The sequence below is a fragment of the Acomys russatus genome, chromosome 20, assembly GCF_903995435.1.
Source record: "Acomys russatus chromosome 20, mAcoRus1.1, whole genome shotgun sequence".
Lineage (NCBI taxonomy): Eukaryota > Metazoa > Chordata > Mammalia > Rodentia > Muridae > Acomys > Acomys russatus.
The window spans coordinates 66,075,413-66,219,591 of NC_067156.1; the positions used below are offsets into that span (position 1 = coordinate 66,075,413).

Here is a 144,179-nt window from a genome sequence, read left to right on the forward strand (position 1 = left end):
CCCTGGATGGTCAGATGCCTTGGGGCAGAGCTATCTGTAGATGTCTTCAGGCTGACTGTGCACATGGGGCCACCTTCCAGAAGGAAGTAAGGGAGGCTTCTCCAAGGCCCCTTTCCCAAGATGACACGAGGCCAGGTCGGATCCTTGGCCAGCCTTGACCTTGAGCTCCAGGCAGCTAGGTCTGTGGTAAGCAGGACACCATGCCACACCATCTCCTCGTTCCCCAGTCACAAATCTGGACTGACTTTTCTGGAACATGCCATCATCTCCAGGGAAATGGGAAGGTCAGGAAACAGTGTCCTGGAAGGTGACCAGAATTCTCTAGTGTCTCTTCAGGGACAGGCTTATGGGGGCATATCTTGTCATCTTACACTGCGGTGTGCCCTCAGCTAAGGACTGGTCCTGTGAAGACGTTCATTTCTACAGTCTGGAGAATGAGGAGGCAGCCAGCTCCAGGCTGTGTGTCCTGGGGAGGGATGCTGGTCCTCCTGTATTATATCAGCACTGGCCACAGAGTGAAAGCTCAACCAGACCTTCTGCGGTCAGAAGCCAGGAGCAATGTGAAAGTGAAAGTGGGAGAGGAGCGACATCTGCCTCTACCTTCCCTGAGCAGGCACCTGAGGACACTGTGACCTAGCTGGTGCCATGGGCTCAGAGTCAGGGTGCTTGGGTGCTGTGGGCACCCCACTCCACACACACACACACACACACACACACACACACACGCACGCACGCACGCACGCACACACACCACATACGCACTCACGAATGCACACACACACACACACACACACACACACACACACACACGCTTTGTATGCTGATTCCAACGACTATGTCCCATTGGACATTTTCCAAACCAAAAATAATAATTAAAAAACCAAATAATAAAATAAAACAAAAAAGCGTGAAGAGCGACTTCGTATTGGACATCAACTTCAGTGGGCCCGGCTGTAGGAAGGAAGTGAATGTTGGTGACCTATATGCACCAAGGATGCTGTGGTTTGGGTGGATTAAAAATAGACCTTGAATTGTCTTTTGTGCCCTGGTCTCCCCGGGTGTCATGTGTCCTCTTGTGGCCAAGCTTTGCATCTAGTAGAGACCACAGAGTCTGCAGCTCCCTTGAGACGGAGACCCACCTTCTTTTGCAGCCTCAGACCAACACCTTGGAGCCGTTTGTGTTCCTTAGCAGAATGTCCCAGGTCCCATGGAGACTCACACTGGTGTATCTGAACCTAGAGCTGGGACAGCCAGAATCTCGATGTCCCTGGTGGGAGACTTGAGTATGAAAACAGATCCCCTGAATTCTGTCCTGGCGGCTGTGTCCCAGGGACCTAAGGCAGTATAGATGGTAGGCACGCCTGCTGGCAGCTGGCTCTAGGAGCAAAGGAATGGAAGAGACTCCACTGGCTTTGTAGCTCAGGTGTTGAAGACCAAAGACAAAATTCTTACTCTGTTCCTTCAGGATGCTCCATGTGAACCCTGGTGCCATCTGCGTCCTGAGGGAGATCCATTCATGCACAGGCTTGAGAAGCCACGTCCTGGAACGCACCCTTCATGAAGCACAGACTGTGATATCTGAAAGAACACGTCTGCAGAGCCCGACACAGACTCTTAGCTTTGCCTGAAGTACTCGGCTCCCAGGGCCAGGTGGCACTGCCGGCTGGAGAACGTGGTAACTCTAGTCCTGCCTGTACAATGGGGCTGATCTGCTGCAAAGGAGACCACATGGCTGTGATGGTGGCTGTGTCCTGCTGATGCCTCAGTAATGAGGACCAGTGTCCCTGGCCCTGTACACAGGCTTTCCAGAGGACGTGTACTGCTCCTCACTGACCTTGAAGCTACTTATCTGCTTCAGTTGTATGTCTCTTCTGCTGGCCACACCTGTGGGTCCAGCTTCTTTACATGCTTGGGGAAACCAAAACCGAAGCCCTGTGGAAGGGGGAACAACTACTTTCTCCTGGGTACAACAGCTCTGCTTCTCATGTGGACATCCTGGTGTGTGTCCCTGACACACATGCTAACATGGCCTCTGGCCAGTGTGTTGGGTAGTCTGCCTAGAGAGAGCTTCTGTGTAGAGGTGCAATGTCTAGCCACATGTCAGGTTCCCCTCACTGGCTCACCCTCTCTGGAACTCCCTCATAACAGGCACGTGGGATAGTGGAGTCCTAGGCTGTCATTACTGTGAGGCCCTCCTCCCCTGCATGTTTTGTGAAGAGAGCAGTGGTTTAACTGTGTGATGCCACATGGCATACAGATGGCCTACTCAGGTCAACCATGATCACCTGGGGTCTGGAGTGACTGTACTCAGTCCTAGCTAGGGCTGACTGGAGATACCAGGCATGGGACGCCACTCGTCAACTGCTCGTGGAAAGTTAGGTTCTTCGTGGGTACTCCGTAAGCCTCCAAGGGCATTCCTTGTGTGGGTAAAATTATTTGAGGTTTACTCATCCATCAAGTCCTCTGCCTCCCAAGGATCATGCTAGCTAGTCTGTGATCTGGAGAATACGGCATGTGTGCTGCTCTGAATGAGGACAGTCCCCATAGGCTCATATCGTACATTTGAATGCTTGGTCTGAAGGTGGCGGTACTGTTTGGGAAGGATTGGGAGGTGTGTCCTTGTTAGAAGAGGCGCCACTGGGTATGGGCTTGGAGGTTCTAAGAAGCCATGCCATTCCCAGGTAGCCTTCTTTCTTTGCCTCATGGCTGTTGTCTCAACATCTTAGCTCTGAGCTACTGCTCCAGCTCAGTGTCTGCCTGGGCCGCCATGCCACCCGTAATGATGGTCATGGACCTCACTACCTTCTGGAACTGTGAGCTCCAGTTAAATTCTTTCTTTTATACGTTGCTTTGGTGATGGTATCTCTTCACAGCAATTGAAAAGTAAGCACATTCTTAAATAACAGAAAACGGAGTCACTCATTGTTCTATGGGCTTCTGGGGGCCACTTGGAGTCAGATCCTGGATGATGGGTCACATTTCCTCCAGCTGGAGGAGGATAGCATGTCTTAATAAATAACAGTGCATGTGAGAGTGTGGACATTCAAAGCTGTGTGCCACTTCAGGGAGCAGACCAAAGTACCAGGAAAGAGAAGGATGGCACGAGGTAAAGGAGTTCTCAGGCAATTTTATACCTGCGGGTAAGGTGACATGGAGACCCTGAGGGCTGGTAGTGTGGTATTAATGCCGGGAGAGTTGACAAGAGCAGTGGGATCAGGTGACAGATTTGAAATATAAGGGAAATAAATCTTGCCTCAACAGGACCTCAGACTCATAGCTAGCTGCCATTGGCATGTTCTTACTTCGGTTCCTGTGGTGACCCACATGGCTTGTGTCTGAAAACCTGACCAGGGAAGCGAGGGAATAAAAAAAGACAGACACCTGGATAGAAAAGCTGGGGTCAGGTGGGTTGTGCGCTCTGAGGGAGAGGCACCAACCACTGCCTCAGGACTTCAGTGTGTTTAATGGGGACAGCACAGGAGGAGGGGTTGGCTGGTTTGGTAGCAGGTGTCTGTAGGTGAGCAGTCTCAAGCTGTAACCATTCAGGAGGAGGAAGCCGCAGCTGCTGCTGTCTGAACACACTGGGCAGTTGTTCAGATGTGCGCCCAGGGGGAAGCTTGCTGTCCCTGAATCTCACCTGGGGACAGCTTCAATGTTTGCCTGAGTGAGAGGCACTGGCATCCCTGACATGGCTGTGCTCAAGTCAAAAGTCCATATTCATGCAGGACTTCTCTGGCTGAGGGCTCCTTCTGCTCTGTGCTGGCTCTAGGGGTGACTTCATTTTCCAAGCTTGGCAGACAGGGCAACACTGTTGCTGTGATGTCCGTTCTGCAGGTGGGAAGATGTGCACCCAGCTTCTCTTCGGGGAGAACCTTGACACAGAGGCTGGGAGAAGATGCCCTTTCAGGACTTCGGGTGTCCAGGAAGAGGGAGGGGAAATAATCTAGTTTGGCAGATGCTATAAGGAACAGCGTGGATGAACACTCATTTACTGCTGAGGAAAGGAGACCGTCTCTCACTTGACTCAGAGATGGAGGCCACCAGGCTGCATGGCAACCCCCACCCCTACCCCATCCCCCACCCCCATCCCCACCAAGAACATCCATTTAGGGTGTGGCTAGGCTCTCTGGACAGCCAGAAGCCCAGGGTCTATGGGGATTCCCAGGGCCCCAGCTGGGATAGCACATGTCCACTAGGAACCTCCGAGGCTCGTTTGCTGATGTCAGTGAGTCCCCACTTGCACGAACACTATGGTTCTAGTGCTGGGAGATGCAGAGAGGATTAAGACAGCCTTTTCTTCTGATTGGACAGGCAGCTGAAAAGCCTCAGCAATATGTTGTAGCACAGAAGTGACAAGGTGGCTGTGGATGATCAAGGCCTGCCTTCCTGGGAACCTCCTGGAATAGAAACTAAGCAGCACTCATTCCCAGCCCTTCTTCCTGCCTTGGGCTGACGCTGGGAGTTAGCGCTTTTCCTTCCTCTGACTTTTAAGACATCTGACATTTTCTGGAGAATTGAGCCTTTTAAAGAAAGTACCTGTGAACAGCTCCTGGCAGACACTGTGGTAGCCCCCAGGGTGTTTGCCTTTGCCCAGGTGGCCCACTTTGGTACCACGGGGCCCCTGTCTGACTGCAGACTTCTCTTCCCTGAGGCTCTGCGGCTCCTTGTGAGCCTGCCAGCCATGCTGGCTGCAGACACCCAGAGCCTCCTGGTTTCAAGTGCCAGCTTTCCTGCTTTTTCCATGGTGAAACATAAACCATGAAATTTTAGAAACTAGTGACAACAAAATGACCTTGGAGCTGAAGTGCTGCCAGTGCCTGGTTCGCAACACTGCAGAAACTCGGGGATGTAGGAAGAGCCACCCACGTCTGAGACTCGTAGGCTGAAATGACACACCCTCTGCTCTCAGCCATCTTTAAAAAAAAAAAATGGATGTAAAGTACACCATAGATAATTTCATCTATGACTTTATGGGAAAAAATCAACACAATAGAGACAGAAGCAGATGGTTACCAGGAGCTGGAAAGTGGAAGACAAGAATTCTACTTAAATATCATCATTAAGAAAATTGTAAAGTCTCTAGAATGAAACCACCAGGCGCATGCAACTACTTAGTGCTCCAATTAAAATTACATAAAATGGCCTATTCCATTTTTTCTGCAGTATGAGGGGACTGTACATCTTTATTTTCATTAGTACATATTCATTGTGCAAAGTCATGGTCCCTTAATGACATCATCGTTCAAGTGTGTCATTTACACTGATCAACCTTTTACTCTCTCCGGTCCCATTCTCGGCACCCCCCCTAGTCCTATCTACTTCCATGCTGTGTGTATATGGGGAAATAGGAGATACTCATGAAGTTGGTCTATTTCACTCAATATGATGGTTTCTGGTTCCATTTGCTTTCATTTTCATGTCAATAATATTTTATTCTTTACGGTGAAATGACACACTATTGGGTATACCCACCACATTTTCTTTATCACTCTTTTTTTTTTTTTTTAACTTGGTTTTGAATCTAGGGGCCGGCCTCATGCAAACTAGGCCCATGTATCTGTTGATGGATTGATGGATACCCAGGTTGACCAAACTGCTTTGGTATTGCAGACATTGCTGCAATGACCATGGTTGTGTGTGGGCATCTCTTGTGGCATGCTTAGATTCCTTTGGGTATACAGCCAGGAGCGAGATAGATGACTCATAGGATAATTCAGTTTTCAGGGTTTTGAGGGGCCTCTATGGTGGTTTTCATAGTTGCCACACTACTTTGTCGCCAGCAATGGATTCTTGTTCCTTTTTCTCCACGTGCTCTTCAGCATTTGTTGTGTCCTTGGGAAAAAGCCACTGAGGCACAATCATAGCTATTATTTCTTCTCTCATTACTAGCCATTCTGATTAGGGTGAGAGGGAATCTCAGTGTTGTTTTCACTCGCCTTTTTAGCCCAGATGGCTTAAGATAACTGGGCATTTCCCCACATAGTTGTACTCCATCTTCAGAGAATGGCCTATTCATTTTATCTGTTCACTTACTGGATAGTTTCATTGGTGTTTATTTGGGTTCTTTATATATTATAGCTACCAATCCTGTCAGATGTACAGGTGGCGGAGCTTTTCTCCCATGCTATGGTGCTCTTGCTTCCGCTGCTTGTCACTGGCTGAGCAGAATGTTCATGCAGCCCCTCATCAGCTCTTGTGTGTTTTTAATGCTGTGTGTGTGTGTCTAAATCCATGTGTGTGTGTGTGTCTGTGTGTGTGTCTGTGTGTATGTGCTTGCATGCAGGTGTGTGTGCTTGTGTGCATGTAGAGCCCAGCAATGGCGTGGGATGCCTCAGGGCTGGAGTTGCAGGTGGTTGTGAGATGCCTGGCTTTTTAAAAACCTAGTTCTCGTGATTTTGTAGCAAGCAGCCCTAACCACTGGGCAATCTCCAGAGCTCCGTAGCCTTCTTGGGTTAATGGTGTTGAGCTTTGTTCAATTTGTAGATTAGCCGTGTGTGTGTGTGTGTGTGTGTGTGTGTGTGTGTGTGTGTGTGTGTGTGTGTGTAAGAAACATCTAGGTCCAACTATTTTTACATTGAATTCCTTTCTTATTTTTGAGTTATAAGACAGTTTACATAGTCTAGTCACTAGAATCTCATCAAAGGTATGGTTTGCAATCTCCTCTTCTGAAAACTGTTTCGGTTTCTTGATGATATGTTTTGTACAGACTCTGGTGGTGTGGATGAGGCCCCACCCAACCATTACTCTTACTTGCTTGTGTTCTGGCTCCCACACTAGAGACACCTCTGACAGATTCAATGCATGAACTCTCTCTGAGAGTTTTGCTGTTTCGGGTCTTCATTTAGGCCTTTGTTCCATTTTGAGTGAAGGAGATGTCGGCATTATTTTTCACGTGCAAGCCAGTGTTTCCAGTGCCATTTGTTGAAGACATTGTTCTTAGAGGGTCTGGCTTTGTAGCTCAGGCTACCCCTGAATTCACAGCACATCCCAAACTGGAATCAAATGTGCTCTTCAGCCTCCTGAGTGTTGGAATTACAGATATGTGCCACCATGCCTGCCACAAACTTGGGTTTTGTATATTGATTTTATATCTTGCCACCTTGATAAACTTATACCCAATAGCATTTTATGCTACCCAGAATTTTCCTATACAAAAGTGACACCTTGAAAGGCTGTGTGTGTGTGTATATACATACATACATACATACATACATACATACAGTGTGTGTTTGTGTGTGTGTATACATACATACACACATACATACATACATACAGTGTGTGTTTGTGTGTGTGTATACATACATACACACATACATACATACATACAGTGTGTGTTTGTGTGTGTGTACATACATACATACCTACATACATACATACGTGTGTGTTTGTGTGTGTGTGTACATATATAGGTACATACATTCTTGAAGCCTTTTCCTTCAAGAACTGATGAATTCCACTTATTGTTAATGAGCACTCGCATTTAACATGCTCTCTCTCTTACTAAAATACATAGGGATAAAGTTGGGGTAACCAAGGCCAGCCCATGTGAAGGTCTGAGAGACCCACTTAGCTCAGGCTCTAGTGCCTCTTTGATTCTCACACAGGATGGACAACTGTATCTTCCAAGTGTAACCTTGCTTCATGACTGGAGGTCGAGAAATAACTCTGATGGGAAAAGTGAACTGAAGAAAGCTGAGGGGTACCTGAACCATACAGGACAACAAACTTTTGCTGAACAGGTACCCAAAACAAGGTCTGTGCTAGGAGTAGAAAAAACTACAAGAGCCAAACTGCCTCCCTGATCTCATGAAGCATAGTATGGAGATATCAGCCAAAAACCAAACCAAACCAAACACACAAGCAAACAAAAAAACAACCCAGGGATCTGGAAGAGCAAAAACCCCAAACCAACCACAAATTAAATTAACAAAGATTAAATGAAGGGAGGAGATAGGTGGTAAGAAAAGCTCTCTTGGGGCGCGTGTGCATGTATGTGGGGTGTGTGTGTGTGTGTGTGTGTGTGTGTGTGTGTTATGTGTTAGCAATCAGGCATCTTCACTGCCTGCCCCAGGGACCCAGTGACAACAGGATACATCATCACTAGCTGCTGAGATGCAACACATTCCCATGGTTGCCACACATATCCTCTCCCTGCACATACCACATGGGCTTATAAAAGTCCTGCCCCTCCTCCCCGGCCACTCCCTCTTTCTCTCCACCTCTCTGTATACCCCCTCCCATTAATGCCCCTCACACACGTGAGATCTGTCACGTGGTGTGACTTTATGGTGTGTCACTTAGATCATAACAGTATGTGCTAAGACTTGATGGATATTGTCTGGTCTGAATTGTCATGCCCAAAGAGGGGGGAAGCACAAAGCACAAAGGCCCCAGGACAGGAAAAGGCCATCCTGTCAGGGCTGAGAAGCCGGCAGAGGATTAAGGCTAGGCAAGGGGTTGCCTGGGGAACTCCAGCTAGCCTGTGATTCTTACCACTCATGTGTGTTATCTGTGTGTGGGGTTGTGCTGCTGGTGGTGCTGGGGTTCAAGTACAGAGCCATTTGCATTCTAGGCAAGTTCTTTGTCACTAAAGCACATATCTAGGCCCCAAAACACTCTGTTTTGAAGCTGAGTACACCTCTCTTCCTGAGGTTAAAGAAAACCAACCAACCAACCAACCAACTAAAACCCCAAAGCACAACTAACTGGAACCTTTGAAAAATATGGAAAAAGAAAAACAAGTTATGCCTTGGAAACGTCAATAACCCAAAGACCATCTCAGAACGGGTTCACCTTCTCCTCAGGATGCAGAACAGCACAAGGCAGTGGGTGGGGGGGGGCAGGTCATGAAGATGAGGGCAGAGGGCTCAGGCAGAGGATGCTCCGATCCTGCTGGCTGGGAGGTGTGCTCAGGGCATGCCCATGAAGTGTGTGGAGAAATGTCCTGGGAAGTCCTCCCAGCATTGGGGGAAGATGACAGGGAGATGAAAATGTGAGAAGTGGCAGACACTGGGGACCCAAATGGGAGCGATGCCAAAGGCAATTTATGTTAAGAGGATTCATGTATGCAGGCTTGCTCTCAAACAAAAATCAGCAGAGACATGATATCCAAAGAAACCCTGAAATAAAGTCATAAGAACAATTCTAAAAATGTTCTGGAGGATCTGGAACATGAACTTTTGTAGTAATGGCACTTGTGCTACTGGGACTGGGCTGGCAGCTGGACCAGCAATTATTATGAATTGAGAAGACCACGGACATCTGTCTAGTCCACAGGGGATCAGAAGACAGACCAAACCATCTTCCCATGACACGCAGAAGACAAGGCATTCCTGTTGTAAGAATCAAGAAGTTGTGGATTAAAAGGCTCACTAGAGTCTTCTTAGTATGAGAAGGAAGGGAAGGAAGTGAATCCTACAACAAGGGCAACTGCCAAGCCCGCCCCCATCTGGCCCTAGCACTGACCAAGGCTCAGCAGCCTGTGGACAGTGGAGCCACACCTTTCCAGAGCTCTGCAGGAAAGCGGTACCGTGTGTCCACAGCATTTACTCAGCGTAGCACCGGCGGCTTTAGAAGTGAAGACTTGGGTTGCCACAGTACAATTAAGTCATTTCAATTACAAAAGATCTTACATAGTCTTCTGTATTTAAAGACCCAGAGCCAGGTGATGGTGGCACACGCCTTTAATCCCAGGTCTCTGGAGGCACAGGCAGGTGGATTTCTGAGGCCAGCCTGGTCTTCAGAGTGAGTTCCAGGAGGAGAGCCAGGGCTACACAGAGAAACCTGTCTCACAAAACCAACCAACCAAACAACTCACACGACTATTATGTTCTTGGTACAGATCATTTCAAACGCAAAAACAGGCAGAATTTCTGCTGGGTCATGACCTAACTCTCAGAATGGCAGACTACTTGCTCCTGAGCCATGTATTGTAATGAAAACTCATTTTATCCATAGATGTCTCAATATTTAAAATAAGAGCTCTTTAAGTACTTCACCTAAAATAAATGAACTCTTTAATATCAAATAGCTGCCTGTTTAAAATTTTGTTAGTGTTGTACCAATATGTTTTTCCTATCTTGCTTGAGCAGGAACTAAGGCCAGTATGTTGGGATTAACTTCCAGCAGTGTATTTATTACTCAGGGTTCTTTAGGGGAATAGGAGAGAGGGGGGGGGGAGAGGGACAGAGGGAGAGAGAGGGAGAGAGGGAGAGGGAGAGAGAGGGAGAGAAGAGGAGGAGGAGGAGGGGGAAGAGGGGGAAGGGAGGGCTGGGAAGGGAAGGGGAGGGAAGGGGAGGGGAAGGGAGAGGATGGGAGGGGAGGGAACTTCCAGGCTGAGGTCTGGCTAATTCCAACACTAGTTGTTGCAGGAAAGGCTAAGGATCAGGTGGCGGCTGCTCAGCTGGCTTTCCGTCAAAGCTGGAAATTCTGAAGGAGTACGCTCTAATACCAGTGAAGGATGTCTCAGCAGCTAGCTGAGCTTGCCATTGAGGGCAAGCTGGCAGAAAGCAAGCTTCTTTCTTTCATGTCCTTTCAGCAGAAGGTGTGGCCCAGATTTAGGAGGGTTGTCCCACCTCAAATGATCCAATCAAGACAGCTGTGCGCAGAGTGTGGCTTTGATTCGAGATGCAGTCAGGATGAAGAGATTAGCCACCATAGGCAGTCTGCCTTGCCACGCTGCTTACCAGCGTCGATCCTGTTCACTGAAGAAGTGCATACAACCTCAGATCAGATTCATTTTGTTGTAATTTTCCACCAGGAAGGGGCACATCATCTGCCTGGACTCCCACAACCCTGAATGTGGTCAAGAAAGTCTTCCAACCTGCCCTGCAGTTACACCCCAGAGCATCTTGCCAAGGGAAGACGAACAGTGTTTCTCAGTTTTCAAAATAGTTAGCCAGAGTACAGATGACTTTTTTTTTTTTTTTGGTGTTTTGAGACAGGGTCTCTCTGTGTTAGCCTTGGCTGTCCTGGACTCGCTTTGTAGACCATGTTGGCCTCGAACTCACAGCAATCCACCTGCCTCTGCATCCCGAGTACTGGGATTAAAGGCGTGTGCCACCACGCCTGGCTACAGATGACTTTCTTATTGGTTATGACAAAACACCCAACAAGCAACCTAGGGAGGAATGGTGCCTTTCGCTAGTCTGCGGGTCCGGTCCACCATGGCAAGGAAGGCATGGTGGCCAGAGCAGCTCTTGCTGTCCTGGAAGGAGTAGGGGGCACTGGTCACGTGGCATCAGCAGGGAAGAGGATGGGAGGCGAATGCTTTTGCTCAGGTAGCTTGCTTTCTTTGTTAAGTCCAGGACCTCAGCTCACTTCCATGGTGCATCTCCTCTTTGTAGTTAAGCCTTTCTTAGGAAAAAGCCCCCAGGCAGTCCAGAGGGAGCAAGTAGTAGGTGAGTCTAAATTCAGTTTGCAGATGAAGAGGAAGTGCTACAACAGCAGGCCCTGAAGACGAGCTTTGGTTTGTTATCAGAAAGCCACTACAGAGGCCTGAGTCTCAGGAGGAAGAGGCTGGGACCATGAATTCGCTGAGTCTCAGAGTGTCAAGGTGTGCTTGAGGAGACGTTTTCTAACCCCACCTAGACAAATAGGTGAAAGTGGGGAGTTGGGGGTGGAGTACAGTGGCAGAGCACTTGCCTATCATGTACAAAGCCCTGGGCTTGAGTTCTAGTACTGAATACAAACAAGCAAGCACAGTGACAAAGCTGCATGAAGTTTATGCAGTTTTCAGGTGTGACACATTTTGTGCCTGTGGGGGAAGATCTCCTCAGCTCAGCATAACTCACACCCAGCCTCAGCCCGTGTGCCTCACAAGCTGGATGTTACTGTGCGAAGATCACCATGAAGACACGTGAAGGTGTTGAAGAGACTGACAGGAAGATCTCCAAACTACTGCTGGGACACAGACCATATTAACGTGTAGTGGATGTACACGCTTTTGTTTTGATCCCAAGTGTGGGATGGGGAATAAAGTTGTGAGAGAACAGGTGGTGTTTATCCACTAGAAGACAAACCACCTCATGTGGGGGCTTGGTTTTTGCCAGCTGAAACACATCTTGGTACAGACTCTGAGAGGACATATATATAAACACACATACATGAAGCCAAAACAGGAGGTGGGGTTTTTTTGGGTCTTGGCATTGTTTGGGTGTTCATTGCTCCACTTCGAGATGCTCCAAGAGAGAACCACTCCAGAGAACGCTTCGGGGCTTTGGGTTCAGCCTGCTGCTCCAGATTCCAGCAGCAAATTTGGTTGAATTGCTGGTCTGCTGAAATTCTGCCGACTACACCAGGGGAATAGCTCCCAGGAACTGAGTCCAAAAAGGTCTACTTCTCCTGTTCCCATGAACCTCTTTTCTACCCTCTCTAGGGAAGGTGGTTGTTAGGGAGGTGTAAGCATTAAAGAACCCCAGATAAAGTAGGGGTGGAAAAGGTCAAAGCCTACATCAATGTGTTTTCCCAACATCAGATAAAAGCCCTTGGAAACCAGGAAAGCACAGAACACAAAGGAAGACACAGTAGACAATGGTACTTAAGTGCTGCAGCAGGACTCCTGTTCCAAGCTGCAGGACACAACGGAGCAACAGCTGTCAGGTCCTTCTAGTGGCATCCAGCCACCCCGCATGTGGGTATTCACCCACGAGCTACACGTGCCCTCAAAAAGCCACACACAATGCTCACAGCAGCGACAGTCATCTCTGTCCACATTTACAACCAAAACGCCCTTCAGTAGGGAAATGCCTAAGCTAACCCAGAGATAAAAAGAATAAGCTTTGCAGTCCTGAAGGACTCAGGAGCCATGAAGGTTGGGAGGCCTGGTAGCCAGGTCTGCATTTGCGCCACAAAGCAAATGTACTCAAAGGCCACTGGTTAATGCCCACCTGAAATTTATAATAAAACCTCTGAATATGAAATACACTCAAAATGCCAACATTTTGTTGTTGTTTTGATCTTTTTGTTTCCCAAAAAGATCAGAAAGTAAACTGATCATGGTGACACACGGCTGTAATTCCAACACTTGGAACCCCAATCACAACCCTATAAATCTGGTTATATACGGTAAGATGCTGTTTTGGAAAAAAAGAAAAAAAAATTAACTCTAATTGTTACAGATGTTCAAGTTTTGGAAAGTTTCTTGCCTGCTTAGAAAGATTTCTTCCGGACTCTGATGAGTTCTCTTGTTTTCTGGGAAGGGTCTCATATAGTCCCTGTTGATTCTGAATTCACAGTAGTCTCCTGCTTCAACTTTCCTAGAGTACCGCATACAGCTCTTATTAAGCTTTAGATCATAAATCTCCTTTTAGCTATTTAAGGCACAGAACTTAACATTATAAAAAGGACCTCAGGCTGGCATGGTGGTACACTTGGGAGGCAGAGGCAGGTGAATTTCTGAGGGTTACGCCAGCCTGGTCTACACATTAAGTTCCACAATGGCCATGGCTACAGAGAAAATAGTAGTGAGAATTCTGGAAATTTGGTTTCTGGCGTGGTGGCACACACCTTTAATCCCAGCACTTGGGGGGCAGAGGCAGGCGGATCACTGTGAGTTCTAAGCCAGCCTGGTCTACAAAGCGAGTCTAGGACGGCCAAGGCTACACAGAGAAACCCTGTCTTGAAAAACCAAAAAGAAAAACAAACAAAAACCCACAGAAATATTATAAGAATGTTTTTATTTTGAATCTAGGTGCAGGGATATGGGTTTAATGTGTGGCATTAGGAATTCTGGGAACTTTTCAGAGGGTACATAAATGTAGAGCCCCAAGAGGTGGTCAGCGGCTGCTGGTTGTGGTTTGTTAGTAGTTGTGTGCTCAAAGAAGAAACAAAAGAAATTAGATTCAAGGGCTTTCCTACTTCCTCTCTCCCCTCTCTCCTTGTTTCTTGCCTATCTAGTATTAGGGGGTAAAACCAGAAGTGGGAGAAAGTACCCACAAAGTAGCAAAGGACCCCAGAGAAACCCCTTTCCTAAGATTTTATTCAAATAGATGTACAAACTATTCAACATAGTTTCTTGAATGTGTAAGTATCATTGTCTACACAGATTTATGTTCGGAGAGGACCTGGTTTGCTGCAGAGTTTTCATTGCCATTTGGACAGTGCGTGTGCAGTTAGCTCTAGCTAGGTCTCCAAGAGGGTTGCAGGTCAGGGGACTAGTGGACAGTAGGGCAGCAGAGGATACAGCTGGTTCTGACAGGTGGGAGTCAGTATAGAATCCTTTAAAACCCTGTGGCAGGGTCTCCAACACCCTCTTTTCTACCTGGTCCAGCTCTGGCATTGATGTGCAAAGGCAGCTGAAACAGGTGGGGAAGGAAATTCCATCTTAAGCATAGTGTGTGTGTGTGTGTGTGTGTGTGTGTGTGTGTGTGTGTGTGTGTGTGCGCGCGCGCCCATCCAGGCCCCATCTTAAGCAGGGCACAAAGCCCTGAGTACAGGTATACAGACAGGTTGTGGTGGCGGTCTGAGATGGGCCCTGCCTTGGCCCATGTTCCTCAGTGTCATATAAAGCCTGGCCACCCCCAACAGCATCTTTCTACTCACCTTCTTGGGGCAGGAGGGGCATGGGCCATGTTAAAAGGGTTTTTGTTATCAGAGCCATACAGGGAATGGGATAAAATTCATGATTAATATCAACACCAGGGACTGACAGCCAGAACATGGTGTGGGGGAAGGAGCTGAATGGCAGCTGACAGCCCAGAGGAGCATACCACCAAGACACAATGATCCCGTGAGAAGATGCTGGTGGCCACCGCTGCTCAGGAAGCCAGGCCAAGAGCTGGTTTGGCACATGCCAAGATGATCTTAATCATGTTTTCACCTTCATTTCACTGCAGGTCCACCAACGAGGCTTCCTTCCCCCTTTACAGCTTCACAGGCAACAGTGACTGCAAGACACAGGAGATTTTGGTACTGCTGGAGAGTAAATGAATGCTCCCAGTGACACGTGGCAGGAGGCTTGGCTTTTGGGTGTTGCCTGCAGTCTTTCCTTGTAGACCAGGCAATGGAGAAAGCCCAGTGGAGAGGAAAGCTAAACCCCAGAGGTTCCAGTTCTTGATGTCTGGGCAGCAGCTGTCTGAGCAGCGGAGGGCACTGGAGTGTGATCTCCGGGGTGTAGCTGAGACAGAGGACACAGCCTTGGTGCAGAACTTCACTGCCAATGTGGTGGTTAAGCCAGGAAAGGGATGTAAGGCACTGGCGTCTTCACCCCAGACCTGGCTCAGGGCCAGGATGGGCTCCAGCTCTCTTGGAAGCAGTGTGAAAATCCCTGCTAGCCAGGAGCGGGGTCTGACAGCACCTAAGTGGAGACCCACCCTCTGGATAGCATCACGGTAAAAACTAGGGACACCTGAAATGGGACTGTCCCGTTGTGGCCTTGTAACAGCCAAGTACCTGCCCCATTCCCACCCAGTGGTGGGAATGGACGGCTGACCTGCCTGAGCAGCTCTTGACATCTCTCTCGACTCGTCTTCACGTCATACTTACTTGCACACACATGCCTAGCCCATCAGTGCCCACAGGGTACACAGGCTCTGGGAAGACAAAGTTCATCTGCCTGAGGTGAGAGGGGAGGAATGCCTAGGTCCTCACGGCCCCTGAGGTTTCTGCCTTAGGTTGCTCAGTACTTCCTGCTCTAGGACTCCACACTCTGGCTGCAGCCTGGAACTCACCCCTCCTCCTGACAAACTGGCGAGCTTGCAGCTAGCATCGTGCTCTACTGAGACTACAGGCCTCTCAGCTGTCACTCCTGTGCGGTGACCAGTTTGCTTGCTGGCACCGGCAATCCCGTTAACTCTTCTTGCTCACCTTTTGCTATCTGCTCACTTCATTCTGGGAGGAAGTGAGACAAGAGGAGGCGGGAGACAGAATTACTGCCCAGCGATGGGTCTGGAGCACTGGCAGTGACCTTGAGGCCCGGTGTGCATGCAGGCTTCCTCCTGGCCACAGCTTAGCAGGACAAGCTGCTGACGACAGTGACTGCGGCTCTTCTGTTTAGATAACTTTGAAGACAGAGGGCACTATCTGTCCCAAGGCTTCTCCGGAGGACACCTGTGTGCGCGGCAGACTGCTGCCTGCCCATAACCCTGACCCTTATTGTGGGATCTGGCTCAGGCAAGGACTCAGTTAAGTGCCGGAGGTATGTCTCAGATGGAGCCTTGCTCCAGCTGTGGGCCTGAGCATGGGAGCAGAGCTGCCTGATTCCCCAGGGGTCCATCTCAGGCTGGAAATTATGACTTTGTTTCCTTCATGTTTTGATACAATTTTCAGAAAAAAAGTTCCCCCAAATAGCAGGAAGAGTTGTGGGCGGCAGTGAGTGGGGTGTCAAGTAAGCTCTATCATTGCTTGTGTTGGTTGGTCTATGAGCTGGCCGGAGCAGGCTCAGGCTTGGTCAGCGCAGGCTATCGTGACATCTGGCTGCTGGGCTGGAACCTGGTCGGGAAGGAGTCGGAAGAGAGGACTGCGCACGGCTGTCACGCACCAGAGGAGAGAACTTACAAAAAGAATTTTATTAAATGGAAGAAGAATCTGGTGGGTGGATATGAAATATACAAAAAATTTACATCAGATCCCTTAGGGCAGCACAAACCATTTCTCACCACACTGCCCAAACTGGCAGGCTATGGCCCAGGCAGCCCAGGCTGCAGACAGGACTGCATCAGGAACTCCAGGCCATCTGCAGACCCATGGAAAGATTGAAGGGTGGCTGGGGCTCCCAGGCCTGCCTGTGAGTCTTGGTGTCCTGTATACATGTATGTACATTGCTATTTCATTTAAAAATCCTTCAAATTTTTGATAGCATCAGCTGTGAAAAGGGCCCAAGATGCCAGGCTTCTGCTCTACTGCTCTCTACCTCTTACTGAGCCCTCAGTCCTCAAACTAAATATGTTGTTGCATTCAAAGGGAAGCCGGCCCTAGTCCCTCACCACATGACCAGACATCACATATCCACTCTCGCCACGAGAGAGGCCCTGCTGAGCTCTTTGGCATAGCACACCAACTCCTCGTAACACTTTGTCGCTTAAAAAAGTAGACTTTCCTATAGTAAAACATCTTACAAACACTTATTTCTGTAAAATAATGTGTTTCTGTATGGAGCTCTGCAAAATATACGCTTTTCTGGAGAAAAAGGACCCAGGCCAAGGGCTGGTATGGTGGCAGGTCCACGTCACATGAGGTCATTCAGCTCCGCCTCCAGAGCAGCGGCCATCTCATCTGCTTCCGAGCTGCTGCCCTCCTCATCGTCATTGCTGGACTCCCCGCTGGACTCACTGGCAGCATCTTCCTCATTCAGTTTTCTCTTGTGGCCTCTAAAGAGAGAAGAGGAGGAAGGCCACGGTGAGACACTGGCAAGCACGCAGCACCGCAGTCATCTCAGTGCAAGAAAGAATCCCATGGTCACTGTCCCAGGCCAGGCATGTTATGAGGACACACTCCACACTCGGGGTAGGGAGTGGCTGAGGGCTGTATGGACAGGTGAGAACATTTGGATCCTCAGGTACATGCCAAGGAAGCATGAAGCTACCATGCAGGAGTTCTGTGGGAGTACATGATAGAGCAGCAGCAGCCACAACAAAGAGGCCAGAGAGTAGGAGGCGGGAGATGGACAAGGTTCTCCAACCTGTCTCACTGGAGCTGCTTCTAGGCCAGCAAGGCAGCAGGGAGGGCTCCCAGACTGGGGTGGGGGGTTGGGGGGGAGAGCATGATGCCTGTGAGTGTGGACAGGAGGAATGACCACAAGGGCACTACTGTGGGTGCCATGTCACGTTCTACAAGGAGACACTCATGAACAGCCCCAGCTGCAGGTGTGTGTGTGTGTGTGTGTGTGTGTGTGTGTGTGTGTGTGTGTGTGTGTGTGTGTGTGTGTGTGTATGTGAGTGCGCACGCGTCTGTGACACGCAAACCCTTTCCTTTGCTATTCAAAGTTCCAGACACAAGCAGAAAGAAACAGAACAACTAAATAAAGACTCCAAAGGGGATTCTTTCACAGCAAGCACTCATGGCTAAGTTATGCGTCAGGCAACTAAGTGCAGCCCTGCGCCTTTGTTAACACTCATTTCTGCAGGCAGTCACTCAAGCCTAGCACTACTACAGAAACTCCAGCGGTCACCGGCACTCTGTATACCCAGCAACCAGCACTGCGGGTTTCTAGGCACTGAATCCCGTTGCAGGAATCTGCAGACCAGAGCCAGAGTGGCATCAAGGTGCTCAGCACGCTCCTTTCCTAGTGCTGAGGCTATGAGCCCAATCTCTCAACTTTATACAGCTCTTAGACCCTAACCCAGCTCACCCTGACAAAGGGCAACATCATCCCACAGCTCCAGTCCTGGGAAGGACAACTCGAAGAGAAAGTACATTGTAATTGTGGCCACAGAACAGAAGTTTCTTCGGCTGACATACACATGTGTGTTAACACATCTATAATATTTACAGTAGAAGCTAACATACCCAGTCTGTAGCATAATCACTTGAGACCACTAATGCTGGTTTTAGGATAGCTTTGCAGTTTTCCTGTGAGGTAGGTACAAGGCGACAAGGTGACAGGATGGAAGCATCAGACAAGACATTGCTTGACTGTGTCCAAGTAAAGTGGTGCCCATTCCAGATGGCTCAGCGAGCCTGTGTTGCAGTGAATACAACTCCAACAACCGCAACAGGTCAGTGGACTGTAAACCTCCATGAGATCCTGGCTCCTCCCAGTCCTCTGTCAGCTCAGCCATGCCCTGCACCCCTTGAGGACGACGGGAATGTGGTATTTTTATCTACATGCTGGGGCCCCTGGGATTTGAGATCTTCGTATCAAAAGCTATGCATTCTCTCAGCCTAAATTCAAAATTCATACATCATTTTTGAACGTCAACCAGAGCAACTCTTTGCTACTAAGAAAAAAAATTTAGATTTTTCAATATACAAAAATGCAGAGTTGGTCTTAAAATCGATGTAAAAGGAAGAAATCCTCACACTGGAGCAAGAAATTAAAACCAGAGAAACCACAGAAACAGTGAAAGTACATCTCCCCACTAAGATGTCGTCCTGACTCTTGGTGGAAATCAGGATTAAGAGGTCTGGTCCCATGCTAGTCCGTACACGGATCATATGCTGTGTGGTAGGGAAGCTTGCTGGGTGGGCAGGGCCTTTGGAGACAAGGGAGAACTCTGCCCTCGAGACACCTGTGCTCCACACATGGGGCACACACACTCCAAGAACACAAGTGCACTCATGCCCAGCTGCAAGCCTCCAGGTTCATGTAGCACGCTCTCAAGTGGTTTCAATGCAGCAGACACAGTCACATAGAGCTGCCAGGTTACCCTTCAAATTCTGCACACTTGTGGAAGGAAAGCTATCTGACGCTCCCCTACAAAACCCACTAGACCCCGTTCTATTGTGGCTGACGTATGTTTGTTGGCTGTTTCTTAACAATTAAACTTTATTATACAACCCAACTAGCTTATACAAAAGGGAAAAAAGGTTAAAGGGAAACAAGAGTGAACCTTTCAGTATCCATTCCACGGGATGGGTCCCTAGGTGTCTCTGGCCTGTTTGCTGACCCTCGTGTGCTCAAGCCCTGTCTCAACCTGCTGCTCCTCTTTGTCCTCTCCGCCTGCCTGTCTCTCACGTGCAAGGGGCAGTCTCCATCTCCCATTGAGGGTCGCTTAGAAACACAATAGTCCAGGTGGAGCCCCTGGTCCCCTTCCTGAATTCCAGGCCCAGGATGGCTCCACCCAGTCTATCTCTATCTCAAGGTTAATCTCTGGGAGTATCCATAGTGTGTCCAAGGGCAAAACCTGTGACAAAGCTTACAGTCCTTCCCACACCGTTCAGCTGACAAACAGGCCTTTTCGTCCCTTCAGGGCACCACAGTTTTGTTTCTGGTCTTCACCATTCTAACCAAGTGTGTGTCAAGTCTCCCGTGGCTGTACTGCATAGCCGATGCATTTGTCACCTCTGCTATTATTATTATTATTATTATTATTATTATTATTATTATTATTATTATTATTATTATTATATTATTATATTATGTGTTACATTGTACACCTCTGGACATTGGCCCTCGCTGCTCATTTTGGGGCCTTCCAGTGGGAAGAGTGGAGTCCCTTCGGGAGCCCACCTGTGCACCACCCCATCTGTAGCTATCTTGTTTTCTTAAGCTTCTTTTACAAACAAAAGTTACCTTTTGATTTACGGCCAACACTTTTTATTGCTACTAAAAACTCACTGTGTAACACATGGTTACAAGATTTTCTCTTGTTTTATTCTGAAAACTTCAGTGCTATTTAGGTCTGTATCTATTCTGAGTTGACTTCCGTGTTGGGTGTAAGGTATGGGCTGAAGTTTCTTTCTTTTGCAGTTGCACAGAATGCTATCACACCATTTGTGGAAAAGAAAATTTAAGAACTGCCCGAAGGAATATAAAGACCCACTATTCAAAGAAACCTCTTGAATTTTGAAGCAAAAGAAGAAACCTCCCTGAAAATGTATTTGGCTGCAGGAAAGTGAGTAATTGTTTAGTCAAACAGATCACAATGTTGCAAACACTGGATTTGCAAGACAGATGGCTGCACACTTGCCATGTATGTGATGCCGTGTATGAAATGCTCTAAAAGTGGCAGGACAACAAATAACCTAGAGCAGAAATACTCAAGTGAACAAAGCCACCAAAATTCAGCTTTCTGGTGGTAATGTTTACCCCAGACCGACATTCTCATGTGTGGATGCTTTGTTCTGACACAGGAGATCCTGAAGGTGGACAGAGCAGTTGTGTATTCAGTGTTAACATTGCCACTGGGCCTGTTTCCCAAAAACAGCCTGAGCTCACGAAGCTCCTAGAACTCTTTAGGAGGGACATCCTGCCTTGAGGGAGGTGTGCTGTGCCCTCCTTACCCTGACTCCCATTCCCAACACTGTGCTTGCTGTCCGCTTTGAATTTTTTTAATGGTGTAGTACAAACGAGCACCCAGAGGTTGAGCAGGAGGAGACGCTGCACAGACCCAGAACCCATGTAAGCTCTGCTCTGGGAAAACTGGCTGTGTTCTGAGTATGTGGAAGTACATGTGTCCACTGTTAAAGATCCTTGTATTTGGTTAGATCATTGGCAGTAAAGCTGCCAGCTTAGTAGCACACTGCCTGCCCCGGACTAACAATGATGCCACAGTGGGCTCAGGTTTGCAGTTTGGGAGCTTAGAGCCTCCTCAAGAAACGTGAGGGGAAAGGTGCTTTGTAGGATCCGGAAGGAGCAGGAGGAGTAAGGTCAAAGTGAGACGGCAAAACACACAAGAACTGGTCCTCATGGCATCTTTCTAAAGCCAAGCAGTGAATGCCTCATGGCAGACAAGCATCCTAGTGGTGGCCCACAGAGTGAGCACCCAGAGAACAAAGAATGGAGGATACCTCTTAGTGGTGTCTTGACAGCAGGCATGTTCAGAAAACCAGGGGTGACTGGGAAGGAATCTACAGTAAAAAACTGATGACCTAACCTTTAGGAAATTTGACTCTGAGATTGAAAATGACTCCAGAAGGCTTTCCAAGTACTCACACACTGCAGCAGGCTCTTCTGGAGACACTGCTTCCCACAACCAACCAGGCCGCTTGACCAGAAACCAGCACCACAGTGTTACAGGAAAAGACGGAACACCTTACTAACTGAAACTAAACACAAAACACCTAAAAAGCCAGGCAAGGGGCAACCAGTTGGAAGACAGACAGGGATATCTCTGAATTCCAGGCCAGCTAAGGCTACACAGTGAGACCTTGAAATAAACAACAACAAACAAACTGACCTATGATCTACAGGTTAAAAATATGGATCGCACCTAATTTTATTTCCACTGTTACAGCCCAGACCTGCAGACTCTGTAGGGAAGGATGGCACAGACATGTATGCCTGTCCTGGGTCCCTGCTGCCTGGTGAGCAGGAAACAGCTGGAGGTGGTCAACACTGATGTAAGGAGAATCTCCTGACGCGGCTGGCCACTGTCAAATGCTGATGTCACCTGGTGACTTTCTGTTCTCAAACCGCAGTACACATTTCATGACTCCTGGGGCTGTACATTTCAGTCACAAAGTGTTGTTCTGGTATGGGAACTGACTCCAAGTGAGTTCAAAGGTCAACATGCTAGGCCTCCCCCTTTTTCTAGTGTCAGGCCCTACTTCCTAGCCCACCTTCCAGAAGGCAGGGAAACTTGGTTCAGATGCAGGAAATTCTCACTTCCTCCTGGGGTTTGCTGCAGAGCTCAGCCATAGAGAGGCTGGCTTCCCTACGTAGAGTTAACATTTATTTACTACAGACTTGCTCATTGGGGAGAGGTCTTGAGACAGGGTGTCAAGTAGCCAAGACTGCCCTTGGACTCCTAATCCTCTTGCCTTTGCCTCTCTGGAATTACAGGCACATGGCACCATGTCCAGCTTTAACTATGAAAACAGTAGGCAAAGTACAAATACATCTTTTTCTGGTCTCCAATTATTCCTTTGAAGGTCAATTTGATTTTTTAATTGTTTTACTTAAACTGTTACTTAAAGTTATATGTATAAGTAAAAGGAAAGATAATGGTGGAATATTGTTTTGGATAGAAAACCAAATGATGAAATATTTAAAATTTAAAAGTGAGAAAGTAGACACAAGAAGTGAATTTTTCCACAGGCTTCTCATTTTCAGGACATTTAGGCTGATAGAATCTTTGCACACTGCCTCTGAGCTGCACACAGGGGCAGCTTGAGCTCTGTCACCCATCCTACTGGCACCACCAGGCTACAGCAGAGCAGTAACCGCTGCATCTCTAGTTGGTGCTTTTTTTTTTAATGTTCACATTGGTGGGTGCTGTTTTATCTGTTTGAATCTCAAGGCCCTCAAAACAGGGGCAGTGTCTGAGCCATGGCAGTGGCATGTGCTCAGCACACAAGGACATGCGTACTGACGCCAAGGAAATAAGCAGCATGCATGCCCTCCCCAGAGATGGTAAGACCACGAGAGAACACACAGATTGAGGGCAGTGAGGCCACGGGAAAACAGACAGATGGGCCAGCAGGTTCATGGAAGGAGGGACAGATGGCTAGCCGGTCTGTAAGGAAGAACTGGGACGGCAGTCCAGGTCTTTAGTGACAATTCTTACTCTGGAAAGCCAGACTAACTCACTCAGCTCTTCATAGCCTTCGCCAGTCAGAAAGCCAGGCAGAGCTTTACAGAAATGGATGCCCAGGCCCCAGTCTTGGCTAAAACAATGTTTGCAGCAGCACAATTTAAAATACATCATGAGTAAATTTAGGTAATTATAAATTACGTTGAAAATTAGAAACAGACAGCTGAAGGCCACAGTTTAATAAGTGCCTGCAACTGATATGTTTCATTTCCTCTTAGTCAAACATGCAATATTTATATTTTGTTCTTACAACCAGCTGCACAACTCCATAGAGAAATATTAGCAGATTTAAATTTGGAACCCCTGAAAGCTTGAAAAAGCATATCAAGCTCAATGTGGTGGAAGGATATAAATATGAATAATAGATGTAAATTTCCTCCCCAATATTTCAGCTTTCTGAACTCACTGCTGTCACAGCACACATGGCTCAGTGCCTGAGGTTTATTATTCAAAAAGATGCAGAGCTGTTTTAATAAACACAGTGCTGTTTTACACCAGCATCCAATCCAGCAGGAGCCATCAGCCTACCCAGCGCGCACTGTTCACACGTTGATTACAACTGGTAGAAAGAAAAGACCAGCTTCGTAAGGGGCAACCCTGCTTCATTACACTGTTGTGCTGAGTATGGACTGGCACCAGCATCGAGAAACGCTTCTCAAAAGATTCGTTTGAGTGGCTACGCCCATAGCAAAGTGTGTGACTTTGCACAGTTAAAACTATGTAGAGAAAAAAAAAAAAGGTTTTATCTTCCCTTACACACAGGCACACACTTTGTGAGGTCCATTCTAGTGTCCAGGTCAGAACAGGTAGCAGTGTGGAAACTGCAGGTAGGACATACAATATGGTCACACAGCTCCTGTGTTTTTCAAAACAATTATCTTGACAGCTTTTGAGGAGCTAGAAAGCTCACGTATTGACAAGGGGATTCAGGTTTCCGGTAGGAATATTTCTGAGCTGTTCCCCCCAGCCCCAGATACACTGATTCAGGCCAGACTTTTCATTACTCCACCAGCCGCTCAAAGATGCTGAGCTTCCTTCTGGACCACAGCCTCTATCCCAAGGGCTGACGTGGGTAAGTCAGCATCACCTGAGTTACAACTGTGCACATCATGGACGTCAGTGAGAACGAGCAATGTGCAGAGCACTCCTCCATGGCTATTGGACACTCCAGGCTGCCTGGGGCTTTATAATGTTGCTGCAGAATTATGCTCTCAGTCTAAAGTGTCAGGCTCCTTGGAAGGAGTCCAGTGGCAAGGGCATCTTCTTTTATTCTTTGGCACAGTGTCGCCAGATATGCGGGTGACTGTGCTGCCAATGACCCTCCGGCCTGCTTCCCACCTGAAAGCAGGTTCACCTCATTCGAGAACTTTTACAAACACACGCTTCTTTTGCTGTCTCTTAAATTTTCTTCTCATCTTTCATGTTCAAAAGTTTACTGTGCTGAGTCTGTGTGGATTTCTTATCTTACATGGAGTATGCCATCAAATTTGGGGAAGGTTTTAGCCATTTTTCCCCCCAGAGTATATTTTCTGCTTTCTCTCACCTAAAGTTAGTTATCATGGCAAACAGAACTTCTGTGTGAGCATCTCTGCAGCAGCTGTGAGAGCTGGACTAATGTAAGCCTCAGGGAATGGAAGGGATGGGCAGGCTTGGTCAGAGGTGCCCTGGCCATCCTGCTAACCACATGTTTGCCATGAGAAAGAGAGCTAAGCCCCAGGCCAGGAGAGGAAACCTGTACAAGGAACTCACTCCGTTATAAACTAGTGCCATTTGTCTTGTCCACTGTCTCTGTCCTCATACCTAGGACAGTGCCAGATAAGCAGCAGGGCCTGCAGTGGGGCTTGGTGCCCAACTGGCATATCCCAGGCTGGCATCTTAGAGCGCCCTCCAACCCAGTCACTATGTATGGAGTACCAATTGGGTAGAAGCAACACTGGGATACACAAAGAACAGGTTCTAGTACCATCGCAGCCAGGAAGGACAATAAAACTCCATCCAGCTTTGTCTCACCCAAGAGTTACAGGTTATTGCAAACTGCTGTGGGCTTTGGCATTTAATACCGTTGTTTTCACTGTCCCACTAACTCCAAGAACAGACGTGGTCATGCTGCATTTCAAATCCGACAGCTGTTGCTCAGGATACATCCTCCTCACTCCCACCGAAAAATTCTGGCTGGAAGGGGCAGTGGCTATGAAGGACCACACCTGGGCGGTCAGGCTGCACCTGGGTGAGCACTCCACCTGGGTGGCCGACACTTTCCAAGCTTGTGCTGGATCTTATACCTAAGGAATGTGTCCTGGGACTGCAAGTGCTGTGTGCTGCTATGGCAGGAGGATGAGTCACTTCTTGGTGGATAAGTACAAAGTACAGCCTCCCTCCTCCTGCTAGTCATTTTCAAGTTCAAATGATGCTGATTCTGAACAGCTGGGCCACGTGAACCTTACAGGATGCACTGCCAAGCAGAGCGCCACCTGACACACCAGCCCTGCACCTCAGCTGCAGTGATTCATCACATGCAGGAAGAGAAAAACAAATCTGAGAGGTGCATTGATGGGCTGGGGCCCGGTCCTGGAGAGTCAATAGGCAGTGGGGCTCTGAGGATTAGATTCCACACCCCCTTGAGAACCTGAGTGTAATGTGGGCCGCACTATCGTGGTCTCTGCAGACAGTGGTAGTGTTTCCGTAGGCCTAGTGGAGTGCTGCTCTTACCACTTGTCCTCCCTGTGGATGCCACCTCTGGGTAGAGGTCACATCCAAGTTGTGTCTCTGGTCTTAATTATGTTGCACTTCGCTCACTGGGACTGACCTAACCAATGCTGTTGCTATTTTCATTCAAGATTCTGAGGTGGATGCCAGGAGGCTGTGGAACGTTCCCGTATCATACAGTGGGTGGAAGAAGGCTCCAGAAATAAGAGTTCTAAATGAGACCCTTAGGATGGATCTCTGTCAGACTGCTGAGCTCAGTGTTTCTCTCAGATGAGCTAAGGTTTTAAGGAAAAAGCATGGTTGTGAGGTGGTACGGTCAGCAGCACTTTCTGAGCTGTGAGCGCCACCCAATGGACACCACCAAGGATGACAAGATCCCAAGTCCTAGAGAGGAGGGAGAGGGCAAGGCAGTCAGAGGCTCTACCGTGATGGACTCCCTGGCAGGGGCACAGGACACTAAGGTTCTCTCTGCCAGGAAGCAGCTAGAGTCACGCAGACTCAGTAGACACACATCTAAAGGCTGAGCGCTGAGGGCAGCGGGCCTTTGTCGTGCACACATCTTTAGTCCCTTTGTCCCCGAATACAGGTTTTGTTGTTGTTGTTTCCTCTATTTTGCTTGTCGTTAAAGGGCCTTTACCACACTACTCTGCATCCTACAGACAGATGAGGGAACAAAAGTGACACGGAACTTTACTCAGCTACCCTCTGCACAGACAGGCACAAAACTAAGCAAATAAAAGATGAGATTATCATCAAATCAAGAAAAGGCAAAAGATTATGAAAGACGCTACAACTGTTGAGGCCTTCTAGTTCAGCAAAATGACTTAAGTCACAATAAAGACTATATACATCTAACCCTGAAATGATTACACTGGCAGGACCGAGGCAAGGAGAAGGCTAAAGCAGGGTAAAACAGGGCCCTGCTCTTTAACAGTGAAAATGCAACACAGGAGGCAGAATGTAGCCAGGGCAGGGCAGGACCAAGGGCAGAACCTCTGACTTGGCTCTTCTATTCTGTGCCTTTTAGTGTTTTCTGGATTTTACATAAATTCATATTAATTTGCTAAAATAAATTTTAAAGCAGATCAACTCACTGAGGATATAATGCCTTACCCATTGCTTAATAACAGCACACAGGGATCACCAGAGCGAAACAGAGGGCCCATGATATATCCAGAAATTAACTTCAAACTAGCAAAGAATGTTATTTAATAAATTGTGACAGAACTATTAGTAGGTTCCTTATTTAACTAAATAGGTGAAATCTTTACTAACATACATGTTAGAAAGTTAAGACCTATCTGCTGGCCGAGCTACTGACGATCCTGACACTGTATAACTACGCACAGAGCTGTTTAGCAACTGTGTGATGGAATATCGATAAAAACAGATGATAGGCTAAAGAAAACAGTAGAGATAACCTTGTCAATGGAAAAAGCGCCAACCAGTCACTAAGGAGGGTGAAAGGCATACATAGCTCTCAAACACTTGAAAAAGCACCACATGCCATCCTGATAGCAGCAACGGAGCTGTGGGAGTCTTGCTCCACCATTTGACGGCCCACTACGGACAAGACACCCCTGGCCGAGCTGGGAACTCACCGTGCATGACACTGAGGAAGAGCCATCATGGCAGCAGCACCACAGTGCATGACACTGAGGAAGAGCCATCATGGCAGCAGCACCACAGTGCATGACACTGAGGAAGAGCCATCATGGCAGCAGCACCACAGTGCATGACATTGAGAAAGAGCCATCATGGCGGCAGCACCACAGTGCATGACACTGAGGAAGAGCCATCATGGCGGCAGCACCACAGTGCATGACACTGAGGAAGAGCCATCATGGCGGCAGCACCTCTTACTTACACTTGTTCACAGAAGGTAGAGCAAGGCACTCTTCCTGGGATGGGGCCTCCATCAGAGCCAACTGCATGCCCACTGGCAAAGGCAGATGCACAGGCTAAAAGTAGGCCTCTGGAGCCCAAGGACCATGCTCCTACAAGCCAGGCCAAGGGTGCACCTCAGGACAGGTGCTGCTCTTTACTATCGCATAGGATGACCTGAGCTGGGGCAGTCAGTGTAGAACTGAGAACATATCGTCAGAACCCAGTTCCCATGAATGGTCTGACAATGTGACAGTGCCCCGAGGACACCAAAATAGGCCAGGTAGGTTTCTTTTTTCCCTTCTCACTGTTATGAAAATGACATCAACATGACACCCAAAACAAAATACACACCTAATTGGCTGACTTACACGATGTCTGGCATTCCAAGTCAGTGTGCAGGCCTGGGGCTGCCTGCTGTCTGCCTTCCTCTGGCCTCCCCTCTCCCCTGCCCATGCTCACCTGGGCCCACGCGAGCCAGCGGTGCTCCTCTCGGCAGATGAGGACAAGCCTACAGGCTGCTCTCTTCGGATCTCTGGCGCCCTGGGCTTCCTGGGCTTCGCAGCTCTCTCCGGTTCATTGTCTTGGTCTTCTGGCTTCTTCTTCTCACTGTCGCTGTCGTCGCTGCCTTCTCCAAGGATGTCATCAACCTGACAGAAGGTGGAGAGTCAGTGATCCTGCCAGTGAGCCTTCTGTAGGAGTCACGTGACCCACACCCACCAGGAAGGACTGCAACAGATTCACCTCATCCTCACATAAGGGCGTTCTCAGCACCACTCTGCATGGTGGCTTCTGCTCACAGGGGAAGTTCTCACACACTGTACTGACACATTGTCTGTGAGTCGTTGGACATTTACTTAACAATATCTAGATCACTGAGACCCATGGCCTGGGTGTGTACTTCCCAGGAGGAAGTGGTTCCCAGATACTGGACTCTGGAGTGAACTTGTGTGGCAAAGCAGCTGTTTAGCTGGTTTTTCTCTTTCCCATCCACCTCAACCTGCGGACATGCTATGAGGGTGAAGCTAGAACAATGCCACGAGGAAGAGGAACAGGCCTGCCTGCCTGGGATTCTTGCAGAGGGAAATGAGGGGGCAGGAGCACAGAACCTGGGGGAAGGGCACAGCAAATAGAAGACAGGTGACAAGCTGGCACTTGGGAAGGCTCACTTGGGCCTAACACCACAGTGCCAGAGAGAAGAGGCTGGTGCTCCTGTGTTGTGCACGTGGGAGCTAACGCCCTGAGGAGAAGGCAAAGGCAGAGCTGCCCGGCTTTGGCATTCTGACCCAGAACTCAAGCTCTTCCTTCTTCTTCTGTACAAGGGAGATGGGCGAAAGGAAAACGCAGGGCAGAGTGAGCCGTGCTCAGATGCTCACAGGTGAAGTGCTTGCCTGAGTTCAGCAGTGAGAATGTGGTAGGATCCTGACCACTGATCCTGATGGGCAGTGCCCTTGGGGGCTTCCACTCACAGCACAGGGGTAACCTGGGTGAGATACATGGCCTCCAGGGTCTGTGTGACTAGCTGCGTCTATATCCCAATCTCAAAGCCGTTACAAACATTTGTGGCAGCATTCCTGTGTGGCCTGCAGCTGACCTGAGCATGCATTAGCTCTGCTGGCCAAAGACCTGGAGAAAGATCTTAAAAGCAAAACCACAACTGCAGCCACACACCAAGTCTGGCCTCCTTTCCATCAAGCTTCTGTTTGAGAATGACATGAATTCCCCAAAGGCTTTCATTTACAAATGTGTCAATTGCCTTTTGAAAACTATCTCTAACGAACAATTTAAAACATGCAACAGGAGACAGATGGTGGTGGCGCACACCTTTAATCCCAGCACTCAGGAGGCAGAGGCAGAGGCAGGCGGAGCTCTGTGAGTTCGAGGCCAGCCTGGTCTACAGAGTGAGTTCCAGGACAGCTAGGGCTACACAGAGAAATCCTGTCTCAAAAAGTGAAAAATCGTGTGTGAGTATAAAACAGGAAAGTTGTTTTAAATGCGAAGGAAAAACTTAAAAGCAAGTATATGTGATGTGGAAAAAGAAATCAACATACACTGAATTAAGTTCTCAAATCTTAAATAAAAAGGGCAACGAAGCATTTCAAATGCTACTGTGTCTGTCAATACACAGGATACACGTGGGTCCACTAGACAATTTCAGAAAACGAGCTATCAGAGAATCTGTTTTATCACAACTTTAGAGCCAGTAAGTGTGGTGGGAGGTTGAGAGTATAAAGGTAGACAGTGACACTGGAACACAAGGGACAGAATACAGTAGCCAGCCCGGGAACCCACAGTCCTACGTGGCTCTTCTTCCTCCTGTTATAGAAGTGCCATGCAAAAGACTGACAGACAGCTCTCCTAGCCTGGTACAGAAACCAGAGGGTGACTGTGTAGAACCTACCAGGGAATGGCTCCATACAGCTTCAGCTAACAGGGCAGGACCACCTTAAATGTGCCACCATTCACAGGACTGGCCAGAGAACATGAGCTCCAACAAGCCAGTTTCTATTACCCTTAAGCTTTCATCAGCAGATTTATTTTCTTATCCCAGAGAACCAACATTCTAGTAGCAGAACTTTTCAACAGAAATGCTAAATGTATGCATCAAGTTACTCTTTTCTGAAGTTTCCTGATGACGTTACAAAGAACAGGGAACTCTACACACAATCTCAGGCCTGCCTCCAGCTCGTATCTTAAAGCATGACACTGCTGACTTCACAATCTGGGTCACCCTGTTGCTCCCTCAGACTGTTCTGGTTCCCTCCTTCCATGAACATTAATGTCCACCAGTCCCATGTCCTGACATATGCCATGAACCACAACTCAACATTACTAACAGCAGCCACCTCACAGTATTCTCAAGACCCAATAACTGTCATTCTTCCTTGTGCAGGCTTGGTTGGTTCTGCTGTTGGACAGGCCTTGTGTTGTACACACAAAACGGTGCTGGAATGGCTTCCATGGTGGGCATCTGAATGTCAGCAGGGAGCCAATGAGACAGAAGGGCTCTGCAACTCCCTCCAAAGGAGGAGCTTGCCATTCCTGTCATGGAGTCTCACACACAGCTGGTTTGGCCATCTACAAGAGACACTCCTACTGGGTCCAGGGGTCTAGTGGTCATGGTAAGAAAAGAGTGGCAGCTCAGGACCTCATTCTTACAACAGCGCAAAATCAACCTCACTAACCAGAAGTTGGGAGGACAATGAACTTGCTGGCTGACAGGAACACTCTAAGGCTCAACAGGGAACCGCCCTCCTGACTCTCAGGACTCAACAGAGGAAAGATGGAGGTTTCTTTAAGCTTCTGCATCTTCAGTACTTGTTATGCAGCACAGAAAACTAATACCGTGGAGGAAAGTATTTTAAGGGGAATGATGTCAACTCAGAAGCTATTTTTTTTTACAAACAGAAACAACTTTGAAGGTCAAAGGCAAACTTCAATGACATGCAAAAAACCCCAAACATGGGAAACAAACTTGAGGTGTTCTGAAACTACTCAAGAAGATTTAAAACTGTTACACAGATGCTGGCTGTAGGCAGCACATATGCTCTGAAAGCGACTTATGCAAATTATACTCGAAAACCCCAGAAAGCTCTTTATAGCAGGGAGATGAAAACAAACTATAACCTCAGTAGTCTCCTTCTCACACACAGATTTCCACGCCATGAACTGCATTGCACTATAAGAGGGCAAAGACAAGGCCATCCTTCCAAACGTTGGCCAGCTTAAGAAGAAAACCAAAACCAAGCACAAACACCTCATAAGGAACTTTTAAATCAGCGTCAAAGAATATTCTGTATAGGATACTGTTACTACGTAGCTCACTGATGTCTGCTGACTAAAAAGCTTACAAAAAGAATGTGCTCTTATGGATGTGGTTAACTAGGACAGTGGCCTAAGACCCAGCTACGAGTTGACACGAGGTAGAGAAGACTGTTCAGCATCAGAGTGTGCCCAACACTCCATGTCCGCTGTGTGTTGAGACTGTGACCATCAGATGCTAAGCAGGGCACTGCCAGGGTGGAGGCTCGCTCCAGTGTCCCGGACAGACCCTAACTCAGTGTGAGTTAGCTCTGAAGGGTAATTGATTACACCTAAGCCACATGTAAGCAGTTAGATGAGTTAGTGTTATAAAACAAATGGGAGCAAAGGGATGTATCAGCACTTAGTAGACAGCTGCTGAACTCAGAACAGTAAGCCCGCTCTGACAATGGCAGTGCTCAGGTTGTGGTCAAACAGGGTCATCAGGAAGCAGCCCATGCTTGTCGGCTCTCACTCATCGAATGTACTTAGGCTCCTTATAAAGGAGGAGCAAGTCTCCAGTCGGGGAGAGGAGAAGGTGGCCACTTAGCAAGGAGAACCACACCCAAGTTGCCTCAGCTCCTCCCCTGGCCACACAGGCACCTGCCCTGCTTCTTTTGCTGACTGGCCTCCCTCAACAACATAGATTTCCACGACTCAATCTAGAAGCAGGCAAGCAAGAAAATATGATAGTGTGTCTGTCTCTGCTTCATCATCGCAATTTCAGGTATTATCATCCTTGACTTTAAAAAAAAAGTAATTATTCATTAATAACCCAAGGATAAAGAGATAGTCCACAGCAGTAAAGGTAACTTGCTTCCTGCAACCACTTACAAAACTGGTTCTTTGGTGTAGTTCCTTTTTCTTCAATAACCTCAGGATGGTTCCCCTTTCATGGCTGTATGAGGCTGCACTCAAGTTTCTGTTGTCTTTTCACTGTACATCACTAACTGTGCAGATGAAATCTGCGCTGCCGTCTATGAACAAAGCTCCAAACAAAGTGCATGCTAGAGGTCCTGTCTCAAGCCCTGGTGGGCTTAGATGACCACACCTGCCCTGGATCCGTTCTAATGGCCACTGGTGCCTGTGTGTTTTCAGGTGATCCTGTGACTAATATGGGCTCATAACCTGGACAGGAGGCGATTCTTTCCCCAGGTCCCTCTCAGAGACTTATCCTTGACTCCAGGTATACGATGGGTGGTACTAAGTAGTTTTTTGGGGACTAGAACTGGCCTTAACAAAGTGGCAAGAGTTTTGGGTAATGGTGTACTCCATTTCCACCCCACCAAACTACCATCTTGGGCTGTGGTGGCTCAGTAGCAGAGCATATGCTGAGCATAGGTAAGGTCTAGCTTGGTCCCCAGCACTCTAACAAGGAAATCACTTTTTCTTACTTTGACACAAGATACTATACAATGAATGGGTGGGCCTAAGAGTGCAGCTCTATGTGAACAAAGCTGTAACTCCTGGCTCTGCAGCATCTATCGGTATTAATGCCTAACTGCACCAATGCTCACTCACAACCCACCTGCACGGCGCTCACCTCCCACCCAACTGCATCTGTATCCAAATGCACTAGTGTCTGCCTTCCATTTGCAGGCGTTTATGTTTAGTGTACATAGGACAAAAGCAGACACACACAGTCCTCACTAGATCTGCTTACACTTTAATTCTCTGAGCAAAGAAAGAGTTGAAAAGATTTTTATAGCACTGCTGACCCTGTGGAAGGCACTGGAGTATTCATGTGCTGTTCACATGGCACAGTGGCAGTCAGGCCACAAAGGATCAAGCCAGATGGGCTTCTGAGCCATGCAAGCAGTGATTCCTCTGAAGCACTGAAAGGGGCAGTGTGGCCATGTGAGCATGTTGATGAGATCACCTTGAAGACCACCATTCACAGCCTACCTGCAGAATTTCTTCTGTGGGGCCACAGCACACACAGGTGACTGACTATACCAAGTATTCCAGGACCCCAGGTCCTAGACCCTGGAAGGCATAGAGGTGAAGGAATAGCAAGAGTGATGTCAGCAGTGCAGACGTACAGATCTCTAGAGACCTTTCCCTCCACGACACAGCGTCTCTCTGTGTAGCCTTGGCCCTCCTGGACTCACTTCATAGACCAGGCTGGCCTCAAACTCACAGATAACTGCCTGTCTCTGCCTCTAGAGTGCTAGGATTAAAGACGTGCGCCACCAAACCCAGCTGTTGTTAAGCACTCTTAACCATATTTAAAGTAGACATTTCTGGCAAAAATTCATGAAGAACTTTTTTTTGGGGGGGGGGGACTATCAGTTAATGGAAAGAAAACCTGCTGATAAATCAAGACAGAATACACATTCTGGCTTCATAAGCAGGGCAGCACAGAGCCATGTCACCAGCAGAGGAAGAAGGCAAATGATTCTCATCTTTGTTAGGGATGACAGCTGTTGCAACTTGGCGCGGACTCCGGTCTTCCCACACACCCAGGAAAGACTGGGCGTTGTGCTGTACTAAGCAGCTTCCATAGTTAAAAGGACAGGGGAGGGGGCTCACCAGCACCAAGAGGTGTATTCAGACAGCGCAGGCTATGGAGGTGCCCCTCATCTCGAGGGTGCCTGCTGACCTGCTTGCTCTAAGCTTGACTCTATGCCTGCATGCTGTGACCAGGGACTGCACATCTCAATGCTTTAAAGGATACATAGGCATCTTTCATGTGGAACCATTGCTTTTAAAAAATTCCAGTGTCTGTGAAGAATGGAGGAACTATGTCCTCCAACCCAAGAGACTACAATGGGCCTTCATGCGAAACTTGACATAACTTAGTGAGATGCTTGCTGCACGTGCTATGGGATCTAGATGAGAAAAGCCAGCTTGTGCTGAGGCAATGTGTCCTCCCTCTGCCTGCCTGTGAGGGAGCTACTGAGGGCACAGGCCTCAATTGTTAGCCATGGCCGAGGGTTGTCAGGGTTGTAGCATGTTAATAGCTATGTCATTAGAGTGGGAACTGTAGCACCCATTCCCAAGGGTGGGGATCTTGCCCGCCAGGTCAGCTAGAATGGCCATGGCTGGGTTTTCTGCTCAAATGAGGAATGTGATTTGTTTCACTGATGTGTCTCTTCTCTTCAGCATGGGATCAGGGCACGGAGGCCATAGTTGTGCCTAGACTGTTCTCTTTTCTCCTGGCTGGCAAACTTAGGGCCAGAGTATAAGTCCTGACCTTGGGCTGGACAGATGGAGGTTGTGTGCCTACAAGAGGTCTGCCAGACTAGCAGGATGCACAAAACGCGGGGCCCTGATAATCACTTCAGCTGTCAGGTTCATGCTCCTCTAAGAGAACTGAGACGTTCCTTTGCCATAACTGTCTTGGAGTAATGTAATCGACAGTAGACTGGTAAGCAAGCATGTGCTACTTAAGGTCACCGAGAAGCTGGCTCACACCCAAGCATATTTGCTCCAAAGTGCCCTTCAAGATTTCCTATCTAAGGGTGAGTGAACCCACCTCAACTCTGTGACAGGGAGGTAAGGGAACAAACAGCTCACGAGTTAAAACACCACATCCCTGAGAATGGCTAGAAGGTGACCATTTCTAACAGTGGGTGACGTTATTTATCCTAAGGTGTAAAAGTGCCCACAGTGGGAATGGGCAGCTGGAAGGTCAGCTGCAGAAACAACAACTACTCTAGCCGACTGCTTCAACCTGCCTGGTCATTGCTGCTGGGTGACTGATTCTAGGTGCCTGCTATGATGATTCTAGATGCCCGTCTGCTGTGTGCTATACGTTCTTTCCCTTGGAAGCCTTATCCAAAGGGACCCTCTACTCCACCTGATTCTGGATCAGGACCTCGCCTGGCCGCCTCATGGGGTTTCCCCAGTTGATTTCTGCAGCATGTTTGTACGCTCCTGAGCTGGTGACGTTAGCTTTTGTTTGCTACTTCAGTCATCTGGGCCACCTGTTTTCAGTACCTGATTTGATGGTTATTTGTTGCCGCTCTCTATCTCTTATACAATATTTAGTTTCCTACTTCTGTGTGCTTAAATTCACCCATTCAAAACCAGAATTATGGCTATCGTAAGCCATTCTCTGGACTGAACAGAACAACTACTAGAGCAGTTTATTAGTGGTAATGCCTGGGCAGTCTAGTTAATTTAGTTAACTACCCAGTGATACCAGTGATGAAGCACCCACATCTTCCAGCCCCACTTGTTCCGACAGAGAAAACCAGCCTGCAGGGAACCCCGATCCCTCCCCAGGCTGGTATTTTTGCCTTGGGGAGTCCACTGGATTGTCAAGAATCTTTGGCTTCTATGTGTTTCTAGAGATATCTACAGGATTACAAAGCAGCCAAGAGGTTTTTTTATTAACTTTGCACACTTCTGGTATACTTTTCTTGGCCCACCTTATTTCTATTTTGCTTTCTAGGCACAGACTGTCACCCTCAGCACTGTGCTTAGAAAAGCACTGACTTCCCTTGTTCATAGAGGTGGCACCGTAGCTTCCATTAGGTCTTTGGACTTGGAGCAGTATGGCATCAAAATCTCTGTGACTCAAGCCAGGAATAAGAGGATGACAAGGATGGGATCTTGGCCACTGGGCCAGAGAGAGAACAGACAGAGTAGGGAGGAAGGGAAAGTAGTGTCCATTTCTGAGTCTCCTTTATCCCTAAGCAGGACCTGTCTACACTGCTGTGACCCTGCCACACTGTTCTAAGCTTTAGCCACTTGCTACGGCTCCCTCAATCTTGCATCTTTTATGCTTCCAAACCAGTGCCACGTGGACAATGCTCATCCACTGCCAAGGTGTGCAGGAAGCTCAGCACGGAGCCTGGCCCCCTGGGCAGTGTCTGTGTGCTGACCCCGAGGAAGCATGTTCCTATTGTTCAAGTGAAGCATGCAAAGTTCCACCTTGGTGGTGCTGAGCTCTTTGATAATCACAGCCATTTCTCTGGCCCCAGGAACACAGATTTTTAGCAAAATATAGCCACAAATAGCCCCAATCCAGTTAAGGACAAAAATTCTGCTTCTCTTCTGAAATATTTCTCCACCATCTGCATTATTGTTAGCAATCTTATCTTCCAAGCTCCTACCAGAAAGGCCCATAAGCTCTAAGCACTCCAGAGCTTTTCTGGACCCAAGTTCCCAAATCCTCACAATGCACCGACAATAGTCAAAGGCACAGAGTCAGGCTCATGGCAGCAGCAAACCCACTTCCTTAGTAACAACTTCTGTTGCTATGACAAGACACCTAACCAAAGCCAGCGTAAGGGAGAGAGAGAGCTTACTTGGCTTACGATTCTGGGTCAGTCCATTACTCAGGGGAAAGTCAAGGTGGCAGGACGTCCAATCACATCAGTGAGACAGAGACGAATGGGTGAGCCTGTGCTCCTGCCTTCTTGCCATTATGCTCAGCCGACATTCTTCATTCTTAAGACAATTTAGGTGCTAGACCACGAGATGGTGCTGCCCACCCTTCCAATGCCATGGTCAGGACGGACACGCCACAGGCCACCCCGCCCAAGGCAAGTCCTCACTATGATTCATTTTCTGGGTGATTCTGGGTTGTGCCAAGTTGACAGCTCAAACTAACTAGCAGAGTTATGAACATACAACATGTGCATTTCGTGCCCTGCCACCACACACACCACCCAGGGATGCTGCCCGAAGTTCCTTGGCTTACACTGCAGACTCTTGCATGTCATGAATTGTAGTGCTGTTGCTGTCCATACAAAATTCTCAGCTCCTATAAAAACATAACCACTTACAGAAAGCAAAGAATACTTTCCTATCACTAGGAAACATGTGAAATTAGTGTATCTTTCTATTATACTGTATTAGAATGTTTATTTTTAAACATGTTGTTTGAGTTGCTCACTTAAATTTCAAACACACACAAAATCGTCAAATGAACTTTGGCTTAGCATATAATTTCCCAACAAATTTTGAAATGGCTCTAAGAATATTACTACCGTATTATATGATTGCCATTCTTTGTAAATTGCTATTCTCAGAATTGACGATGTTCCATGTTCTGTAGTATCAAATATTCAATCAAGATTTAATTTTTTAGAAGAAAAAATAAATAGGGCTGGGGATATATATAGATCTGAATTAAGTCCCAGGCGCTTATACAAAAAGCCAGGTAGAGTGGTCACATTTATGATCTTAGCTCTGCAGGCAGGTGCTTTCTTGGGTGAGCTGGATCCACTGGGTTTGCTGGCCAGTCAGCCTAGCCTAGTTGGTGAGCTCTACGCTGGTGAGAGACCCTGTCTCAAAAACCAAGGTGGATAGTACCTTAGGAACAATGCAAGGTTATTCTCTGGCTTTCACATGCATGGCAACACATGTACTCATGAACACTCCTCAAATAAGCACATTTATCTTATTAGTACTCGACTTTGTGTTTACCTTTAATAAATGACAAGATTATATGTATACCAAATAATTTTTTTGGTTGTTTTTCAAGACAGGGTCTCTCTGTTAGCCTTGGCTGTCCTGGACTCACTTTGTAGACCAGGCTGGCCTCAAAGTCACAGAGATCCACCTGCCTCTGCTTCCCAAGTGCTAAGATTAAAGGTGTGCACCACCATGCCTGGCCCAAAGAATTTTTAAAACATGACTTTCTTCATGTTTGATTTGTATGCCTATTTTATAAACCAGGTTAAAATTTCTCAGAGAAAAAAACTCTGCTCCAGCTCACCCAAGAAAGTACCTGGGCAGCAACTGGGAGGGCTGTGATTGTGTGTTTCTGGCCAAAAAAGAGAGCTCCCCCCCCCCCACGCCGTTCCTGTGATGCCCTATCAGGCAGGTTGATTTTTGCCTCTTCCAAGCCCCTATCCATCCCTACCCCAACTTCCACCCCCGGGCAAGGCCTTTGTGTCTATGGTTTCACTGGAGGTAGGGTCTTTGTAGATGTGTTAGGTAAGAGAGGTCAGCTGGGTCAGGGCAGTCCTAGAGTAGTGACCAGTGTCTGCTGAGAAGGACAGACACTAGAAGATAGTTAAACCCAAGCACCTACGTGGCATATCAATACTTAGTGGATGTAGACATGCCAGGCAGATCCTCAGTCACCAGAGGCATGTGAGAACAGCCTAGAGCCCGTATCTGATGAGACTGCCTGCTCAGGTCCTTCCCCTGCAGACTGGGAAAGCAGTCCAAGGTGGTCTGGAACCCATGGAACTCAGAAAGCAAGAACATTTCCCTTGTGCCTAAGCATGGGGAAGCCACGCTGCCATCTTTACTGGACAGGGATGTTTTCTTTTATGGGCCCAGGACACAGGGATGAATAAAGCCTGTGCAGGTAGTGCTCAGGGATGTGAAGCCCCTCGTCTTCTTCCCCTCAACTTAGCAAGACCCCATGTGCAAGAAGCCACAGCTCCAGCCCTCCTCCTCAGGGGCACACTTCTGCAGAGCTGAAGCTAAGGGTTAAGGCTGGCTTTACTGCTGAAAGGACAAGATTCTAGAGTAAGTAAAGGTTGATGTTTTACAGCATAATTTGAGATCTTTTGACATAAAGTGAATACAAACCAACAGTGTGGCCAAGGGACTACAAGGGAGGTCCTTTGTGACAGACAAGGAGCCAGAGGGAAACAGCAACATGGATGGAGAGAGCAAAGTGTGCAGGGAGCGGGCACTGTTCCTAGATTTAAAAAGTCAGCTGGCCTTGAGGACAGAATAGTAGTGGCCAAGAAAATCCTTATCATAAAATGTAAACAGAGTTCAAAACCTCAGAAAAATGGTAAAGAGTTCAGAAATAAGCTATCATCTGAGAAAATCTGAGTTACTGATGAGATTTCATCCTGAAAATAAATGTTTGCATTTTCTTGCTTTTGCTAAAAATAAATGAAAACCATGCTTTCTTCCTTGAGTGCTCTCTGCTGCATGAGCCATGGAAACCGAACATTTCTATCCCCATAGCACCACAGTGCCAGGTGCCCCCTTCCCCCAATTCAGGCTGTAATTAAAACACATCTGTAGTCCTAGTAATCAATTCCCCAAACTGAGCATTTGAAAAAAACCAACTTCACATTATGTACCTAAAACTATTTAGTGGTGTAAAAATGACAGAAGGAACTGGTCTTAATTTGTCTGAATTCATGTGTTTAAAATCTGTGTTCAGCTGAATGCAAACCAATTAAGGATTTCTCATTCTGAATCGCATCAACTTTCTGTCTGGACTGTTCCCTTACCAGAGGATCCTGTAAGGCACTTGTGGCTCCTGGACCACAAACTGCCAGAAGCATGCTCTTGCTATGACAGTTTGGAACATCTACAGACCCTGTCACACAGTTCTGGGAGTGGGGGCTTCAGTGTTCTAGTTACCAAACACAGGGGTCCATGTTTCTTCTGGTTACAGCAGGTGCTGCCTCAGCACCTGTGCCTACACTTGAAGGCAGCTCAGGGGACTCTGTCGTGTGCTGGTGCACACCCAGCTCTGGGGACCAGGGCCTGCATCACAGTCTCACCTCTTTGTCCATACTCTCTAAGTCCTCCTTACAGAGAGTGTACAGCGGCATTGTCTCTGACATACTGGGCTGTCGCTTTCTTCTAGCAGGGCCAGGCTGCTCTCCATCTTGAGCTTCTGGCAGCTCTTCGCCAAACATTTGCTGCTGATGTGGCTGAACAGCTCTGAAAGGAATGTTATAGTCCCGCATGAGGAAAGCAGTTCCATAGCACCTTTCCAGCTCTGCAGCAGACACCTGACTCTTGGACGAGGTGATACGCACACAGACAACATTGTACGGAAGTCAAGATGCCCTGTTCACTCTCCCCATTTGCTGTCTCTGCTTGTTCAGCATACCCAGCATCTCCTCCGAGGCCACAGCTTTGTGAGCCTTGTGGAGGCTCACACCTCCTTTACAGAAAAGACGCCTTGTCTACAGGGTCTGACGACAGAACTTAAAGGGAGACAAATGGTTTGCTAGAAGTCATCAGGGAGTGTCATTTACCCTCAAGTAAAGCCAAGAATCAGAAGACACAAAAGAAAACAAAAGTGACATTTATATTGATTCAGAGCACAAACAGAACCCAAACAGGAATGGTGGATGGAGAGGTGCCCATCAATGGAGTAGAATTAATCTGCTTACAAAGGTCAGGAAAGAAACAGTAGGTTACTGCACACAACTTCATTAAGTAAAGTAGCAATCAGCTGCAAGGACCAAGCTCAAGCCTGAAAGACACTTCAGACCTGGGACCCACCCCCCAACACACTGACATTAAACTGGTATTTTTAGTAGCAAAAACTGCAGCTCTGTTGAAACAGCTTGTCTACAATGTGCATCTAGATGTGCCAAACCTCACTGAATGTGTTTTATGTATGGTTAAGGTTGTATCAAAATTCATGGCATGGTGGCTCACATGCAGTCTAGGACTTGGAAGGTGGAAGCAGGAAAACTGTTGTGAGTATGAGAACAGCCAGTGTTAGAGAGAGTAAGGGAGTTGTTTCTAGAACAGGTCCTTCCCAGGTAAAGACTGGCTATCATAGTCACTGTAGATAAGGGGACAAGATCTCATTATCATGAAGAAAAATGAGGGCCCGGCAAGATGACACAGCTGATAAAGCTACTTGCAGCCAAACCAGACCACTTGAATTGAATCCCCAGGACTCACAAGGTGGAAAGAGAGAACTGACACCCACCAAGTCTTCTGATCTCCACAAGGACGGTCACATATGTGCATTTGAGCACACATACATACATACACAAAAATTAAAATGTAGTAAAAAAGAATGGGGCATTAACTCAAAATCACAAAATTGAAAAGCAGCTGTACTATGCTAACCAAGTATTATCTAATGAGGGCAAAAGATTTTGTACCCACAAATCTAAAAAGTGTGATCTCTGCTTTTCCAAAATTAACACTCCACGCGCCTCTCCTTGGCAAAATTCAGTCTGACCACAGTCAACAGCTCAGCAGAAATTACGATCTGAACGTGTGCGGCCAAGGCCTAACAATACCTTTATGAGAGAGATGAGGTGACTCAAAGCAACTACAATCAAGCACCACTATTAGTATTCATAAATTTGCTACAGTAAAAAACACTTTCTGATGTTATTTTCTTATAAATAAGCAAAGATTTTGGGGATGAGGCAAGTAGGCTCTTACTGGCAGCTCTTGGACTCTCCCTTGCTGTCCTGGTTAACTCAAATTGCCAGCGAAAATATACATAGCACTGGCCATTCTTGACCACTCCATGGATATTGTAGGAAAGCTACACAGCAACCTCAGCCGCTTGCCCCAGGGCTATTTCAAACCCTTTGTACCAGAGTTTTTGCTATCACAAGGCAAGCCTTGGTAAGCTCTGGGTGACTCTAAAACAATTTCCTCCTAGACTCAAGGGACAACACATCTCCTGGTGGCCTACTAGAGACTTTACTGACTGGTACCAAAGGGGCAGTGCTGTGATGTGAGTACTGTGAAAACTCCCCCTCCGGCTTTACAGAACAGGCTGACTGGCTCACTTGGTGAGCTAGATGGGCAATGCTCTCCTGTGATACAACACTAGGCTTCTCTTTAATCTCTGCTTACTTTAGTAGACTGGGCTAAGTGGCAAGATGAAGAAAGCAGCAGAGACAGCAGGGTCACAGTCATGTTACAGGCAGCAGAGTGGCAGTGACAGTTGAGCAGTCCGCACATAGAGTTGCCAAAGTGGCAAGGTTGGTAGATGAAGAGCTCAGAATAGCCAGGACAGAAACAAGTGGAGAAGTGAGGCTAAAGATCAGCAGACTGTAAAGAGCTAGAGAAACCACGAGCCTTGGTAGCTACAAGACTGTAGAGTACTGCTTAGCCGTTAGAGTCTAAGCCACCCCAGGCCTGGACACTTAATCTGAGCTGTTGTTAAGGGGTAGAGAATCCTGGGACCTTGACCTGCATCGAAGTTCCTATGCCAACTGCTGCCAACATCTAAGGGATTCCAAACCTTCCAGGCCTATAGGCAGCTGTTCACTTGGAAGTTGCAGACACCTGAGGCTTACAGGAGAGTGGTAGCACCAGAGGACGCCTCCAACTGCTACAAGTTGCTGAGTGACAAGCACCTGAAGAGAGCTCCTCCATGCTTTCTATCTATCTAGGTACAGAAACAGGACCCCAGACATCTGACTGCCAGATCACATTTATAGGCATCACTGTTTGCTCCAAAGATAAAGAAGAAAAATGATTGCATGAGCTTTCCTTTTACTAGATAAATGTACTACGCTTCTCTTTAATGGTGTCTAGTGGTCTCAACCAAATTTGAACTGTAAGAACAAGTCCTCTACTAAAAGCTGACTGCTGAACTTCAAAGGGCAACACTGCCAAAGCCACGCCTGCTCACATCCATCCAGGGTCTGAGAGGGCCGGGAGAGCTCTGCAAAGGCTCCAGGTGCATCAGAAATGGAAAACCACCTCTTGGACCTGTAAGACATTGCAGACACTCACTATGCCGAAGCTCCCAGGGACCTCTTGGAGCACCTGTAAGCTTCTGCTCTTCCAGGGATGCCCTAGGGGCAAGACCAGTCACTCCAAGAACCACCAAAAGAGAAAGTATGGCAGTCATAAAATGAAAAGCACTCCCATTATATTCCTTCTCAATTTGAGGAAGTACTTTAAAATGTGTGTTGTGTGTTAACAGATGCTTTAGGCTACCAAGATGAGACTTGATAGCCTATGACCATATAGTGGGGGAGGAGGTCCCTCTTGGTCATAGACCTAGGGGAGGGAATAGGGTGAAAGAGGGAGGGAGGGAGGAATGGGAGGATACAAGTGATGGGATAACAACTGAGTTGTAATCTGAATAAATTAATTAAATAAAAAAAGATAATGCTTTAATATATTAAAATGAGTTGATAAACCATCTTCAGACTATACTAATTCTACGCCAACCACACAAGGCAAATACCCAGTGTGTCTGCCCTGCTTGTGGCATCTTAATGAAGGCGGGGAGGAGACAGGTAGAAAGCCTGGAGTCTCATACTTCTCTGCAGCAAGTCCATTCCATGGAGGGCACCAGAAGCAGCACAGGGGACAGTGAGACTTGGTATCATTGCCTAGCAACACTGCCACCCCTCCCCCACATCAATATCAGTTGTCAGTTAAGACAGGATAAAGCAGAGCCACGTTCTTAAGCAATGGGAAAGTGGCCAGGCCTCCTCCATCTGAATTACTTGTACAGGAACAGGAAGACTTCCAACTTATGGAAAGGACAATCAACAGAGGGTTGTCAACTCCCAGGTGACCATTTTTATCTTATAAAGATTTTAAGCATCCATGACAAAAAGACTTTAACCATCAATTACAAATGTATCTGAAAGGGATGGGGGAGGGACAGGGAAACACACCCTTGGCAAAGTATAGAAGGTGAAAAGAACTGAGGGAAGTCTAAGAGATGAAAAAATAAACACACAAGGTGGGCTTGACAGCAAGTTGAAAAGGGGGGGAGGGATGCAGTAAACTCTCGTGCCCATCACATGCCAAACGCACCAAATTCACTTTGTCTGGAGAGAAAACACACTGAGAGGAAAAGATGACAGCAGCTTTGAGAATGGAGGTAAGAGGAAACAAAGGTTCAGACTTCCAAGGGAGGCAGAGGCGAACCCAACAGCAATGGCTGGAAATGTCTCTGGCCTAGCACAAGACACAGACCTTCTGATCCGAGAGCTTGAGTGAACCCTTTACTCCACGGAGCCTCAAAACTCACACCAGCACACACAGTGATCAAACTTGCAATTAAAGACAAGAATAAAGAAACAAGCAAACAGCATCTTGGAAGCAGTGTGAGGGACGATGCCTTCCTATTCCTATAAGGGAAAAAAGCCAACAGTAGCACATGCCTAGCAAATTCAGAGACCAAGGGGAGTCAGATGCTCCCAAGGTGATGAAATGGAGCCATTCGTCTGGATCCTTACACTGCAATGTAACGTTCATAAATGGTGTTGAGTCAAGGCTGCTCCAGACAAAGGGACAGAGTCCACCACAGGCTCCCTTATGGAAAGCCTAAATAAAGCACACACAGGACAGAAGCCTGACAGAACTGTGAAGAGAATGTAATGGAGCCAACACAGAACCCTCCTCAGGGACGGCACAGCAGGTTAGGGCACCACAGAAGACCATGCATGCTCTTCGCGAGTCCCCTGAACTGCATGCAGTTGCTGGAACAAATAGAGTAAGAAAGCCAGCAAGCAGGAGGAAGAGGATAGAGAACAGAAACCATGGAGCTGAAGACAAGGAAACAATCACAAGTCAGTACATTAAATAACTGGTTTTGTTTTGGAGATACTATCACATCATCTATGCTGGCCTGAAGATGACCTTGAATTTCTGGTCCCCTTGCCTCTACCTCCCAAGTGTAAATAGATTTTTAGAAGAGGTCTCCAGCAACACTGACATGCAAAGAAAGAAATGATTCCCATTATCAGGGCAAAGAGGGCCACCCCAAGGCCAGTCAGTGTCACTGAAACATAGAGACAGTCAAAAGTGTGGCACCAGCTCTCTACAGTCTCAACAAAGGAAGGGAAAAGGGAAAAGCCATCTTGTGAAGCAAGTCACACTGGGCATGTGAAAATGCATAGCAGGAAATACATCACAGGCTCACAACTGCTCTATCTGCAAAAATAGCCAAATCCATAATAGTTCCATTCCAAGAGTTCAAAGATTGGTTAAAATTTTTTGTTTTGTTTTGTTTTAAACCAATCAAGGGCCAGGGAGATGCTCTGAATGAAGGTGCTGGCTAGCTAGCTAGCCTGCCGGCCTGAGCTTTGAGCTGGATCTCAGGACCTATACAGTGGGAGAAGAGAACTACGCCTGGAAGTTGTCGTGTGGCCTCCCTAGTCACTCTGTGACATGTCCCCTAAGCCCACACACCTTCCCTCCTAAAAAGCAAATACACAAATGTAACAAACCCAAACAAGGTAACTACCCATGTAGAAGCAGGTTCAAGAAGAAAACCACATGTTCATATCAGTTCATAATACACACAACCACTGAAAACCCCACAGCCACCAGTAATCCAACTCCATACAGGAGGAAGAAAGGACCATCCGCAGTGTGACAGCTTTCAACCCCACAGCTTTCAACAACCTATTCACAAGACAATACTCCACCCAAGACTGAAAGAAAAGTGCTAAGTCCTCAGGTCAGGAAGTAGATGCAGAGACGTACTCTTGCTTGACTTGGAGATAACTGTGGTATTTCAGTGAGCTGTAGTGATGCACACCTGTAATTCCAGCCAGGAGTGGCTGTAGCAGGAGATAACATGCTCCACTCACACTAGGCTAGGAAGTCAGCTCTCTCTAAAAGCTAGCCAGTCAATCTCCCCATAGCCTCATACACCTTTAGAGTAGGAGGGGTTGAAAAAAGACCTCTTCTAACTTGTACCAAAAGTGACTCCAGATGGGAAGATGACCCAGTCGAGTGTCATGCAAGTATGAACACCTGAACTAGGCTCCTCAGAACCCTGTACAAGCGACATCTCTGGAACTTATTGGTCAGCCTGCTTACTAAACTGGTGAGCTCAGACTCAGTCCTAAACTATTAAGAGCAAACGAAGATGCTGTGGGACACTAAGCCTGGTCTCCATGTGCATCCCTGTGTGACACACCCACACACCCCTTCATTCCATGCCCCTCTCCCAGAAAGCCAAAACTCAAACCTGACAGGAAATAGATCATATTTAAGTATATATAAATGGTAAGAATAAAACATTGTTACAAAAACAGAAAAAAAATTATTAGAGAAATCTTAGGGCTAGGGTGTCAGTAATAAACTCAACAATGAAAATATAATTCACAAACAAAAAAGCTGGTGGTAAGTAGAACGTCACAAATTTCATAGTAAAACTCTTATTCTGTCAAGGGCCCAGCTGAAAGGTGAAAGACAAACTACAGTGGATTGAGAAAATGCTCACTCATGTGAAAAACATACAGTGATTTACATGTTAAATGCAATAACCGAAAAATTCGAGAATGGACAAACCCAGTTATTTCACCAAAGAGTACGTGTATTCAATGAATGTTCATAGCTCAGTGCTCCTCAGAGAGCTTTGTTTGTTCGGCCTCTCCCTGAGTTCTATCATCTTAGCAAGGTCATTCAGGCCAAGGGTTCTGCCTCTTCAAATGTCCTTCACCCTGTGTTAGACACTAAGTCAAAGTGGGATCACCCACCAACCGCGGACACACACACACACACACACACACACACACAGCCTGCTCTCATTTACTGCGCCTGAGTGTCATTAAGGAGTGCCTGCAGGTGCCCATGACTTCACTCAGTAGCAAGTCTGGGAGACTCTGCTGTACTCTTAGCCACCAAGTACAAAGTAAAACTTACAACTTCGCAGCCTGGGTGACAATGACCATGAAGAAGAGCACTTGGCACTGTTGCCAAGCACCCTGTCACAATGGGTAGCCTGCATAGAGTTCCAGGCCTGGGGGAGGTACAAGGAAGTATCCCGAGTCCAGCAGACCCAGGAGCCTGGTGACAGGCAAAGCAGGAGCCATGCAAGCTGCAGAATGGCTGGAAGAGTGGTTCAGGCACTGTGCTGGGGGTCTGGCATGGGCCTGAGGACTCTCTATAGCCAAGAACACAGACTGGCTTCCAAGGCCACTGTAGGTGTCTGGAATTGTGGGTATGAATATAAAAGAGAAAGTCACAGGCCCCACCACCAGCATGAAGAGGTGAACCAGAGCACGTTCACTTGTTCAGTGCCTTAGCACCTGAGACTCAGGAGAAAGGAAGCCAAGTCCAATGAGTGTGGGAAGAAGTGTCTAGTTTAAATCTAAAGGAGTATTCCGCAGGTGGTCTTAGGAGAAACAGGCTAAACTTCCTCACCCAGTGAAGGGGTCCTTGCAGAATGAGTCTGGTCAAAGTGGGATCAGATCCCTCAGCTACATTCCCTAGGGTGCGCAAACACCCACAAGGACTGTATTCGTCTAGCAGTTGAGCACGCCTAGCTCCTCAGAGGTCCAGTTCTCTGTATGCAGAGATGTAGGCAGGGAAGAGTAGGGACAGGCACTCCATCTTTTCTTATGTAGATTGGTCAGTTCACCAGTTTTGAAATCAGGGTCATGAATAAATGGTTGACACCTGTTGACCTTGCAGTATTTGTAAGATGGTTACTTGATAAGTTACCTGGCAGCCTCCAAAATGAACTAGGCTAAGGCGCCATGTTGGTGTGAGTATACAAAGCCTTTCCTTTACACAGCCAACAAAGTTGATGACTCATCACCATACACTTATATACCGAGATAGGTTGGCACCTGGGCATCAAACCTGACACTTCCAGGTTTGAAAGAAGCGAACATCACCAAAAGTCACCTCCCCAGTAAGCACTGCCGAGACTGGTTCCTGCAGCTGCGTGGGGCAGCTCCACACTGCAGAACATGGCTTTCTCTGCTGCCGGATTAAAAGCTTTTCTGAGGCTCTGCCTACCGTATGAGCATTATTTTCAGACAACACTTAATTGCTTTTCTCTTGTCTTGGAAATCCCTAGTCTATTGACACACACTTCAAACAAAGTCAAATAATTAAAAAGAACAATATTGTACCTAACACTGTACTCACCTTAAGACAAGGTGCCTTTGCTTTTTACTTAAGGAAAAATAAATGAGAAGCTGAGTTGGTTTCCGCAGCGTGGAAAGCAGACTGCACAGGTGTTGCGCAGGTGCACACCAGCACATACTGACTTTGTGGCTGCTTTAAATTCTGGAAGCACTGCTGTCCAACTGCAATTTAGAAACTGAATTTCAGAAATAGCCTTCACACAGCTCCTTCTTGCCCCTTATCAGGTTATAATAACACTGCAGAACAGCCAGCAACAGAAATGTGGACCCCTTGACCACTGGGACTTAGTGCTCGAAGGGGAAATCTTAGGGTGCTCCCAGTTCCTGACACAAAAGTCAAAACCCTGGAGTGCCCATCAGGTGTGAGATGGCTTCAGAACAGGGCTAGTGCCTAGAACCCCAGATCTGAACTTCAAAACCCAACCCCAACCTCTGACCTCTAGAGAGCCAACCACTCAGGACCAGCGATTTAACCTCGCACACCATGTAAAGGAACCGCCACAAAAACTCCAGAGAGTGGGTTCATAGAGCTCTGGAGTGTATCCCAACTCCACAGGGACCAAGGCCCTTGTGTCCAGCCTCCACTACTCCCAGGAAAGGCCCACACCTGTCCTGACTCCCACCTTGAGGTTTCCATTTTTCCATCCCTTTCTCATACCCATCTGCCTCTCCAGGTTGATCTTGGCACATTCCCTCCACAGCTACTGTTGGCTAGGACAATCTAGAAGGACTGAAAAAATCCAGAACAAAAAGGAAGTCTGTAGTTCCCAGGCTCCTTTTTGGTCCTTCTCTCTCTTGGCGTTGATTCTCAAATCCTAGATGCTATGCTGGCCTCAACTCCCCATTATGTCTCTTCAGATCAGAAGGGTACACACTGCCTTTATGGTCGCCTAACATCCCACCCCAGAGAACAACTTCAGGTGGAGACAAGCCATAGCTCCGCTAGCTGCTCACTGGGGCTGTTCCCAACACCATCTATTATTGTTTTGGGTGACAGCTTTATGGATTATTTGTAGCAAGAAAGAGTTACAAATATTGCACCCCACTCCACTGTCCTCAAACTACTGCATTTACATCTAGGCCACAGCTCCTAAAGCAAAACCTGGGTCAAAGGTCATGCACTCTCAATAAACATTGCCAGAGTTCAACCAAATGCTGAACCCACTGAGACATCCTCAGCAAAACACAAGCACACTTCCCTTTCCAATGAACATGCAGCACTGGAATGAAGCCTCCGTCCCTAGTACATGTGGAGGCTGGTGCCCATCACACCTCCCGTTCCTAACCCGAATGCCTCGTCTCTCTCCACGGCCAGTCTCCTCCTGAGATCACCTAGTGACACATGCATCGGCCACACGGGCTCTAGCTGAGGCCACACTCGCCCTGCAACTTAAAACTGGGTGCATCTGTGCCGCACGTGAAGGATGTGCACAGACCAGGGCCAACAAGTTCCACGTGTTAGCTGGCCTGCTTCTGAGCTCCTCAGTACCACGGTTTTACCTTTTCTGTTACAGCACTCTGCTATGGAGCTTTGCTAGGAGATTTTTAAAAAAACATTCCCACTCCATCTTAGCCTCCAACTTCCAAGCAACCGCCCACCTTGCTCCACACTCTGTTCTCCTGCTCTATTCCACTGTCATGTGTCACAGAAGCAGAGAAGGCGAGGTGGCAGGTGTGAGTGGTGAGCCCAGGTCTTAGCACTGCTGCCGTCTGTGAGGCGACAATGTTCTTTTGCCCTTTGATATAATGTATGTAATATGGACATGTCCCCTCAAGCATACACACGTGTGTGTAGAGTGCAGAGGCTGACGTGTGTCTTCTTAGACCCTCCACTCTGTATGCTGAGACAAGGCCTCTCTCTCACTGACTCAGGTATCTGCCTGCCTCCACCTGCTCAGCTGTGGGACCACAGGTGCACACACTGTGGCTGGCTTTTATGTGAGTCTAGGAGTACAACACCCCCCACCCCCGCTGTGCCTTACACACTCATCCTCTTTATTTCTGAACCAAGAACTCAGAAATGAGCATAGCCTTACCACTTTAAAAGACACTTTGGCAAAGAAGTGTAAATGTTCACCTGAGATACCGCAGGACAATAAAATATACACAGTGCTCTGAACCAGACTCAGACTTCTCATACTGTAACACAAACAGATTACTCGGGATCATGTGTGACTGTGCTGTGGCCTCACACCTGTTTTGACTAGGCTCTGCATAGCAGCCAAGTTTGCCTGTGGCTATGTCAGGTGTCAAAACCTCTGCTGTCCTTTGATCTGGAATCAGGTTACACTTCAGAGTTTGTAGAATTTGCCAAACAGTATTAATCACAACCGAATCAGAAAGGAGGCTATGGGAAAATTGTGAAAAATTTCAAGGAGAAAAAAAAAATGTACAGCAAATCTATACTGAACCTAATGTCACAGACAGTGAATGAATAAATGTCTAAGTCACAGGTGCCTGCTACAGAGGAAAACATCGGGTACTCTACAGCACCAGACACTTGATGACCTGCACAGGTAGGGAAAGCTGTCAAGCAAGGGAGCAGCCGGGGCACCTCTCCTGTGAGCATGAGGAGGGCTTCACTGTATTTTTACTTGACAGACCTTCACAAGTCAAGCCAATCTGACACCCCATCCCGAAAGAGTAACTCAGTAGAGACAAAGGACCTAAAGGACCCGAGGGGCCGTGTGCTGCCGCAGCAGTGTGCGCTCACAGCGAGCCATGCCCACAGAGAGGCTGCCTTCACCAACCTCCTGCTACCCATTAGCTTCCCGGACAGCTCACTGCCAAGCTATGACCAGCACACTCACCTGACCAGGGCATACAGTCTACTCTCTTGGATGCTGGGGCAAACTGCAGCATGTTTTGGCAAAATGGCTGCTATATGGTACTATAGTTAAAAAAATTCATGGCCTTTACTTGTGACCCCACTTTGTTATGTGATGGTATAGACTATAAGCAACAGCTGGAGTGGCTGGAGGAAAACAAGCTTCAGTAATGATGACATTTTTTGTTTCAAATTGAAAGCAGCAGATGCATTCCAAGGTGCATGGAGGAAGCAGAGAGCGCCACGTCACACCAGTCCTGAATGAACATCTTGGCTTTTCTGTTTGTGCCATCCCTGCTTCCTATTGCCTGTGTGTCACAGAGGCTACATGTGTGTCACAGAGGCTAATGTGTGGACACAAGCTGGGCCACACGTGTGGACACAGGACTAAGTTCTTGCTCAGTTCTAAAACTGCTCTGCTGAAAACAGATCAACTTCTCAGGCTCGCCAAGGGCCCACTTGCAATCAGAGCAGAACCAACACCATTATAGCTCTGGGCTGTTGACCTCAAAGGGTAACTAGCAGGGATGGTCTCAGCGGCTCTGGAGGAGCACAGGGAAGGGGCACATGGCTGCATGCCAACTGCAAGCTGAACACGGTAGCTACTGTGCCAAACTTCTGAGCTCCTTATGTAACAAGCAGGGTGTGCTTCCGCTGTATAAGGGGGGCCTGAGGCGGGGGTCACAGGGATGGTGGTGATTACAACTGCACAGAGAAAGTTGGGAGTGGTAAGTCTGTCACTTGTGGGGTATCACCAACCCAGCCATTAAATGATTTTTGATATGCCCAAGTGTTCTCACATACCCTCCTGACAAAATGCCTTCTCTCAGGATGCGGTAGAATCCAGACAGCCCAGAGTGAGTGCCTGCTGAGGACAGACCTAGGAGGGAGGTCAGAGCACCCTGGGGACCCTTCTCTCTGCTAGGTACCCTAGGATACTCTTGAGTACCCTGCCAGCACTGAGCACCTTGTAGAGACACATGACTGAGAATACTGAGAAAACTAAAGCAAGCTTTCCTCTGCTTTTGGTTTTGGAACCCAAGACTGGGAGGAACAAACAGAAGAGTCCAGCACAAGTGAAGAAGGTGCTCATGTGCTGGACATCACCATGTCAGGCAGGCAGCCCAGCTCTAACTTAGGACTGAGCAGACCCTCCAATGTCCCTTGCAAAACCATCTTAGTGGGTTCAGAAAACTAAAACTTAAACTTTAGATGTTAATTTTCTCAGCAAATGAGGCTTACATGTGCTACAACATACCTGAAGGAGGAAGGCTCCCCAGGGATAAGTGGGGCACTGGCGGGAGCTGGTGTAGGACCCTGGGTGCCCATCCGGATGAGCTTGCCTGTGTTGGAATCATAGATCCGAACCTCAGGAACAGGATGGGCCTTGGAATGGATGGGTGTTGGGTGGAACAAGGTGGCTGGAAGCACATTCTGTCTGTCTGGGAAGGCTGCAGGGCTGTTACCCCTGTGGGAAGAAAGCAAGGGTCATGAATGCATTATCAGTAACACATGGCCCAGGGAGGAGAGGCAGAACATTAAGGACATGGATACAGCAATGTGGCGGCCCGTATCAGGGACAACCAGAGACCACTGCCTAGGCATCAAGTGAACTGCTCTCTCAGGTCTTAACTGACTGCTGCTTCAGATGGAAGAGTTGCAACTCTGAATTCTACAACACAATGATGTGTGAACATAGCACGATCCTCAACCAGCAGCGGACCTGCCTGGAGGAACCCTCTGCTTCGGCAGGACAACTTCAGCTCTTAGTACTTCACGGCTCTAATATCTGCTTTAGCTGACAGTGACCAGAGCTACTCTCAGAAACTGGCATTTGTAGAGATTGGCAGTTGCCCCACCAACCAAAAGTCTCTCATCAAAATACAAAGGATGGCAGTTCCATCTTCCTGTATGCCCTCCTCTTTGAGTAACTCTGGACACCTGTTCACCTTCACCCCACCACCTTTTCTTTGGTTCTGAGAGCTAGAATATTTGAGTAATAATATTAACCCTAAAGAAATGTATGCAAACTAGGATTTACTACTGAAAACCACACTGACTCTTATGACAGGAAAGCCCAGATCTAGAGCTCTAGATGCTAACAGTTGCTCGTCTCTGAGCCCACAGAAGAGGTGCAAGATCACTCTGCAGAGGTCAAGACCAGGGTGGGCAGAATAGACCCTGTCTTGGGAGCACTGCATCCTTGGGAGCTGGGTGGCATCTGTAATAGTTAATACCGAGTCACCTGACAGATCTACAGTCATCTAAAGGCAAGCCTCTGACCATGCCTGTGAAGGATAATTCTGATTAAGTTAACTGAGGAGAGGACTCACCCTTCTCTGGGCTTGGGTCCGACACTACACAGAAAGGAGAAAGCCAGCTGAGCACCAACGTTTATCATTTTTTTCTTCCTAAATGTGACCAACTGCCTCAAGGACCTGTGACCAGAACTTCCCTACCACGACAGAATAAACTCCCTCCTCCCTTGAACTGTCTGTAGGTGTCACAGCACCAGGACAAGTAAATGATGTGTCATGGATCTTGGATGGACACCATCCTGAGATACGGCTCTGGAGCACTGCGTCCAAGCAGAACTCAGTTTCCCCTGAAAACACGGCTGGACACTGACTTCACAGAAGCTCCTGGTCCATGCTGGGAAGATGAAGGGAGCCTCTCCTAGATGCTTGCTTGTGGCTGGATGCCCCAGGGAACTGGGAGGAAGGAAGAGCAGCAGTGTAGAGTGATGTGCACGTGAGGAAACCTACCTGTGTGCCCGGGCATCGTCATCGACGAGCGGGAAGAGTCGCTCCTCTACCTTGTCCCAGCGCTCCAGGCAGCTCCACAGCCAATCAGGGCTGACCACATGTAGCTGTTTGCACTCTTGTGCCTGGCGCACCTTCTCTGTGCCTGCAGAGACAATGTGTCAGCCTGCCTGCCCTGCAGCACCCGAGTGGGGTACTAGGATGGAGCTGCATGCCAGGCACAGAGACAAGCATCCTCCTCTCTACTGAGGATACAGTCTCTGTCAACAGGACTTCTGCTCCTCAACTACTTGCCAATCCTCAGGTCATCCCTGCAGACAGCTTGAGGCCCTGCCCTCCGGGCTTGTCTGGCACCACCCATGGCAAGAGACCCATCAGGAGGCCCTGTCAACTCTCCCTATCCTGAGCCATCCTACCACTTTTGAATGTCAGAGCTTCCTTACCTAGTCTGGCACCTGGCCTGGCCCTGTTCTCTGCCTCATACACCCTCCTCTTTTTATCCTTCCTGTGGATCCCAAGGTCTGCAGCTGATCTTGCCCTGTTTTAGTATCTTATAGCTCAGTAACCCCATTCTGTAAAATGGCCAACTGAGGCCCAGACTATCTGTTTTCAAGGAAGTCACGCTCTTCAAAGGAAAAGGTAGGATGAGAACATGTCTCTCACATCCCACGTTGCTCCTATGGCTGGGGTGTCCATAGAAAGAGAGCTTCAGAACCAGGCAAAATGGAGATGTGGACCAGGTCCCAGAATACATGCAGGTGCACACACAGCCAACTGGTACTCTCAGTGCTCTGGAAGAAGGCCCCTGCTCCTGAGAGAAGCTGATGCTGCATTCCCTCCTCAGACAAAAGCGCTGCTGGGGCCAGAGAGCCTCACTCCCACTGATCTGTGAAAACTGCTCTATAAGCAGTCACATCACACTGCAGCCTTTGGGGAGACTATGGGCCACTCTGACAGGCGCCCAGAGCCTGGAGGTGAAGCATTAGAGTCCTACACCACAGACTACTGTTGAGGAAAAACCGCCAGAGGAGAAGCAGTGACTAGATAGCTTGGGTGACTTATTAAGGAAAAGTCAAATTGCTTGTTAAGACCATATAAAACAGTAATTAGCTATTGTTTTCTTTAAGCTTTTCTTAAAGAAGGGTCCACTGCCGTGTTACATGTAACATGAAGTGACTGCTCCAGGGACCAGAGACAGGTGAAGTGTGTACATGAAAAAACTTTACCCAAAGTCAGCTATCAACAGAGAGAGGGAGAGGGAGAGGGAGAGGGAGGGAGGGAGGGAGAGGGAGGGAACGGAGGGTTAGGGGACAACCTTGGATTCTGGCCTTTGTCTTCCATTTTGAGATTGGGTCTTTGCTGTTGCTACCTGACTCCTAAGCTTCTGGGCTCCTCCCGTCTCTGTCACCATACTGTGCTGCAGGAACACTGGGTGACAGACATGTGCCTTTCTCTGTGCCTGGCTTTACATGGCTCTGGAGATCCCAACACCTGTGTGACAAGCACTTACTTCCCTAGCCACCACCCTGTTTTTAAAACATCATGATTCTAACTAGTGTTCCATTCAATGCACAGTATTATGATCTAGTATCAAAAAGAGAGACCAAGCTGAAGCACAGAAGGCGTGTGCCTACCCGGGGCACTCCCTACTGACGGGAGCAGGGACAGTTACACATACCAGCCCGTGCTGCAATGAGGTGGGTGGCCCTGTCTGGGGCATCAGGGCTCAGCACCAGCTGGGTGAGGACCTTGGCTCCCAGGGCCGTGGCATGATAGTGTTCCCGAGTCTTCTCCACAGGGAAGTTTGTTGGGTGCAGCCCACTGAATATTACAGCCACATCTGCCAGCACCTTGCTCTTGAGCTCTGGCACAATCTTCCGTATATCTGGAGCTTCCTCAAGCTCTTTGTTGAGGTATCTGTCATATTTCGTGTAATAGTCAGTGTGTACTCGAACTAGGATCTCTTCGAGGTGTATCAAGTGGTCATCATCATCCGTGTCCTCTTCTTCCTCTTCCCCTACACTCTGGTCCAGGGACTCACCCGCAGTGACACCTGACTGCTCACTATTCTGTGACTCTGTTTCAGCCTCCTTCCGGTCCACACAGCCATTGCCTAGGCCGCAGAGGCTGTCCCGTTCACCTTCCTCCTGCATGTCCAGGGCTGACACTTTGTCATGTGGGTGGATGCTTGGTCCAGACTCTCCCACGGGGCTTGCTGTAGGTCTCCCCCCACTTGTGTCATGTGGCCCGGCCTGTGGAACTTTTGCTCTGTCCTGGGTGGCTGGAAACTTCCTGTGGCCTCTTTTCTCCTCATTCTCCCCATCAGAAGCAGAGGAGATGGACTTCCGGCCCTCTGACTTGTTGCTCTCACTGCTCTCACTGTCACTGGACAAGTCAAAATCCAAATCCTGGGTGGAGTCTCCCTGAGGAGGCTGCACCCCTGGTGTGGTCCGACTATCCCAGTCACAAGACACAGGGAGCTCTGGGGCGTCTGCCAGCTCATGGCCACTGGAGCTGCTGGCAGGAGAGGCCTGGTTAAGGGACCAGGCATCCTTCTCATCTGTTCTACTGGGAAAAGCTCCTGGCACAGCCTCGCCACCATTGAGGTCCCGGGAGGCCTTCCCAAGGCCATTGCTTTGCTCCACCCCAGGAGCAGGCCTGCCTTCCTCAGGATCCCTCACTGACAGAGCTTGTTCCAAGATGTCGGCTCCTTTAGAAGAATGATTTACTAAATATATACACAGAAGGAAAAGTTACTGTTACTTAGTGGTAAATAACTTTCAAAACTAATCCTCACCCCTCTCCAGGATGATCTTAATTATCTGTCCTCTAAGTTCAGCCTCAGCAAGTTTCTGATCCAAGAGCAAATTCCAGAACTACACAGAGAAACCCTATCTCTAAAATCAAAAAATGTAAAGTCCAAACTTTTAAGTTGAATTTGGTGATGCACACCTCTAATCCCTGTAGTTGGGAGGCTGAGATAGAGGGCCTGGGTTACGTAGAAAGACTATGTCTGAAAACCAACCAACCAACCAACCAAAAACCAAAACAAACAAACAAAAAAAAACCCAAACAAACAAGAAAGGAAATGTAAGTCCCTTCAGACAGACTGACAGACACATTCCCTGCACTCTCTGTACAGTACCGGAGACTGAAATCAGGGCCTTGTGCAAGGTAGGTAAGCAGTACAGAACTATATCATTAGCCCCATATGATTTTAAAATATCCCACTTTTCATTACGTAAACCCAACTGCCTCAGAGAGCTTGAAATACAAATAAAAAGCAAAAGAGAATTAGTGAATATTCAATTTATAATAGTCATTATAGAGATAAAAAAAGTAAGAGATGAACATTTATTGAAAATGCTGTTTCCACCGTGAGAAGAGCACCCACCTTTTTTCCGTGTGTGAGGTTCCCGGGACCCAGGGGGTGCGTTCACGTCACCTGTGCCTGGGAAGTAGACATACTTCTTCACGGTTATGAGGTTCGGGGCGAACTTCCACACGTCCTCTCGGTCGTCGATGATGCAGACCATCTGGTCTCCACAGGGAAAGAGATTCCTACAGGCAAACCACACAGTAATACACACAGTGACTTGCCAGTTGCAGTCATCTGCTCTTCTGCTAAAGGGCAGTCTAGGGTGCTCAACCTGGTACAGAGAGCAAAGCGCAGATGCCTTAACAGGAAGCAAGCTCTAACACGGGCTTTCATTTAGTTCATAATTTGTACTCCCCTCCCCCCCAACCGGAGACAGTAACATTAAAATATTTTTTTTCTATTGCTTGGTCCTCAAGAAAACTTAGAAAAATGGGTACATACTTCAGTCACAGGTTAGAACACAATGCTGAAATTTTAATTCTTGTAAACAAATGGGTCAGACCACATTCCTAAGCATAGCGACATAGCCCCAAGGCCAGGGTACAGACCCAAGTGTTCATGTGGCACCCTGAGAGTGGGCCCCCAGCTGTGCAGGGACATACCACAGGGGCAGCCTGTGCCTATCCAGAGTGTTTCCACTGGAGTCTGGCACCCACACCTTGAGACAGCGTTGTACTCTGATAAACCACCAATGCTGCCCCTTGTCTTGTTTTGCCCTCAGTTTGCAAAAGTGACATTTTTGCTTCAAATAAACATGTCACATTCTCTTTTGGTTAATAAAAATATTGCATTTTTCAAGTCTCTGTGGATCCCTTATTCTAAACATGAAACTTCAGAAGAGCCTGTACAAGCTCCACACCATTCCCCTGCCACACACAACTGGCCTGGTCCAGGTCTCGAGAGAAACACACTAGACATACAAAGGCCAGCTGATGGGTGAGAACTGTGGCCACAGCCCTCTCTTGGTAGAATGGGAAACATCTTGTACAAAGTAAGAAACTTCAGATAGGACACTGTTTACAAGTAGACCTGAGAAAGAGCTAGGGATGACAAGACACAGATAGAAAGATGACACAAAGGGAAAAAGTAGGAACAGGAAAGATGTAACACTTCAGTATTTAACTTAGGTTTTTCATACATTAGTGGGATGAATACCAGGCAAATTCCTAAGAAATTCCAACTCTGAGATGCTGGCACTGGTGTCCTCATCCTTCAACTCAGAAAGCTGTGAGGAAAAACTGAAGCTCCTCTCAGTCACAGTGCTACTTCTCCGCCCTACACATTCTCTAGGCTGCTCACCTCACGAGCCCCGAACCTGCACCTCTGTGGTCAGCGTTTCCTGCCTCTGCAGCAGGGAGCTCTAGCCAGGCCTCAAAATAGGGCTGAAATTCAAGGCCTAATTTCCGAAGCCAGCTGGTGAATGGAGACATGGGAGAGAGACAGGTGAGCGGTGAGGAGCACGCTAACGTCTAGCCCATGCAGGGCAAGATGGCCACCGCACCACTTCTGAAGGCAACAACGAACCACTGAAGAGGTTTTAAAACTGTTGGTCCAGAGGAGGGCACAGGATAGGAACCCTTAGAGCCTGTGCTGGTTTGAATGACAATGCCCCCAAAGGCTCACATGTTTGGATATTTGGTTCCTACTTGGTGTAACTTTTGGGGAAGGAGTAGGAGGTGTGGCCTGTTGGAGGAGGTGGTGGGCTTTGAGACCAGGCCCCGTCTCAGTGTGGATCAGATAGACGGAAGCTCTCTGCTACTACTTAAATGCCACGCCTGCCTGTCGCCATGCTCCCCACAATGATGATCATGAACTAACTAACCTCTGAAGCGGAAAGCACGTCCTCAATGAAATGCTCTCTTTATAAGCTGCTTTAGTCATGGTGTCTCTTCACAACCATAGAATACTAGCAAAGACACCTGAGCACCCAGAGCAGTGTCTAGCGGTGCAGGGTCTGAGGACTCTGGGGGCTATGCCAGAAGCTGGAGAAGGGAGATTAAATTTCTGAAAAACATTAGAGTTGCTACTCTTATTCTCAATATTAAATTCTTAGAGAGCAAACTGAATAGTAAGCTGTCCCCAGGGCAAACCAGCAAGTACATACCTAAGGTTTCCTGTTTTAGAAAACGGGTCAATACATTCATCTCTAGACAATATTCGATGAGAAAAAAGCTTCTTCTCAGGGTCCAAAAAGCCTGTAGGAAGAAAGGACAAAGGTCACAGTGTGCACACAGCTGAGTCATGCTCACGTGGGTCTGCTCTTTTCTTACACATACCAGAATTTCTCCTGCAGTAACACTAATGTGAAGCAATATGCACTCCACAAGTGAGCTGTGTAGGCGACAGTTTTCTATAAAGTGAGCCAATCCTCACTGCACTTCACAGAACGATGGCTGTGGGCCTGTCCACACTAGTCTGCACTCAGAGCGGCACATCACTCTGACACGTCACCCTCCATGCAGCGTCTTTTTCTAAATACATCAGCAGCCCTACACAGCTGTCTTCTTCATAAAAAGGAACATACTACAGAAGCCCAAGAGGTTGCCTGACACTTGGATAGCACCAAACTCATTTCAGTGGCACAGAATGAAGCCACTGTGATGAAGGTAGCTTCAGTACAGCGTGGCAGGATGTGCATCTCTTCCAAGGTGGTCGCCACATTTGGGTACTCCAGTAAGGACCGTGCACTAAGCTTTCTGTCATTATGTGGGGAATACCTGAAATAACTAAGAGCCTACAAAGTCTCAGTCCGTGATTATTGGACCCTTTATTTGGAGCCTAGAATAGCACAGTGCATCACAGCAGGACTAGGAGGCTTGGGGAACCAGCCCAGTTCATGGCAACCAGGAGGTGAACAGGAAGAGGGGCATGGTCCCAGTATTCCTTTTAAGGACACTGCTCGAACTTCATGTTTTCCCACTAGACCCCACTTCCTTAAGGCTGAACCACCTCTCCCGAGACTAGTGCCACTAGTGCCCACAGCCGTGTCACGTGCAGCACATTTGGGACTTAGTATCTACAGGTGTAACCGGCATTAGATTTCACAGTTTGCCTCTGGCTCTGGAGTGCAGTGTTCCTGGGAGAAGTTACACTTGTGCACTTAAGGATACTGACTATTGTTCTATCGGATATCGCTGTCCAATTCTGCCCAACATGCCCATGATGAACAAGATGCCGGAACTCTTCCATAAAGCCACAGCTAGAAATGGAGTAGTGCCTAAGGCTTCAAGTGCTTGGCTAGACCAGGAAGACTCACAGTCGCAGAATCTGCTTTTGGGCCGTGGTTATTAGTGGGTTCCCATGGTGTGGCGCTGTCAATCATCAGGGCAGACGCTATCAAAGTAACAGGCAACCACATGCTCTCTCCTGCCTCTGCTCTGAAAGCAGCCTGGCACTCTTTCTTCTCCTCTTCCCTTCATCACTGGGGCCTTACTGGCATGGACCTAATGCAATGCTGCACTGGCTGACTGTCCAAAAGACTAAAGAGGGTGTGACCAGATGACCAGATGTGGCTTTGCTTCAGCAAGTGGCTTTTTGCTCAATACTGATGCAGTCCTTGATCCTTTCATTCTGGTCCTTCCTGGATTGACGTAGTCAGATCAATAAAACAGCTTCTACAAGAGTAACTCTAGCCCAGTGGTTCTCAACCTTCCTCATGTCGTGGTGACCCCAGCCATAAAACTAGTTTGGTGGCTACTTCATAACTGTAATTTTGCTACTGTTATGAATTGTAATGCCAGTATCTGGTATGCAGGATCTCTGATGTGTGCCCCTGTGCAAGGGTCATCTGGCCCACAGGTTGAGAACCACTACTCCAGTGTGTGTCCAGAAACTGTCCTAAATCACCATGATAGGATGTAAAGACCCCCAAGTAAGATGCACTGGCATTGCTACCAGATGGACAGAGGCGCAGGTACTGAGGCGCTCACCCACAGAAGCCAGTCCAAAGTGAGAAGTCTACTCATGTTTAATGCTCAGTGCATGCTTATCTTATGATGAAAGAGCAAACTGAATGCAACTGCTCAAAAGGCGATAGCTACAACATAGTTGTGCGATACATATTTATTAACAATCACAACGACGTAAGAATACTGTGTGACAGGACATGCATGAACGTGTATGGACACTTAGACAAACTATGTAAGACGGTGAACACACACACAAACACAAAGCAGGAGAGGAAGGAAGGAAAACATGTGGACGTGACAGTGATGAGTATTTCTGATTTTAACTGTTCTAATACCTTTAACTTAAAAAGTACCAAAGTGCCTGCTTAACTAGGATAGTAGCTCCATCATTAGACTCTGCTGATGCCTCTCCCTGTCACCCGCCTAAAGCTTGCACCATTATCGCTCTTAGTCCACGAGTCACTAATTACTACCTACAGAGGCGAGGCTTCAATGGGAAAGCCACAAGCCTGCGTGTGGACCTACTCTATTAGGGACGCCTTAACTGTTGGGGCTGCTCCAGCAAACTACTGCAGACTGGGTCATTTATGACCAGTAGGAACCCTAGTTCTGCAGGTTGTAAACCCAAGATCAAGGCATCAACAGCGTCACGGATAGGTGGTTATTGCTCTGCTGATGGTCACTTTCATAGGCTCCCAAGGTCACCTCCTAATCACCTTGCTGATTAAAGGTTAGAGAGTGCACTCAGCGCACAGGGCTCTGCTCTGTTGGTCTGAGGTGGCTTACCTTCCTGTTACACAATTACACAAGCCTTCCAATCCTGTATACACAGCAGGTGCTGCTGACAGTGGGGAGGCAGGATGTGTTTAGAGTAGGGGTGTGTGTAGGAAGGCAGAATCTATGAGGGAAGAGTATATGTGGGAAGTCTCACTTGATCAACAAAGGCAGAGACTGAAGTGTTTATGTGTGGACAGACCCACCCGTGCATGTGTCTGGTGAAGGCCAGAGGTCACTTTGGTCTTGGTTCTTCTTGCTGTTTTCTGCTTTGCTCTGAAGCAGGATGTCTCATCTCACTGGCTCAGAAGTTGGCTGGCCACTCTGAGTTTCAGTGGGTGCTGGGGATCTGAACTCAGGCCCTCTGCTTACAAAGGGGCTGTACCCACTCAGCCACCTCCTCAGCCCCAAGACATCTAAATTTTAAAGTGCTCAGCTCAACAAGTTCTGCAAGCCTGCTGGGATGGATGTGTCAGTTATTCAGGCAGTAACTGCAATGGTCAGTGGCTCAGAGGTAATTTCCTACATGGCCACAGGCAGCACTCGTTCCCTGGCTAGTGCTGCCACCTGGTGGTCACTGAGCAGAGAGCACTTGGAAGTGATTGCCAGCACAGCAGCTTATGTCCAAAAAGACAAGAAAAATCACAGAGCCCTCAAGAAACTCCTGCTGGTCATTAAACAACAGAGCTGCAAAGCCATCTTTAGTCTGCTAAAGGAACAACCTGTGAAAACACCCACACAAGTTTTCTCTTTTCATCTACCTATGGTCACAGCGTACTTTCCCACTGCAACTGTCAGTTGTAATCGAGTTTTGAAGAAAATGCCTTGAAAGTAGGAAACAATTTGTGGTCCACATTCATTTGTGGCCCTCACACTGTGCTTAACTGACCTGCGATGGTGTGGGCATACAGACGGCTGCCAAATGTGAAAACATGCAGCTCATACAGCTTGGCGATTTTCTCCAAGAAGTCCTTGCAGTGAGGCCTCAGGCGGGTGTGTAGCATCGGTTCACCCCGGCCCAGCTGGAAATGAAAGATGCCCTGTGAAGAACAGGCAACCGTGAGAAGAGCATGCAGGAGAACTGTCCAGGGAGCACCTGAGCTGTGCGCCACACCAGTCAGACGTGGGGCTGCTCAGGGCGCATGAGATCCACATGTGCATGACTGGAGTTCACGATGATGGGTGCCACTAACTAGTACAGCGCCAACCAGCCACTGTGCTAACAGGCTGCAGTAACTGCCGTGACACTGCTTACTACCGTCAATCATGACAGCACCTCTAACTACTCAGGGTCAATCTCTGTGAGAACCACAGCCAGGACAGCCTGCTAATGGCTGCAGTGACTACCTGGTCATGTCACGCCGCCCGACAGTATCTTGGGATCTGTGCTGTCATCTTAATGACATCACCTACATCTTTGCCACTTTGGGTCAAACTGCAGCACTGCAGCCATTATTCTGAACATACCATGGTGGTTCCTGAGCTCCTAATGAGGCTAACAATTGCTAATGGTGATACACAGCTCCAGTCAGCACACGTGAGTGTGGGAACAGTGCTCTAGGTCACCGTGCAGGCAAGTGAACTGTATTTACTCCCATCATTATTTTTCAGATAAGCTATTTTCCTTAGGAAACTAAGCTGTGATCCTTTTATTTCTATTTACGATTATTTTCTCAGTAAAAATACTGATTTCTTTAACAATTAAAAACTAGCTCTAAAAAACAAGAAACCACACCAGGATCAGAGCACAGAGTAGGAGATTCTAGTACTAGCTCTCCTCAACAGATGTGATGTCAAGTTCCATAACGGTCCAGGCATGGATGCTCACAGCAAGAACTCACTGGCCCTTCTCTAATGCCCAGACATCAGGAACTCAACTCAAAGGCTGAACTCCAAAGCTTCCAATTATGTTTCAGGGTGGCCCAGGCCCAGGCCAGAGGTACCCTCAACACAGACTGGAGGATCCTAGCGGTGTGGTGTCAATGGAGGACCTGCCCTACCTAATCACCCTATACCAGCGGTTCGCAGCCTTCCTCATGCTGAGCTCCTCTACTGCAGTCCCTCAGGTTGTGGTGACCCCAGCCATAAAGCTACTTTGTTGCTACTTGATTGTTAAGTTTGCTACTGTTGGAGTTGCAATGTAAACATCTGTGTTTTCTGATGATCTTAGGTAGCCCCTGTGAGGGGGTCATGAACCATAGGTTGAGAAACACTGCCCTATACAGATGGGCAGACACTGTGGCTCCCTGAACCCCTTACAAGTGAGAACTAGCTCAAGCTGTCTTATTAAACTAATTTAAAATGTGCAACTCCAAAGCAATAATAAAAGAAGCAACCACAGCAAGACACGTCCAGATGCACGGGCACCAAGCCCCTTCAAAATGCTCACTACACAGACAGCAGTGTGGTGGAAATGCTAGACTACCTAGGAAGAATGCCTATACCTGTAAGGCTAATTGTCACAAACCCTACTTACACTGTTGTCCTTCAATCACTGCCACCGGTCATTACCCAGATCACCACTGTATCTGCTGCAGTTCACTCAAGCAATGGAATCTGGCTCGGTGGTGAACCATACCCTACGCTGTGATCAGCTTCTAGCATCTTCCCATCCCTAGACCTGGGCACAGCAGGACGCATACAGAGCTGTAGTGGCACCCAGATTTTAAAATAATAGTCTATGTGCCACTTGCTCAGCAACTAATATTGTAAAGCATAGCACTAATGGGCCTTCCGTGTTGGCAGTACACGTGACTGCAGGCTTCAGATCATCTCTAATAGGCACTGAGAGCTTTTTGTTCCTGAGCCCCAACTTCCCAGCACGTAGCTCATTTCCCACAGGGTTAACCCGCATGGGATTCCACATCTGACCATTTCCCATGTCACCCTGGACAACTCAATTCCCTTATGGTGACTCCCAGGTTCATCCTAAGACCATGTGCCCAACAGCATTCATTGTGTCCCCAGTCGCTATCTTTACAGGTCTCTGAACTTTTCTATCTTGGATGACGCCAGCAAGTGTGGGCCACACGAAAGCTCAATGCTGACAGTAAGAGTACACTTTCAGCGACACCTGGACCAGCCCAGACACAGACATGTGAGATCATGCTCACAACAACCAACTGGCCTGTGTCCCATATCTAGGAGGTCACAGGAACTCACTTAAAACAAGACAATGCACTTTGGAATGAAATCATGGAATCTAAGCTGTTTTGAGAGCTACCAAGGCAGAAGCTGGAGTCACTCACTTTGTTGGACATTTGGGGACAGTGCTGCTCAGTCGTGTGAATCAGGGTCTGGTCCAAATCAACCATGAGAACCAGCTTTCTGTTCCGATGGAGTCGCTGTTGGTCTTCTCTTCCTAGTTTTTCAGCTTGCTAAAGTAAAAAAGCAAAAGAGAAAAATGACAAAGTATGTGTATTTGGATTCAAAATTAAATTCAGTTTTGTTAAGAGAAAGAGCACAGACAAGTCCCTAGCCATCACCGCTGCCTCCATGTTAGGAGCCTATCACAGTTTTTCTAAGGAAGGTCTGGCTCAAAGGGAATCAGGCCACCCCTGCTGCTGTGTTGGCAGTACCAAGAAGGTCGCTGACATACAATACCAAGACCTGTGGGCTCCAAGCATCCATGTAGAGACGACTGTCTATGAATGGAAAGCGGCAGCCAGTGAAGCCGCCATGTCTTAGAAAACAGTCTTCCGGCTGAGGCCTGCCTATAGAATGAGGGTTCCCTAGGTGCTGCCACACTTCTCACCTCAGAGCTCACCATCAACTCCGGCACACTGTGGACCATGGAGACAGTTGCTGTGCAAAGTGGTACCTGCTGCTTTCCGTTTTTACTCTGCAACCTGTGAGTGTGGAAAGTGTCTGGTTAACTGTGTGTGGAAGGCATGCCTACTTCAGCACACGGTGAGCAACACTGCTACCCCAGCACACAACCCTCTGTGCAGACGGGCTTCAGGGAATGCTGCCTGAGCTCTGCAGCATACCTGCAGTCACGTGTTCAGTTCAAGACTCAATTCTGTATGTAAGCCAACTGATTACAGGAAACAAGTAAAAACAGTGACAGCCGCCCACCACCTGCACTGTGGAATAGAGAAGCTTACAGACTACAGTGGTCATGACACAGAGCACTAGACAAACAGGCTCACTGTCAAAACTGCTACATCCTCAATTGGAGTGTGTGCTCAACACTGCAGGTGATTTGGAATCCCCACAGGAAGAAAAACAAGCATTATGTTCTCCAGAAATACTGGAGAAGACCACTCAGCAAGTGTAGGGTGTGAGGAAATGAAGGCCCTCAAAACAAAAGTATCCTTTCCTTGAGAAACTAGCCAGGCCTTGGGCCCAACTCTACGCAGAGGCAGCAGGACCCCACATCATGCCCTGCACAGCATTCCCTCAGTACCCACAGGCTCAACCACCTGAAAGTCTCGCTCCCCATGCGTACTCACTGGGTCAGGTCCTGGCCACACTCGGCACACAGGCCCTTCATGACAACAGGATGGCTGCATCCTTCCAATCTCACTAGAAGGGCTCTGCAAAAATCAAAGCAAACATTAGCAAACAAATTATACTAAAGATCTTGATGTGGTGTGTGCTGTGAGAAGAGCTCCTGGAGTCCCGAACAGGTCGCCAGGCAGGCCGTATCTGACTCCCAGGCAGGCCGTGTCTGACTCTCAGGTTACTGCCCCATGAACACCATCTACTGCACAAGACAGAGAAAGCACTGCAGATGCCGAGTCAGGAGGAGACAGCAGACAGAAGGTCGCATAAGTGTGTGCATATGACCCTTTAACACTTCTGATAGAGAGTGCATCACAACCAAAGCTCACCTACGAACACTGTAAGCACATGTAGGTATGATTCCAAAGTAAATTCTTGCTGCCTCCCACAGATGATTCCCAGTCTGGACCGGCTCATATGCATCTTACATTTTCTGACAGAACTACTGTAATATCCCTAGTTGCTTGTCTGTTTCCCTTTAAAACAGTATTTGGCCATGTAGCCCATGCAGAACTTGAACTCACCGTCCGCTAGCCTCAACCCCTAAATACTAGGATCACAGCTGTATCCCACCATGACCACTTGCTAATCTTTAAATGAACAGAAACTATTTTTCTTGTTATGTCCACACACACCACTGCAAGGATTACTATAAATATATTTCAAAATCATAAAATCAGAGGCGGCACTTTGATGCTGCAGCAGAGATTCACGTCTCTCTAATACAGCTCAGTAGGGTCCTTGTCAGGCCCATGTTTGTCACTAGGACATTCCCGACTACTTTCTAGTGGCATAAACTGCAGAGTCTCCAGAAGCAGGTCACCATCCAGAAGCCAGACTGGTCCCGCCCTGCTGACCACTCAAGAGCACTCTGCTGCTCAGTCTGGCCGCCCCCAGTGAGAGCTCCCAAGGGCCTGGCTCCCTCGCAGCACTCTCAAAGATAGGAAGGGAAGCAGGACAAAGGCTGGACCAAAGCACAGCCATGTGGAAACATGTCATAAGAAGCAGACGGCAAGACCCGAGACATATCACACAGCTCTGCGTCCCTGCTCAGTGGACAGGGTCTTAGGTGCGCTGCACCCACCTCCTCCCTCCTGGGACATGAGGTTTGAAAGACAGACTGGCCTGGCCTGAGCATGTTCCCAAGGGTCTACATCACAATCCAGTGGAAATAGGAGACACTTTCCCACTGGTACTGAGATACCACAGGCAAGAAAAAGGGAAGGAAAAAAAAAAAGGCCTTTGATTTAAAGGTCACACTTTATACAGAACATGACTTAAAACAGACTACAACTAAAGACAAAGGCCAGCACTAGGTGCAGGATCTCTCTCTCTGAGTTTTGGTCAGGGAGGCCCCACCACAGTCTTAACAAAGAGCTACTACCCAGATGAAGCACTCTCACAGCTCAACAGTAAAGCTGAGTGGGATCTTGATCATTGCAGCTCTAAATAACCTCCAAAGCAGATGAGAAAAGCGCTCAACCCCATTCTGTTTCCAAGTAGCTGTTCTAGGTTCTCCATATCTCTGTACAACATCAGGACCAGTTCAGCTGGGTAAATAGCTCTGCTTGGGTAGCCAGTCAGCATCTTCCACACGCCCAGTGACAGCACCAGCCGCACAGGCTGCACAAAGAAGCTTGCGATGCGCAGCCTCTCCCAACCCACCAGCAGTGGGCCACCAAGTCCTACTAAGTAGCCATAGGACAAGTTCTGTGAGCCCTAAGTACCTCTGCCCACCAGCCTGTGTGGAGTCAGCCTGGCTCTCTCCTGTGCCTGTCTTGAAACTGTGTGCCATTTTATATGGTAATCCTGAGCTGCCATCAAGGAGGGGGTAAAGTTATGAAGGAAGTGTGCTGTGAGGACAGAGCTGGCAACAAAGCCAACTAACTGCCTTGGTGGGTTGCCTTCCAGTTTGGGCCCAACATCAGAGCCGTGGAGAAAATTCCTCTGGGAACAAGCTCAGTTTCCCAGAGACAAGAAGCATGGCCATAGTCTAAGTAGTGGGTACCTGAAGGCTTGACAAGGAGGAAGCTACAGTCAGCTTGCTGTGAGTTAAATAAAGGCAGGGAGCATTGGGAGAAGAATCGCTCCAACAGAGGAAGGATGCTTCTGTAGACAGTTGGCAAGTATGGAGAGCCCAGGGAAGAAACAAAGTGCATAAAGCAAGGCTGTGAAAGTCAAGTGAGGGCACAGTGTGTGGAGTACAGTCTGGCCTCCTGTACTTCAGGCACTATGAACCTGACATCCTCACTGTATAAACAAATCACGTAATTTTTTGGTTCTAGGATCAAAAGGCTTTGTGCATCTATTCTACAAGGTTGATTTTGCCCTGGAACCCATGACCATGTTGACTCTGGATGTTGCTCAATCGTCTCACGGGGAACAGAATACCTGTGGCACTGTCTCACAGGGAACAGAAGACCTGTAGCACTGTCACACAGGGAACAGAAGACCTGTAGCACTGTCACACAGGGAACAGAAGACCTGTAGCACTGTCACACAGGGAACAGAGTACCTGTGGCACTGTCACACAGGGAACAGAAGACCTGTAGCACTGTCACACAGCCCAGACGTCCATGTGCTCAGACTGGAAACCAAGGCAGAGACATGAGGCCAACAGCACACCAGTGTGTTTACTGTCTGTGTTCATCCAGTCTACTGGTGCTCTCAGTGGTCTAAGACATCCATCCCTGAAAACAGTGGCCAGCCAATAAGCTAATCCACACAGGAGTTTACATCACCAGAACCACCTGGGACCATACACAGGTGCCACCTGTCTTTGCACCCCTCATTTTGTGCCTGGATTTCAAACCCTCAGCAGGTAAGGGGTATAGCTCATTGGTAGAGCACTTGGCTGGCATATACACTGCTCTGCGTTGTTTGATCTACAGAAACTGCAAAATACCAAACCTTAAATCTCATCTGACAAGTTCTGACATGTGACTTTCCTTTTATATATAAAGGCTCAGAATACACAAATTATATTCATTAAAAATATTAAAACAGCGACTAAACTCAAATTTGATTCCTCCAACTCCAAGTGACTCTAAGAGTTCTTGTTCTTTGCAATGTGACGACTTGAAGATGAATGACAAAGCCAGACACCCCTGATGGCCACATAATGCAGTGACTGCCTCACTCCTTCTGAACTCACGCAACTCATGGTACAGAGCCTGCCAGGATCCTCGGAAAGAAATAAACTAATACAAGACACAAAGCACAAGAGCTACAGTCCAGCAAGGTGGACCACTAAATCACATTTGGAACCCTACCACAGGGCAAAAATGTTGATGCCATAGCCACCAATTTTAGGGAGAATAAAGAAAAAGTGAACACCTTATCAAGGGAGCAGGTGGGGCCCTGCATCTTTGAAAGCTGCCAAAGATGTACTGGACAGATGTCTGCTGAAAGGTAAGCAAAACCACACGGCACCTTCTGCCATACTCTTGCTGCCAATGCCCACCTGAGGAACACCCCAATCCCACTGCTGTGCTTCTGGAGCCTGGGAAATGCAGGTGTTTGGGACTGGGCCTGTGCCCCATAAACACACAGAGACAGGTACAGTCTCTGAGCCGGATGGCTCAGAGAGAACACTTCTTGCACAAGCTTCAAGGAAACTCAGAGTGGTAGCCATTCCTGCTTACTTTAGTGCTAACAGTCGACAAGAAGCTATCCTGACGCCGAAACTCAAGGGCAAAGCCAGGATCTTCCATAACAGGAACCTGACAGATGCCACCATTACGCAGTGATCAACACTCAAACGTGCAAGGTGAGACTTTATGAAAGGCTATCACCACTGTCTGTCGGCTGGGTGGTGGCAGAGGCCAGAGGGTGTTGGTTGGATCCCCTGGCACTGGAGTTACAGATGGCTGTGAGCCACATGTGGGTGCTAGGATTCGAACTCAGATCCTGTAAAGAGCAGCCAGTGCTCTTAACCTCTGAACTCTCTCTGTAGCCCCTCATTTAATCTCTTTTAAAATGAAATAGAGGAAGCATGAGGCCAGAGATACATCCATAATACACATACAATTCTTACAGCTGTTCCTAAGCGGACACACTTCAGGCCTCTGTTTAAATGATTATGTCAAGCTACTTAAACATCTGCAGGATCCAAAAAGACCTGACAAGTTTCTTCACAGCTAGGAACACAACACAGTATAACACAAGTCCATCTAGAGTGCAGACCATCTGCGTCCAGCAGGTCAGTTAAAGTTACAAGTTCCCCAGCTTCAGACAAGAGCGCCTTCTAACCACGTAATCATTTAGACGGAGCAGACGCCAACAATGAGTGTTCAGCCAAGGAATATCCACTCATGCAACTTCTGGGTACAGAGTGTACAAGAACTCTTAGCAACTGTTTCAGTGGCAGCTGTGATGTGCTGTGGTTCTGAGCATCTCACCCCAGCTAACTTTCCGACACTGAGATGGGGAGGTGACGCTAGGAGCAACTGGAGTGATTTTGCTACAGACTTTCTAAGATTTTTCTCTCTAGGCAGCTGGACTAACTGCCCGGTTTTATTTGTTTGTTTTCAGTAGAGGCGCTCATGGCAGGGCTGGCTAGGCAAACGCTCTTCACCCAGCAAGCCACAGGTGCTGAATGTCCCCCAAATGCAGGTCTGCTCCTACTGGCTCATGATGTTTGTTTTGTTTTATAGATTACATACTTTTAAATTTTACTTCTTTTATTTTCTTTTTGAGACTGTAATATATCATTTGCCCTTCCAAACCTTCCTTGCTTTTTCAAAAACTTGTCATGTACGTACATACATATGCCTAATCGCCTGAGTGCAGCCTGCTCAGTCTGTGTGATGTTAATTCTACGTGTGTCTCCAGGGCTGACCATTTGGTTACGGGATAACCAAATGATGTGCTCTTCCCTGGGAAAGACTATTTATTTCTCCCACTGTCAGCATTACTTAGTTGCCTGTAGTTCTTTGTGTAGGGTTGAAGACTCTCCCCTGCACATTAGTATGCTTAATTTTGTCCTTGCTGAGCTCATATTTAGGCACCCAAGACATTATGGGTATACCTTCTGCCATTACTAGGAGGCATAACCTCAAAACAAACGCCTGCTCGTCCAACCCTCCCACCCACTCTTCTGCAGTGGCCCCTGAGCCTTGGGTACAGGAGGTGTACTACATATGTGTCCATTGGGACTGGGCTCTACAACTCTGCACTTTGATTGGCTGTGGTTTTCAGTAATGGTCTCACTTTGCTGCAAAGCATCACCATGATGTGGGATGAGCCTCTACTGGCTCTTATCTCCTCCTTCCACCCCATCCTCCCAATAACCACATGGTCAAACCTCCCTGGGAACGTAAAAAAGTCCTGCAGAGGACCAGGGCCATATGACAAACCAATTCAGGCGTTTGTTTCTAAAAGATGGTAAACATTACAGAAAGGCAAGTAGCCCAGAGCTCCATTCTCCCTGTGTGCTACTGAGCTCCAAGGTCTAGGGAGCACACTAAGTGGCTTCCATGGACAACCCCTTATACTAGTGACCTACAGAGCAGTGTGCCACGATGGAGACCCCGCTGCCCCCTTCACCTCCTCACCGTTCCTTCTCTCACCCAACAGGATGAAGTGCTGTGGAAACAGTCCTAGCACAGCTCAAAATCACTGATTATTTCAACCTCAACCAGAAAGAGCTCTCTGGGAACAAACTCATATGTGGCAAGACAAGATGTCTTGGCTAATGACCGTGACAACTACAACCACAGGGGCCCCATTTTTGTTAGGACACAAGCCACCTGCTCTGGCTAGCTTCACGGTCCCAACAAAAACAAGGTAGTGTCAAGCAACCTGTCAATGAGGTCTGCTGTCACCAAGAGCACACATCTGGGCTCAGGTGTGCCACAGCACCCAAGCTGCATTCTTCAGAAACATGGTGCCAGCCAACCCTGGGAGAAATCAGGAGGAACAAGAAATGCCAAGAAACCCACAAAGATGTCAGGCATAGAACCTCTTCATGCTGCCCACAGGAGCTTAAGAGTGGCCTAACCTCAGAAGAGACACCAATGAGGATGAAACAGCGTGACACACAGATAAGGACTCAGCTCCAATTTGCCTCAGAAGCAAAGTTTAGTCTTGGCAGACGGATCGGCTGGGCACTGTTTAGACAGTTGTTTAAATGCTGCCACTCCACATCAAGTTTCTCAGCAAGTGAGCAGCTTAATGCTGCTCACTAGAACCAGAGGTTCCACTGCTGTCGGAGATTCAAGCAGAGGGGAGGAAGGTAGTCACGTGCCTTCTCAAAACAGTTCAGAATGCACCAATCCTAACTCTACATAAGCAATGTGACTAAAGTGTGTGTAGGGGGAGCTCTAAGGGTCACCATACAAATAATCACTCTACAGAGGTTTAACGCAAATACCAATAGACACTGGCTCTCCCATGTGATCTTAAGGATATGTATGCAGGCAGGCTCAGGGGCGCACATCTGTAATCCCAGCACTAAGAAATAAGGGGGTGGAGTTGCTAGAACAGAACTTAAAGTCATCAGCGAACTTCCAGAACTGCTCAGACAAGTTCACCATAAAGTATCCTAAGTGCTTCTGAGACATGCTCGGAAAGAAGTAAACATCCAGGGCTCTTGGGCAAGGCTGCTCCTTGCTGACACCCTCTTCCTGTCTCCACCTAGGGTGAAGGGATCCAGTGCTGATGAGGTGGCACCAAAACCAGAGACAGAAATCCTTCTGAAAAGGTGGAGGGCTTTGACTCTGTGCACCTGCACGAGGCAGACAGCTCTTTGCTGACCAAGGTCTAACAGTCATGGCCAATACCATTCAACAGGAGGATCTAATGATTACCTACCCTTCTGTTTTCTCAGATAGGGACACGCACATGCCCTGTAGATAGACACCCTAATATGCGAATCCCTCCTTCAGAAGGCTGGAGGAGCACTTCTGTAGTTTCCCAGGCATTTGGAGTTTCACATTTGCTCAGGCTTCACATGCTAAGTACTGGAAAACTCAAAAGCATATATGCCCTAGTTTTGGATCTTGGAATATTTTAAATTTTAAAATTAAGGATACTCAACCTATATAACTAAATTATGGGGGAAAGACCTACTTAGTTGTACCTTGTATGCTACTAAAAGCCAGTAGGGACTGGATTTGAGCTCTGCTGACTGCTACCTGCAGCATCCTTTGCACAGGTCTGCTCAGTGGAGTGCTACTTCTGCAGGCTAATGCCTCATAAAAATGATTGTTTTCTGAGTGGTCTTTGTACAAAGTGACTTAATACAGTGATTTTTCTCCCCAGACAGGGTTTCTCTGTGTAGCCTTAGCTGTCCTGGACTGGCTTTGTGATCAGACTGGCCTCGAACTCACAGTCATCCACCTGCCTCATCCTCCTGAGTGATGGAATTACTATTCATGTGTCTCGGTAATTCTTCTTTTAAACCCTTGTTCTACAAAAGCATGACAGGCATTTGGGAGAAGGCCTGACTGGTGTCCTCAAGAGCCAATAGTTCCAAAAGTACTACACATCTATCAGCCCCGGTGCCATGTTCAAACACCCAAGTGTGGATCCAACTGGGAAAGGCAACCTACAGCCATGACACTTATTCCAAAGGAACTATTAGGATTGACACAGGGAATGCAAATGGAGCTTTAAACTGGGGACTTGCTAACTGCTTCTCCCTGGACCTTTCACACTTGTCTGTCACCCATGTCCAAGCAGGCACACAGGAATGTGCATGTCATCTGACTCCAATACTCCCCAGAACGCTGACAAGAGGCATCCACATAATAGGAAAAGGGAAGGGAGCAGTTTATATCAAAGTAATGTTGCTAGTGGTTTTCCCAAAAGCAGGAGTTCATCTGACTTCACTGGACTGGTGGCACGGGATTCCAAGAGTCACTTCAAGGACACCTAGATGCTCCACCTAAGAAGGGACACAACTCACCAGATTCAGAGTCCTGACAGAGGCCACGCTACAAGCCCAAGACCTCAAACATCAGAGAGAAGAAGCAAGTGTCAGCTGGGAATTCATCACAGTAACTACCTGGCTAACTCTGGGTCAATGACCTGGGTAGGTTTGAGTCATTAGACTGGTGGGTCTGAACCTGAGTTTCTGTATGAGCTTGTCTCTGAGACAGTGTCGGTCCATGTTCAGTCCCCAGTGACCCTGTCCGTACAGGGCAGCAGAATGAACTGGTATGAGCCCTTCAATCTGGGCATTTCCTACCAGTCAACTCAAAAGCACGTTACCACCATAGGAGAAGCTGCTAACGAGGGCCCAGGTGAAGGCGAGATACCGGCTTCTCTGACGGAGGAACAGTGCCTACTAACCCTATAGCCTTGTCCTTCCAGAGGCGGCCAAGCAGAGAGCTCCCTCAGGGAGTCAGTCCCAAAGAAGCAAGTTTTCCTGGTGGCTGTGCAAACCAGCATACAGTGACCAGGGGACCACAGGGCAGGGGCCACAGGACAAGAACGCAGGCAACACCTCCAAAGATGCACTAGAAGGAGTGACCAGGAAGACAGGCAGGTAGCGTTCTCTGTCTGTGACAAGACCAGTAGAAAATGGAAACCTTCCTTCTGGAGACCGGTGGGCAGCAAATACTCAGCAAAGGCAGGATTGGTACCAGTCAAAGAAGTGAGCAGAGGACACCAGAAAAAGAGCAGAAAGAGTGTTTCAGAGGAACTCTTGGGACAACCCGCAGTAGGCAGGAGCACTCACCTTGCCAAGCAGTTTCTATTCTTTACAATCAAAGCAAGCACAGCCACGTGACACACTTGCCCACGTGTTAATTCGGGTTCAAAACACAACACTGGCAAAACTCAGACACAAAGCCGGACAGTGGCAGACCAAACCAAGTCAAGATCCTGCGGAGTTAGGACACAAGTAGGACAGCTAAAGAGGTTTCGCAGGACCGCGAGGACCAAACACCCATCATCCGATGCAGTCTAGCTTCTGCTCTTCCCGTGGCTATGATGCAGAACCGCCGGGTTTTTACAACCGCGTTTCACAAAGTTTTATAAGCGTTTACAAGAAACACACACGCCCCACAACTTCTATTTCAGTAACGCGCCTGGAACCTGCCTGAGTAGTCCTGCGGCCACAGCCACCCAAGCTGCCTTCACTTACAAAGGTGAAGTCCGCCAATTATAGACGAGGGACGAATGTAAAAGATTCCCCAAAGAGGTAACCTGGGGTCACCGAGAACTTTAAAAACTCAAAATATCACAGAGATGATAAAATCATAAACAGTGGTGACCATTCTTCCTATAGTCTCATCCCCACAGCCGCTCCGGGCGGTCCTGAACGCCCGGGCTGCAGCTGTAGCTCTGAGACTCCCGACACCCCGAGAGCCCCCGGAGTTCGGGTCCCGGCACACTCACCCAGGGGCCACCACCTGGCCTGGCTGCACACACAGTTCACGGACCACGCCGGCGCGCTCCGACCTGAGCCTGCGCTCGGCCCGCGCGGCGCGGACGCAGCCCCCAGAGGCGGTGCGAGTCGGAGCGGACCCGGCGGGCTGCGCGGAGGCAGCGGCCTCGCATACTGCCAGCACCGAGCCGATACGCACGGTCGCGCCCGCCGCCACCTTCCACTCGAGCAGGCGCAGCGGCGTGGGGCCCGGGCAGCGCACCTCTGCCCCGGCCGCCGGGGCACCCTCGGTGGGAACGCCGGCCGCAGGCGGCGCTTCCATGGCGACCCAGCGAGAGACGAGGACGGTCGGAACAACGGAGGTGAGGAACGGAAACACAAGGCGCTCGGGGCGCGGTGCCCACCGCGGGCGGCGGCGACACTGCGTTTCCCGCTCCGACACCGGCTTCACCCGCCGCTCGCTGCGCATTCACTTCCGGGAGGCGTGCTGCGTCACGGAGGGCGGGGCAGGCGACGTGCAGTCACGTGACTGTGTGCTTTCAGGCCGCGGGTAAACACTCGGCCCACGCGGAACCGAGAGGCGTTGCTCACACCCTCGGGGCGTTGTTCCGTGGTATTGGGACTGCCGGCAAGTCCCGCGGATTGCTGTCACAAGACTTCTATCGCACGCTACGTGCCCTGACTCATCTAGACTACCAGTTCCGGCATGCCGCGCGAGTTTTTGTGTCAACTCCCGTCGTACACTGCGGGTTCCGACGACGGGAGACTTCGGGTGCCCGCATTTATCCCAAACCGCTGTGCTAGCTAGTACGTTGTAGTCTTGATGTCGAGAGAGACTACCAGTCCCGGCATGCAACGCGGACCTCAGTCCCACCACTCCCGTCGTGCACTGCGAGGTTTGAGGGCAAGAAACTACGGGTCCCTTTCCGCAGTGCCACCCGTACCCCTTGAGACCTCCAGCCCTTGCCTAGCCCACGCCTCCCGTCATGCACTGCGAATACTGGAGTCCAGAGCCTGCGGCGGAGGAGCGTGCTCAGTGACCCTTAGCAGCTGGCGCTCTTTTCAGAGAGGAGTGCCCAGCGTCGCGCTGTGGTTAAGGATCTCCTTCCCGCCTGCCCGCTCCTCCCGGGCTCCTGTGCACTAATTACTCATCTGGTCCAGCTTAATGCGCACTTGAGGCCTACAAGTGGGAGCCGGGAGGGACTCTGACTGGAGGTTTCGCAGTTTCTGAATCCTATAAAATAGCATTCTCATAAAGCTTGAGTGGGTGTTAACAGTCTGTGAACACGCCTGTCCCAGAGATGCCTACACCTGTTACCGAATCTTTTGCAAAGCCACCAGGTCGTTGTTCCTACGGGCCATGTTCCAATGAATTACCTAAAGGGCACCGAATAGCGTCCGAGGAATCTGTTTTTCTAGATTAAAACCAAGAAAAAAAAAAAAAGTCCTTAAAACTGAAATTGCATAGGTTTTTCAAGGGATGGCACTTTCCATTGATACGGTCTCTACCTTTATACACTACAGGTATAAATTAAGATTTATTTGGGAAGACAGATTTTTCAACCGAGAAAATGCCTTCATAAGGTAGGGCTGTAGCCACGCCTACAGTGCATTTTCTTAAATTAGTGATTAGTGGAGGAGGGCCCAGTCCTTTGTGGGTGGTGACATTCCTGGGCGGGTGGTCCTGGCTTCTATAAGAAAGCAGGTTGAGCCATGGCCTCTACACCAGCTCCTTCCAGGTTCTGACCCTGGTTTCTGCCCCGACTTCCTTTAATGATGGCCTATGATGTGCAAGTGTAAGCCAAATAAACCCTATCATTTCCATCTTGCTTTTGATTATGCTTTCTCATCATAGCAGTAGTAAGTGTGAGCAAAAGAGACCCTTCCCCTCCCAGGGTGCTATTGGACAGTGTTTCACCACAGCCACAGCGTCCCTAAGACACCAGGTAAGGACTGCAGTTTACAGAAGAAAAGGGTTCTCCAAGCTGCTTATTACTAGAAGGCGATGTCTTTGGGTTCCAAGTTATTGTTAAGAAAAAGTGTGTGTGTTTGTGTGTGTGTGTGTGTGTGTGTGTGTGTGTGTGTGTGTGTGTGTAGCTTAAGCCAAACAGGGTCCTAGGTTGCTAACTTTTCTCTATACTCGCTAGCCTCAATTAGAGGAATGCAAATCAGAACTTTATTGGGATATCACTTTATATTCATTACTATGGCCACTATAAAAACAAATCAGCATTGGAAAAGATACAACAAATGGGGAGCCTGTTCACTGTTAGCGAGTATATACAATGTCACCACCATGGAGGCCCCTTGGGATTACTGTGTACCCCAACGATCGCAGAAAATGGTCAGGGAGGGTGTTCACCCAAGGAATAGAAGCAGTATTCAGAAGAGATACTTGCATGACCAGGTTCACAGAACCGTTATCCACAATAGCTAAACAGAAGCAGCCAAAGAGCCTGTGGCTGCATGGACGATGAGCAGAAGGTGGTGGGGTATGCATTCCGTGTTACACTCTACTCAGCCTTAAAAGATGAAGACTATCTGGCTCATCCTGTCATGTGGGGAAACATTGAAGATATATTAAATGAAATAAGCCACTCACAAAAGGTCACACACTACATAAATCCACCTATGATGTGCCTAAAGAAACAATGTTTAAAGAAAAAATTGACCACTTAGTTAATGGCCATGAGAAGGGAAGTAGAAATTTATAGTAGATACAAAGTTCTGGAGATTGTGTCACACTAACAGGGTGATACACTATAGTGTTTGGTAGTTTTTCATGTGTGTATGGTAACTTCTGTGTAGATTTGCTTTCTTTCTTTTCTTTCTGTCTTTTTAAGTAACAACATTTAAAATTTTCAAAAAGGAAAAGTAGGAGAAGCTCTAACTAGATGGAATGAGATAACTATTCCTTAGGTTGTTTAGAAAATCCCTTTGCCTAGTTTTAGTTAATTTTTTGGCATAGTAAGATAGAATTTGTAAAAAAAATTTTTTGGCAGTGCTGGAAATTGAACCTAGCTCCTTGTACTTGCTAAGCAAATGTTCTACCATTGAGCTATATCCCCTAAAATTAATATTAATTTTTGTGAATCAAATACTCTAATAATGTACTTTTTCTTATTTCATAATATAAACTAGAATTGCTTGAAAGGCATGAAAATAGAGCTTGGCGCGGTGGCGCACGCCTGTAATCCCAGCACTCTGGGAGGCAGAGGCAGGTGAATCTCTGTGAGTTCGCGGCCAGCCTGGTCTACAAAGCATGCCCAGGACACTCAGGGCTGTTACACTGAAAAACCCTGTTTCAAAAAACAAAACAAGACAAAACAAAACAAAACAACAACAAAAAGAAAAACTTGAAAATAGGTAAGGGGAATTATTTACACAAAATAAAGAAAGCCCCATTCTATTTTGATCCTTTCTCAATTCAAAAACAAAACAAAACAAAACACAAAACCATATTTAGTGTGTGATGTGTGTTTGTATGGGAACACGTGTACCGCAGCAATCATGTGGTGGCCAGGGGACAATTTACAGGGAGTTGGTTCCCACCTTCTACCATTTGGGTCCTGGGGGATGAACTCAAGCCAAGAGGCTCGACAGCAAGCATCTGCACCTGCTGAGGCATCTTGCTGGCCCTCACTGCTCCTTGAAGGTTACTTCTTGTCGCCTGCTTCTGAAAACCAGTACTGTCTAAGCAAGGAAGTAAGACAGTGAGTGTCACTTGCCACTGTACTGGGTTTCTTGTTTTCTTTCTTAAAGTTATTTTATTTTGTTTCATCTCCCAAATAATAGCTAGCCTTAGGTTTTAGTTACATGATGTGGCAACTAATCTTACTTGCTAACTTGATGGGCTCTGGTGACTACTAAGCGGGCCCTTCTGTGAGGGATCAACTGAAGGAGAAGACCCTCCTCCAGAGTCGGTGGCACCTTCCCCTAGATGGCTAAGTAGAAAGCGGTCTGAGCAGTCTTCCTTGTCTGCCTGACTTCGCTTCTTGGTGAGCGTGTCTATGCTGCCACGCTTCACTGACAGCAGATTCCAGCTTGTTTTTGGACGTTCCAGTGTTGACTGAACATCAGAGACTTCCCAGGAATCTTCTAAGCCATTGTCACCAGCTTGGGACAGCCAATCATCTAGCCTCAGGACCCAGCAGCCACTGGGCTCGCAGGTGCTGCGACATGTAGACAGCCATTGTTGGGTTTCATGGCTTTTCTGCCATGGTGGACTTGTAGCCCTCACTAAATTCTGAGCCAAAACAAATCTTTACATTGTTTCTGTCAGGCATTTTCTTACAGTGACAAGAAAAGTAACTGATACAGGAAATTGGTACTGAGGGGTGGAGCTGTCGCTACGATCGTATGACTGCATGGTTTATAAGACTTTCAAACTGGTTTGTGGGAGAAATTTGCAAGAGTTTGGTCCTGTAGGCTAGAAGCTCCCAGAATGTTTAGTGTGCCATTGTGGTGAGGGTGTAAAGAAACAGCAAAGCAAGGAGTAAAGGCTGCTACAGGGGTTCATAGAGGAACAGAGACGTAGGGATTGAATAAGAGGCCATTCCTACACTCTATGGGGAAATCTGGCTGAAGTCAGCCTTAATGAGATCTGAGTGAGACTGAATTAAAAAGGGAGTAGATGAATTATTTTGGCAGAGGAAAGTTTGAGGCTGAACAGCATTAAGACTGTTGTCTGGCTACCATTCATTGCACTTGAAGTTCATAATGAGAGTTTAAAGCATATGAAAAATAGCCGTTTGACAAGGGACAGCATGTGAGAGTTTAAAGTTGCAGACAATGCAGGGGAGGAGAAAACAGCTATAATTATTAAGGGCATCAGTGTCATTAAAGTGGAAACCTTGGGCTCTGTACTAAGGCAATGAAGAAGCTGCATTGCTCCCACGCACTGAGGGCTCTAACGTGCAAACACAGATTCATTTGGAAAAACAGAGCCTGAGCTGAAAATGCCACTTAACGGCCATTTGGTTCCCAAACAACTGGACAGGGAAGTGTTTTGCCAGGTTTAGCCACAAAAGTCACACAGAAGGATTGCAGAGGTGGTTGAAGGGTGCCCACTACATCATGAGCCAGCAGCAGAACTTGCCAGTATCATCCACGTGGTGATGGTTTTGGAGGCATTCAAAATGCAGAAGCAGGCTGGTGAGGTGGCTCAGGGGTTAAGAGCACTGATTGCTACTCTTCTGGAGGACCAGGGTTCAATACTAAACTTCATCCATAACCATCCAAAACGGCTCCGCCAGATGGGAACCAAGTATTCAAACACACGAGTCTATGGAAGACATTTTACATTGAAATCACAGTCCACCCTTGCTCCCCCTACCCCACAAGCTCAGGACCATCTCATGATGTAAAGTGCACCCATTCCAACTTCAGAAATTCCTCTGCTTTGACATCTCCAACATAGTGATGTAGTCGGACACCTGAGGTGTCCAGTGCAGATCCAACTTGATTATCATAGTTTCTCATGTTGCACTGTTTGGTCTCCCCAGAGGGACCCTGGTCCTGTTGCACACCGCCCAGAAAGCTCAGCCTTTCCTCTGAAATCTGGATGAAGCCTGAATGGCTCTGTAAGTCTTATCTGCTGTCGGACTGAAACATTAACATTATCTTATATTTTGTTTATGTTTATTGTTATGACAAAATACTCCACAGAGAGAATCTTAGGGATTAGAAGGGTTTTTTTATTTTTCTTTTTGGCTCACAGCTTCAGGGGTTATCAATCTTACTTGGTGGGAAAAGCATGGTAGCTAGTGTGGGTTAGACTGTGGCAGCTGGTCACATCTTGGCAACTAGAAAGCAAAGATCTTGGGTTAAGAATAAGAGCCAGGCTATGACCTGAATTACCCCCTTAGTGACACACTTCTGCCAGCCATGTGCAATGTGCCCAATCTGTTCTACTGGTGAATATCGAGACTTTATTTTATTTTTATTTATTTATTTATTTATTTTTTTGGTTTTTTGAGACAGGGTTTCTCTGTGTAGCCTTGGCCATCCTGGACTCACTTTGTAGACCAGGCTGGCCTCGAACTCACAGCGATCCGCCTGCCTCTGCCTCCCGAGTGCTGGGATTAAAGGCCTGCGCCACCATGCCCGGTTTGATCAAGACTTTAAACACAAGAGTTTCTAGGAAATGTTTTATGCTCAAGCCACAAACTTCTACCCAACTCCCATGTACTCATGACCACCTTGTAATGCAACATGTATTCAGCCTGACTTTAAGAGTCCCCACACTCCTTTTTGTTTGTTTGTTTGCTTTTTTTTTTTTTTTTTTTTTTTTTTTTTGAGATAGGGTTTTTCTTTGTAGCCCTGGCTGTCCTGGAACTCACTTTGTAGACCAGGATGGCCTCAAACTCACAGAGATCCACTGGCCTCTGCCTCCCGAGTGCTGGGATTAAAGGCATGTGCCACCACACCTGGCAAAAGTCCTCCCATTCTTAACAGTTTTCAGCATGGCTCAAAAGTCCTTTCTGAGACTCACTGATAATTCTTAACTATGAGCTCCTGTAAAACCAAAGTCAAGTCACGTGCTTCCGATACACAGTAGCACAGAGGAAACAGTCTGTGTTAGTTAGTCTTCCCACCATTGTGACAAAACCCCTCACAAAGGCGTTGATATTTTTGGTTTTTCGAGACAGGGTCTCTCTGTGGAGCCTTGGCTGTCCTGGACTTGCTTTGTAGACCAGGCTGGCCTCGAACTCACATCAATCCTCCTGCCTCTGCCTCCCGCGTGCTGGGATTAAAGGCATGCGCCACAATGCCCGGCTTAGGCTTAAATTTTTTTAAACCTACTTTATTTGAGGTTCTTTAATGCCTCTGTCCTACAACCCTCTAACCCTAGGTAAGAGAGAAAGAAGCTTAGTAGGAACAGGTGATGTAGACGTTTTTAGACTCAGTTCCTTGGGGCAGCTCCACTCTTTATGGTCATCAGGATTCCAGCAGTCCTGCTAAACAGCAAACAGCAGCAGCAGCAGCAGGAACCAGCAGCAGCAGCAGCAGCAGCAGCAGCAGCAGCAGCAGCAGGAACCAGCAGCAGCAGCAGCAGCAGGAACCAGCAGCAACCTTCTCTAGGAGCTCTGAGCTCCTGTGATGATGGACTGTGATGTGGAACTGCAAGCTGAAATCAACCTTTTCCTCCCCAGGTTGCTTTGGGTCATGATGTCTAGTGCAGCTATAGGAACTCCAAGAGTCTCCCCATTACTGGAATATGAGGCTTCGATAGAGATTTGTGATGGGACATCACCACACTATGATCTTTATTTCCATATGGGTAGGACTCAGTGGTAAAATGTTCGCCTAGTGAGGCCCGGATTCAAACTGAGGACTGTGAGGACAAAGATATTTTATTTCTCATAGCATCAGCAGAGCCTTCGGAGTGGTCTATGAAAAGTCATATCATCTACAAATAATAATTTACTACCTCTTTCCAGTTTCATCCCGTGGCCTGCCATCTTCAGTTTATTCTCCATGCAGATGTCATCAGGGTTAGCCATGGTGGAACCCCCACTTCATTATAGGGAGAATTCTAACATGTCCTTATTATAGAGGCTGATTGCTAAGACAGATTTATTTATCGAGTGGGAGAAACTAGAATCCTGTTCTTAGTTACTTTTCTATTGGTGTTAAGAAAAACCTTGACCAAGGCAACTTGTTTAAAAAAAAAAAAAAAGAAAGAAACATATAACTGGGGGCTCACTTACACTTTCAGAGCATGAAGCCTTCACCACCATGGTGGAGAGCATGGAAGTTGGCAGGCAGACATGGGCCTGAGAGTTCTCGTCTGATCCATAAGCCCACACCCTCATTGCACACCTTCTCCAACAAGGCCACACCTCCTGCAAAAGGCCACTCCTTCTCCACCAAGGCCATGCCTCCTAATCTTTACCAAACAGTTCCTACAACTGAAGACCAAACATTCAAAATACGCTCCTGTGGGAGGCCATTCTCAGTCAAATCACCACAAATCTGTTCTTCGTGTTCTGAAATATTGCTTTGTCTATTTCAGAATGTTATCAGCCTTTATTAGCTGATAGGGTAGATTACATGTATATATGCACACTTGAATATGTGTGTGTGTGTGTGTGTGCGCGCGCGCGCGCTACTATTTATGCCTAAATAAAACCATGCGTTCCTGAGCTAACCTCACTCAGTTCTGGATACTATTTTCCTTGGAATCCCACACGTTTGTGAGTGACATCACCTCGAAGCCTCCTCTCTGAATTACCCAGGCTTAATTTGGCATCAGAACTTCACTGGTTTCATGGAACAGTTTTGGGAACTTTCCTTCTTTTCTGCTTCTGGTTCTGTTTCAGACGTTTTAGTAAGTTTTGAAAGTTTGGCATAATAAGCCTTGAAATGCTTGGTGTTTTGTGGGTTGTCAGCCTTACTTTAGGAGCCCGAGGCTTTTATGTGTCTACCAGCTTTAGCCAGGGTTCTGACTGCCTCACATCCTCATCAACACCTGTGGCTTTCTGTTCTTAAATACAGCCATTGTTAGATCAGGAGTGACAGAGGTGACTTGGAAATAGAAGAAAGCAGATAGGCATGGCCAGAAGTGGAGCTGTTTCTCTGATCCAAACAACCGGAGGGTTGCAGTCAGAGAGGCTGCAGTCTCACCATGGAAGTGGAGACTGTGCTCGTGCTGCACAGGGGGTGCTTGGGCTTTAGGAAACAGGGACTTTGGAGGATGAAGGATTCCATCTGCAGCTCTGCTCCCCTGCAGTCTGGAAACGGTAGATGTCAGCGGGGTTGGTGCGTGGATCTATTAGTCAGACGCTTCTATGAGTGATGCCAGTCAAGTCAGCTGCCTTGTTGGAGCTTGTCGGTCACCTGTGTCTTTTGGGTCATTCACGCCCAAGCCATCCCATTTAACATTCAGTACAGTGCATCACTGCAGCCAGGAGATGCAGTAACATTCACCGGCAGAGGAGTAGATCGATATATTCTGCATACATATACTGGCATATCATTCGACCATTAGAGAGAAATGGTAAATATTGTAATTCCACTAATTAGGAAATATGTAGGTCAGGAAAATTCATGGCTTACTAAGGACTGAGAAGAAAGAATTAAAGAGCATTGCTTAGTGGATACAGGGTTTTTGTTTGGGATAGTGCAAAGGTTTTGGAAACCTGTTGTGAGGATTATACAACATTGTGAACAGAATTAATATCTCTGGGATGAATACTGGAGCAACTTTTCTTACATATGTTTACAGCAGAATGTTCTATCTGACCTTCCTGGTCTTGATATTGGTGTGAAGGTCTTAATGCACTGCTTCTCTTGAGGTATACTTTGGCCTCTATTCTATTTTTACAATGAATTTCCTTGGAATTTGTCAACTTTTTTGGCTTCATAATTATTCTTTTCTACATTATCAATTAAATGTTTAGTTCTTAATTTTGGTTTATTTTTGTTTAGAGAAACTGCAATGCCATATATGTTCTGTAGAGGAATTTTAATTCCAAACATGGCTGCTCTGGCAAGAAATCACATCCAAAGATCTTCTAAATCTATGTGGTCTGACTGGAATTCAGGCACACCTTTAATCCCAGGAGACAGGCAAAAAGGTCTGATTTCAAGGCCAGCCTGGCATAGCGCAAGTTTCAGGTAAAGAAAAGCTTAAGTCCAAGCGTGATGGTGCATGACTTTAATCCCAGCACCAGGAGGCAGAGGCATGCAGATCTCTGAGTGCCAGTCAGTGCTCTTCAATTCAGGCAGTTTCGTTGAGTCAGTGAGTAGAGAGAGTGAGTTGAGATGCAGTGCACAGGAGTTGAGTTCACAGCAGTTCAGTTTGTGAAACTCAGAGGCAGTTTTCACTGGGAGAGTTTTACAGAGACAGGAAGAAGAGAGAACAAGAGAGAGACACAGGTGAAGACGAAGGAGCGTGCCACGGACCAACTCAGTCAGGGAAAGGTCCTTGGGAATGGGAGTTCTTGGAGCATTGGTGTACACGAGATAAGGCATTGACAAACAGACACAATACTCAAGACTAAGTCTGCATCTGAGTGTATTTTTCAAGCAAGCTGTCTAGCATTATATACATTTCTTGAAAGCAGGTGGCGGCGGGCGGGGCGTTTGGTTACATTTTCCCACAGAGCAGATTCACAGAAGTCAGTGAGCAATCAAGCGTACAGGTACAGGTACAGAATGCGAAGTTATTGCATTGTCATAATTTGAATTACAGCTTTAAATGAAACAATGCAGGGTACAGAACATACAACAGAGACGTCCTCACTTCTAAGTTACTGGCTTGACATCAATACGCCTGTGCTCCCTCTGTCCAGGGTCAATGTTCTCTCCCTAACGAAACTTGTGCCAAGACAGTTTTTTGCTTTTCTTTAGTTCTCTCTTCTGAAATCTGAGTGCTACTGCCTGGAGCCTTTTGAAATACTCCATTTCTTTGTAGGCCATAGTATAAATTATTAACTAATGATAACTTTCTAATCATGTTTCTTTTAATAAGTGGAAGGGAAGCAGAACTGCTCCAGACCTGGACAGTCCCAGGCTGCAGTCCCAAGTTAGGGTCGTCTCCTAGCGACCATGGTTACACCTGAGAAGTCCGGATCTGGGAGTGAAGTAAAGTTAAGTTGGAAGAATAGAAATTGATTTGCAGTAAGACAAGAGGAGAGAAAAGCAGGGAAGAGCTGCAACTAGTCTTTCTCCTTGCAGAAACTTGTCAATCCCACTTCCAGGAGACTTTCCCCAGTTAAGGGGGTTGCGGCCACAGACCTCTGTATTAATTGTCATACAGGTTCCATTGGAGGTGGTTGTGACAGGAGCCAGAAGATTAGAACAGATTTCTAGAGTTAGCTTGAGGCCAAGCAGAGCTATTCAGTAAGAAACTGAGAGAAGCTAGATTGAGTCATTCTGTTTGGAGAGTAGTTTGAGCCAGAAAAGCTGAGTTCAACCAGCCAGCCAAAGTTCAGAGATAACTAGAAAGGGTGAACTTATTCAGCAGTAAGTCTAAGAGGCTGAAAACATTCTGGGCCTAAATAAGATTGTATGGAGGCTAGAAGCTTCCAGGACTAGGACTAGGCCAGCAGATGGAACAGTAAGCCTCAGAGACAACAATTACAACAGGCAAATAAAAGCTACTTTTACAATGTCCTTCCCACAGTGATGCTGTGACATCCCACAAGTTTGATATACAGTATTTTAATATTGAATACTTCAACAATTATTTTATTGTTTTTACTTTAAATTTTTTTTATGTTTATGGTTGTTTTGCCTGCACCCTGTGTAAAGTGCCTGCAGAGGCCAGAAGGGGGCGTCAGGTCCTCTAGAACTAGAATTACAGGCAGCTGTGAGCAGTGTCACTGGGAATAGAACCTCGGTCCTCTGGAAGAGCTTTTAACTGCTGACCCATCACTCCAGCGCCCATCCTTTTATTCGTGACACGTCCAGGGGTGGCTCTCTCTTCTTCAGCTCAGCATGGAATATACTGTAGAGTCACTAAGTCCGTCCACTCTTGAAAGTCTTCAAGCCTGAGCTCACCGCCAGCCCTCCTTCCCTTGTAGTCTCTCTGGAGACTGGGTGAGCTGTAGGTGAGTCCCTTCCTTCTCCCGCTAGCCATGTGGGTCATCTTCCCTTTCACAACTTCTGCATGAGCAGTCTGTGCTGTCCCCTGTGGCCCACTTACTAGTCTGTGTTCATCAGTATGTTGTCTCATATTTGAGATTTCAATTCAACAATTGATATTTTCATTTTTAAACTTCTCTTTAGATACTTTTTAAAAATTGCTTTTTCATCTATAATCATTTTTATTTCTCATTTTGGTGATATGATCTGTTTTCTGTAATGGTTCACATTTAATTTTTAAAGTCATGTGTCTTACATTTTGAACATTTGGTATTTCTGTGATTTCAGTCTGTTCTGTGTCCATCAGTCCTGATCTCAGGAGTGTGTGTGTGTGTGTGTGTGTGTGTGTGTGTGTGTCTTTGCTCTTTATGGCTGCATTTTGGTTGATGTTATTTTGTGGAAACTTGGTAGCATTTGCTGCTGGCAAGAGCCATGGGCCAAATGGGAGCACTCTTGCGTCCTTTCGAGACAGGCTGTACCATAGCTTTCTGGGTGGTTCCAGGAGAGCATGTTCTCTTGGCCAGCTTCCCTTTTCCTACTATAGTCCTGCTTTCCCCCCTTGCCATTCCAGTCGCAAGGGTTTTCTCAGTTGGGGTTTTGATGCTATCCCTTTCTCCCCTCAAGCCTGATGCTGACATGAAAACCTGAGTCCCGAGTGGGTTTGCGTCTTTTGCTCTGTGATGCCATCGGCATGTCTAGGATGTGTTCTCGTCAGAAGCGGATGTTCCCTCTCACTTCCTGCTCTGTTTGGGGTGCAAAGATTCAAAGGGACACTAACATCTCCCATCCCATCTTCTCCTCTTCGTCTGCCTTCATCTTTCTCTCTTTCCTTTTGTCCTGATTCTATGACAAGGTTCTAGCCTCAGAGGGAGGAGATCTGGGGGAAGGAGGTCTGGGGGAAGGAGGTGTGGAGGAAGGAGGTCTGGAGGAAGGAGGTCTGGGGGAAGAAGGTCTGGGGGAAGGAGGTCTGGAGGAAGGAGGTCTGGGGGAAGGAGGTCTGGGGGAAGGAGGTCTGAAGGAAGGAGGTCTGGAAAAGGAGGTCTGGGGGAAGGAGGTCTGGGGGGAGGAGGTCTGGGGGAAGGAGGTCTGAAGGAAGGAGGTCTGGAAAAGGAGGTCTGGGGGGAGGAGGTCTGGGGGGAGGAGGTCTGGGGGGAGGAGGTCTGGGGGAAGGAGGTCTGGAGGGAGGAGGTCTGGGGGGAGGAGGTCTGGGGGGAGGAGGTCTGGGGGGAGGAGGTCTGGGGGGAGGAGGTCTGGGGGAAGGAGGTCTGGGGGAAGGAGGTCTGGGGGCAGGAGGTCTGGGGGGAGGAGGTCTGGGGGAAGGAGGTCTGGGGGGAGGAGGTCTGAAAAAGGAGGTCTGGGGGAAGGAGGTCTGGGGGAAGGAGGTCTGGGGGGAGGAGGTCTGGGGGAAGGAGGTCTAGGGGAAGAGATCCTTTTAGAGAGAGGAGTGTGCTCCAAACTGTAGGTGTCTACAAACTCAACAGGCTATGTCTCAGGGTTTGTCACTTGATGGATTAACCACAGAATGGCTGTGCTCTGAGACATGACACAAGCCTTCTAGATGTTTCCATTTGCCCATGGCCCACTGTGTTCTGACACTCTCCTGTAGGTTGGGCCACACAGCACTAAACTGTTAAGAAGATTGGCTCTTGGGGGAACAGAGGAATCTTGCAAACATGCATTTTTCTTCTTCTACTTCTTCTTCTTCTTCTTCTTCTTCTTCTTCTTCTTCTTTTTCTTTTTCCTCTTCTTCTTGTTTTTTTTTTTTTTTCTAAAAGGAATATGCCACATGTTCTGTTCTGCTTCTGTTTTAAAAGAGGGAGTAGCACACACTGTGAATCCAGGCATGCTTGGATAGCTCCCTTCTGCTCAGCGGAGAAGGTGGAGTCATGAGGGGGTGTGACAACTGTTGGGGTTTGTCACCATGAGGCCAGCTGCTGTGCTTGTAGGGCTGATGTGAGTGGAGCTTAAAGCATGCTGCTTTCTGTTGCTTCTGCAGTGTACCCCGGGTCACCATAGCAGACAGCAGAAGGGCCTCTGCAGTGCACCCGGAGTCACCACAGCAGACAGCAGGAGGGCCTCTGCAGTGCACCCGGAGTCACCACAGCAGACAGCAGGAGGGCCTCTGAAGTGTACCCCGAGTCACCATAGCAGACAGCAGGAGGGCCTCTGCAGTGTACCCCGAGTCACCATAGCAGACAGCAGGAGGGCCTCTGCAGTGCACCCCGAGTCACCACAGCAGACAGCAGGAGGGCCTCTGCAGTGTATCCTGAGTCACCACAGCAGACAGAAGGGCCTTTGCAATGCACCCCGAGTCATCATAGCAGACAGAAGGTCCTCTGCAGTGCACCCCGAGTCATCATAGCAGACAGCAGGGCCTCTGCAATGCACCCCAAGTCATCATAGCAGACAGAAGGTCCTCTGCAGTGCACCCCCAGTCACCATAGCAGACAGCAGGAGGGCCTCTGCAGTGCACCCTGGGTCACCATAACAGAAAGCAGGAGGGCAGGTGTCACAGTTCGGGAACACTCTTCTGGACTCTCTAAGGTGCAGCCTTCCATGCCTGGGATTCCAATGTCATATATACTTCAGTGAGGCGACTTTATTTCCACCACAGAACTCTCACTATAACATACTACATATTACATATATATGTACCAGAGATGAGTGTGTGTGTGTCAGAATGTTGCACTCTGGACATTTCCACTCAGCTTGGGTGTAATTTCCTATTGTTATTACAAGTCAGGCATTAAGGAAAGAAAAGCGATTTCAGAGTGGCTCTGATTCATACTTGCAGCCCACAGACTTTCAGTTAGTCCTTCACCCTGCCAGGCGTGGAACTGGGTTTTCAGAGAGAGCCCTGTGGGGCCAAAGGGAGGTGGTGTGCAGCTTTCAGCTTCTCCAGCACTGTCGCTGTTCGCCAGAACCACCCAGCACATGGCACAAGGAAAGTCAGTGGTCAGATCCTAACGTTGCTTATTCCTAACATATTTATTCTGGCAGATAAACTGCCACTGGTTGCCAAGCGCTGCATGCCACGGTGTGTGCTTTCCAGCTTTACACAGGTTTTGGACAATGGTCTAAAGCTCACTTTCTCCCTCTTTTCATGTGTCTGCAGAGGTCCTGTTGCAGACCTCTGGCTTCCTAGACTGACTATAGATAACCCTTGCAGCCCTGGAGAGGTGTCTGTTCATATGAAGAAACCCAACAGGCACTGAACGGTGGCTTAAACCTTGATTTAAGAACCGCTATCTCAAAAGAGGTGCGTGCCAGAACTCTTACAGATGGAATGAGCCGCCGCCTCCTGGCCTTGCCTCAGGACAGTCTGGGTTAGAGAGCACTCAGGTAATGGAAACCAGGTGGGTTTGCCCTGTGACTGCTGAAGGAGGCTGCAGGAATGTCAACATTGTTGCATGAGTTTAAATTTTCTTAAGGGCCAGAGGAAATAGTCTCAATGAATACATTTGTCTGTATACAAATTACCATCTTATTTTTTTCTGAGTTTCCATTGCTGGAGAGAGTTTATAAAAGGTATGTTCTCAAGATAAGCCACTGTAGTGTAATTCAAAACAGAAATGCTTGCGTCCTAGACAAACAACGGGGGGCAGATGCAAGGATAAACTTCGGGATGGAGAAGGGCCTCCCCTCTCAACACCTCGCCAACACCAGGCTGCTCCAGTTCGACCCATCATACAGCGCTGAGCTCCGTGCTAAAATCCTTAGGTCTATTCTACAGTAATCGACGTGACCGTGTTCTTGTCGTAAGGCCAACATGACCGTGGCACTACAGCTTTGTAACGAGTTTGAAATTCAGTAGGTGCATTCTCTGAAGTCTTTCTTTCTCGTAGTGTTTGGGTTGTTCCAGATTCTTTCCATATCTATATACATGAACAGCCTGGATGGTCTATTTCCACAAAAGCATGCAGAAATTTTGGTAGTGACTGCATTGAACTGTAGCAATTTGTGGAGAACTGACACATAAGCATGACTAAATCTTTTAATCCATAGGAAGATTGTCTCTCTGTTTATTTAGAACTAACTACGTTTGGCATGTGAAGCAGTTGTGGGGCTAGCTCTCATGTTTTCACAATTTTCAGAGAATAAATGTTACGTGTTTTAGTTACATTTAATAAAAATAAAAAGCATTTCAGATTTAAATTATTTTCTAGACAAGATCTCACTCTGCAGCCCTGGCTGGACTAGAACTCACTGGACAGATGAAGCCGGCCTCAACTCTCACAGAAATCTGCCTGCTTCGGAGTCCTGCGTGCTGAAATTAAAGGCGTTTGCTCACCAGGCCAGAGCTTTCTGTTCCATGGGGGCTGTTTTTAATGAAATTGTTTTCCTCATTGGATGCTTAGGTAGCTTGATGATAGCATACAAAATATTATAGATTTCATGTCCTATAATCCCAGCAGGTTGTTTATCATGTTGAGTAGGCTTTTTCTCTTGTGGTTTTCTTATTTGTTTGCTTTAGATCAGGCTGATTGTTAACAATTTTCTTTCCATATCCATGGCTCTGATCCATTTTCTTTCTTCCCTTCCTTCCTTCTAGAAGTCTGGAACTCCCAGCCCAGGGCTGAGCAGGATTAGAACAGACTTCTTGCTTTATTATCTGCCGGGTTGTGGGGGGCAGTGGGGGGGGGGAGGCTCAGCCTTTCTCCGTCATCTCTGATGTTAGCTGTGGATTTTGTATATTACAATTAGCTCAAAAGCACTCCCTTCTTCCCAGTCTTTGTTTGTTGAAAGATTTTTTAAAAATCAGAAACAGAGGTTGAATTTTGTTATCCTTGTCCCATATTTTTTACAAATCAATCTATTTTCGTATGTAAAAAACAAACTTGCATTATCTTGTGGTTTGGCCATGGCTCATACTGTTTTGTGCCATTGGAACTTTGGTATCAGAGTGACACTAGCATCATAGAATTAGCTTAGAAGCGTCATTAATCTAATCCTTTTCCTGAAAGAGTTGCATAGGACTGGTGATTTTTTTTTTTTTTTTAGATGCTTGAGAGATGTAACCATTGAAACCACCTGGGCCTGAGCTTTCCTCTGTGGATATATTCTTAGTTGCAATTGAATTTGTTTACTTGCTATAGGCTGTTCAGGCTTTTTTTTTACCTCATCTTGAATCACTTCTCATCATTTGGATATTTCTAGTTTTCGCATTCCATGTTAACTTGTGTGCAGCACTTGGTGTATTCTTTCACAGTGATTTCATTGTTGGTACAGTTGGCAGCAGTGTCCCCTTTCCCTCATGACTCCTGTCTTCTTTGCTTCCAGTCTCTTCCCTTGGTCAGTCTATCTCGTGGGCTCTCACAGGTTCTAGAATGGTGATGTTCTGGACTGGGTGAGTCTTTGCCTCCTAGGGTGCATCACTGATTGGGTCTGGCTTGCAGGCGGACTTCTAGGTGAGATGTGTGTAGGGTTCTTATCTGTGAAAGGCAAGGCTAGCATGCAGGGTTGGGGGGGGAGGGGAGCTGGAGTGGAGGTAGGCAGAGCATCCCAGAGTCTGGGCTGTGGCTCCATGTGGCCAAGGCTCTTCAGTTCAGAGTCACACTTCAATTTAGCCCTGCTCAGCGCTGCCGCTGGGGCTTTGTGCCGGGGAGGGGCCCCTTCTTGCCTTAGGCAGCAGTTTAGGTTTGCTAGTGGAGAGATTTCCTGATCTGACAAAGGAGGACCAATTAGGGGTGAGGGTAACGTTTACTTGCCAAGCCTGAGGGTCACCCTGGGTCCCCAGACATCCCCCCTCCCGCTAGTGCCCCACCCCTCCCGTAGCAGCATCTTCAACAGTTGCGAGGCAGCCTGTTCTGGTGGAGCAGTGAAGAGCTGTTTTCGGGACCCCCCTCAGAAGATGTGAAGATATGCTGTGTGCAGACAGATTTGTTTTGCTTTTGATCCACACCTGTAGCTGTGTATATGGCTTGAGGCTGCATCTCAGCTGGAAAATTAACACTTGAATCCTAAATAATAATAATTACTGTTTCTGGTTATTTTGAATCCACTGACAAAGACCTTTACAGAATAATTGCACTGATCAATCCCGCGGAGGTGCAGAGGAAGATCCCTGGGTTGGTGTGTGGTGGGAACATTAGTGGGATTCTGCTTCGGTGTTCTGTGTGGTGAGTGTAATTGCGAGGACGGTATCGCGTTAAGATGCCTGACGTAGTGTCTTGTAATAACACATGGCTCTCATCAAGAAGCAGATGTTTCTTACTCCCCTAGAATAAAACATCATAATTTGACCACACCCACCAGCCCAGTGGAGCAGGAGTGAAGGCCCGTGTGCACGGCTCGGATCTGTAATTGTAGCCCTGGGATCGCAGTGGGGGAAGGCGGCCTTAAAAAAAAAAAACAAGTTGGTAAATACCAGAAAAGGGGTCCTGGGCAAACTGCCTTCCCGGAAACTGAGACATGGCTTACAAACACGCATGAAACAACTGCTTCCATTCTTCAGAACTGTGGTCCCTGGGTGTCAGGCTTCACATTCCCACAACGAAGTGGTGCCAAGAGCCTCGCTGCGCTTCAGGACATGGCGGTCTGCCCCGGAAGTGGACCATTCCTTTCTGCGCATAAGAAACTTTTCACAATATGCTTTTTAAGCTGGAAATACAAACTTTCCATATTATACCCTCCTTAAAACGTTCCCTTAAATGGCTCTCATCACATTTAGAAGGTTATGAAACTATTACCCTTACTTAATTTCATTAAAGACCTCAGGAAAACACCCTCTCCCCATGGGGACAGAAGGAACTTGCCTTGCCGATGTAATGAGAGAAGTGGCCACTAGATGGAGACCGCTCTCCATAGCCTGTTGGCCCGTGTGGCCTGGGCTGTGTGGTACTATGGCGGCAGAGTATATGAAGGCAGGCTTTGTCTTCACAGGTTCCCAGAACACACCACACCTGAAGCCGTGACTCTGGGGTGCAGTTTTAGGAAGTGTGTGAACCATAGTTTTACTTGAATCCAAATCTGTTATACTTGATTGATTATTCATAGTTTTGATGGTGTGCCAGAAAGAATCACTTAGCTAGAGGTGTTACTCGTTTTATTGAGGATGAGACTAAATTCCTCTTAAGAAAAGACAGGCTGGCTATGAAGACGCCCACCTTGGGCCCCAGCACTCAGGAGGCAGAGGCAGGGAAATCTTTATGATTTTAAGGCCAGCCTGGTCTTCATACAGAATTCCAGACCAGCCACAGTTACATGCTGCTACATTGTTTCAAAAACAACAACAAACTCATTAAGGGCACTAAGATAGGATGGGCAGCATTCCTCCTGTATGAGAGGCAAGACTGTGGGAGGGGTGCAGGTGATGGCGGTGGGCAACGCAGAAGCAGAAGCCTCTTAACTCAGTGCGGTGGGAATTCTGTTTCCGGAAACAGGTAGAAACTAGTATCTAAGGTGGTGTTTGGGAATCGTTTGCCACTTGAGGGGGTGGCAAGTCCACTCGTTTGCTGCTTTCCCAGGCCCCTGTAGCAGGCAGCGTTTGATTTACTTCATGCCATCAGATAAGCGAGGGGAAGGTCCGCCCCGGGATGATGTGGAACTTCATCATGCGGATAATGCAATCAGGAAGCAGCTCTTTATGGAATTAGGGACCCATCCGTGTGAGCTAGGAGTTATGGGCATCACTGGAGGCTGAGGAGGAGTAGAGGGGGCGGGTTACATAGTTACCCGTGAGGCTTTAGCTGGCCTCTCTGAAACTTGACCATCAGCTTGGTGAATCCCTTGGGGTGTCCCAGCTTCATTCTGCTGAGGCATCTCAGGACTAGGAGGAGCAAAGAGGCCTCTCTTTGCCCCCCAAGTGCCTCCCCTTTTCCATGGACTGTTGCATGGATATGTTAGTGTAGTGTGTGTATATGTGAGTGTACGTGCATATATACATGCATGTGGGTATGCATGTGTGGGCTCCCAAAGCTTCTTGAGCTATTTGATTTTAGTGACCAGAGGCGATATTATCCTACTACCCTCATTTTCTCCTGGAAGAAACAGACATTCAGAGTAATCAATGCGACTGTTACCAAAGAGGCTGCCAAAGGTACTCAGCTCGGTGTCGCCTGTAGATTTTCTCTGGGTCTGCCGCCCTGCCCTTGCTCATGCGCGTCTGTGTGTGGCTGCCTTCAAGCGGTAGAAGAACAGACAGATGGGGTGTGGGCCTGCCTCTTAGGAATGCTTCTCAGCACAGTTGCAGGTTCTGGGGTAGGAGTTCCCACACGTCCTCTCATGCACATGTGGACAACCACAGCATCGCACAGAGCTGTTTCATAGAAGGAGTTTGTCCTATTATTAAGCACCTGCTCACAGCGCTTGGGGGCGAACAGAAAAGACATTTAGAACATCTACTGAGGGCCCCCGAGTAGACGGATAAATAAGCACAGCATCTGGTCTCAGTGACTCTCCTCTCAGGCACCACGCAAGCCAGAGCCTGCAGGGAGCTGCCGGGACGTTGCTGTCATCCACTTTACTTCAAGCATGGTGTGATGCACACGACTCCGTGCATTTGTCACACCCACACGGGTGGGAGTTCTCGGGTCTGCATTCTTAACTGTCACCACACTGGGGCACAATTGGATCTTCAAACATTATGGGTACATGGTGAAATTTATTGTTCTGCGTTTGCCACATCCTCCAACCAAAACCTGTGCCTCCCTACTTAGGGAACATGATCAGGATGCGTGAGAGGGCTGCCACCATGTCCTGGGTGGCACGTGAGAGGGCTGCCACCATGTCCTGGGTGGCACGTGAGAGGGCTGCCACCATGTCCTGGGTAGCATCACTGGATGGTTTCAGATGAGGAAAGAAGCCCTTGTCCTTACACAGGAACGTGGAAAGGAAGATGGCTGTAGACAGTTGATGAAGAGGAGGGGCCACAGCAGGAGAAACCTAACAGAGGTCAGCCCTGCAAGCTTTAACAGCTCCCCTCCCCCCAAACCTGCCCTGCCTCTTCTCTCCCTGTGTCTCTCCTCCCCTCCTGCCCATATCTCTTTTAACACCTGGAGTATTTAATAGCAGAGAACTTATTTAGAGTAGCTGTAGATACAAATGTGAAAATATGTATCACAAATACATCTCAATTAAATAAATGTAGGATTTTGCAAATGATTATAAAATACGGCTTAAGGAAAGATAAGATCATTTATTAAGATACAGGGAAGACTGAGTCTAGGTCCAAGGAGAGAAAGCCTGGAATTTACAAGGCTACCCACTCATCAAGCCCCTAGCTGCACTGTTCACGGTAGCCAAGACGCAAACAACCTGTGCCCATTAACTGATGGGTGGGCAGACACACAATATGGAATAGCATTCCTCCCTGAAAAAGGAAAGACATCCGACATAGGCGACACATGGTTGAGCCGCAAAAACATTGTGATGAGCCTACCAAAAGAGGGGCACATGTATGCGATTCCTGCGAACTCACTGAGATGGAGTGGGATGGTGGCTGCAGGCTGGGGAGGGCCACAGGGAGCCAGAACTTAACTGGGAGCGGGGTTTCATCTGCATAGGATGGAAGAGTGCTGTGGGAGGGGCTGGTGACTGCAGTTATGCCCTTTCAGGAAGGGTACACACCAACCCGGTGTGGCTTGGTTTTGGAATTCTGGGTGTTCTACTCCAGCTAGTTCTTTTTAGTCAAAAAGAACCTTTATTCCTCCCCCCCCCCCCCCACCCAAGACAGAGTTTCTCTTTGTAGCCTTGGCTGTCCTGGACTCACTTTGTAGACCAGGCTGGCCTCGAACTCACATCAGTCCACCTGCCTCTGCCTCCCAAGTGCTGAGATTAAAGGCGTGTGCCACCACGCCCGGCTCTTTATTCCTTTTTAAAAAAAATGTCTCGTGCTTGCTTGTCAGGTACGGTTGGAACATGCGATTTCTGGGCTGATATTCTGACCCTTTTGAGGTTTTGGAGGTGGCACTGTTTTCTGGCCTGTGACCTTCTTCTGGCCAGGGGCCTTCTTGCCTGGCCCCATTGCCCTTATCAGTTGGTAGTTTTAGTTTTAGCGTTAGCAGCAGCAGCTGTTGTACAGGCATAACGGCAGATTTAGCAGCTGACGCTTTTTTGGGGGGGGGGAATGGGGGCCAGAAGACAAGCTTCCAGCTCAGCCTCTCTGTGATGTTTCTTAACTTCATTCTTGATTGTTCTGTTTCGTCACTTTCTTTTCCCTCATGCCTTTGAAGCAATCAGCCTCTGTCATCTCGCCTGTCCTTTCCCTTGGGTCAATCTCCTTGCTCCTTCCTGTGGTTCTCCATTCTGCACTGATATCTACCTTCTCCCAAGCTTCACCCACACGCTTCTGGGAGGGGGTGGGCACCGTGTGGGAACTCGGAGGCACAGTCCGTGAGTGGCACACGTGCATTTGAAAGGGCTGGCCTGTCTCCTTACCCCACCAAAGCCGTGCTCTGACCCACAGCATCTACAGTCATGCCCAGCTTCCCAGCATGAAGATCACAGGAGACGTAGGCCCCTGGCCCAAACTCCACAAAGGCCCTGAATGACTATCATTGCAGCGATGAGAAGGATTTATTTATTTATTCGTGGTTGAGACAGCGTCTCACTCTGTAGCCTAGGCTAGCCTGAAACTTACTCTATGGCCCATGTTTGTCTTGATCTCTCAATAGTCTTTGTGCCTTCGCCTCCCAGGCACCAGCCACTATACGCATCTCTGGCTGTTTTTCAGTGATAAAATCCTGGTGGGTAGAGCATGAGGCAGCGAGAGTGCCTATAAGCTCTGTTGGTTCCCACGTGACTGTCAGACGGGAGGAAGTTCAGACAGTCTTCTGACTCTAAGCTCCCGCCACCCTGCACATCCTGCAGAAGGGGGCGGGGTCTGAACACACAGAGTGGTTCACCCATTCTCCTTAAACCAGAATAAACGCTTAAAAAAAAAAACAACTGCACCGGAAACTTCTCAGGAAATAGTACTATTTAGATGATTTAACTGAGCTGTTAAAGGTTATGAAAAATGTAAGCTGTGTTTGATGACTCATGTCTGTACACCTCAGGGATTGGGTGACAGGGGCAGGAAGACCACCACAGGTTCTAGGCCAGCCAGGGCTACATTCTGATGCGTTTTCTCAAACAACCCAACCTAAGCTTTTCAAGCTAAAGTCCTCTTAACAGTGGCAAAGTTTGCCTCCATAAGGATGCCGGACAAGGGCAGCAGTCGGTGGCACCGTCTCAGGTCACAGGAAAGACTGGTATGTGGAACATTTTGCTCACACTTCTGGGAGGCAACTGCCTGTCCTTCCTGAACAGTGGTTTTTTGTTTTGTTTTGATTTTCTGTTTCTTTTTCTTTCTGAACTTGGCTCCCAGAAACCTCACAAGAAATTCCCTCTTCCCCTCCCCATGCCCAACCCTCCCAACCCCCCAGAAAATTTTAGAGCCTTTAAAGCAGTGGTTATCAACTTGTGGGTCAGGATCCCTTTGGGGTCACATATCAGATATCCTGCAGGTCCTATATTTATATTACATTTGCAACAGTAGCAAAATTTCAGTTAGGAAGCCGCAACTAAATAATGTTATGGTTGGGGGTCGCCACAACACAAGGAACTGTATTTAAGGGTCGCAGCAGTAGGAAGGTTGAGAACTGCTGCTTTAAGAGTCTCTGGGGACCGTTGGTTGAGAGCCTGGCCTTGTCTCACTGCTTCTGCGGGTCTTGTAGAGCCCGGGTCACTTGGACTCTGTAGATTTGCTTAGGGAGCCCTCCTCCGGGGTTCTACAGGACGTCAGTCTGAGGCCACCACCACCGTTTGAGACCCTCTTGTCCCTTCTGCCTGGGCTCAACCCACAGGGCCCAGGAGGGCGGCAGCTCTTCCCATGGGTGCTTAGAGCATTTCCGGAACAAGTAGCTCCTCCAGCAGTGGAAACCTGCTCTCGGCTCCTGTTCCGCTGTTGCCCACAGGATGGCAGCCCGAGCGCTGGAGGAGAGCGAGAGCGTCGGTTAATTTCACAGAAAATTAGAGCCAGTAATGCTGTTTCCAATTTGAAAACAGAAGTCTGAGGTTGTCTCTAGAGACGACTTGTCTTCACCATCCTGACTGCCACAGGAAAAGAAAGTGTGGCTGACAGTAGGCGGCCCCACGGCTGGCGTGGACTGGAGCCTTTGCTGGCCTGTCAGCAATTTGCATCTGTAGGGCCCAGCCTTGGGAGCGTGCACCCACATTGTCCAAATTCATATCCAGAGGCAGCGCCCTTCCTGAAGACGTCTGTGGCATTCTGTTTCAGCTACCGAGTGCTGCCTCTTGACCTGAAGAAGTCTCACCGGCTCAGCTCCTGGGGCGGGAGGGTGTGGCCTGGGGGCTCTCTCTCAGCGGCAGCACACGTTTGCAACAAGTCTCCAACAGCTCCATGCTATTCTGTTCATGAAGAGGAGCAACGGACCCCCATCATGGTCACCCTTGTCCACAACAGCACCTTGAGTAGCACTTTAATCCCCGGTCGTTTGCATTTTAGAAGACCGAGAATGATACCCACATGCTCCCGGCCTGTTGAAAGCAGAGACCCTCCAGGGACTGAGTGGGAACCAGCCAGTGGGGGGCACTTCTGAGTCTGTACCAGTAGCTAGGGGCCAGGGGACAGAGTCAGCTTTCTTAACAGCGCAGGCTGCTGTTGCTTTTGCAGGCCAGAAGTGTCAGGGAACACTAGTGGCCAGTTGCCAACAGGGACTAAACCCTTTAACGGTCAGATGGTCAGAGAAAGGCATCAAGGTGATTGTTGAGGTGGTGTGGGACTCTAACAACTAACTGCCTTGGTGCTGCTTTCTTAGCCATACACAGCTGCGGAGTCGGAGTCGACACGCTGCAGAACTCGCACACCTGGCCTCTTTTGGCTGTGGGATTGCTCTGTAGAACTACCAGGGTCCATGTGGGTGAATCCAGGCTCCAGCTTGTTGAATGCCTAACAGGGTGGGCCCAGTGATATCCATTAGCTTTCAAAGCCACAGGCAGTGAGCATTCGACCTTTCTGTTAGACAGGGAACACTGATCCCTAGAGAGTGCCTGTAGTCTGTGGGGGAGGAGAGGAAAGGATGCTTTTAGCACAAAGAACCCCCGGAGATGCTTGGCTGCCCATATGCAGCTCTGCTGGGCAGTGAGGAGGGGATGGTGAACGGAGCTCTGTGTGTAACTCTGTCTTCTGACCCTGACACCATAGAGGAAGTGATCACATGGGCAATGGCTTTAGGCCATAGTGGTTTCTCTAGCTGTTCCCTTCCCTTCACAGTGCCACCTTGTCGCTCCACAAAAAGGAGGAGAGGCTATTCCTAAAGGCACTGTGTGCATAGAGAGAGACCCAAAAGCCCACCAGCCTCACCCTTTCGGGACCCACTGTTTGGGTAAGATTTAGCCTGACACTCGGGTCACAGATTCAGTTCACAGATTGCTACCTGTCATCAGAGAGTAGTCTGTTTAGGGTGGAGAGGGTACTTGTACCCCAATTAAAAGGGAAAATAAAGCAACATGATAAACTGTGGGTACCCATGAGGGCAGGAGCCTGAGAATCCAGTTCCCAGAACACTGGAAGGAGCAGCCATGGTTAGTGGTGGGGACTCGGGGGATGAATATGAGCTTGGGATAATTTCCAGGATGAGAGAGGGATTAGTGGGCAGAGGAACAGGGTCCATCCTCCTGGAAGTGACCCTTCCCCAATGAGCTCTGTCATTCAGCAGTGGGAGGACTTAGGGCTGAGTAGCACATGGGTCTGATGTAGTATCTGTGAGCTGTCAGTGGGCATATGTTAAGGTACAGCAGGGTGGACCAGGCAGGGCTATCAGGGCAAGAGAGGAGCCCCCCAACCCAGGGAGGAGCCCCAGATCCGCAGCTGGGTCTAGAACTATCAGGGCTCAATTTACAGATGACAACTTTGGAAGTAGCTTTTGCTCCGGCCCCGGGAACTCATGTTGCCACATGAATGTTCCAGGTGCACATATTTTTGAATTAAAAATAATTAGCTGCTACATGTGGAGGGAGTTACAACAGATATTTCTATTTTCCTTAAAAACTTTTTAGTAAAAAAATCAGTTTCTTAGTCTGGCTGCTTTCCCATTGATTATTATGTCTATTTTGGCCTATCAATTTTAAATGGACTGGCAGAAAAGAAAACAACCAAGCCTACTCACAGAATGGTAGGTTTATTGATCATCTGCTTAATACTGGGAATGTTAATCCTGACCTGACATGGTGGGCACATTCTCCTTCCTATCAACATCTGTAGATGAAGAAAGCATAAATACGTGTGTGCGTGCGTCCGTGCGTGTGCTGGGGTGACCTATGGAGGCCGCCAGCTGCCAAAATTCCTCACTGGCAGGATCAGAAGGGAAAGCCACTAACACACACACACACACACACACACACACACACACACACACACATGCATCACAAGGTGGCACAAGGTCTGCTGGGCACCCAGCTAGTCTTTGGAGATTCACCTGTTCCTAGGGGCTTATACCTCTTTCTCAGGAATCACCTTGCTCTCTGGGGTTCCATTTATTTCCCTGGGATCTGCCTATTCTCTGGAGATCCCCTAGGGATCCTGTGTATTCTCTGGGGATCCACCTCTCAAAGGCTGACGATCCCCACACGCTAAACCTGAAACACAAGCTGCTATGGAGCTCAGAGTCCCCATTCCCTGGGGACCCACATTCCCCCAGGAAATAATCACCTACATATTGCTCTATTGACTCCTCCAAGCCACTTGGTGTCCGTTGACTGACGTGAGGCAAACAATAAGTTCATAGTCACCCTTTTCCTGGATAGCATGTGTTTCCTTCTTCATGGGGCCACTGAGATGTTGAGGCTAGTGTCTGTCTCCCCATCCCATGGTCCAGATGACGAGCTCACCTGTTCTACAACACTCAGTTTCCTCAACAGAGCTGACTGTGGACTTTTTTTTAATCATAGTGGCCCCAAGAATGGTCGTCGCTAAGGGAAGATTGGTGACAGTGCGTGATAGCGACCTCGGCACGGCTCAATGCCATCACCCTTCTTCTTTCACAGAGGGCTGTGGGTGCGTTAGTCTTGACCGTGAACTTGATGGCTCTAGCATTATGGAGGAATTGAGCCTCTAGCATTCCTGCAAGGGATTGTGTAGACTAGCTTGCTTGAGATGGGAAGGCTCACTTTTTCTGTGGGGGGCACCATTCCATGGGCTGGGGAGCCTGCGCTGAATACAAAGAGGGAAGTGAGTTGAGTCACTCTGTGCCTGGATGTCATGTGACCTGCTGCAGGGTGGGCCCAGCACCACACTGCCCCTATTATGCTAGACTCTACCCCTCAGCTCTGCCTCCAAATAAGCCCTTGCTTAGGATATGCCCTATCAGAAACTTGTCTCTGCAACAAGACAAACCACAGATACAGTCTACACATCAGGCACTGGGACGCTTAGCTCCATCACAGCACTTGGCCACTCACAGTGACCGAGGACTGTCGTTTCTTGGCTTTAGCTCCTCACAGCTCTGTCTGGCTCTGCTCTCATCATGTTTGCCATAGCCGCTTTCCAGAACTCTTCATCTGCCCTCACCTTGCTACTGCCTGTTGCTACCTCTGATGACCTTGGGGTGGAGGCTGCTGTCTGTGTTACTGGTTTAGCCTTCTTTATACATGATAAAGGCCAACAGCAGGGAGGAGATATCACACTAGATAAACCTTTCATTGGGCCTAACATTGCTACATGAAGGTAAGTGCAAGAAGGTGTCTCCTGGCTGGCTGGGAGAGTGAGCTGAACAGCCTGCTTATAGAGGCAGAAGGGGGTGTGACAAGGCATTTATGCTAATCATGGCACTGTCCCTCGTTTGAACTGGTGTTTGCACCAGCCACAGGTCTTTGCTGCATCACTAGGGAAAGTGCTCCTCCTCTGGCCACGGGGAAGTGGCCATCTAGAGGCTCATCTTGCTTTGAGTGCTGTTTCCAAGGCTAATAGCACTGTGTCTTCAGCAGAGGGAACAGTGGTCCTCTGCAGCTGCAGGAGTGACGTCATAGCGACTATCGAGTGTCCAAAGCAGCCTGGATGCCACAAGGGCAATCTGGCTTGTCTGTATAGGATGCTCTTGGCTGACAGCTCTCCGCTGGCGGCTGCCATGCATGAGAGAAGGGCCTGCTGACCAATCAGCTCTGTCTTTGTCTTAGTGTTTCTATTGCTGAGACAAAACACCATGTTTAAAAAGCAGGTTGTGGAGCAAAGGGCTCACGTGGCATCTACATCCACATCATAGTCCATCACTGAAGGGAGCCAGGACAGGAACCCAAGCAGGGCAGGAACCTGGAGGCAGGAGCTGATGCAGAGGCCATGGAGGGGTGCTGCTTACCGTCTTGCCCCTCATGGCTCACTCAGCCTGTTTTCTTATTGAACTCAGGAATACCAGCGCAAGGATGGCCCCACCCGCCATGGGCTGGCCCCACCCACCGTGGGCCAAGGGCTTACCCCATTGATCACTAATTGAGAAAATGCCTTAAAGCTGGATCTTTCGGAGGCATTTCCTTAACTGAGGATCCTTCCTCTCTGATGACTCTAGTGTGTGCCAAGTTGACACAAAAACAGCTGATACAATAGCTTCATCAGTCACAGAAAGCACTAAGAAAGTGTTTACAAAGAAAGGCCTAACCACTGGACTGAGCAGTGTGCTCCCACCAGATTTAACAGTGCCCTGATAATTCCTACCCCCAGTAATCCAGAAAGAGGTGTGTCCCTCTACTCTCCCTCCTCCTAACACTCTCCTTAACATCAGGGCCTACCTGCTAGATAACCAACAGTTTGAGGACAAGTGTCTTTTTGTTGTTTTGTTTTGTTTTCGTTTTTCATTGGCCAGATCCAAGTTAAGTAATAGGTGGACTTCTGTAGTTGTTGGGTGACTGGCTGGTTGAAGAACGAGTGCAGTGAGAAGGAACACACACTACCTGCATGGAATTGAGTTCTTACAGCGAGAAAACCCGCTCCAAGCACAGGGGAGGTGGGAGGTGATATCCCATAGTGGCAATTGAAGAGACCTAGCATTTTCTTACAGCTGCTCCTCGTGCTGCTGACTTGTGGGTGATGTAGTGGAGCGAGTATGGAACCCCTTCCTCTGTATCAGGACTTGTTTCCTCGGGGACATGAGCTGTGCTCTGGGGCAGGGGCATGAAGAAGCTGGGTTCCATATGCTGATCCTGTGGTATCCAATTGTGTGACAGTCACGCTGGCAAGGAACAGGCCACTCAGAGACAGCTGTGGTTAACTGGCCTATATTAACTTCCTCTTTTAGAACTGGATTTTTTTTTTTTTTTTGTGATGAATTCTTACATAGCCTTATCATACTTTACCTTTTATTTTAGATAGCTTATGCTTTATAGAAGTTTATGAAATACCTTAGATTTCATTATAATGTTTACCTAAAAAAAGATTTGAAGTCTAAATAGAAACTTGGAACACAATAATAGCCTTAGATTTCACCAGGTTCCAAGTAGTATAATTATGTTAACATCTGCTGTCTCCTTGAACTTTCTGAAAGGGGCGATCCGTGGCTCAGCAGCTCTTAGGATGTAACTGTGCCATAGGAAGAGGAATAAAGGTAGTGATGTCCCATGCCACATACCCTAACACCTCAGTGTATTTATGAAGCATACTCATCAAGTTCCCAGCCCAGCCCATCTTGGCTGTTCCCGCATCTGCAGGTTTCTCCTCCTTCAGTTGGCTGGGGACACTACCTGTCACCATTTCTACCACCTACCACCTTTGTCCCTTTGTGTTTTGTATGTGAAGCTCTGCTCACCTCAGGAGCTGGCAGGTGGCAAGAATGGGGACCCAGTGCTCCAGGGACACCCCAGAGTGGGGGTCACATGGCTGGTGTACAAGTACACCAAGTACCAAGTACATCTGCACACTTTACACGCAACAAGACTTCTGCACTCATCCTAAGGAAGTGGGCGCAGATGGTCACCTGTCCTCGCACATGAGGCTTTCCCTACAGTGTCACTATAATCAGGAGCAACAGGAGCTTCCAATAGGTAGAAAACAGCACCTTGGATAAAATCATGTCTCAGATTGGGGAGATGACTCAGTGGGTAAAGCACTTGCCATCATAGCATGATGACCTGAGTTCACATGCCCAGCACATACATGAAGAGCCAGGCATGGTGCACATATGTAACTCCAGCACTGAAGAATGAAGGCAGATGGATCCCCAGAGCTTGCTGGCCAGCCAGTCTAGCTCAAACAGTGAGTTGTGGGTTCAATGGGAAACAAGTCTCAAAAAATCAGGTGGAGAGTGACTGAAAAAAGATGCCAGATATTGACCTCTGGCATCCATATGGCACACAAACACACACATATATGTGCACTCACATGCACATGAGAATGTGTACTTACTCATGCACCAGGCATGCACAGAACAGTCAGAGACTGTTCTCCTGTGGGATGATGTGCTGAGACAGTGTGAAAAGGCCAGGCTTGGTGTCCATGTGGTGTGTGTATTGTCTCTACAAACAACTGTTAAACACATTCCAGGTGCTGAGTTCTGTCGCAGGCTCCGATGTGTAGGACCTACATACAGTGAGCTCACAGAGACGTCCCTTTATTTCCCTGTGTGACACTCAAGCGACCAGCATTTTGAGAGAAGCCATCTCACCTAAGTCTACTCAGGCCCTGGCTGAATTCTGACCCTATAAGTTTGACTTCAACACACACACACACACACACACACACACACACACACACACACACACACACACACACACACTTCTACACTCACACAATTGGAAGGGCATGTATAAAATGCTAACATTAGCTACATTTTAATGGATAACACCTAGTTTTTCTTTCTTTTATTTTTCATGTGCTTTCTAAAATTTGGATAACATAGCTGCCGTATTTTTCTGAGGAAGTTAAAAAGTGATTTAATGGGAGAACTAGCGTGAGACACTTGGGGTTGGCTGTGCAGAGTCTTCAGCTGGGTGGCTTTTCATCACCAAAGCCACAATGGTGCACATCTTAGGTGGCCCCAATTCTCCGTGGGTCAGTTCTTAGGTGAAAATAGTTGCTGGCTACTGCAGGGTTTCCTGAGAATAAAGGAGATGGCCTGATGAGAGACAAGAGGCCTCAGCTCATTGGTGGCTCACCACAGCTGTCAGACCAGACCAGTGGCCAGCATGCCACATCCGATGCCCTGCAGACACCAGCTCCTTCGAGAACTGAGAACATGGGCTGCCCAGAGCATGTAGGGCACCCACAGGGGGATGTGGTTTTTACTCACCTCATTCCCAAACCTGAGACAGGTTGTCTTATTAAGAAAATGACTTCTTGATTTTGTATTCAGTTTTTAAGTCATGGACACTTAGGGAAATCCTTTCTTCTTGTCCTAATAATTTTAACTTAGTGGTCTCTGATATGAAAGGTAACAGCCATGGCTCATAACAGGAAGTTTACTCTTGGAGTGACATGGCCAGGTACTGCCTGGTATATGTACTCCAATGTCCTGAGCACACTTTTCATAACAGGCATGCACAATAGTTCGTATGCACAGGCCTGTTCACACACACACACACACACACACACACACACACACACACACACACACACTGTGCACCCGACTGGGGGATGACCATCTGCTTTTATGTACAGACCTGTTGGCATATGGGATATTCCTCCTTAAAAGCCCTTGATGGTAGGGAGGTGGCCCCATAGGAAGGCTTGCAGATATCACCAAGTCCACATGGTGACTTTTCTAAACCGAGTTGGTGGCTGAGCAGGACTTGCAAACTAAGGTGAACTTTCCACAAGTGAAGCAGCATCTCCCATTGCTGGGGCCATGCGAGAAAACAGCGGGGACAGTCACAGTTTCCATGAAGGCCCTGAAACTGGCACAAGAAATAATCTGATGTTACTTGTCCTGGGCATGACCAGTAACTACAGTGCCCAAGGGACACACCCTCTTCTGGGCCATATTGGATGATTTGACTAGTTTATTCTTATTATTATTTTAGTTTCTTTATTTTTTTATGTGATTAGTTCTAGTATGCAACATCCTGCAAACAACAGCCTCATCTCTCAACCTTCAGGCCATTCTTACTGCGTCTCCAGGCTGTTTTGTTTTTAGCATTTGTGGTCTCTAATCACCATAAAGCCAAGTGCTGTGGCCTCAACTACTCTGGAAGCCTCAATTCTCCAATCAAAAGACACAGGCTGACTGAAAGGATCAAGAAACAAAACCCACCCAACTGTTATCTACAAGGAACACATCTTACCTAGAGTAAAAAGACAGACAAAGGTACTCCAATCAAATGGCCAGGAAGCAAGTAGGTGTCACTATCCTAAGATCTAGAAAATAGACTTCAAACTAAAAAGAATCAAAAAAGATGAATAGGGACACTTCATCTTAATCAAAAAAGACATCACTATCCTAAATACATAAGCACTAAGCTTTGGAGCACTCAAATTCGTAAAAATTTACCTCTCTCTCTGTGTGTGTGTGTGTGTGTGTGTGTGTGTGTGTGTTTTGAGACAAGGTTTCTCTGTGTAGCCCTGGCTGTCCTGGAACTCACTCTGTAGACCAGGCTGGCCTCGAACTCACAGAGCTCCGCCTCCTTCTGCATCCCACATGCTGGGATTAAAAGCATGCTCAGCTTTGTACTACTTGTTTTAAAGACACCCGTTAATAGTGGGTGATTTTAATAGCATACTTTCTCTAATAGAAATCCATCAGAATTAAATGGCACCATACATCAAATGGACTCAACAGATATCTACAGAATATTCCACCCAAACACCAAAGAATACACATTTCACTCAGCAACACATGAAAGCTTCTCTAAAATAGATCATATCACAGTACAAAAAAATTTATGAACTAAAAAAATACTGAAATTATCTCATGTATCCTATCTGATCATAATTCAATAAAACTTAAAGTTGGCAGCAAGTAAATCTGTAGTAAATACACAAGCTCATGGCAATTAAATGACTTATCACTGAGTGATGAGTGGGTCAAAGACTAGATGAAAAAGAAATAAGAGTTTTCTTGGAACTAAATGAAAATGAAAACAACACAGCAGAACCTCTGGGACACATTGGAGGCAGTTCTATGAGGGAAATCACAGCTCTAACTGCCTAGACTAATACTAATAAACTACTTAATGATGCAAGTCAAAGATTTGAAAAGACAACAGCAAATCAAGTCTGAACCCAACTGATGACAAGAAATAATAAAAACCAGAGAATAAGTTAATGAATAGAAACAAAGAAAACAATACAAATAGTTAACCAATTTAAGGGCCAGTTCTTTGAGAAGATAAATAAGATTGACAGACTTTTGGCCCAATTAACCAAAAGAGACAAGAGGAGTTACACAACAGAAGCAGAAATGAACAGGGAAACACACAACAAACAGCAAAGAAATTCAGAATATTGTGAGGGAATACTTTACAAATCTGTACTCCATAAAGCTGCAAAATCTTAAAAGAAATGGATAAAATTCTAGATTTAGCTAAATCAGCAAACTCAAATCAAGAAGTCAATACTTAATCACACACAACAAAAGAGGAGATTGAAAGGAAAATAAAAAGGTACAAATCAGGAAAGAAGTAGAACTATCTCTATTTGCAAAGGGCATGATATTATACACCAGATATCTCAAAAAGTCTACTAAATAATTTATAGAAGCAGTAATCAAGCTCAGCAATGTGGCAGGTTACAGAGTCAGCTCGCATAAGTCAATAGTGTTTCTGTACACCATCACAAATATACAGAGAAAGAGATAGTAGATACACTCCCATTCACAATAACTTCAAAAATATTTAGGTCTAAGCCTAAGCGAGGAGGAAAAGGACTCCTACAATGAAAACTTTACATCTCTGAAGAAAGAGATAAAGGCTCTAGAAAGTGGAAGGACATTCCATGCTCAGGGACTGATAGAATTAAAATAGCAAAAGTAATCACTTTGACTGAAGATATTTACAGATTTAATGCAATCCCAATCAAAATCTACTTACTATTCTCATAAATAGAAAAAAAAAATGATCCTAAAATTCATATGGAACCACAACAGACCCCAGATAGTCAAAAGAATACTGAGGAAAAAAATACTGGAGGGATTACCATTCCACATCGCGAGTTATGCTAGAGGGCCACAGTAATAAGAACATCTAGGTAAGAGAAATATAGGAGATGGAGAAATAGGACACAGAGGGTCCTAGAAACCTACAAGAAGAACATCGTAATGGGTGGATCGGGGCCCAGGAGGTTCTGCTCAAACTATTGCACTAACCAAGGACAATACAATAGTAAACATTGAACCCCTACTCTGATCTACCCAATGGACAGGACATTCTCCACAGTTACGTGGAGAGCGGAGACTGACTCTGACATGAACTCTGGTGTCCCATATTTGACCACCTCCCTTTGGTGGGGAGGCTGGGTGTCATTCAAAGAAAGAATAAGCAGGCTGCCAAGATGAGACTTGATAGCCTATGACCATATAGTGGGGGAGGAGGTCCCCCTTGGTCATAGACCTAGGGGAGGGGAATAGGGTGAAAGCAGGAAGGAGGGAGGAATAGGAGGATACAAGTGATGGGATAACAATTGAGTTGTAATCTGAATAAATTAATAAAAATTTTAAAAAAGAATAAACTGTAAGACATAAAACAAACAAACAAACAAACACATATGTAGAGTAATGGAACAAAATCAAAGATCCAAACATAAGCATACATAACTCCAGCCATTTAATATTTGACAAAGATATCACAAACAAACAAACAAACAAAAACAGTGTAAGTGGAGAAAAGAAAGCATCAACAAACGGTGCTAGGAAAACTGGATGCCCATATACAGAAGAATGAAATTGAGACCTGTATGTATCAATTTGCACAAAAACTAACTCAATGGATCAAAGATCTAAATGTGAAACTAAAACCTGGAAGCTGCTGGAAGACAGTGCAGGCAGTGCCTGACGTGAGGTACAAAGAGCCTTCAGAATGGAATAGTACTCCATTTGCCCCAGAATTAAGGCTAAAAATTAACAAGTGGGATTTCATAAAACCAAAACTCTGCACAGCTAAACAAACAATCCACTGGTGAAAAGGAGCCCACAGAGTGGGAGAGAGTCTTCGCCAACTATACACCTGACAGAGATAAATCTCCAGAATATATAAAGAACTCAAAAAAAAAAAAAAAAAAAAAAAAAAGAACCAACAAATAAAATGACCCATTCAAAAAAAAAATGGGCTTGGTACTTGAATAAAGAGTTCTCAAAAGATGAAAAAAAAAATAGCTAGAAAATATCTAAAGCTGTTCATCATCCCTAGCAGTTAGAGAGACGCAAATCAGAGCAACTTTGAGATTCCATCTTACCCTAGTCAGAACAGCAAAGATCAACAAAACACCTGGTGACAAATATTGGAGGGAGTGTGGGGAACAGAGATTCTCATTTACTGTGAGTGGGGTTGCAAATTGGTCCAGCCAATGTCGAGATCAGTGTGATGAGGTCCCACAAATAAATAGTTAATGAGTCTATCGCAGGATGCAGCTATAACCACCCCTTGGCATATGCTCAAAGGTCTTGACATCCAACTCCACAGATTCTTGTTCAGCCATGGCCATTTCACTAAGGTAGGAAATGGAAACAACCTAAATGTCCTTCCACTGAAGGATGGATTATGAAAACGTGGTACCTGTACACTGTGGGATACCCTTCAGCTCTGAAGGAAAATGAAATCATAAACTTTGCAGGTAAATGGATGGAACTAGTAAAGATCGTATCTTTATATGTGGTAAAGAGTGAGGTAGCCCAGACCCAGAAACGCAAACACTGCATGTTCTCTCTCATTTGAGGATCTTAGCTCCAAATCTTCAGGTGTGAGCACAAAGCCTGGAGTAACTACAGACACAAGGAAAGTAAGGAGGGTCACTGTCGGGGTGGAGGAACAGCAGAGAGGGGAGTGGCAAGGTACAGGTGATCTGCTCAGGGAAATGGGCACAGGGCTCTAATTAGGGACAGAGGGGCTGGATAAGTCAGAAGGAGGGAGCAGGGTAAAATAACAGTAAAGGTGCTTGAAAGTCATAAGGAAAAGTCATAACTACCTACCAAAAACTTACATGTCATTATATATTTATTATATATTCTATATATTTCACAGAAGTGTATTATATATACACATATGTGTGATTATGTGATATATTATATATGTATTTATACATATTAATGAAATTTTACCATCTTGGATGAAAGCTGACAATGCTCCCTCTAAGAGCCAAAGACCATCTAACAACAATCCCAGCACCCAGCATGAGAAGCTCTCTTTTGAGTTGTTGGTCAGGGTTGTTCAAGAGACTCCTCAAATAGGCTGTTACTGTTGCTCTTAGCTGCCACCCAGAGATAGAGAGCAAGTCACTATAGCTGAAGACACTGTGCACTTCAGACCTAGGGCCCCGAGACCCCTGAGCTGGAACTGATTTGGAAGCCTCCTCCCTGAAGACGTAACTGGCTTTGGACTCTCTCGACAAGAGGGAAACAATACGTGGCGCTGGGAACCTAGTCAGCCACCCGGGGTTAGTGAAGCCATGGATCTTGAAGGAGAGCCTACAACTTTGACTTCACTAAACCAGCACAGTAACTAACCGCAGTCTAAATATTTGCCCTCAGACCCCCAGATAAGCGTAGTCCTCACCCCTCACCAAGGACATGGACAGAGGCCACTGAAGAGCCAATCAGAATGCAGAGTTGTGGAGCCCAGGGTACATCTGCAGTACACCTCCACGACCTAAGGCTCAGGGGTCACCGTGGAAGAGGGGATGGGAGGGTTGTAAGAGTGGGGGTTTGCTGTGAGGTTGTGCCTCCTAGTGACGCCACAACCTACACCTATCAGGTCTTGGCTACCTAAACATGAGCTGAGCCAGGACAACAATCGCAAACTAACATGGATGGGGGAGTCCTCAACCCCACGCAAAGAACTACGGGCACCTAAGGGATGCTGACAGTGGGAGAAACAGTCTTCCCCAGGAACAAGCACACCAATTGGTTACCCTGTACCAAGTGGTCAGCATACATAGATACAGGTATGAAAACATGCATACAGGTAACATTACAAAGACTGAACAGATTGCTTTTCATATATTTATGACTGTATATGTACAACATACATATGTATTATGCATGTAGCAACAACTAATGGAAAAGAGGCCCTAAATTTGAAATCAAGCAAGGAGAGTGTATGGGAGGGTTTGAGGGAGGAGAGGGAAAGGGGAAATGATGTAATTATATTAGAATCTCAAAAAATTGCAAGATATTATTTTTAAAATCCTGTCCTCTGATCACATGCACACATGCATGCATGTGCACACACAATATGTAAGTAAAAATGTGAAAATATATAATATTTTATTAATTACTTGAGAGGTTCATACATATTCAGTGTTTATTTTGAGCTAGTCATCCCCTACTCCTTCCCTAACTATTCTTGGGGTTACTTCCACCCTGCCCATATTCCACACGATGTATGGTGGAACACGGCTAGGGAAAACTGACTCTCCCTCCCCAGAAGCCACCAGCTGTTGACAGCTTCTTGGGTGGTGGCTGGGGCTCACGAGTCCTGCCAGCTCCTCACTGAAGCATTGCCTGGCTTGATATTGCGCAGGCCTTCTGCAGACAACCACCGCTGCTGTGAGCTCATGTGCAGTCACAGTTTTGCTCTGGTCCTGCCCAACCTCTGAGTCTTCAGTCTTTCCGTCAGGTCACCCATGTGGCCTCTGAGCATCGTGGGGGCAGGGTGCGATACAGAGGTCCCATGTGCAGCTGTGAACTCCTCAGACACTCATTTCTTCTCTTAAATCAGTTGTGACTTTTTGCATCTAATAACATTTAGATGCAAATGTTATTTTACTCGACCCTGAGCTAGATATTTAGTAAAAAAAATCACAGTTTGCGCTACACTATGCCGTCTTCTACAGGTCATATGCCTTTTTGGTTTGGCCCCTGCATTCCTCCCTTGGTTCTCCCCATCTCTTGGCTCTGAAGACCCACCAAGCTGCTCCTCTCCAGCCTCACCTACATCCTCTCTCAGCTCTGGTCACTTTGCCCTGGGCGTCTGGCCCTCCACCAGGCTGGCTGTAGTTTGAGTCTCCATAACAAGTGGTCAGCTAGCGCTTGCTAAAAGAACTCACTATGCAGAACTTTAGGCATTATGGTCAGTTAAAGGCAGCCTTGCCCAGGGCTTCCCGGAAGCAACCACGGATGTTAACGCCAATGGAGATGCTCTTCAGGTGCAGAAAACCTTGGTTGGAATCAGGTAAGAATGCTGAGACTTGCATGAACCCCTGTATTTGGAGCTAAAAGTAGGCCTTTGGGCTCTGAGGGTGTGGCCCATTGCAGGACAGGTGGTGTTGGCATGTTGAAAACACGGCAGGGAAACGGCAGAGGTCTGCTAGATTGGAACCTTCCGCATCTTCCTCCACTCATCATCCTTTAAGTACAGCTGGGTAGCAGCCTGCAGCCTGTGCCTTTCAGGTGGCCAGCCTTCCTCAATGGGACAGAGAAGGAAATGGCAGCCAGGTCTCTTGCTGGTCTGTGTTGGCAGCTGTTCTCAAGGTCTGGCGCTCCCGGTGGCAACAGTCCTTGAGCACACCGGGGCCGGTGGCTCTGATTTAACACGGGATGTCCGTTAGGAGCCTGTGTTGTCTGTGCAGCTGGAGCTTCTCGTGCCCCAGTCTCTTGACCTGTTCTCTAAGGGTCTCTTCCACTTTCTGTGTCTCTCCTCCCATGGACGGTATAACCTTCCAGAAGCTGCACTGGTCCACTCTGCTGTCGCAGTTCAGACAGAAGAGAGATGTGAAGAAAGGCTGTGATTTAGGATTCCTTTAGGAAGAGCGACACCTGCTTATTTGGACATGACAAATGAGTGTCCCCACTGCATGGTCGCCGCACTCGCTACCTCGCAAATCAAGTGCCCCCCCCTCCCTCTGTTGCCTCCACATGGCCAGTTGAGCAAATGGACATAGCAACTGGCAGGCAGTTTCTCTGGGAGCAGGCCTGGGAACCTCAGGGACATCCAGCTGCCAGCTGCCTGTTAGGGCCTCTAAACACAGGGCTTCTCTCAAGAGTGGACCCGGAAGTGGGTGGACCGCTCTCTGACAGCTGTGGCCGCGGGACGTGACAGGTTATACTTAGCTTTCGGATGGCAGCTCCCAACGCAGGGGACTCGGCGTGGGCACTGCCAGGGATCAGCAGTAGCTACCTCTTGCTCCAGCTGTGGAGGGAGGTGGCAAGGGGCTGACTCAGGCACTCAGGCATTTCTATGAGCAGGAGCATAAAGAAGCCGCTGCTCCTAGGCATGTGTCAGTATCTGTCCCCAGACCCGACACAGGACAGGGTAGCTTCAAGTGGCTGTCTTGAGGTCGGAAGGACGAGGAGGATGTCTGCCAACTTGCTAGTTGATTTAAACCTGGGTGAACTCCAGAAAAGATGAGAGAGAGGTGGGGGAGAGGGTTACATCAGACAGAATACACAGAACAAACAAAACGCAAAGTGACTTACGACCAGAAGAAACGGGGTGCAAATGAAGCCCAAAGCCAGAGGAAATGCAAACCAGCTGAGTGTGCTGCAGTGTGGGTGCTCATGTGGGAAGCTACTGGTGTGAAAGCTGAGAGGTGGCATGGACTCTGAGCCACCCCAAGAGCAGTGACTGGCAGGACTCCAGGCTTTGTAGATTCGTCCCTAAAACCCTGGCAGGTACATGTGGGTCACCTGCCTGGTTGAGGAAGGAGCTGAGCTGTGGCACCTGCTTGTCACTGATCTGGGCGCAGATTTCCTAGAACTTGCTGTGCCGGCATCCAAGCGCATGTGGAGGGGGCAAGGATGTTTGGGGGGAAGCCTAGTGGTTACTGGGAAAATTTAGCATGGACTCCTGCCTGTGTTTTGTGATGCGGCTGATGCAGACAGCGGCCTAGAGATGGTGGCAACTACCCCTGTGATCAGGTAGGCTCTGGTATATAAGAAAGAGGCAGATGCAGAGGAGCCATGTGACTTCCCTGAGAAGGAGGCTCCAAATACCCACTGCCCTTTGGAGATCTAGAAATGAGCTGGTTCAGGAAGCCAAATTTTAGCTTCTTGCCTTGTGTGTGATCTAATGGGCTTCTAAAGGAACTTTCAAAATGGCCCTTGTGTTGCTTGCTGGAGGACTCCCTCCCCCACACACCGTGGGGGCATACGTGCGAGGCCAGTGGTCGACATCAAGTGTCTTCAGCTTCCCTCTACCTTGAGACAAGGTCTTTCACTGAACCTGGTACTCACCTGTTTTAGTTAGACCGGCCGGGCCAGCAAGCCCCAGGGACACCCTTGTCTTTGCCTCCTCAGTGCTAGGGTTATGGTCATATACTCCTTTGCTCAGCTTTGCAGTTGGGGACCTGAATTCAGATCCTCATGCCTGCACAGCGAGATCTTTACTGACGGAGCACCTTGTCGGCCCCAGAATCCTTTAAAAAGTTACTTGAGTAACATTCTATACACGATTGATGCGACATCATCCTACACACTACAGATGCTTGATTTGGGGCTTACAGACCCTCCCCTTCCTGTTTTTATCTTGCTTTTCACTAAAGAAAAAAATTGACCCCCTGCCCCGGTTCCAATGGGAAGGAAGAGCCGACTGCAGTGTTAATCACCATCTCCCTGTGTTGAGCATTCAGGTCAGGGCTCGTGCTGTCACGCTGTGACTATGGGGATTGTTCATCGACAGACTGGCTGGCCCCGTCACCACCAGAAGAGCTCCTCTGTAGACACCAGCCTGATGTCCCTGCACCTGCATTGGTTCCCACAAAAACACGAAGAGGAAGCTTCTGTTCTCTCTCTGAAAGGGGAAGCATGGATGGATCCTGGGTGGTTTTTAGAGAATTGATTGTTTCTCCTTTCCCAGAAATAGCTCTCTGTGGCTGAGACAGTCAGCATTGCTCAGGGACACTCGCAGCAGGAAAGTCCCACCACTCGGCCCTCAGATTAGGCCTAGAGTCTCTGCTTCCTCACACGTAGGGATAAGTCACTGCCTGCCTCTTGTGTTAGAGATGGAACAGAGAATGACACTTTTATTACTGTGTAATGTTCTCTTTAAAGAGAAGTAAAATGTGAAAAGGACCCAGTCTTATAAAACTGTGTTCTGGTGAAGGTTCTATAGTCCTGAAGGCAGCCAACTCCATCCACAGAAAAATAAAAATAGTAGTCAGTGGAAGCCATAGAGACACTACTACAATTCTATAAACTAGGAAACCACAGGCATGCCTGGCACCCATTTGGTGCCTCATTTAGCCTAGGTAGGGGTTTTCAAGACTACGGGAAACTGGAGTGTAATTTCAACATGTGCCTAGCAAGGGCTGTTGTTAATTCAAAGTCATGTTTAGTGTCACACAACAGTTGGGCTGCCTGGAGCTCGCAGGTTCATGGGCTCAGGCTTGAGGGGTGGCAGCAGCCACTTGATCTTGCTTTTAGTCCTGTATTCTCACCCATCCTGAGGCTGGTTTCCCTAGTCACTACTTGCTGGTTTCTGGCAGAACAAGGGTCATGAGCCTGAAGGTCCTGCACCAGAGGCTGGAACTGAGCAGTGGTCATGCTGAACCCACTTGTGGCAGATGTCTGTCAAGATGACCATCGAAGGCGACCAGTGGATACCATGTTGCTGGGCAGTACCTTAGAAGTCACGGCTGGAATCCGCATAGCCCAAAGACTACAGTGGGTGGGGAGCAAACTCGGTGTTTCTGGGGAAAACGGATGCTAACCTTGGTGGGATGTCGCTCCCAGTCTTAACGTGTTGCTATGAAAGTGGACAAGCGAAACTAAGAAGCAAGCATCTTATTTGAAAAAAATGTCACAGATGCAGAAAGACTGAAATAATCTTTCACTGTGTCTATACCGAACACTCATGCGCTGACTAGCTGGTCCGTAGTCAGCATTTCTGCTTTCCAGGCATCTCTCCCTCCCTTCCCTGTTACCCAGAATCCACCTTGTCCTCTGCATGTCAAGGTCAGTTTCACATCATTAAAATTTATATGTGTTTTCATCATTTAAAATAAAAGCACATATATATATTAAGATGCACACATCCTAAGAATGCCGTTCAGCAAGTTCCATGTGTCTGTATGTGGGGGACACACATCACGCTGGGATCCTCATCTGTACCTCTCTGGATACCCTTATGTTTTTTTCATCACCACAAGTGATGAACTTCACAGGCGGAAATCAATTGCACAGGCTCTGTGCATGTCTTCCTCACAGCGTGCCCTCCCTGAGGGTCTCCTCATCTCTGTGAATGACAAGTCATTCTTTGTGTCTCAGTACCCAGGAAGTCAACTGAGATCCCAGCTCTGTGTCCAGAAGCCTGCACTTACAGTGTGAGGGCCAGCCAGCCTCCCAACTCAATGGCTAAGGGATCACAGAACAGCCCAGGCCTGCCAGAGGGTGAGAGACGAGGAACTAAACTCACCGGAGTTCAGTGAAAGGAAAAGACAAAGGTGAAAATGTTCAAATGCACTTAATCTGCTAGCTCAAAGTGTTTTAAAATGTATAGACTATTTAGAGGAAGACAGACTAAATGGGTAAGTATTGCCATGTGAAATTAAAAAAAACTAAGAATCCATGGTAAGTGTGTCTGCGAGTTCTTCTATGTTTAGCCCATATGTAACTTTTTATTTAGAAAACTACCATGACAAGGAGGCAAACTAGGTTGAATTCTCTGGAGGGACTTCTGAGTCCCACCATCACTTTGGGTCTGTGATGACACAGAGTGTCAGTGACCCCTCTAGCTAAATGGTTTGAGCTCCAAGATGGCAAAACTTATGCTTACGCCTGAAAGCCTGAGTTAATGAAGGCATATCCTTATGCAAGCTTTTCTGGGGCTTACAGGGATGGGCCAGACATCTGAAGCCTTTGGGATAGAGCCTATGGAATTTGAACCGTGATTTTCCACAAGAAACTGGCTCAATCCAGTTTAGACAGAAGGTACTGATCAGCAGCACATTATTTACGAGCCTCAGCTGAAAGCCCTGCCACATACGTGGCTCTGCTTCTTGGAGACAGTGGTTAGTTCTGCATACCAAGCCATACTTAAGACTTAACACCCTTCACATGTACAGACAGACTCAGGCAGAGGCTCAGAGACATGGCCCCCACCCCCAGCACCACATGTGTCCACACGAGACATTTGCATACAAAGCACACATGAACACTATGTGTTACAAAAACACTGCACAGAGGAATTTTAATCCAGCAACATGGCTGCTTTGATTACATCCAAAGAGCTTCTAGGTCTGTGCGATCCAGCCGGAATGTAGACACTCCACACACCTTTAATCTTTCTGGCTGGAATACACACACACACCCTTGGTACACACCTTTAATCCCAATCAATGCCATCTAATTGAGGGGCAGACAAAGTGACAGATCAGAGAAAGATGTGACAGGATAGGATACACCCAATTCTTACAAGAACAGCACAGGAAAGAGAGGCTATTTAGGAGAGTGCAGGGAGAGTCAGTGAGTCAATCAGTTGGGAGTCAGTTGAGAGGCAGGTGGAGCTGAATTTGTGGCAGCTCAGCTGGTGTCATTCAGTTTGTAGAGTTCAGAGGCAGTTTTTACCAGGACAATTTTACAGAGAACACAGGTAGAGACAGAACGAGTCTGAGGAGCCAGAAGATTAGAATAGATCGCTAGAGTTAGTTGAGGCCAAGCAGAGCAATTCAGTCAGAAGACGAGAGAAGCCAGTTTGAATCAGTCAGCTTGGAGAGGAGTTTGAGCGAGAATATCTGAGTTGAACCAGCCAGCTGTGAATTCAGAAAGAGCTAGAAAGGGTGAGTTTATTCAGCAGTAAGTCTCAGAGATAACAATTACACCTGGCAAATAAAAGATACTTTTACACACAGACATACACATATACGTACCCATGCATACATAAAATTTCACATACCAGTCTTTGATACACATAGAAACACACACTAACCATGCACACACACATAATTATAGGCAAGTACAAACATATACACCTACTTTTTTTTTTTTGTTCTGTTTTTCGAGACAGGGTTTTGAAGGAGAGATAAACCTGTTTTTTATGATCCCAAGTGTGGGATCAGAACAGTCTTGCATGAGAACAGGTGATGTTAATCCACTAGAAGACCAACCACCTTGTGCAGGAGCTTGATTGTTGTCAGCTGAAAATATCCCGTGAACAGACTTTGGGAGGAGATATATAAATGAGCTGAAGACTGGAGGTGGGCTTTTTGGAGACTTTGGATAGTTTTGGCTGTTCATCGCTGCACTTCGAGATGCTCCTAGAGAGAAGTGCTCAAGGGAAAGTTCGGGGCTCTGGCTCCGCTGAGGTTCTGGGTTCTGGTTGCTCCAGGTTCCAGCAGAAGAAATCCTGCTGATTACACCAGGAGAATTGTTCCTCAGAACTGATATCCTTATGGTTTTGTTATTGTGTTCCTTAATCCTCTTTTCCTATTGGTTTGGTTAGTCGAGTTATAAGTGATGTACACTCTGTTAATAAGTTGTAATAAAATATATTGATTATGAAAATTGAACCTACAGGATTTCTCTGTGTAACAGCCCTGACTATCCTGGACTCGCTTTGTAGACCAGGCTGGCCTCGAACTCAGGAGATCCGCCTGCCTCTGCCTACCGAGTGCTAGGATTAAAGGCGTGTGCCACCACACAACTCTTAGCCCATGTTCAATCCCAACACTTAGGAGGCAGAGAGAGGTGGGTCTCAGAGATGAAGGCCAGCCTGGTCTACGGAATGAGTTCTGGGACAACTGGGGCTACACAGAGAAACCCTGTCAGAAGAAGAAGAAGAAGAAGAAGAAGAAGAAGAAGAAGAAGAAGAAGAAGAAGAAGAAGAAGAAGAAGAAGAAGAAATAACTCTCATTAAGTCCTGCTGAAAATGTGGATCTGACTCTCAAACCAAGATTTAAAACAAAATGGGGGTGGCACTAGGGCTGCATGGCATTAGGTCCCCTTGACTGGACCATGACAAAGTATATAAACCCATAGTCTATGTACATGCACATGCTAGAAGTCCATGAAATATGAGGATATATTTATATATATGTATATATACTAACAATATATATTATATATACATATATGTATACTATATACTAATATGTATATATTATATATATTAGTGTATTGAAGTTCTCTGTGGTTTCTTGATTTATGAACACCAAAGAGAGAATTATAAAATTAGAGATATTTGTTATATAAATAAAAATTTTGGTTACCACGTTTGTAATTTAAGCCACAGATATGTCGTTGTTAGAGATTAAGAGGGGATTTTGGTAGCTGTCATTTACAGGTAGCCTCCAGTTTCTAGTGGGTCAACTGGGGACGTCCTGACCTCACAGTGCTGTAGAAAGTATGCGTGCACTGAGGCCATATGTGGCAATGCACAGTCAATAGACGGCAGAGAACACTAGCCTCTGTCAGCCACACATTCATCAGGAAAAAACTGGCTGTGCAGTGTGCTCAGTGGATGCACTGGAATGTTGGATGGGTGTCATGTAATGAATCTATTTCAACTTATGGCATCTTTAATTGACAATGAGATTATTAATGGCCTCAAGCTTCAGCTGGTAAGAAATCTTAATTCAGTGTTGTCTTTGTTTTCATATGTTCTTCTGTTTCTTCATTTCTTCAGGGCCTCTCAGAGTTGTTTTGAGACTTCCCACAGGCAACAGGGCCACCCTGGCTGTGCTGAGCAGTCCTGAGTACGTACTTCAAGTGCGGGTTCTGACTCGGGCATCTCTCTCTATTTGTTGCCTGTGTAGTAAAGCTACAGCCTATGCCAGGCTGCCTTGCTACCTTCAGCAGCCTGTCCTTTTTCTCTGCTACCCACCACCCCCAAGGGTCTGTCTGGGACACTAGGTCAGGCTGGTTTGCACACTCTGATCATGTGAGGTGTATCAGCTGTGGTCCACGTCAGGGTGGAGTCTAACCGCAGCCTGGCTTTTTTTTTTTTTTTTGTTTTTGTTTTTTTTGTTTTTTGTTTTATTTTGTTTTGTTTTTGTCTTTATTTTTACTGTCATACTCCAGAATCTATGCTGATTTCCCAGATAGGATACTGAGTTACCAGAACACATATGCAGGCCTCAGACCTATTAGCATGATGGCTACATGGCCTACCAGTGCCCTACCTCTCATTAGGGGCCCTCAGAAAGACAGAAGGTGAAGGCTCTCCCAAGGGGTACCACCGCCTTTCTATAGCAGCTCAGATTTCTGAAGACACAGAGTTGACACTGTGGAGATTTGCTGAGACATGTTTTGTTCAAGCTTAGACACCGAAGGACCAGGTAAAGAGATTGCTGACTGCATTGTGGGTAATGAGGCAAAGGGTCAACATGGGAGGATCTGGAGGAAGGTCTGTCTTTCTGTATGGAAGAAGATTGGCAGAAGTATGTGAGAAGATGCTGATGAGGGTTGAGAGCTCAGTGGTCATCACATGAACCAAAGGACCACAGAATGTGTGGCATTGAGGCCTCAGGCCTGGCTTTAAGACTGCCCCTACATACCCCAGAGCATGTGGAGCAGAGGCTGAGCCCAGCTGAGTTGGTGGAAAACTGATCTCTGCTTAGCCACTGTCCCAAGCAGGTCTCCATCTGTCTGGTGACAAGATGTCTGTGCTCTTTAAAGCTATTGAAGGTCCCAGGCACTATCCCTACCTGGTGGCGGGTGCCATGTGCACTAAGTGTCACCACTAACACAATTTTCACCAAACACAGAAAACACCAGCATGGACAGCGGCAAGCCTCTCTCACCCAGACTGGGACCCACTTGGTTTCTCTGCAGACTGTGTGCCCTGCTTCTTTGGTTGGGACAGGGAAGCACATGTGTCCAGTTGTACAGATTCAGTTGAAAAGAGGGGGTGGATCTCAGTGTACTCCTTGCTATCACATGGCACAGACAAGGGCATCTTCCTCAGTGCTAGCTGCCTGTGGCTTTAGTGTCATGTGGAATCACTGCTCCTGTCCCTATCGGTTAACACCTCCTCCCCTGACTCATGTACTGAAAGGGTCTGCATCCACGTGTGGCTGTGAAATAGGGGCTCCTTCATTTGGAAAAACCGGTTTCCCGAGTCTGCAGACAGTGACACATTTCTTTATGAACTATCAGTCACATCTGCAGTCACCTCCAGCTTCCTCGGGAAGTATTGAACTTTTGGGAAGCTACCAGTAGCAGATGCATGTTTTCCAAAACTCCGCATTTCACTTGTATCTGATTAAGTCTGAGAGCATCACTGGTCTGTGAAAGCTCCAGTCTTGCTCTGGATGGTCACTACACTTTACCTGTTATCATCTAGGATACAGAAGACACATCTGCCCAGTATGCAAGTCTGAACAGCTAGTGGCACTGTTTGTTGGACTGGACCACACCATGTAGTCCTCAAATGTGATCACTTGGTTACAGCCTAGTCATTGCATTTCTGGACCTCTCAGCCATTTCTGTTTTCTTTGGAGGCCCATTGGAGTTGCCAGAGATATACAAGATGGGAACCGGCATTATCAACATCCTGGACCTGTGGCCATCGGCATTTCCTCCTTCCTCACTCTGTGTCACTTTAAGGGAGTAGGGGGTGGGAAAACATCTTGACATGAAGTGCCACAGACAACGCTGTTCTCTACGGCTCTACTCTGTGGAATCACTTAAGGCTCTAACCTGGGTTCTGTCTGTAGACCAGAAGAGGGCTGGACTCTTAAATCTTGGGGAATAGTCAGGAAGACCTCATGGGCAGGCTTGCAAAAGTGCAATCTGCAGTAGCTTGTTTATACCATGTGAGGAAAGTTATCAGACAACATTCATCAGAAAGCGAGCACAGCCTGGCCCACATGTTCCAGCTGTGGACTGCTGAATCTGTCTGTCAAGGTGGGCAGGTCTTTCAAATAGTTCTGACTATTCAGAGCCTTTTTTCTCCCCAAAATGGACAAAACTTTTTTTTTTTTTTGCAAAATCACATAGCCACATCATTCCACCTGCAGTGGGTTCTCAGTACCACAAGTAACCATGGTGATCAGGACAGGGGGTGGGGGGTGGGGGTGGGGAGATAAGGAGAACTGCAGCTCCCTGGGAAGGGGCAGAAAGCACTTCAGAGTACAGGAAGCTGAGGAAGTGTTGGGGCGGTAGCACCCCAAAGGTAGGCAGCACTCAAAGAATTTAGATTATGTCCCAGGTGACTTCCAAGTTTCTCCTCATAAGAAAATAAATGTCTGGTTTTATGAATGGCTACTTTGGTCCTTTCGAGGGATGAAGGCCATCTTGGTAGAGATGATCACACACTCATAGACTGGATGAGGGTGGTGTAGGCAGGCCGGGCCTGGGCTTGTCTAAGTTTAGAAGCAGATCCCTCTGGAATCCAGGCTGAACACCAAGTAGAAGAAATGGGCACCGTTTCCTGGGAGCCCAGCCTCTTCTGGCCAAGGACAAAGCTGTCTGGCCAGCATGTGGCCTGCTTCAGGGCGGCAGCCAGAGCTAGAGAGGTGTGTCCTTGGGGAATATGGGTTATAGAGTCAGGCCCAGAGAGCGAGCTGCATGCAAGGACAGCAGGTTTGGGCTAGACGGGAGGACAGAGTGTCATTGTGGGCCATTCTTCCTCACAGGACTCCTCTCATGTTTCTTGGGACAGCAGTGGTGGAAACTGGGCTATTTCTGGAACCATGCATGAACCGTGGCTGCTCGTTTCTCTCCAGCACATGTTTAAATCTTCAGTAAATGGTGCTGTGTATAATTAAGTGCACATTTCTTTCAGCCATCATGGTGGTGTCATTGCTCCTGTTCACAGTTCAAGGTGCCATTTCTCTCTTTGGCATGGCACCTGTAACGACCCTGAGTCCTGAGGGCTGTCTCAGTCGCCTTGAATAATCTCCTTGTCGCCCCCTCAGTCTCTCTTCCTCCTTTGTGACATTGTGTGTGTTTCTCTGTTAAGGGTTGCTTCCAGCATGGTGCTGTCTCTCAGCTTATGGCTCTGTGGAAGCTTTTGGCCCAGGGGAGTGGTAATTTGCTCAGCTTGGACTCCTGGGTCTTTAGAAAGACTCTGAACTAGCAAGCCATCACAGTGAATGGTTGCCACCTTTCCTATCATCTTTCTGTGAATGGTCTGGCTGCATTTTCAGTCCTGTTCCCCCCCTAAGCACTGTCTTCCCAAAGCTGAGCTAGTCACCTGTGTTTTTTTCTGTCCTGCGGTGCCCACTCTCTGGGCTCCTGGAGGCTTCTTTCTTGTCTCTGTGTGCACTCAGGTGGCCAGGCCTGAAGTCAGCTTCAAAGTGGAGTATGGTCTGTTCAAGCGGGTATGTTGGACAAATCCATCACGGGATAAGGACATGACCAGCTCTCTTAAGCAGGTCCTGCTAAATGACTTGGGATTTGAGTTTTGTAAATAGAGCCCATTTTCACTCTTTGAAATTTCTTTGGGGGTGGAAAGATGGCTCAGAGGTTAAGAGAAGTTGCTGCTTTTGCAGAGGACCTGGGTTCAGTTCCCAGCACTCATATAGCAGCTGGATCTCCAGGTGTGTGTGTGTGTGTGTGTGTGTGTGTGTGTGTGTGTGTGTGTGTGTCCCCTGGTGCTCTTTTCTGGCATTTGTGAGCACTGTATTCACATAGTGCACATAACATAAATGCAGGCAAACATTTATATCATGAATAAAACTTAAAAAAGAAAATTTCATTCTTTGAAAAAGTAGAAATGTATACGTAAAAAATAAAAATGCTTTAAAAAAGAAAAAAAATTATCTCCTCCTGTCTTTTCAATCAAAAGCACACATTTTGGACAGATCCCTTGTACTGCTTTAACAAATGTGCGGTTGACATTGTCCTAGAACATAGATGGGCTTTGGGGAGAGACATGCTTGGGTGGGAAGTGCAGCTCTCTAGCCTGGCTCTAGGGAGGAACTTCACTCAGGACCCCGATTTCTCATCTCAGCTTCCTGGATGCTGTGCCGTGGAGGGGGGGGGCGGGCACGGGCCGGGGGGTGGGGGGCGACTGTGAAGTGCCAGGAAGCGTTGTTAGGAGCTTGCTCCAGCTTTAATAAATGTTGGCTCCCTTTGAAGCAAATAAGAACCTGGCAAATTTGTTCTACAGCTGACTGTAAGTTAATTAATACCACCCTCGCTCTCTTGTCATTCTTAAATACAGAGTTAATTTGGAAAGATACATGTTTCTTTGAACGTTGCGTGGTTGAAAGCACTTGGATCTGAGCTTAATTAAGAGAGAGTGGCTCTTAGCGTGCGATCACTGTGGCCAGAGACGGGAAACTTCATTAGATTATGGACTTTGCTCCCTCCCTCGGCTGGGCTGCTCCTGGACCAACGTGGTGGACTGACCCTGTGTGAACTCCTTACAGCTCCCTGTGGGGCCTGAGGTCGAGAGGTAAACTTCCACCAGGCACAGAAGGATGGGGGTGGGCAGCAATATGGCTCAGTTCCCCATGGGACAGTCCAGTGGAGATGACTCAGGACCCCGTAGGACAGAGTAATCACCCAGTGGCCACCATCCCCCTAGGCTCAGTCTTCTGGCATCCTTGTGGTGTGCAGGCTACACACGTGGTGAGTACGCAGCGTTTCAAGCCCTCAGCGAGAGAAATCTATGAATGTTTATTCTGACTCCTGGGGCCAGGGTGGGGACACGTAATCCCTAGTTGTGGTCTGGATGGCCCCTCTCACTGCCTCTGTGTGTGGGACGATGGGGCAGGCATTCAATCGTGGTGCTGGAAGCTTCTGCTTGACCAGCTTCCTTCCTAGCTTGCCACCCAGGTCTTCATGCTTGTGAGCTGTGGAAGACCCTGCAGTGCCATACCCTTCCCTGACCTGGACTTGTCATGGACTTGTCATAGGCTGCTGTGGGGTCTGAGGACCTGGGCAGGAGGTTATATGGACACTCTGACTGTAGACTTATCAGCCTAGGGCAGAGCTCCCTGGGCCTTGGGTACTTGATGAAACCGCTCGTGGGAGGCTGAAGTGGGGTGCCTCAGTGCTCCTGTGTCAGCAGCTCCTGGTTTCTGAGACAGGCTGCTAGGGAATCTAGAACTCTCTTAGTAGACTCACCATGCTTGGGCAAACCAACTGTCCACCCCTGTACACACTTACCACAGACTGGCCATAGGCCACATCCTTCACAGCGTGGTCCTGGAAACCTGACCAGGGTGATGGAGGACCGAGGAAACAGCAAGCATACAGCTACACGTACAGAAAAACTGGGGTCAGCTGCTCTGTGCTTGTTCTGATGGAGGCATATACTACAGCAGCCCAGCGAGCTTATTACATACAGCCCAGGGAAGACGAGTTAGCGGCTGTCCATAGGAGCTCTCTGTAGGGGAGCAGTCTCAGAGCACAGTATCAGGAGGAGGGAGCGGCAGTCGCTAGTATTGGCACACACTGGTCAATCATTTGTAAACACTCATACTTACGTCAGAGGAAGGCTTTGCCAGGCCCCATGCATCTGAAGCACTGGGGTCCTTGTCAATAATACACATCGTCCACTCAGGTCTCCCTTTGCTCTCCACACCAGACTGAGCCTCTGAAACTGTTAATCCCTGTGGAGACCAACTATCCACACACAGACTGGCCTTCTGTCCACTCCATGACACTTGGCCCCTGTGAGGTAATCCTCTAGTCACACTAGGGGATCAAGCGATGCCACGAATCCCGTGCTGACAGCCTGCCTCCTGGCATCCTGTTTTGTTTACTTAGAGCGGCCTCGCAGAACTGACTTTGAGGTGAGGAATGCAAGCATGTTGCTGTGTGTTTAGCGGGAGATTAATAGGTGATTTGTAACCCCTGCAACGAAAACATCCTGCACGCCCAGCAATGAGCTCCGTGTTGCTAATTTTCCGGCTGCTAATTGCTAAGGCACACACAGGTTCTGTTGTGAAATGAAGTGCCATCTGTAATCACAGCCACATTTATTAAAATATAATTGCTTTTCAAAAAAAATTTTTTTTTTTCAGAATAAGGCATAGTTCAAACAAAGCACTGCCTTTGTGAGTGTTGATTTTCCTGGCCAGTTACAGGAGTGACGGTGGCGCCTCCAGCTTCAAACCAGCCAGACTTTGCCTTGGATTCCCTGGAGGGGGCATTCTGAGCTCCCCTGGTTCCTTCTGGACTGTTGAAACCTCCAAGGACTTAGAGTCTCTCCAAAGGTTTTTGCAAGCACAAAGAGCGAACCCCAGCCTTTGTGGCCAAACTAAAGGCTTGTCTGTTTGGTGGTGGTAGTGGGCGGCATGAGGGAGCAGGCAGGGCAGGCCTTAGACTTTTGTGCCCCACGGACCCCTTCCTGGGCTGCACTCAGGAAAGGCAGCAGCAGTTGCCTTAGCTGATGACATGGTGTCCAGGTACTGTGCGCATGGGGAGACTAGAGCAGATTTAAAGGCAAATTAAAAAAAAGAAACAGGCCAGACACCTGGATGGTTCTCTGGACTCAGTTTCCCCCTAAAGAGGCCTCCACCAGGCAAACTCGGGGGAAGATGTTTTTGGTGTTGCTGTTCTTAAAAGGGCATTTACTTTAACTGTCCTCTCCCCTTCCCTACCTTTCAAAAAAAATTCTGAGTTACACTTTTATAGGACTCAGTTTAAAATCCTGGTTGGAATCGTTAAAATGAGGGAAAGAGAATGCCCTCAAGAGCGAATTTTTTTTAATTAAAAAAAAAATTTTTTTTTTAGAATTTAAAACATAAGTGCTGTATATGCAGGCACATACAACCACACACAACCCACTGAGTCATTTTAATGTTCACGCTCATATGTACACGCGTTGGGGCTGACCACTTGGAACTGGATACCATCTCAGGGAGTTTATGCCTGGAGGGAATGGATTCCTCTCTCTCTGCAGCCGTCGGTTACCTGTAGGCCTTCCTCTAGAGTGGAGCCAGGTGAACCCCATTCCTGTTGGCATGCCAGCTGGAGCTGTGATCAGGAAGGCCTTGTTTAGGTAGCTGCATGTTGAGAGTCCCTGGGTGTGACATGCTGGTTCCCTGGCTCCCACAGTCTTTGTACCCTTTCTCCTACAATTTCCCCCTGAGTCTTAGGTGTAGGGTTTGCAGTGTAGACTTATCCACTAGAGCTGGGCACCCCATGGACACAGCTCTAAAGGGACCATCCCTTAGAGGCCATGCATCGGTTTCTGTTTGTTTGTTTTTAATTAGGACTTATGTGGGTACTAGGCAACACTGAGGTCATTTCTGCTGCCACTGGTTAATATTCTGAAGGTGTCACAAACCCAGCCACCTGGGAAGTCCCGCACTCCTCATGTTCACCTGGCCCCACTGTGTGGGTGGCCCCCAGTCTTAACACATGTCTATTCCTTTTCTCTGGTCAGTTTGCCTATCTCACAGCCAGCTCAGTCCTTTTATTTCACATCCTTAGTGTTCTCGGCTTTTCTCTTTTAACCCTAATGCTCTTTTCAGCCCAATGCCTGTTCTCACTGGAGTGCCCTCATTGACGCTGACTCCCATTAGTGGTGCACACATGCCCCCCATGGGGAGCTCAAACCAACTGCAGCAAGGGTGAACGTTTCCTTCCCTGTTTCCTCAGTACCCTGACCGACCATTCTGGGGTGCTCTCCCCTAGATGAGAACTCAGTGCTCGCTCCCAGGGAACAGACAAAGCTTGAGACTCGGCAAAATGAGGACAGGTTGTGGTGAGGGTGGTTTCAGGTCAGGGAAGCGCAGCCTCCCAGCTATTTGCTATCTGATCTGCACAATAGGGCAGGAAGTGGGCTGCGCCATTCAGCCAAGTGGCTCTGCAGGTGAGGCCAGGCAGGCAGGAGCAGAAGGAGGAATTCTTAGCCTTGTGTGTGGATGGGATAGGCTGAGGCTGTGGTGACCATGGCCACGGCGATGTGATGGCATCTTCCTAAATACCAGAGTATTTTGGGTAAAATTGTGGTGGTTTATGCTGCATATGGTTTGCTAAACTCAGCTAATCCGAGCTGAGAAAGAGGGATACCTAGGTCCCCTTTCTTCTCCAAAGTTTTCATGTTCAGTGTTACTTCTTGCTCGGCAGGCCTCCAGCCATCTTTCCTGGCCATCCAAGATGCTTCCTGTGCCTTCACCCCTGCACTGTGAGCTGTTCCCCGTCCTATGTAACACCCGGCTCAGCACCTAGGCAGGTCCAGACCTTGGGGTATCCTAGGCTGCACGGTTGACATATGCCAGCCAGATGGTGACCACACAGCACAGAGGGGCTGCACTTTTTCAAGGGCTTCACACATGAACGCATCTCTTGACTTAGGAGCCAACAGGAAGGCATTAGCTAGCTTCAAAACAACAACGGTGATGACGACGACAGTGACAACAACAGCAGCAGCACAAAACAAACCTCTCTCGGTGTGTAAGAGTGTGGGCATCGCTTCCAGCTGGCGTCTTACAGCTGCCTGTTGCCCTCATTTACAACCCAACAGTTGGGAGGAATTGCTGGTGTCGTATGAGACTGACACTGTTCGCAGAAGGCGCCATTTCTGCTCTATCATCTGTGAACAGCTCCCAGTGTCATTGAGAGCATCACAGGTTTTTGGATAAAACAGCCTAGCACCCCTAGGATCTCAGAGAGCAGCAGCAGGAGTGCTGGGTTCAGAGCAACAGCATCTGTCCAGCAGGTCTCTGTTCTCCCAGCATGACAGAGGATGCGGTCCTACATTCAGCCTCTTTAAAAGTATTCTACAGCCTGAGGCTTGTTCAAGGTCATAACATGCACACCACACGGAAACATGCAGCTCGCTCGCCAACACTGAACCTGGTCACCAGGCTTCCCTGGGACTTCTCATCCCCTGCTTCCAGCAGGGAGCACCAAGTGAGCTGCGGCGAGTGTGAGGCCGGTGTGCCATGCTCACGTGCCCCAGGAGAGAACGGGTGTCTTTGCCTACTGGTGCCATCTGGGAAATGCCACAGTAGAAGGGCTATAATTGAAAGAGGTCCTTGGCTCCTGTGCTCTGAGTGTGGCTCAAGTGGCATGTCCCCCTCACTAGATCACAGGTATATAGGAACTGTGGCTTCTGCTTGGGCACACTGGGTACTGTGGACAGGTAGACTGTGATCAGTGCTTTAGCCTACTTGACCAGCCTCCCGCACCCCAGGATGCAGCCAGGGTGGGTGACTATCCCATTAGCTTTCTCCTGGACACTTGATAATGGACGCTTCCTCCAAGTCATCCATGCCTTCATCACCCATGTCTTTTAGGAGTGACCACTGGTCCACCCTCCACCCTCTAGATACACCACATGATATCCTGCTTGCTTCCAGGTTTGGCCAATTATGAATAAAGCTGCTGCAAACATAATAACCACGGTTCCTCCCTTCTGTCACTGGGTCGCTGTTGCAATTCGTTTTACTCACATACAAATGATTCTTTTTAAAAATTTATTTTATTTTATTTACTTTTTCAAATTAAAAAATATATACATGAGTGCTGAATTTGACACACACACACATACACCCCCCCACCAGAACTACAACAACACAAAAAAGCCACCTCTTGAATCTGTTTAGTGTCACTTGTATGTCCATGTGTTTACCATTGACCACTTGGGATTAAGTAACCTATGGGGAATTAGTCCTTAGAGAAAACCGGACTCTCCAGCTCTTGGCAGCCATTGATTGCCTGTAGCCCTTCATGTGAGTGTGGGACCTTCTAAATTTACCCCATCCGTGGTGGACTGGCACAAGGTGTTGTCATTACACCAGTTTTGTTCAGATAGCCGTGTTGTTAGGAAGTGTGTGGATGTGGCTTCCCCATCATGTGTAGAAGGCACTATCCGCAGCAGGCCACCTTGTTTGCTGGCTCTCACAGTCTTCCCACCCTTGTGGGAATTCCACAATTTTTCCTGAGCCTTCAGTAGAAGGGCTGCATTGCATACGCATTGACTGGGGCTGGGGGCCCTGTGGTCATCTATTCTCTGCATTTTGACTAGCCGTGGCTCTCTATAACTGTCTCTATCTGATGTAAAGAGAGGCTTTCTTGATGAGGGCCGAGAACTGCACTTATCTATGGGGCTAGGAATAACTATTTAGAATACATTTAGAAATTACATTATTTTAGGACAATGGCAATAAAAGGTCCTCTGCGACCTTGCTGCCACAGGGAGCTGGACAGGCTTCCCAGACATGCGTGCTCTCCTATTGAAGGGCCTTAAATCCAGTTAGATAGCTGTTGATTGTCCACATGATGAAAGTGTCACTATTACATCACGGGGGGGGGGCACCTCGCAGGGAGAGGCCATTGTGCTTTGTAAGCTCACAGCCTGGCAGGAGTACTATTGCTTTCCTCCCTTGGAAGCGTGTAGGCCTTCTAACACTATGAGCGCTGGTCCTCAGGGTGGAGAGGCTGGCAGGTCAGTCCTCTCACCCTTCCTCCAAGTTCTGGGTCCAAAGTGGACATGTCTTCAGCACCGAAACAACTCACCTACAAGTTTTGGGAGGCAAGCAAGGGCCGTGGCAGTAGCCAGCATTGTTTTGGGGAGACTCTTGGATCCTCCTGACCAAGAACTAGAATGGAGATTTTTCTGTGTTGGCGAGCTGAGGTTTTGTTAGTCCACAGCAACCAAGGTGTCAACTGCCACTCTTTTAAACATGTATGTGTATGTGTGCTGATGCTATGATATGCTTCCCCAAATAATCCTTAATATTACGTATATCTCCTTCCTCTCTCTTTCTCCCTCAGTTTTACCCTTCTCAGGTGATGTTCCCACCCCATTTTCCCATTCTTAGTACTTGTAATTTTATTTTTTCAATTGTATGTGTAAGCGTGTGTCTGTGTACGGATATGAACACATGAGTGAAGGTGCCTGTGGAGGCCAGAAGAGGGTGTCGGGTCCCCTGGAGCTAGAGTGATAGGCACTTCTAAACCATCTGACATGGAAGCTGGCATCTGGACTCAGGTCCTCTGCAAGAGCAGTGTACTCCCCTAACCACTGAGCAACCTCTCCAGGCCTAGTCTGTTTTCCTTTACCTTTGACCTTCTGCGGTTTGGCAACGATTCTCTAAGTCTAGGCTTTAGATGTGGTTTTTGTTTGTAGTTATCATGTGGGGTTCTCTGTGTGTTTAGCATCTGATGTTAATTGAGGAATTTCTTGGTCATTTTTTTTTTTTTGTTCCAAGTACTTTGTATATTCCATCTTCTTTTCTTTTCCTTCTTTTTTTTTTCGTTTCCCATCATGTTTATCTTTTCAAAATTCTTGGATATTCCTCTCTGTTCCTTTCAGTTTTCATTCTCTTTGTTTCTTGGCTGGAGGTTTCTTCTGTTTTGTACTCAAGCTCAGAGCCTTCCTGTGTAGTCCTCTGCTGAGCTTGTTAGAGGCATTCCCATTTCTGTACAGTGTTTTTATGTCTAGCAATTTTTTCCTCTTCCTAGGATTTCTGTCTCTTTGCTTACCTTGTTATCCATTCCATTTTTTCCCCCCAAGACGGGGTTTCTCTGTGTAGCCTTGGCTGTCCTGGACTAACTTTGTAGACCAGGCTGGCCTCAAACTCACAGTGATTCTGCCTGCCTCTGCCTCCCGAGTGCTGGGATTAAAGGTGTGCGCCCACCACTGCCTTTACAAACTGTGGTCCTTCCTTTTGGTATGCTTTGTGACTCTTTGCAACTGTCCTCCTCTCTTTTCTTTGAGATAGCTGTCGCCTAGGCTACCGTCTACAGGATGGTCTTGGAGTCCTGATCCTCCTGACTCGGTCTTCTGAGAGCTGGATATAGCCGTGCACCACCATAGTCAGTGGTGACGGTGACTGAGCTCAGAGCTCTGTTCATGTTAGGCAGGCACTCTACTGTACTCTGAGCCCCATGTTGAGATTTTTTTTTCAATGGAAGGACTTTACACATAGGAAAAAGAAGCTGCCATAAAGAGACCTTCAGTAAGGTGGCAGGAGTTCTAACCCAGCTGACCCTGTGATCCTGGCCTAGAGGGAGCTCCAGCGAGTACTTCCTTTCCTCCTGGTAGGCTGGCTCTCACAGGGCTGGGCTATGGCCTGCTTCCTCTGAAGGCTGCCTTCTTACACTGCTGATACTCCCCACAAGGACTTGGAATAGGCCTGGGAGGGAACACACACCTGTGCCCCACACTGGGTCCCCTAGAGTCTTTCTTTCCCAGGTTGAGCTCCCACCAATGTACAGATCACAGCCCAGGCTCCTGACTCGGCTTCTGCTCCCAGCATAGTTCTGCTTGGCTGAGCTGTGACTCCCCACCTGTCTCTTCACTGCTAGGAGAGCCGTTTCTCTGTGGTTTCATCTAGTTCACGGTTCTCAGAAGAGCTGTTGACTTTTTAGTTTGTTCAACTTCTTTTCTTGGTGTTGGAGTGGAGTGGCAACTTCCACATGCCTGGTCACACAGAGCAGGGCATCAGGAGTCTCAAGCCGGTTTTTGTTTGTTTGTTTGTTTTTGTTTTTCTTTCATTTTGTATTTACTATTGTGGCTTGAACCTGGCATGGTACTTGTTTCCAGCTGGCGCTGCTATTTTGGAGGGCTCTGTAGCCTTTTAGAAGGTAAAGGCTGCTCAGCAGAAGTGAGTCACTAGCGGTAGGCATTTGAAATCCATAGCTTTAGCACTGTTTCCGGCTCCTGCTCTGCTTCCTGGTAATCTGCGATCTGTGGAGTCCCTGGCACAGTTGTCATCATGAGCATCGCCATAAGATCTCTCCTCACCCTGACAGACCTAAAGTGTCTAAAACCATGAGCCCAAACAAGTCTTTCCTCCTCTACGTTGTTTCTGTTAGGTGTTTTGGTTGTAGTGATAGAAAAATAACTAAGACATAAAACTGGTCCCAGGAAGGTGGGGTTCTGACTAAGACTAAAGCTGAGCGACATGGCTCTTAGGCTGTTTGAACTGGTTTGTAGAAGGACATAGAGGAAGTTAGAGATGTGGGTTTGAGTACTGCTCTGATCCCTTCTCTCGCCTCCATGATCCCCTTTTTTCTATTTGGAATGGGGTGTTTACTTTATATATGGGCAGTGTGTAATTTCCATTCTGATTTTGTAGGAGCCCCCATGTAAGAATCTGCCTCGAGTCTCAAGACACTTTGGAATTCTCAACAGTGTAGGAGCTGTTACGGCCATGGGCCTCAATTTTTTAAAATTGAAAATATTGGATTTAATGGAAAATAAACACTGAAAATAAGTCTCTTGATCAATTAGCTTAATATGGAATGCCAACTTGATCAGATTTAAAAGCAGTGGGCCAGGGGTTGGGGATCTAGCTCAGTGGTAGAGCACTTGCCTAGCAAGCTCAAGGCCCTGGGTTCGGTCCTCAGCTCTGGAAAAAAAAAAAAAAAAAAGCAGTGGGCCAAAATGCTAGTACTCAACTTAGTACTTAGGAAGAGGTCAGAGCCAAGATCTGAAACACCTTCGGCCAGAAGAGACAGGAGTAGCTTCAACAGGCACAAAAACAGAGGAGGAGGTGGCCGCTCCATGGAGGCTGGAGAGTGAGGAAGGCAGGCAGAGCACAGAAGCCTGGGAAGGAGGTCTGAGAGACAGGTGGGAAAGGCCATACTCCCTGATGTTCTGAGATCATCAGAGAACACCTTGCACACCGGAGGGGTGGGAGTAGCAGGGTGTTCTAAATGGGGGAAACAGTATGAGAATTGTGTGCTGTGAAGAGATCAACTCCGAGGGAGGTGGGAGACCATGGCACTGGCTGTGTGTGTAGACGCCCCTCACCTTGGGTAAGCAACACTGAGGTCATGGACATTTCTAGCACAACTGAAATCATAGCAGTCTCTCTTATGCCGGAGGACATTTTCTTTACTGAGGAGTATGCAGTAGCCCTTGACAAAAACACATGGATCTGGCGGGAAAAGGGTTTTCATTTTTGTCTTCTTGGGTTCTTGACAGAGAAAAACCATGATGAAATGGCGAGGCCCTTGGAGGCTTCGGGTTTATCTGCTAATGCCATCATTTTAGCCCCTATACTCAAGCCCTATGCATGGAGGCTTCCAAGCTCATGGAAAGGCAGGGAGAAACACTTGGAGTAAGAAAGCAGAGCATAGATTTCTTCCCAGGGTATGTAGGATTGACAGAGGGCTGTGTAAAAGCAACTTTTATTTGCCTGATTTAATTGTCTTGGAGGCTTACTGCCTCCTTCAGCTAACCTAGGCCTGTCTTGGAAGCCTCCAGCCTCCATACAATCCAATCTAGGCCTAGAATGTTTTCAGCCTCTGAGACTTACTGCTGAACAAGTTCACCTTTTGTAGTTCTTTCTGAACTCTGCTGGCTAGTTCAACTCAGCTGTTCTATCTCAAACTCCTCTCCAAGTGGATTGATTCAAATTGGCTTCTGTCAGCTTCTGACTGACTTTCTCTGCAGAATGTTCAAATCTTCTGGCTCCTTCCCACTCTCTGGATCATTTTATCTTCATCTGTGTCTAGCTAGTTCTCTCTACAACCTGCCTCTGTATAACTGTCCCTGTAAAACTGCCTCTTCTCTTTCTCCATCTGCACTGCTCTCTTTCCGGTCCCTTCTCTTTCCTATTCAGTCAAATCTTTCTCTGATTCATCACTTTGTCTGCTTCTCAATTAGACATCACTTTCAAACATAGCTGCTTTCTTCTACCAACAAACTTACCTTCATTGTTTGAGATTAAAGGCATGTACTAAGGCCATGTCTGTATTACAGCCAGAGGGATTAAAGGTGTGTGCTAAGGGCATGCCTGTATTGCAGTCAGAAGAGCCACCGTTCCGAATTAAAATACCTCTACAGGGCTGCTTCTTTATTGTGTATAATTTAGGTTCAGAAAGTTTGTTTCTTTATCTACAATAGTGACTCTCCATGGGCAGGTCCACCAAGAGGAGTGGTAGGCCCTAACTCCCACCTACTTGAGAATACATACACAGTGGAGAAACAGTCTCGACGGGAGCATGTTGTACATGTGACCAGAGGTAGAGGCAGGAAGAGAGCTGCAAAACCCCCACTTGGCTCTATCTGACAAAACGGCACAACATATTTTTAGAGGATCCTCACCACCATCATTAAGTTACAAAACCACAATAGAAGCTGGTAGAAGTTTGGTGATATGGCCCAGTGGGTGTGTGCAAGGCCCTGGGCCCTGGGTTCAAGCCACAGTACTGAAAAAGAAGGAAAAGGTTACATGCTAAACTTCATGCCTAGTAGGTGCCTAGTCTCATAGCCAAAAACAAGGCCAGTTCTACATACTTGCAGTATCCATGTAGATTAAGGAAAAATACTTCTACTCTCTTACAGTGAGTTTGCAAAGAGCTGCCTGCCCCTCTGAGGTATTTGATCCAGGTCTGACCCCTGGCTACTTACTGTATGGTTCCCTAGAGCACTGGTGTCTCTGAAGGTTCTTCTCCTTCACTTGGTACTTGTTATGAACAAGTGTCAAACCTTTGAAATGCCTGACAGTCTTCACTGTCAGCTCCAAGGTGACATATTTATCACCTACAAGCCGGGAGACCAGAAGGTAGACATACTGGCTGTTCCCTCCTCGGTGGTCTTGTACAGAGCAAAAGCCTTGTGCGAATCTGTAGTGAGGGTCATCGTCTCTCTGACATCCATGACAATGCCTAAACCCACCCCCAGTATCATGGTGAACACTTTAGTGAGAGTTATGGCACAGAACCTAGCACTGGCCAAGATGGTGTGCATGGCCAAGTGTCTTGGCACAGGTCCCAGATCGCAGGCCGGAGGAGCCTGGCTTGTTGCTGGCAATGAGTGCATCAGGGTCACCGCCTCCAGCAAAGAGCTCAATCCTTTACTTGCAACCTGGATTGTCTCTTCAAAGATGTTCACACTAGGCCTGCAGGTCAACTGTCTTGCCACCCAGAATTTGAGTATTTTTCCAGGTAGATGTCACTAGGTGGGAGGAAGGAGTGGTATGATAGCTCTCCAGTGGTCATGAGGAAGACCCACATGGCATCCATGCTGAAGGCTTTGAAGGTCTCCTGTATTTAAAGGACATGCCCTCATTATGATATTCTCTGCTCCTGATAGCAGCCAAGCATGATGCTTCTCCCCGGGAGGCAGGTGGAGCTCTTCGTCTGTCCCTGGATTAACGTAGATAGTGTGGCTTCTAATGTATTTGGCCTGAGAACGGTGTTCCAGGATAACGGGTTTCACCTCCTTGCAGACACTTTCTGCAGCTGCAGTCACGAATGCTCCTGAGGCCCAGCCAAGACCACGGGGACGCTTGAAGTTTGCATTGTGAGATAAGCACAAGGTAACAGATGGAATCAATGTTTTGGATATGAGATGACCTCTCTAGCCTGGGTATCTGGATCCACTGGCCTGTCTAGCTACCCATGTGTGCTGGTGTCACCTCCCCCCTACAGCTCGTGATCCCTATTCCTCATACAGTCACTATCACCCTCATCTGTCCAGGGACGTCTTGTGGAACTCCTCCTCGCAGCCCACCTGCCTTCTGTCTTCAGGATATACAGCTCAGCAGCAAACTGGACCCACTCGCAGAGTGTGGAATAGCATGCTTAAAGCCTTCCATTGAGATAAAAACAAAACAAAACAAGACCCACTGCACCAGGAGTGGAGCTGATGCCAGGGCAGGAACACATGCGTGCAATGGGGACATGGAGTCTGTCCAGCTACCCATATGTGGTGGTGTCAGCTCCCACACCTCTTCCCAGGGTTGAGTTGAGTAATTGCACATGGACTGGATCCCTGGCTGAGGATCATGACTCTGGCACCGGCCCCAGCTGCTCAGTGATCCACACCATGGCTTCCCGTAGCGAGGGGGGGAACAGACCACAGTTTTGGTAGTTGCCACTGATAGATGGCATATGCAGCTGTTTCTCCTGTGAGCAGGCCCCGTTTTTCTCCCTGTGTCTGAATTTCCTCATCTTTGTGAGTCCTTCACACTCCACAGTTTTACAAGAGCTCAAGGAAGAGGCACACACTGGTGTGGACAAAACTATACATCTAGAGACAAGGAGTGTGTCCAAGTCCCTGTTCTGGCTTGAGTTAGTGGTGGTGTCTGGGGACAGGTCCTGAAACAGTTTCCTTTCCAGGAAAGCAATAGGGACGGACAGGGTAATCCATAGTGTTCACCTTATGTACTTCTCTGATGATATGTGAAAAGGACAGTGAGTTCAGAGCATCCAAATACTGTTCTTATTAGTCAATATACTACAGCATGGAGAACCTTTTCCACTTTAGCAAGCAAGGCTTTCTAATTTCTCACTGACTGCTCAGTGCGGACCTGAGAGGCAAAGGATGAAGGCAGCAGAAAGAGGGATGGATGGGTGGATGGATCCTGAAACAAGCTGCCGAGCATAGGACATAATTCACCAAAGGCTCACAGACAGGGAGAGGCATATTAGCTTTTCATTAGTTCCTCTGTGAAAACAGAGAGTAACAACCTTCCACCATCAGGGAGAACCAGTGTGGCTGGGAGTCAGCTTACTGGGACTCCACAGAGAAGCCATTGTGCTAAGGACATCACATCACCGAGGTGGTTCCTCAGATGTTGGGCACTAAGGTACCACCTATTGGGGGGTTGGAAAAAGTGAACCTACAGGACTCAGGACAAGGTGTGCAGGGCTCAGCTAGGATCAGGGATGGTCATTGCTGGTGAGTTCCCAGCTCTTTAAGGGCACCTCCTCACCACACACCACGTTTATGGCTGAACGAAGGGTGAGTTTCAGTGATGACGTGGGTACCAAAGAGCTCCAGGCCTGGCAGAGGGTGGCTGAGGAGGGGTGCCCTCTACCCCTCACCTACCTGGCTCAGTAGCGCTTGTGTTCTGTTCCCCTTTGGAGGAACTGATTCTGTTTTGGGTGCAGATAGACTCAGAGTATTGCCGTCTCTCAAGACGCTAGCTGACGTAGGGCCTGAGGTCTCTCAGACCACCTTGATCCCTAGGATCCAGTTCAAGAGGGCCCGTGTCCCCCAACAGTGCCAGGTGGGGACTACCTTTCCAGTGTGCAGCCCTCAAACCTTCCACCCCATCCCCCTTTCGCTTTGTTCTTTGGTCATTTGATAAGTCAGAACTTCCCAGGGACTGGATCCCCACCCCTCTTCCTGGCGTCTCCATCAATCATCCCTTCACCTTACGGACAAGGAAGCCGAGGTTCAGAGGAGTTGCCTAAGGTCACCTGCTAATTAGTGGCAGAGACATGGGGCGAGTTCCATTACGACATTGCGCCCACACAGCAAGAGAGGTGAGCACAGACCCGTGGCCGTAATTGGGATGTTCATGCCAAGGGCCTGTGCCCGCTGCTGGGGCAGATCAAATATCTCTCAGATGTTTACACTCTCACCCACCAGTTTCTCCCTCCCCAGCAAGGATCGGGTTCCCTGTAAGTGCTTATGTTTATTTATTTTATGGGGGCCCAGCCCTGCCCCTCCTCACTTCTGAGCCTCTGCTGATGCTGTTGTTGCTGCTAGTGGTGGTGGTGCATGTGTGTGTGTGTGTGTGTGTGTATGTGTGTGTGTGTGTGTGTGTGTGTGTGTGTGTGTGTGTGTGTGTGTGTGTGTGTGTTTCAGGCCTTTCTGCAAATCATGGACAGTCCCTCCTGGACTGCTAGGCCATGAGGTTTTCAGAGAATCTGCCCCTGCTCAGATCCTGACTGAGGCTGTTAGCGCCCTCAGTGCTCCCTCTGGTACCTGAGGCTGCCAGTGATTTCCTGCCAATGCTGGTCTGCGCCAGACCCCTCTGGAGCCAGCTGGGGCCTCCACCCTAGGCTCTACCAACAGAGCTCCTTTGTGCCCTGAGCCAGCCCTGGGCCTGTAGATGGAGGCCTCTGGCAGCTTGCCAAGGCATGGGAAACCCAAACCACCAGGTTCTGGGAGGCACGAGATGAAAGATGGGCCTGTGGCTTCTGGGAGGAAGAGAGGCGCTCGGCTCATGGTGAGCAGAGTGTGCCTCTGCACACCAGTGCTCGGCGCTTGCAACACCCTCCGCATTCCTCCATGCCATGCTGTGAAATGTGAGCCATTACTGGGCTCCTGCTCAGCTAGGCATGGCCTCTGTGGTGCTTGACACAAACTCTGGACACCCCAGGTTCCTCACGAGTGAGTGGATGAGGTGTGTTGGGGCCAGGTGTTGGGAACAGAGGCAAACGCCAGGTAGAAGGAACACCAGCAGGCCACTAATGCTCCAGATGACCATAACCAAAACCAGGAGCTCACTTGCTTTCCAGGGACGTCACATTCCACACCCCAAGTCTCCTATATCTTCATGAGGTCACTCTATTATTCATAAAACTGGCAGCTGTTCTGGTGTTGCCTATGGCCTCGAAGGGAGTCCTTTAGACAAACAGACCCCTTTCTCTTTGTCCACTTGTCAGTAAATGTAGTTTTCCCTGTCTGGCAGAGCCTTCCCAGAGCAGGATTAAATATGCAGATTTATTAGGGAAACACCTGCGAGACAGACAAGGTTGGGCACAAGGCCAAGCCAAGTCTCACAGAGAGGAAGGAAAGTAGGGGAACTTAGAGACACTGTCCTGAGGAGTCATTCAGACACGGGTCACCTGCTCTATCCAAAACCAGGTGGACTCTGAGGCCTGCTGGAGCCCAGGGTCTGGGCTGGTCCTCTCACACTTCTGGGTCATAGCCTGGGTGTATTTGTTAACTCCACTTTCTCCCAAACAGGACTGAAGTGAGTGAGGTGCCTGTTCCCCTTTTCTTGCTTTTGTTTTTGTTTGTTTTGTTGTTGTTGTTGTTTTTAGAGACAGCGTCCCCACACCATATCCCTGGCTAGCCTAGAACTCTTTGCCTGCTAGGATCATAGGTATGAGCCATTACTTGTGGCAGACACGCATGCTTCATGTTGCCTGACCATGGGATGCAGGCAGAGGTATGCACTCATGTTTAGCTCTGCAGCCATTGAATAGACTCAGGAACAGGAAGACATCACATCCCCAGACATCATATCCCAGTCTCTATAGTTCCAGAGTCTATGAAAGGCCAAGGCCTTGAGATCATAGGTTAGCTCACTTGTCTGGACAACAGGCCAGGCGAGAGCTCCTAGGGAAGGAAGCATGTCAACTGTTGTGTGGAAGAAAGAGACCAATTGGCCTAGGGATGTGCTTACAGGAAGGAGTAAGGCAGGGCTTGGAGGGTGAGTCACCTCGAGAGGCCAAAGTGGTGCCAAGTGAGCCTGGCATGAATTCAGAGTACATCAGCATACAATGAGCACTACCTGCTTGCCAGTCACTGTGTCACAATGATGGCTCCTGCTGTGTGGTAAGAAAAGGGCGAGGGAGCCAGAGGAACACAAGACTCATTAGGAGCAGGCAGCAATGGGAAACAAGTGTGGTAGGAGAGGTCAACCAGATATCCTTGTTTTCCTGGGACTGGGGGCTTTCTCAGCAGGCTCTCAAGATAGCCTAGCTCGCCCTAATTGGTAGCTAGGCCTGGAAGGAGGAAAGAAGGGTACACCAGGGAAACCTCATGAAGAATTTGGATCTACCAGCTCAGAACGGCCAAAAGTGAGCCCCTGGGGCAGAGGGAAGAGCAGAGCTGAGGGTGTGCACCAGCTGGAGAGTTCTCAGGACGCCACAGACTCATCGCCTCAGGACAGGTACTACCCTGTGGCCACTGTTTCTGTGTTACAATCTGCTTTCCAGCTTTGTGTGAGCAAACATCAGCAGTTGAGGCAGGAAGTAGCCACATCTTTAGAAAGCTGAATAGTGGTAACCCCGAAGGCAGTATGGTATCCAGACGCATCTTATTCTACCCTGGGGCACAAGAGCAGCTGCAGCTAACAGATGTTTCCTTGCATCCATGGAGCAGGGTCTGTCCTCGTGCTGGCCAGGTGTGAGTCACAGAGAAGAACTGATCCACATGTGCCTAAGGGACTAACAGTTGCCCCCTCCTCTGAATGCCAGGAAGTCCTGGACCAAAATTGCCCTTCCAGACAGAACCCACATACTGCTTAGCCAGCTGAGGACCTGGGCTGAGGTCCTATGCTATTTTACATTTTCACAGGTCTGAAGTGAGACTGACATTCCAGCTTCAGACAGGCCCTTCAGTCTTCCAGGAGAGCCTCGAGATGACTTTAGGCTTCTACTCCTCCTTTATCTGATCCCTTATACCACCTCCTATATCTAAGAGAAAAAGACGTGAAAATGGTTTCAGAGACAGCAAACTCCCACTGTTGTGGGGGAAAGTTTGTAAAAGCCCACACCATCTGCCTCTCCCTCCCTCCTGTCTCTATTTCTCTGCCCCCTCAACACAGTGCCAAGGCCCCTATCCCGAGCTTCCGGTTCCTAGACCATGCTCCCAGCCCTCTATTTCCAGTGCCCTGTGCCCAGTTTCCCATCCACAGTTGCTTTGCTCTCCTCTCCTGCCCCAGGCCTGTGACCAACTGCCTGTGCCCACTAAAGCAGGTGGATTTTCCTGGCACCTCACTCACACTATGTTCTTCTGCCCTGTCTTTGCAGAGGCCAGATGCCTACTTTTCCTCATCCCCTCTGCCCCCTGCCATTACCCCCATCCCCCACCTTTATACCTCTGGATCTTAAGAGCTAGTGCATTTTAGGTAGCCAGGCAGCGGTGGTGCATACCTTTAGCCCCAGCAGAGGCAGGCTGATCTATGTGAGTTTGAGGCCAGCCTGGTCTACAGAGTGAGTTCCAGCACAGCCCAGCCTACATACTGAAACCCTGTTTCAGAGGAAATAATGAGAGTGTGGTGAGCAGGTCTGGCCTGACCCTTGGGCTACACTGGAACTCTCTTGCATTGCCTCTGGCCCCTTGCACTGTCATAGGCCCAAGTATTTTCCTCACTCATCTTCAGGTGTCCAAAGTGAAGGCTGTGTCTCATTGTTTGCCTTTGAGTAGTCCTTACACTGAGGTGGCACAAAACTTTAACCTAGAGGTAAACCTAGGTGGGGGCCAGCATAGGTGGGGCCGGATTTGAATTGAGTTTCCTGTTACAGTAGTTCCAATGGAGCTAGGGGAGGTGGCCCACTGGGACTGTGCACTTTAGTTAGACAGAGACCATCTAGATTTGGCTACAGTCCTGCTTGCTATGTGGGGAAAGAACTCTGCTCTTAGCCCCAATGTCCACACTTCCCTTTTGCTGAGGTTTGATCCCTGGTGTCCTGTGTTACACTGACTAGGTGCTTAAATGGTACAAACAACCTTGTCTCCATGGAAACAAGAAAGGCTGCTTCAGAAGGCAGAATGACAAGCATGGCCCCTTTCAGATGCACTCGAAGGCGGGCGCTTTATCAGGAGAACACAGTTTAGAAGTTGAGTTTAGCTGTCGAGTTTGCCGTCAGGAAGTTACCACTGGCTGACTGGACACGGAATATAGAGGACTCATAGCCCTAGTTCTTGGTTCTTTTATATTATGTATTTTGGGGCTATAATGGGATGAAACCAGGGTTCCTTTGAGACATCTGCCATGCTGTATGTTAATGGTCACCCTGGGGAGAGGTTGCTTCATCTAATAAGGGGAAGTCAGGAATGCTGAGGGGTTTCCTATAGATACTGTTAGTGGTTCTGTGGAATCAGTCTGGGGTGGCACAAGGACACCGGAGTGACACTTCTGCAGGTGACTGTGCCAGCTTTCTGGATCATGACTAGAACCTCAGCAGTACTAGTCAAAGACCCCCAGGCTTGTGGTTTTCGTCTTAGGCAAACTATCACACAGCCGTAAGGCGGTTTTAACCCCTGGAGGAGCTCAGCAGAATGCCATGGCTTTGTGGACTTGTACCCAAAGAGGCAGACAAACATACGTGTATACACATAGAAGTACATATATGTTGATCATTCTGAACTGGTAAGCGCTCTCTCTCTCTCTCTCTCAAGACTTTACACAGGTTCACACAACTGCCACAGCATTCTTTTCTGACTTGGTGCAGGTTCTGGTCTCTGTCTCTGTTTGTCTGTCTGTCTGTTTGTCTGTCTCTCTGTGTCTGTGTCTGTGTGTCTCTGTCTCTGTCTCTGTTTCTGTCTGTCTGTCTGTCTCTGTTTCTGTCTCTGTCTCTGTGCCTCACTCTCTCTCTCTCTCTTTCTCTCTCTCTCTCTCTCTCTCTCTCTCTCTCTCTCTCTCTCACACACACACACACACACACACACACACACACACACACACACTCATTTAAGGCAAAGTCTTGCTGTGTACCCCTGGCTGGTCTTGAACTTGCAGTGATCTCACTGCCTGCTCAGCCCTGGGATGCTGAGCACGAGCGGCAGCAC

General features: G+C 47.8%; 1 protein-coding gene across 1 annotated transcript; it reads right to left on the reverse strand.

Moving 5' to 3' along the window:
• Positions 1-16,441: 16,441 nt before the first annotated feature.
• Ctdp1 (CTD phosphatase subunit 1) lies at positions 16,442-76,004 on the reverse strand. The gene is made up of 13 exons (XM_051163736.1): positions 75,530-76,004; positions 66,133-66,216; positions 65,433-65,526; positions 64,927-65,055; positions 62,568-62,718; positions 59,101-59,191; positions 57,012-57,178; positions 55,296-56,345; positions 53,621-53,762; positions 52,114-52,323; positions 39,962-40,124; positions 28,185-28,372; positions 16,442-17,306 (listed from the first exon to the last, which is right to left on the reverse strand). Exons 1-13 carry the CDS (start codon positions 75,985-75,987, stop codon positions 17,165-17,167), a joined length of 3,069 nt encoding a protein of 1,022 aa, XP_051019693.1. The 5' UTR covers positions 75,988-76,004; the 3' UTR covers positions 16,442-17,164.
• Between the last annotated feature and the right edge of the window lie 68,175 nt (positions 76,005-144,179).

Bases quoted from the DNA above. Each gene is read 5' to 3' on its own strand.
- Ctdp1 (XM_051163736.1), bottom strand. From the start codon at position 75,987: ATGCGCAGCGAGCGGCGGGTGAAGCCGGTGTCGGAGCGGGAAACGCAG. The intron at 59,192-62,567 runs GTCAGTTAAGCA...TTCTTCCTACAG, and splicing joins GTATGCCCACACCATCGCAG to GCTTTTTGGACCCTGAGAAG. The intron at 28,373-39,961 runs GTGAGACTGTGA...ACCTTCTGTCAG, and splicing joins TAGAGAGTATGGACAAAGAG to GTTGATGACATCCTTGGAGA.